The sequence below is a fragment of the Microcebus murinus genome, chromosome 21, assembly GCF_040939455.1.
Source record: "Microcebus murinus isolate Inina chromosome 21, M.murinus_Inina_mat1.0, whole genome shotgun sequence".
Lineage (NCBI taxonomy): Eukaryota > Metazoa > Chordata > Mammalia > Primates > Cheirogaleidae > Microcebus > Microcebus murinus.
The window spans coordinates 1,184,553-1,306,448 of NC_134124.1; the positions used below are offsets into that span (position 1 = coordinate 1,184,553).

General features: G+C 38.2%; 1 protein-coding gene and 2 pseudogenes across 1 annotated transcript; 1 reads left to right on the forward strand and 2 right to left on the reverse strand.

Annotated features, from left to right (window-relative positions):
- Positions 1–10,257: 10,257 nt before the first annotated feature.
- LOC105869935 (large ribosomal subunit protein eL29 pseudogene) lies at positions 10,258–10,939 on the reverse strand (annotated as a pseudogene).
- An 11,520-nt stretch (positions 10,940–22,459) lies between these two features.
- Positions 22,460–121,196, forward strand: CDC42SE2 (CDC42 small effector 2). The gene is made up of 6 exons (XM_012762105.3): positions 22,460–22,612; positions 57,054–57,213; positions 81,598–81,917; positions 113,870–113,971; positions 118,177–118,293; positions 118,560–121,196. Exons 3-5 carry the CDS (start codon positions 81,864–81,866, stop codon positions 118,273–118,275), a joined length of 255 nt encoding a protein of 84 aa, XP_012617559.1. The 5' UTR covers positions 22,460–22,612; positions 57,054–57,213; positions 81,598–81,863; the 3' UTR covers positions 118,276–118,293; positions 118,560–121,196.
- On the reverse strand, positions 50,997–52,107 carry LOC105869933 (Y-box-binding protein 1 pseudogene; annotated as a pseudogene).
- Positions 121,197–121,896: the final 700 nt, after the last annotated feature.

Below are 121,896 nucleotides of genomic sequence, written 5' to 3' on the forward strand. Positions count from 1 at the left end.
CGGGGCTCAGCGATCCTACTGCCTCAGCCTCCCGAGTAGCTGGGACTACAGGCATGCGCCACCATGCCCGGCTAATTTTTTCTATATATATTTTTAGTTGGTCAATTAATTTGTTTCTATTTTTGGTAGAGACGGGGTCTCGCTCAGGCTGGTTTCGAACTCCTGACCTTGAGCAATCTGCCCGCCTCGGCCTCCCAAAGTGCTAGGATTACAGGCGTGAGCCACCACGCCCGGCCCACTTCAAGGTTTTTAATAAATATTCTTCCATATTTTTATAGTATTTCTATAGTTTAATTTTTTTACATTTAAGTCTTTGATCTACTTACTTAGATTTGATTTTGGTGTGGGGTTTGAGGTACATAGAGATTACATTTATTTTTTTCTCCAATAGCTGTGAGTTATTCTAATGCCCTAATTACTTAATCTGTCTTTTTCACATGAGTTAAGTGTTACCTGTATCATATACTAAATTCCAACATGTTACAACAATTTGTGCTTTCTATTGTGTTTCATTGATTTGTTTCTCTATTCACATGCCAGTATCACATTACTCTAATTACCTTTATAAAATGTTTTAATGTCTTGTAGAGAGAGTTCCCATTCATTACTTTTCTATTTCATAATTTTTCCAAGTATTCTGGCTTATTTTTCCACATAACTTTAAAATAAGTTTGTCTAGTTCTCAAAAAATATAGCCTGTTTATTTTTGTAGGGGTACAGCAGGAATAACCTCATTTAAAGCCAAATTGGTCATTTTTATTGTTGTTTTATTAGGTTAATATTTAACAATCCTGTGATCACCATTGTTTCTTGCATCTCACTCTTCCTTAGTTCATTTTTCTTCCCATTAAGAAGGAAAGTTCTTTCCATAAGAGTCTGTGAGAGGCAGACTACTTCAGTCAGCTTGTCTGAAATGTCTTTCTTTCACTCTTGAATAATAGTTTCACTTGATAAAAACTTGTATTCTGACAGTTTTTTCCTTCAGCACTTTGAAAGAATTATTGTTATCAGATTTCTATGGTTGCTAATGATATATCTTCTGTCAATGAAACTATTCTTTCAGGTTGCCTTTCAGATTTTTCTCTTTATCTGACGTGTTTTGTAGTGTCCATCTTTTTTCAAGTTTGCCTTAAAAGTTTCCTTTTAGGCCAGGTGCAGTGGCTCACAACTATAATCCTAGCATTTGTAGTATCACTGTGATGTGTTTGGATCACACACATCACATTTATTTTATTTTTATTTATTCTTTTCCAGTCTTAGTGCACACCTTTATTTGGGAATTTCTTTCATTATTTCTGGAAAATTCTCAGCCATTATGCTTTCATATATAGCCTATCTTGCATTCTCTCTATTCTCTCTGAAACCACTTTCACACATATATTGAGCCTTTCAGTCTATCCTTCATGTCTCATAACCTCTCACTCTTATTTTCCATTCTTTTATTGCTCCATGATGCATTCTGAATAACTTTCTCTGCTCCATCTTCACTTTATGATTTTTCTTCAGCTTTTTATCATCTGTGCTTTCATAAAAACAGTAATTTCATTGAATTTTTCAATTCAAGTGACTTTTTCATTTCAAGGAATTTTATATTTTTATGTACAATTTTTATATTTTATATTTTTAAAAATCAAAATTGTTACCTTTCATATGCATTATTATATATTTTTATTCTTGCTTTTTCTTTAAACTTTTCATTTTAAAAATTGTCATTACTATTATTATTTCGTTTAAAATTAGTTTTTTCTTTAATCTCTAATAATTTGAAAAATAATTATTTTGCAGAGATATTTTTCTACAACTCAAGTTCTTAAGGTTGCTTATCCTTTTGTTTATTGTGTTTTTGTGAACTGGAATTTTTTTTTTTTTGAGACAGAGTCTTTCTTTGTTGCCCAGGCTAGAGTGAGTGCAGTGGCGTCAGCCTAGCTCACAGCAACCTCAAACTCCTGGGCTCAAGGGATCCTCCTGCCTCGGCCTCCCAAGTAGCTGGGACTACAGGCATGCACCACCGTGCCCGGCTAATTTTTTCTATATATATTAGTTGGCCAATTAATTTCTTTCTATTTTTTTTTTTTTTTTTTTTTTTTTGAGACAGAGTCTCGCTTTGTTGTCCAGGCTAGAGTGAGTGCCGTGGTGTTAGCCTAGCTCACAGCAACCTCAAACTCCTGGGCTCGAGTGATCCTACTGCCTCAGCCTCCCAGGTAGCTGGGACTACAGGCATGCGCCACCATGCCCGGCTAATTTTTTATATATATATCAGTTGGCCAATTAATTTCTTTCTATTTTATAGTAGAGACGGGGTCTCACTCTTGCTCAGGCTGGTTTTGAACTCCTGACCTTGAGCAATCCGCCCGCCTCGGCCTCCCAAGAGCTAGGATTACAGGTGTGAGCCACAGCGCCCGGCCTCTTTCTATTTTTAGTAGAGACGGGATCTCGCTCTTGCTCAGGCTGGTTTCGAACTCCTGACCTTGAGCAATCCGCCCACCTCAGCCTCCCAGAGTGCTAGAATTATAGGAGTGAGCCACCTCGCCCGGCCCTGTGAACTGGAATTTAATATAATACGTTTTGTCACTTTTTTTTTTTTTTTGAGACAGAGTCTCGCTTTGTTGCCCAGGCTAGAGTGAGTGCCGTGGCGTCAGCCTAGCTCACAGCAACCTCAAACTCCTGGGCTCAAGCAATCCTCCTGCCTCAGCCTCCCGAGTAGCTGGGACTACAGACATGTGCCACCATGCCTGGCTAATTTTTTCTATATATATTAGTTGGCCAATTGATTTGTTTCTATTTATAGTAGAGACGGGGTCTCGCTCTTGCTCAGGCTGGTTTTGAACTCCTGACCTTGAGCAATCTGCCCGCCTCGGTCTCCCAGAGAGCTAGGATTACAGGCGTGAGCCACCACGCCTGGCCTTATTGTGTGTTTTGAGTGACTTTGTCATTTTTTATTGTGAGCCTAGAGTGACCGTTGTTGAAAGAGCCTCCCTGTAGAGCAGTTCTGTGTTTGCTTCTGCCAGGCACCCTGGGTGTCTCTCACTGGGGTCCAGCACCAGTTTTAATATTAATTTCGAAGCTTGGACTTCCCTCACCACAGGGGTAGAATAAATTCAGATTCCACATCTGGGAGAGGCTTAGGTTTAAGTTTTGGTTTCTCAGTTGGAGACGGGAGTTCTATATCCCAAGCAGAGTTCTTCTCGGAGGAAGCTTTTGTGACTCTTCTTTGATTTAACAGTTTTTCTATTCCTCTTACCTAAAGAGGAAATACTTCTTTAGGTTACTGTGTTGTTGTTTTTTTAGGAAGTATCAGTTTCATAACCGTGCTTTAAAAGGGCCAAGGCTGTATGTTATGTTCTCCGATGATTATTAAACCTCACCCTCTGGCCATTAGGGTCAGCATTTGTATCCGGTGATCTATTTTAGTATCAGTTAATACACTTCTCATTCTAGAAATGAGTTATCTATCATTTCTGGCACCCAGGAATTTTCTTTCTTATGGGCTCAGTTACAGATTTTAAACATTTCTTTATGTTTTATGCAATGTTTTTCTGAATTTAAAAATTCATCTTATAAATTTTTATTATGTGTTGTCTTAGCTCAGAATCCAAACTACTTTTCCATTCTAGTCATGCATTCATAAATATAATAGCATTGTTTCTCTACTCCCAACATTCCTTTGTATGTTCACTGTTGCCTGGCTACCTCTGAAACTATACATCTAATTTCTACTGCTCATTTATTTTAGGACCTTGTAAAAGGTATCAGGAAAGTGCATTTATATATTAAGGTGCATCCAGACATAACTGTTAGCCTTTTGCTATGAGCTTTAGGCAGATCTCATTCAGAACTTAGGTAAGTTTCCCAAAGAGTAAACATCCCTGTATTGTGAGATCATCAAAGAAATAAGGGACCTAGACCCTTGTTTACTGTGATTTGATGTTACGCCTTCTGGGTTATAAAGTTTTGAATAACAGTTCCCTGGTTTTAATAAAATCACAGTAAAAATATTATCTACAGTTTTCCAATTCCCCTTAAACATAAAGGGGCTTATGGTAAATTTGCCCTAAGGTTTAGTTCTGAAAGACTATGTGCCCTTATCAGTAACTTTGTAAACATTCTTATGTCAGAAAGTGAAAAATATACTCTATAATGTAATTTATTTTTGCTTTCATTGCCAAGGAACATGGAATCCAAACCAGTGGTTATTGACAAAAAATAAATTCCTGGTGTATGTCAGATAATTTCTGTCTCCCAAATTTCCTTCAGATATCTTATGTTTTTCTCAAGGTTACAAAATCATGTCTTATTTTGCACAGTGCTTCCTATATAAGCTGTCATAATAATAATTCATTACATACTGACTCTATCAATGTATCATTCTAAATAAGCTTGTTTTTCCTTATGCTATAGTTCAGCTCTAAAAGTTATGTGTTCTTACCTTTCTTTCCTATGCACTTTCTTTTTTCTATTAACATCGTCAGTATTTCTTTAGACTTCATCATATGCCACCTTAACTTTTTATTAAAGTCAATAATTTATGCCCTTTTACTCTGAACTCATTTTTAGGTCATTTTCTCTGATCTCAAAAAATGGATTGTCTTTTCCCTTTAGAGAGCCGCCCCCTTTGCCTGTGGGCCTCGATTCCCCTTCTCACCTCCCACTTTCTTCCAGCACTTCTCTCCTCTCCTTTGTCTTCAGTCTCTTCATGTCCACAAACACACTCAAGACTATCACACTTCCTGCATCTTCTCTAAGCATTTCCTCAAATGGTATCTTCTCAGTGAAGTCTACTTTGACCACCACCTTATTTAAAATTTCAACCCCTCTCCACTTCCTATTCCTTTTACCTGCTTTTTTCTCTTTATCTCTGATACATTCATATACATATCATATGTGATCTGATCATAAATAGATTATGAATACAAAAGATTATATATGTAAAATCTTATTCTTTTACTATCTTCCCAGTTGACATACAGTAAACATACAATAAACCTTTATCAAATGAGTGAATAATAATATTGCTTTTTATTTGTCCAACCTAACGAAAGCCTGATATTTTATTAGATACCTGGATTTTAATTTGGCTTGATACCCTTCCATGGGTACATCATGCAATTATTATTTATTCACTGGTATGCATTTGTTTCATCTAAGTTATTATTTAAACAGTGAGGACAAGTAGTAGGTATGGGAAAATGTTCAGAGAACAGAATTAAATTCTGGATTCTTTTTTTCCTTCTGCTTCAGAACTAGCTTTTTGTAAATAGTAAGAGTTGTGGTAAATTGAGTAAAGGTGAGTCCCTTCACCTCTCTGACACTTCTGCTTGTTTGCAATCAGGGCAAGTTGTCTTCTGAAATCAATAGCTGAGAGTTCTGAGGCTTCATTTGTTTATGTATTCTCTCTAGAAAAAACTTTTCATAAGTTTCAAGAAGGTTGTTCATTTCTTTCTAAAGTGTTATGACTCATTTCTTGAGAACATCTTTCTTTTCGTTGGAATTTCAGCGCAGCCCCAAGGACCAGACGGCTCCCTGAGTGCAGATCAGACGGGAAGCGCAGCCTGGCCCGCGGTCGGCCGTGGGTGTGCAGTCTGTCAGCTACTCAGGGCTCCATGTCAGCAGGACCCTGCACTTGGTTTAATGTTTTGCTATTACTGTCTTGATAATACTTTTTTAACAAGAAGCCCTAAATTTTTCATTTTGCACAGGGCCTCACAAACTGTGTAGCCAATCCCGGCCTCAGAATTTGGTCATTTCTGAAGCAACAATTCTTGGTGAAAATGGAGAGTTTCATTTAAAATTTAAAGTTCCTAATAAATTGAGCTTATGTTTCTGATTAAGCCCAGGAGGCTCATAATCTCAGTCCATGACAAAGTGGACTTTGATCTACAAATGGTTGTTATGACTTGTCTAAGCCAAAGTTCCTGCTGCCCAGGCTCATACCTGCAGTTTATACTTTTAAAGAGCCATCATTAGATCCCAACAACACCAGCGGAAGCCCGAAATGATGGAAGGGCAGCTTCAGTGGGCTGACAGAAAGTAGCTGTCAAGTTAGAATTCAGTAAACTCACTCCTATTGTTTTGAGTGAAGATCCTGAAGGTGAAGCAAACGAATGGAAAAATTTAGACCATGCAAATACTATAAGTAGCTGATATGACTTTATTTTATTTTATTTTTTTATTTATTTTTTTTTTTAAATTTTTAATTCTGGCTAGCCAGGGTCCAAGCCCTAGAGCACCAACGCAGTGGCCACTCTCACAGGCAAGGACCGCTGATATGACTTTAACAGGCTTTAAAACAAGAAGTACTATTAAGCGTTAGAGAAACACTCTATAATGACAAAATATCCAGGTCCAATTCACCATGAAGATATACTAATTCTAAATTTGTATTGACTTAAATAACATGGCCCCAACATTTAAAAAGCAAAAATTGACATAACTACAAGTAGAATTAGACAAAAGCATAATCATAGTAGATGATGTTAACCTATTTCTCTTAATATTGATAAAATATGGCCAGGCGTGGTGGCTCACGCCTGTAATCCTAGCACTCTGGGAGGCTGAGGCACGAGGATCACTTGAAGTCAGGAGTTCAAGACCAGCCTAAGCAAGAGCGAGACCCCCATCTCTACTAAAAATAGAAAGAAATTAGCCAAACAACTAAAAATATATAGAAAAAATTAGCCAGACATGGTGGTGCATGCCTGTAGTTCCAGCTACTCAGGAGGCTGAGGCAGAAAGATTGCTTGAGCCCAGGAGTTTGAGGTTGCTGTGAGCTAGGCTGATGCCACAACACTCACTCTAGCCTGGGCAACAAAGTGAGACTCTGTCTCAAAAAAAAAAAAAAAAAAAAAAAAAAAAGGAGAACTCATAGGGGTTCTATTCCCGGCATTCTTTCATGTTCAGAATTATACTTCTATTGCTTTCATACCTGAAAAACAATTTAACTGGGCATAAAATTATTGAGTCACATTTTCTTTCTCTGGGAACTTCGAGTTTTTTGAGAACATTATTTTACTGACTTCTAGTCAGGGCTGTATAGAAATCTGAGACATAATTATTATGACTTGAACCTTTGCTAGGCCAACCAAGGTTTACTGTCTTTACCTTTACCCTTCAAAAACTTTCTTGCTAGTATATGTTTCATGTTGGTTGGTTCATAATAGAGTCAAGTTACCCTTTATCTAGATAAATAATTTTTCTTGATTTATATCTTTAAATACTTAAGATGGCTTTTAGGATGAGAAAAGGTTTATATTTGTGAGGACACCAGTTATTCCAATGTTGGGTCTCCTTTCTTGTTTCCTATAGCTATATTTTTCATACCAATCTTTTTAAACTCTTGCTTTAGTTTCATTTAATTTTTCAGATTTTTGTCAATCTTTTGCCATATGTTTCTTACTAAGTTTTCAAAAATATCTATTTAAATGGAATTTATTTCTAGATTGCTTTTAATTTCTTTTCCTTGTTTTCTAAGCTCTGCAAGCTCACCTTTCACTTCTTTCTGCTGTCTGTCCGTATCTTTTACAATTTCTGCTTTGTCATCTCATTTTATGTGTGTGACTCTTTCAGTAAGGTTTGTAAAAAATTATTATTGTTTTATGTTGGTATATTTGCTCCTAATTTTCCCTGCTTTGTCATTTTTTTTGGTGTGTGTATTTAATTTGCCACACATTTTTCCTGTTCCTTTACTGCCTCCCCCTTCCCTTTTTAGTAATATTTTTATATGGATGCTTTGCTAGTTCCTTTTGCATTTTAACTCCTCCTGGAATGAATAGAGTTCTGGGGATCAGCCATTTATGGAAGATTGTTGTGAGGAAGGAGACCATATTCCAGGCTACTAGGAATTCTCCTTAGGACACAGAATTCTGCAACTGAATTTTATTAATGAAAAATGTTCCTTATTATCATGCCTAATGCTTTTCACCTCAAAATCCTTTTTTTCCTGAAATTAATGTGGCCATAACTGCTTTCTATAGACTCCATGATCTTTTTTTGAAAGATCATGTGAAATTTAAGAAACATATAAAAAAGTATACAAAACATAAATTTATAACTTAATAAATTATTTAAAAGTGAACATCTTTATAACCAGCACCCAGGTCAAGAAATAAAACATTATCAGGCCAGAAGCCCTCCATGTGCCTCTTCAAAATCACAACCCTCTCTGCTCCTAGGAAGGCTATCATTATCTTAATTTTCATCAGTAGTGATTTTATACCTTTGCTCTCTGAATGTACATGCCTAAACAATATAATTTTTCTGTTTCTGAAATTTACCTAAATGGAGTCACATAGTGTATCTTCTTTTATCTAGCTCCTTTTGCTCAATATTGTGTCATGAAATATATTCATGTTGTTACTTCTAGCAAGAGTCAGTTCCTTATTGCTATATAGTATTCCATTAAATAGCTTCACCACAATTGATTTGTCCTTTTTAGTGATGATGGGCCTCTGTGCTTTTTCAGTCTTTTTAGCTAATATGAATACGCCTACTATGTGATTTCTTGTACATGTCTCCCAGTGCATGAGTGTATCCAAATTTCTGTTGGATGAATACATAGGAGGAGAATACATGTATCTTTAACTTTAATAAGTAATGCAAGTAGTTGTACCAATTTATACTCTTACCAGCAAAGTATGAGTGTTCCTGTGAGCAACACTCGTCAAAACATGGTATTTTATATCTCTTTCATTTTAGGCAAATCTAGTGGGTACTACGTTTTACATGTAGTAGTTTCTCATTGTAGTTCTAATTTGCTGATAACTAATGTGGTTGAGATATTTTAAGTATTTATTGGCCATTTATCTACTCTTTTAATATAATTTTCTGAACAATAGTCTTAATTTTTGATTTAGTCCAATTTATCCACTTTCTCTTTGTATAAATACAATTCTTCCTAGACCAACTAGCTGCAAGAAGTTGTATGCAAAAGAGATCAATGCTACGTTCCAGGCTTCCAGGAATTCTTGTTGAATTCATGCTCATTATGCCCTTCTTAAATTTTGTCCCTACTCAAAGTCATGAAAACAGTTTCCTATATTATATGTTAAAATTTATTGTTTTGCATTACACATTTGCATTACACAGTCTACCTGAAATTAGATTATCAAAACCAAAAAGATGAGTTCCATAAAGAAAAAACTTGAATATCTAACAAACAAGACAAAATTCCACAAGATTAATTAGAAAATATGAGAGCATGTGCAAATAAACAACACTTTGAATGAAAATAGGATGTATAAGTAAAGAAAATAAAGATCACAATAACAAGGGAATGTTACAATCATTCTTTGGCAATAAATTTTAAAAATTAGATGATAACTTTTCAAGAAAAATGTTATTCAGCAAGCTAAACAAGCTTGAAATTGAAGCCACACTTAAAAAAAATCTTCTCAAAAATAAAATAGAGTCTCAGAATGGTTTACAGATTAACTCTACTAAATTTTCAGAGAACAAATTTTCCCAATTTGATACAGTTTCTTTCATATAATTTAAAAAAACCTCGTTCTAGAAGGACAACATAACTTTGATTTGCAAACCAGGACCAGGCAAAGGTATTATTAGAAGAGAAAATTAAAGGCCTATTTCAGTCATCAGTATGTATGTAAAAATGCTAAACAAAATATGAGTAAATCAAATCCAATAGTATATTTGAAAAGATAGTATTCTACAGCTAAGTAAGGAAGAATAGTTTAATACTAGAAAAATGTAGGCCAGGTACAGTGACTCATGCCTGTAATCCTAGCACTTTGGGAGGCTAAGGCAGGAGGATTGCTTGAGCCCAGGAGTTTAAAACCAGCCTGGGCAACATTGTGAGATCCTGTGTCTATGAAAAAAATTTACAAATTAGCTGGCATTGTGGCGTGCACCTGTAGTCCTAGCTCCTCAGAAGGCTGAGGCAGGAGTTGGAGGCTACAGTGAGCTGTGATCATGCCACTGTACTCCAGCTTGGGTGACAGAGCAAGAGACCTCAGCTCTTTAAGAAAAGAAAAGAAAGAAAAAGAGAAAATCTATATGTAATGTATCACATTAACAGATTAAAGAAGAAATGCTGTATGATCATATAAAAAATGTAAACCAAATATTTTATAAAATTCAACAGCAATTCATACTTTTTAAAAAATTTCAGTAAATTGGTAATATTTTTTTTTTCCTGCCTCAGGTTTATTCGTACAAATAATACAGGAGGACCTCAGCCCCATGCAGACAGCAGCCCAGGGGTCACACCAGTCCTTCTGTCCTCATGCTGGCAGACACAGACTTCTACCGGAGCCTTTGCCGGGCCTGGGCGCCTTTGGGAGCCTGAGCAGGAGCTGGAACTGAAGCTGGGGCTGCAGCTGAAGCCGGGACTGGGCCTTGGTTTGATCCTTGGCCTTTGGCCGGCAGAGTCTGAGACCCTTGGCAATGTGCGCAAACACGCTTCCCAAGCTCGGCGTGGGCAATGTAGGCAAGTCGACTGAGCTTGCGGCTCATGCTAAGGATCTTAGCCTTGACCTCCTTGGGCTTTACGAGGGCCTTGATAGCTTCAGCACCTGCACTCATGGCCTTGGCGTTGTGGGCCTGCATGTTCTTCAGGCCCTTCTTGTTGTGCTTCTTGGCGAAGCGCTAGTTCCTCAGGAACTTGGGGTCCACCCCCTTAAGAGATTCGTATCTTTGTGATCGGGGTTTCTTGATGCCATTTCTGTGCCACTTTCGGGACTGGTGGTGTGTGGTGTGGTTTTTGGACTTGGCCATGTCCACACCGTAACCCACGTCTGCCCTAAATTGGTAATATATGGAAACTTCCTTAACTTGTTTAAAAGTTTCATACTAGAAAAATCTAAAGAAACATCATTCTAAATTAGAAAATATTAGAAGCATCCCTTTTAAAAACAGGAATGAAACAAAGATTCCACTATCATCTTTTCTATTCAATCTTAGGCTGGAGGTCCTAACCAGCGTAGAGGCATAGGATTGGCAAGGTGGAAATAAAATTGTTAGTATTTGTGATTGATATGACTGTTTACATAGAAAACCCCAAATAATCTGCAAATTAACAACTATATAACATTCTGGAAAAGGCAAAACTACGGACACAGTACAAAGATTCGTGATTATCAGAGGTTGAGGGAGGGAAGGAGGAAGGAAAGTGGAACATAGGGGATTTTCAAGGCTGCAAAACTGTTCTGGGTGACACTGTAATGGCGGATACATGTCATTATACATTTGTCAAAACCCATGAAATGCGTGACAAAAAGAGTGAGCACTAATGTAAACTATGAACTTTATAGTTAATAATACTCTATGGATATTGGCTCATTAATTATAGCAAATATACCACATTAATGCAAGATGTTAACAAAAGGGGAAACCATGGAGGGGGAGGGGGAGAAGGAAGTAGGGTTATACAGGAACTCTCTGTACTTTCCATTCTGTAAACCTAAAACTGCTTTTAAAGATTCCCTTAATTAAAATAATTTTAAATGCACTTTTAAAGAATGTGTATAGATTTAACAAAACTATTAATATATAAAGACAAAGTTAAGAACTGATTAGCAGTAACACCATAACTACTTAGAACTCTTAACAAATAAATGGCTTGTTTTAATATTTTATGTGTCTGTTTTATTGATTTACAATTATCAGTTCCTGGAATATGAAAGTAGAACTGAAATTATTCCTTGTTGGGCAAAAGAGTATGTTGGGCAGATCTTGTCTGGAGTAGAAAGCTGTACTTTTTAGTAGGATAGAATATGTAATTCTATATTGTGAGAGAAAGGAAAAGTGAAAAAAGTTGTCTAGGAGACAATATATGAGTAGCAGATTGCCACATGGAAAGGACATTGCCCAGGCTGAATCTCATATGCGTGAAATTACTTTTCATTAGGAGAAAAACCCAGCTAATAAAAAACTGTTCAGATGAATGAAAAATAAACCATGGAGAACTCAACCTCCAAAATACTGATGATTGATTAAAAGCAAACAGAGGAGCATGAAATTACCGTGTAGGTACTATAATTCTATTTCAATTTTCCTACACTACCCTTATGCATGAATGCTATGTGGAGCTTATCAAGGAAGTAATTGAAGCAAGAATATCTTAAAAGTTCAAAGGTTATGTATGATACATTAGTCATATGTTTGTATACATAAACTTTACTCTTAAAGTAACATCAGCACATTTTGTCTATCTGCTCAACTCATGGGAATGTTCTCAATAAGGTCAAACTCCTTAGCATGATTTCGTGTCTCTTTCAGCAGGGCAGTATCATTCCCTCCCTGAGCCCATGGGCACCCGTCTTCTATTCCTTTCCATTCCTGCACTTATTCTCTAGTTCCCTAAAGGCATCAAGCTCTCTCCTAGCTCCACGCCATTCTTCTATACCCAGAGAATTTCCTGTCATTTCATTCTTGGGTAATTCCTCTTAAGCATCTGCTCTTTTAGGAATCCTTTCTGGCCCCCATAGACTGAGTCAGATGTCCTCTACTGAGCTCTATCTCTATGATAATACTTAGCAAACTGTGGCCAACTTCCTCTTCACACAAGAGTAATGCTGAACCGGAAGCTGCGGTGGCAGCTTCTAGATTCAGCAGCTTCTTGGTTAGAGCTAGAGCCAGAGCAGGGCTTAGGCAGAAGCTGCATGTGGCTACATAACCTGTCAGAGACCGAAACGCTCATCCCACAGCAGAGCTGGTCTGAGAACAAGGTCAAGACCAAGAGCCATATTCTAACTGGAGGGCTAGGAACAGAGAAGAAGCAAGTAGCTGTTTGTGGGTACAGGAGGCGAACCTGGGAAGACCTCAGAGGCAGAGGGGTGTCAGAGATTAGCAGCGTGAGGTGCAAAGAGCCGTTGAAACACAGAACAGTGCTGTGTTGCTGGTTTTCACGTTCGCATTCTCCATCCCCATCCCGGCAGCGGAAGGGTAGAGACTCCATGACTATACCCCCTCTGCCCACCATGGGGCCCGCCACACCACGGGTAGACTGCAAAAACCTGTAGAATTGAACTGAGCCCTATTAGCCTTTACTTAAAGATCAAGCGTTCTTTAAAACCTCTCACAAAGAATACTTTTCTAGGAAACCTTCCCTCATCCCCACTGAAAAGGAGCTTCTTTTCACAAATACTTGTGATATGTTTTTTGGTATCTCTCACAGCCTCTTTCAGTGTTCTATGTTGTATTCTATATGTTTCCATGTGTCCTATTTTTTCTGAGTCCACCCTAGAAGAAAGGTCACCGTCTGAATCATCTTTGAGGATCCCACAGGGGTTTCTGCCTGAAGTGCCACTGATTCGTTTTAAGTGTAAGAATAATGAATCTTTAGGTGGCTGCTGTGCATTACCTCTGTTATACACACAATTTCTGATTTGCTTTAGTTTTTATTCTTGCATAATGGGTATATTGGCCTGGAAAGAAAAAACAAGGTTATATAGAATTCAAGAGTGTAGTCCAATGCATTTAAGGGGAAAACAAAGGAAATATATAATCATCTACTAAAGTTACTTTAAAAACTAATGAACCAGGGGGGAGGAGGGGATGGGCATATACATACATAGTGAGTGCCATGCGCACCGTCTGGGGGATGGGCATGCTTGAAGCTCTGACTGGGGGAGAGGAAGGGGGAGAAAGGCAACATACATAACCTAAACATTTGTATCTCCATGATATGCTGAAATAAAAAAAATTAAAAAAAAACTAATGAATCAATGTGCATTCTTCTGTGCAAGATAGATTTTTGTTTTAAACTAGCAATCATGGTTGCCAGATATTACTTCACTTTAGCTATGTAGCTTTGATTTGTGTTTGTTTTGGAATTGAAATGAGAAATCTATGTACCACTTATACCTTGATTCTCTGATTGAAGTGGACTTATTATAACTAAGAACTGATGGCTCATAAAACAAAAGAAAATAAAACAAAATAAAACCTCTAAGTGTTTTTTTTTTTTTTTTTTTTTTTACGTGTTTTTTTGTTTGAGATGGGATTTCACTATGTTTCCCAGGCTGGTCTTGAACTCCTGGGCTCAAGCGATCCTCCTGCCTCAGCCTCCTGAGTAGCTGGGACTATTGGTGTACACTACCATGCCCAGCTGGTTTTCTAAGTCTGGTATATGCCAGAGTGTGATTGATATATATAGTGTGTGTGCTCGTATACCTGTAATTATCTATTTATCATCTATTTATGTTACTTTTAGAATTAAAAAAGAATAAAGGATAATTTGTTGAAATATTTTTGAAAGTCTAGTACTGAACTGTCCAATACCATAGCCACTAACTACATGTTGCTATTGAGCACTTGAAACATGGCTATTCTGAACTGAGATGTGTGTAAGTATAAAAGACATATACTAAATTTTGAAGTCTTAGTTTGAAAAATGTAAAATATATCATTAACACATTTTTATATTGATTGCATGTTAAAATGACAATATTTTTTATATATTGGGTTAAATAAAATATATTATGAAAATTAATTTCACATTTTTTTTACTTTTTTTGTATGGCTACTATAACATTTAAAATTACATATGTGGCTTGCATTATACTTCTCTAGGATAGCATTGGCCTACTATATGCTATAATTCAGTTATTTTTACTATAAGAACATTGCAAGGAAGTTGTGGGGAAAAATCCATTTTAATAATGGAGGTAAAAATGACAGTCTATTGTGCTGCAAGCATTGAGATTTTACATGAACCATTTCATTTAATTCTCTCCAGTCCTTATTAGATAGTGTTATTCCTATTTTAAGATGAGTAGACTGGGACTCAAAAAGATTAAGAGAATTGCTCACAAGCCCCAAATCAGACAATCTGCAAAACAAACCCATATCCACCTGACCTTAGATTCCATTCTCTTCTGAGTGAGGAACACCACCTTTCCACCACGTTTTTCCTTTTCAAAGACTGGCATCGTACGCTACCAGAAATTCTAATACTAGCCACAACTGTGAGGATTTACCATACTGTTACTTCAAAATAAAGTCATGTTTGTTTTTTTACCCAAATGAAAATAACACGTAAGTCCCCATCTGCCAAATTATCAGGAATTCCAATCTTTTTCCATGGTTTCCCTCCCCCGTATAATCACAAGTACACATCTCAGGCTTGTTTACTAATGCCTAAGAACTGATGCACTTATCTTTGTGGTTTGACAATGGACTGAAAACTCAGACACATTCTTGAGGCTGGAGGGGCCACCTTGCAGGTGGTCTAGAGAAGAGTCACTGAATCAGTATTCTATTGGTGTGTAACAAATTAATACAAACTTAGTGGCCTGAAACGATACCCATTTATTAGTTCATATTCTCTGTCGGTCAGAAGTTCAGCACAGTATGGCCAGGTTCTCTGCTCAAGGTATCACAGGCTGAAATCAAGGCATTTGCAAGTCTGAGTTTCATCTGGAGGTTCTGGGGGGGAAATCTGCTCCCAAGCTCTTTCTTGTTGGCAGAATTCAGTTCTTTGTGAGTATAGGACTGAGGTCCCTGTTTCCTTCTTGGCTATCAGTAAAGGGCCACTCTCTGCTCCTAGAGGCTGCCAACATTCCTTGTCATTCCCCATCCCACCCCCACCAACCTTCTCCCCAGCAGTGGTGCATCAAATCCTTTTCATGCTTTGAATCTCTCTGACTTCTTTTCCACCACTAGCCAGAGAAAACTCTCCACTTTTAAGGGCTCATGTGATTAGACCAAGCCCACTTAGATAATCTACATGTATTTTGGCCAACTACAACATGTAACATAATCATGGGAATGATATCTCATCCTATTCACAGGTTCTGGGGTTTGGGGCACAGAATATTGGCAGCGGGCTACATTTTTAGAAATTGTCTCACCAAAGTCCTGGGGATTATGCAGGGTATGTGCACCACCACAGTGACAGTGACAGTGACAGTGACAGGTAGCAAGGCACCAGAATCTCTCCAGCTATTTAGCTTAGCTAGCCATGGGGACAGACACAGAAGTTGAATCACTGTGAGGCAGTAACATTTGCTGGGGGAAGACGGGATGTGAGGGTTCCTGGTGTGCATCTTCCCTGTCTTCCAAATTTTCTTCTAATCTTTACTTCATGACCTTTCTTTATGAAAGCAACATGTCTATCTCGGTGGTGGTGAAAGTGGCAACATTTCTTTCTCGGTTGTATTAAGGGTATCAATAGCTTCAGGGGCTTTGAGGGCTGTTGGATGTTCCATGTGCCCTATTGTGGGAGCTCTGGTGAACCACAGAGATGGGAGTTCTGCTGGTGCCTGCTGAGTGGCTTCCCAACATGCCCGTGGAGCTAGTTCTGAGAGTTCCCCTGGAGCTTCTGCAAGGTACTGTGAGGCGTACCCTGTTGTCCGACTGCAGCCCTGGTGCTGAGTCTGAATTGCCAGTGCAGACTCCGCTTCCCCTTGTCACCTGCCCTTGGACATCGTTTTCCCCCAGGATGGAGCTGAGTGTGACACCCTGCTGATACTCAGCACAAGGTATACATATTGTGGTTCTTGCTTTCCAGGGGAACACACCTTTAAGGTGCCAATTTCTGACCCTTTGCTCGGTAAGCTTTGTGCTTCCTAAAGTGCCACAGCCCCTTTCTCTTTCTTGCCATTACTATTTACTGTTAGGTTTCTTTTAGCTGACTCATATTTTTAACTTTAACAAATATATAAAGGAAACTTTTATTGCTATCGTATGTGGAAAATCTATATTACCTGCCATATATAAATGTTAACTGTTGAAAACAAGAAGAAAAATAAATTCTTATTCATTTGTGATCTCTAACCTCACATATCAGAGTAACTCTCAGAAGGCTCTCTTCTTCTTCTCTGGTTGTCCCTAGAGGCATTTTTGTTATTTCTAAATTTTTTGGAGCTGAGGGGCTGCAATGCAATTAGACCACAGGCTGTGTGTTCAAGCTAGACAAGCTGCATGTACCCTAATGTACCTCTGTCTATCCTTGCCCCTCCACCCCTGATGAAGTGATGAAGCATTTACCTAAAATCATCTCCAATACCACTAGAGGTGTGCAATCCATAATTTGGAAACACTGATCTGGCTACCTTCTTCTCAGAGAGCTACTTGAATTCCTTTTCCTCTGAGAAACCTTTTCTGACCAATACAGACCTAGTGAGCCCCTCAACTGCATTCATAAGGCTACTGTGTCTAATTATTCAAATGTTGGTGTGTGGCATTTCATTAAGGACAAAGATCATGCTTTATACTAAGTTTTCCCACAGCACTTGGTATGCCACCTGGCAAACAACAGGCATTCAGTGAATATTTGTGGTTTGACAGCAGCGAGGGGCAACCCTCGGTAAAAGCGTGAGGCTAAGTTTGTCTTAGGTTCCCTTCCCACCTTTGGCTGCTTCAGTAACAGAAAGTGCCACCGACTGTGATTCTCCTCTGAGTTGGTTATTTTCTCCTTTCTCAATAAGTTCCACGTTTCCTGATTTTTCTGGAAATCACAAGTCACGTGCCACAAGTTTCATTATCTTATTTATTAATTAGCTAAGATATTGGGTATTTGCCACTAGATTTTATGCTGCTTGACTATACCTTATAATTTTTTGGTATCTTCTATCACACAGAAGACAGACTATGTATATATAATATATACTCAACAGATATGCTGTATCTTGTATAAATAAGTGAATACATGTTGAATCATTTGTTTCTTCGAGTATCCCTGTTATATCTTCAGGAAAAAATGCTAAATTCCAAAACTAATTCATATAACATTGGGTAAGGGGATTTACTAAATTTGTTATTAATGTTCAAGGCACAAGTATAGAAAAGCTTATAGTTATGACTCCGAATAATAAAAATGAAATCTCTCTGCCTTTCCTCTTTCTTTTGATTTACTTGGCCCATTAAGATGTTCAAGGAGCAATTTAAGTCTATAGCTTTACATAGAACTGATGTTTCCTTCTCTGTATCCCAAGCAATTTGTACATATTTCAAGTTAGGAGTTAGGAGTTTGTACATATTTCAAGTTAGGATCATATAATTTATTATCCAAACCTGGACACAAGTGAGAATGAAATGGGGCACGAAAAATTATCATGCCAGGAAAAGAGGTGTCCCTGACAAACCAGGAAATACGGTCTTACTACTTTGAAAGTAGTTATCTATTACTAACAAATGTCACTCAACCATGAAGTTGTTGGTCTCAGCCTTATTTCTCTTAGCTTTCTTTGTTGCCTAGAACTGCCTGGCATGTTGTGGTAGTAGAAGAAATGTTAGTGCCCTCTTTAAAAATGTTCATTTAATTGAACATTATACTATAGTGATGTAGTACTCAGATCAACCCATTTGGGGCCTTTCATGGGCCATTTTCTCAGTATTAGAAATGTAGGGTAATGAACTTAATTATATGCTTGTGTAATGATAATAGCTAGTATTTACCAGCACTTAGCCTGTGCCAGGCCCAGGGCTAAGATTTTTCCTTGAATTCTCTCATTGATTTCTCACAATAGCCCTCAAAGTTAGGTACTATTAATGCTATCCGTCCCATTAAATTAAAAGGAGGCTGGGCACGGTGGCTCACGCTTGTAAATCCTAGCACTCTGGGAGGCCGAGGCGGGCGGATTGCTCAAGGTCAGGAGTTCAAAACCAGCCTGAGCCAGACCCCGTGTCTACTATAAAAAAAATAGAAAGAAATTAATTGGCCATCTAATATATATATATATATATATATATATATATATATATATATATATATATAAAATTAGCCGGGCATGGTGGCTCGTGCCTGTAGTCCCAGCAACTCGGGAGGCTGAGGCAGTAGGATTGCTTAAGCCCCAGGAGTTTGAGGTTGCTGTGAGCTAGGCTGATGCCACGGCACTCACTCTAGCCTAGGCAAGAAAGCGAGACTCTGTCTCAAAAAAAAAACAACAAAAAAAAACCAAAAAAAAATTAAAAGGAAAAACAAGTTTAGAAAGAACTTTGCTCAGAGTCATCAAACCAATAACACAGCAGTTTGGATTTTTTTTTTTTTTTTGAGACAGAGTCTCACTTTGTTGCCCAGTCTAGAGTGAGTGCCGTGGCTCACAGCAACCTCAAACTCCTGGGCTCAAGCGATCCTTCTGCCTCAGCCTTCCGAGTAGCTGGGACTACAGGCATGCACCACCATGCCCAGCTAATTTTTTCTATATATATATATTAGTTGGCCAATTAATTTCTTTCTATTTATAGTAGAGATGGGGTCTCACTCTTACTCAGGTTGGTTTTGAACTCCTGAGCTCAAAGGATCCACCCGCCTCGGCCTCCCAGAGAGCTAGGATTACAGGCGTCAGCCACTGCACCTGGACAGCAGTTTAGATTTGAACTCTAGACTCTGACTCCATGCATTACATCCCCTAAATTGAGAAATAGCTGGTATCAAATTTTAGAAAGTAGTTTAAACAAATATGAATAGCATATACTTTTAAGAAAAACCTATTTGTTTTAAAATTTTTAAAGGAAAATTTATTTAACTAAGTAAAAAGCTGCAGACTCAGGCCAGGATGGCAGCTTTGTGAGCTCATAACTGATTAGTATGGTTGGTAGGACCAACATGTTCCTTCCTGTTGTCCTTGGTGTTGATGTTTCCACTTGTTATGGATTAGTAAGTGTGCAAAACAGTTTCTTTTGTTCTATAATAGTTGCTTTATCTTTTATAAGTATTTTCAATGTATATTATGTGAATAAATTATGAACAGTGTCTATTTTCTACCCTTGTCTTTTTGTTTTTTTTTTGAGACAGAGTCTCACTTTGTTGCCCAGGCTAGAGTGAGTGCCATGGCGTCAGCATGGCTCACAGCAACCTTAATCTCCTGGGCTCAAGTGATCCTACTGCCTCAGCCTCCCATGTAGTTGGGACTACAGGCATGCACCACCATGCCCGGCTAATTTTTTTTTTTGTATATATATTTTTAGTTGGTGAATTAATTTCTTTCTATTTTTAGTAGAGACGAGTCTTGCTCAGGCTGGTTTCGAACTCCTGACCTTGAGCGATCCTCCTGCCTTGGCCTTCCAGAGTGCTAAGATTATAGGGGTGAGCTACCGCACCCCGCCTATCCTTGTCTTTTTGGAATATGATTTTACTTGGTAACTGTTTTAAGGACAGTGCAGACACATCATAATATTGACACTAGAAAAAATTAATTACTTGGTATTATTATAATTACAAATTACAGTTGACATTGATGAAACACTGTTAGTGGTTTTGTAAACAAAAATGAAGTCTATTTTAAAAATCCAGGGTCAGGTGTGGTGGCTCATGCCTGTAAATCCTAGCACTCTAGGAGGCTGAGGCAGGAAGATCGCTTGAGGTCAGAAGTTCAAGACCAACCTGAGCAAGAATAAGACCCGGTCTTGACAAAAACTAGAAAGAAAAATTAGCCAGGTGTGGTGACATGTGCCTGTAGTCTCAGCTACTCAGGAGGCTCAGGCAGTTGGATCCCTGGAGCCCAGGAGTTGGAGGTTGCAGTGAGCTATGATGATACCACTGCACTCTAGCCCAGGTGACAGAGCAAGACCCTGTCTCAAAAAAAAAAAAAAAAAAAAAATCCAAACTGTACTGTATAATCTGTAGCTTTGAATTGTTTTGGTTTAAATCTTAAAGGCTAAATTAAATATGTAAAGAGAGTGTTACGAATATAATATTGAGCAAATTAACTGATAGAAATTGAAACCAAGAGGAAATTTAAAATAAAAAACAGGTCATTTTTTGTTGCTTTACACTTTTTATTATGTCAGGGAATGTAAACATTTTTTATTTATTGTAGGCACCTGGGATACATTGGTTGAACAAAACAGACAAAAATCCCAGCTTCTACTGGCGAAGACAAGACAGACACTAAAAGATAAACATATAAAATAAATACAGGCCGGGCGCGGTGGCTCACGCCTGTAATCCTAGCACTCTGGGAGGCCGAGGTGGGCGGATTGCTCGAGGTCAGGAGTTCGAAACCAGCCTGAGCAAGAGCAAGACCCCGTCTCTACCATAAATAGAAAGAAATTAATTGGCCAACTAATATATATATAGAAAAAATTAGCCGGGCGTGGCGGCGCATGCCTGTAGTCCCAGCTACGTGGGAGGCTGAGGCAGGAGGATTGCTTGAGCCCAGGAGTTTGAGGTTGCTGTGAGCTAGGCTGACACCACGGTACTCATTCTAGCCTAGGCAACAGAGTGAGACTCTGTCTCAAAAAAAAAAAATAAAAAAAATAAAATAAAATAAATACAGTCATACCTCAGTCTTCTTGGGGGATTGGTTCCAGGATCCCCACTGACACCAAAATCTGCGGATGCTCAAGATCCTTATAAAAAATGGCATAGTATTTGCATATAGCATATATACCCTCCTGTATACTTTAAATGATCTGTAGATTACTTACAATACCGAATACAATGTAAATGCTACATAAATAGTTGTTATACTGTATTTTTTTGTGTTAATTTTTTTTTCTTGAATATTTTTGATCTGCGGTTAGTTGAATCAGTGAATGCGCAACCACAGATCCGGAGAGCTGCCTGTAAAGATTGCTGCCAGGTGTGAAGTGTCATGGGCAGAAAAGAGAAAGAGTAAGGTAGAAGGGATTGAGAATTGGTGTCTGGCGGTTGCAGTTTTAAATGCCTGGCCCAGGCTAAGGCGACATTTCCTTGTGAGAGGACATCCCGCTGCTGTTTTGACAATGGGTAGAGCGATGATGGGCAGGGAGACCCTTCAGTTTGGCAGGTCACCGAAGTATAACTGAGATGACGGAGGCAACGCAGGCGAGAACTAGTCTGAGTTATTTCGAAAGTACAACCGACGAGCTTTCCGGACAGACGGAAGCGACGACGAGTGTGAGGAGCCGAGGCTGAGGCGCGCGGGCTGGGCGCTCACGTCGGGCGCCGCGCTCGGCCTTCGCCCACGACGCTCGCGGTGCCGTGGTGGGGAGCCGGCCGCCAGACGGGCGCTCGGGTGTTCTGGTCTCTGGGGTGTGGACAGCACAGCTAGAGCGGTCGCAGGGGCTGGTACCCGAATGGTCCTCACATTTCAAATGCCAGCTGGACGTGCCTGGCCTCAAGCCAGTTACTGACTGGTTCAGGCTCTGACTTTTACATTAAAAACAATGGTCCGAGGGTTTCAGGACATCCCGATCTCAGCCGCTACCGACAGACACCTCGCCCCGCCGGCCCGGCCCCCGCCCTTCCCGTCAGGCCAGGCCGTGGCCCCACACGGCGCGCAGACCGGCGGGGTGCGAGCCGCGGCCGCCTGCAGGCCGGTGGGAAGAGGCTCCCGCGCGCCCCCGCCCAGGTTCGGTCGCCATCTTCCCGCGCGTCCCTACCGCGCAGGCTCCACCCCCCGCTGTCGGCGGTCCGCTGCTGCCCAACCTGCGCGGCTCGAAAGTGGGGGTCCCGCCGGGGCCGGGGGCGGGGCCTGGCGGGGGCGTGACATGGCCGGGGCGTGGCCGGCGTGGCGGCCGCGGCAGTTGCGCGACGAAGCCCCGCCCTCCCGCCGCTCTCCGGACGCGCAACGCCTCTCGCTGCGCCCGCGCGCGAGTCTGGGCGGGGAGGCGGGAGCCAGGAAGCGGCGAGCGCCGGGGAGCGCAGCTGCGGGCGTGGGGGCGGCAGGAGCCGCGGAGCCGGCGCCGAGAGCGGCTGCTGCCGGAGCGGGCGGCCGAGACAAAGGCGACGGTGAGTGCAGCGCCGGCCCCCGCGGCCCCCACCCTCGCCCGCTGGGCCCTTGGGCGGGGGCCTGGAGCCCCAATCCCGGTCCCCGGGGGCTCCGGGCGAGCGCGGCCGGGCCCTGCCGGCGCGCGCCGCGGGCTGAGCCTGCGGCTCCATTTTCAGGTTTGGGCGAGGTCTCGTCCCCGGGGACCGCACCTTTGGTTTTCGTCCGCTCTCTGAGGAAAGGTTACGAGCTCGGCGCAGAACGCGGGCGGGCGCGGCCAACCGCCCCACGGTGACGGGAGGTGCAGACCCTCCGCGACCTCGCGGGCTGGAGGGCGGCGGGCGGCGAGGCCCGGGTCTCCAGGTGACGCTTCGGCGCGCGGGGGCCCGGCTCCCGAGCCCGGCCCTCGCCTGAGGCGCCCGCGGGTCCCGCGCGGAGCTCCCGGGCTCGGAGTGGAGGTCCCGGCCGCCCCGTCGGGGAGCTCGGGCCACTCCACAGGTGGCTTCACTTACCCGGCGCTCGCGGCTTCAGTGTGAGTTTGGTGCCGGCTGTGGTGGGTAGCGGCTCGCGGATGCCGCTGTCGTAGCTGGAGAAGCGCCCCACTCCGCTGACTTCAGTATGCGCCAGAAACAACGTCGAGATTCCTTATTACCGTGTAGTTATCTGAAATGATAAGGTTTTGTAGAGGAATTTGGTGGTGGTGTGCAGTTTACAAAATTTAAACGTTAAAGGACTTGGAATACAGTAGATGCTCATGAAAATGTTTGTTGAACGAATGAATGAATCTGGAAACTTCAGACAAAGCTGATCTCACATCTAGTAAAATTTAGGCACATACTCTTTTGACTAAGATTAAGGAAAAAACGGCAAAAACCATGTAGCTTTGTTTATATGCTTGATTTTGATTTTTACCCAATATACATGCATACTGTGGAACAATCAGTTGTTACTCTCAATACTACGAACATAGAAAACAAATTCGAAATGTGAGTTTATTTTGAGAAAAGTTGATATACATTATCTATTAAAAACAGAAAATTATTTCTAATTTTCTTTAAAAATAATGGAGAACATAACGAGGCCCTTGGATTGTATTTTGAGACCCAGCTTTATATTTCATTGTGAATAAAGTTGTTTATGTGTTTTTTGAGGGACTGCTGTGGTCTTGAGTGTCTTTACCAATAAGGGAGAATTCTAAATTGAAGGAGAAAAAAACAAAACAAGTAATGTTGCATTAATACAATTAAACATTACTATTTACTCAGCAGATATTCATTAAACATTTATCTATTATGTGCTGAGATCTGTGTTGAGTGCTGTTTCTAGGGACGAACAAAACTCAAAATAATCCTTTTTTAAAACGAGCATAAAATTCTTTCCTTATAATCGATGTTGCAGGTGGAGACTGTCTTGAATCCCTAGTGCCTGCTTAAAGTTGGGAAAGATGGCAGGTGAACTGCAGGAACTGTAAATTCGTAACAGTCTATTTAAAAGTTAATAAGTAACTTACTAGGGCTAAGATGATTAGGTTGCACTTTCATATTGTCAGTTTATTAAAATCTACATTTTAGAAAGAAGGAAGAGATTTAACAAACTAGTGTTTTTATTTCCATCTTACAAGAAGATTTTAGTACAGTGTATTTATTGAAAGGTCATGTACTTCTGATTCTGTGTTCTGTAAATAATCTTTGCAGTAACAACATTTTCTATTTTGCAAAATCACTGATGATAAACATTGGATTCCTTTTCTATAAGAAATGTTTTTAAGTAAAGCACCATTTCAGGAATTTTATTTTCTCCTTTTCTTTACTATTTACAAACAAGTATTAACGTGATAGTACTGAAATTGGAAGGATTATTAGTAATAATTTGTGGTTCCATATATGGACTTTACTTGTAGTTTTACAGCTGATAAAACTGCTTATTAAAAAGATGAAATTTTTAGTATTGCATTTATTCTGAACATAAGATTGCATTGTCTATTTTTATCTTATTTATATATGTTTATGGTTTTTGTTTTGTTTTGTTTTGTTTTGAGACAGAGTCTCACTTTGTTGCCCAGGCTAGAGTGAGTGCGTGGCGTCAGCCTAGCTCACACCAACCTCAAACTCCTGGGCTCAAGCAATCCTCCTGCCTCAGCCTCCCGAATAGCTGGGACTACAGGCATGTGCCACCATGCCCGGCTAATTTTTTTCTCTATATATTAGTTGGCCAATTAATTTCTATCTATTTATAGTAGAGACGGGGTCTTGCTCTTGCTCAGGCTGGTTTCGAACTCCTGAGCTCAAATGATCCACCCGCCTGGGCCTCCCAGAGAGCTAGGATTACAGGCGTAAGCCACCGCACCTGGCCTTATTTATATATGTTTAAAAATAATATTTGGCCTCTTCAGAAGTCTAAGTTACTGTGTTCCAAAGCCAATCTTTATCTTTACAAAATAATGTAGATTACTAATGTTTTCACAGTTAGCTTTTGGATTTAGGTGCACCCTTTTGACTTGTCAATGCTTATAATACTTTATACATTGTTGAAAATCATGTATACATTCAAATAGAACTTTTAGATTTTTAGACTTACTGGCTATTAGCTTTTTATGTGGTTGTTCCTAGGATTAATAAGGAAAGGAATCCCTCAAATTTTAGTGGTAGAGAGTTGTGATAGTTCTTCTTTAAATGTGTATTTCTTGGAGGAAGAAATGTATATTTCTTGACAGTATACCACTATCAGTCTGGTGTTGATAAGAAATCTAATAGTGACAATAAAGAACAATGTAAGCAGGCTGCGGTATGTTAAATAAAAAGTGCCTGGCATGTTTTTTTTGATAAGCACATCATCAGAATTCTTGACAATCAGTAGCGTTGAGACATGTTAAAATAATTTTTCCAAGAAATCAGAATTCATAATGAATATTTTTTATACTTTAGAAAACACTGTAAATGCTTTTAAAGTATTATTCCTGCATTGGAGTAGTTCATAATGTTTTGAGGCTAAGTAAATTCCAGGATTATTCTATTTTGTAATTGTTGGAATATGTGAAATGTTGGTGTTTTCTTCATCAAAGTAGATGTGTCTGCTGGGGGACGGGTAGTTCATTTATTTCTAAGACCCTTTAGAGTGATCTAGAAGGAATTTCTTTTCTCTCAGATGTAATTAATAAAATGATTAAGAGTGATGTTAATACGGCATATTGCAGCTGTGCCCGTTTGCCTATGTAGATTGTTAGAGTTCATCAGTTAGCATTTGTATAAAACATTTTTAAATTCTAAAATTTTTATTTAAATGCTCTATAATGAATTTCTCATGTTTATTTTCTAGTAGAGGTTGCTGTTATGTTTTTAATTCCCAGTTGTCTTTTTTTTTTTTTTTTTTTGAGACAGAGTCTTACTTTGTTGCCCAGGCTAGAGTGAGTGCCCTGGCATCAGCCTAGCTCACAGCAACCTCAATCTCCTGGGCTCAAGCAGTCCTTCTGCCTCAGCCTCCCGAGTAGCTGGGACTGCAGGCATGCGCCACCATGCCCGGCTAATTTTTTATATATATATCAGTTGGCCAATTAATTTCTTTCTATTTATAGTAGAGATGGGGTCTCACTCTTGCTCAGGCTGGTTTTGAACTCCTGACCTTGAGCAATCCGCCCGCCTCGGCCTCCCAAGAGCTAGGATTACAGGCGTGAGCCACCGCGCCCGGCCTCTTTCTTTCTTTTCTTTCTTGAGACAGAGTCTCACTTTGTTGTCCAGGCTTAAGTGAGTGCCCTGGCGTCAGCCTAGCTTACAGCAACCTCAAACTCCTGGGCTCAAGCAATCCTGCTGCCTCAGCCTCCCGAGTAGCTGGGACTACAGGCATGTGCCACCATGCCCGTCTAATTTTTTTCTCTATATATATTAGTTGGGCAATTATTTCTTTCTGTTTATAGTAGAGATGGGGGTCTTGGTCTTGCTCAGGCTGGTCTCGCACTCCTGACCTTGAGCAATCCGCCTGCCTCGGCCTCCCAGAGTGCTAGGATTACAGGCGTGAGCCACCAGGCCCCGCCTCGTCATGTCTTAAGTCTGTGTCAGAATGGGACATTGTAGGTTCCCTGTGTATTCTTGAGAGGAACTGAGTAAAATGTGCTTATACTTAATGCTTACTTGCTGGTTAGTTGATAGCATTTTTTCTGATTTTTTTCATACTACCTGGAAAAACTTGGAATTTAGCATATTATTAACCTCCTGCCTCAGTTCAAAACTTAAGTGTACTTGAATCTTTCTATAACACTACCAAATTATGAATGGACTAGAATTTAGTTGAGACTGGTTTGTGACCCCATCCAAATGGGGTTTCTGAATTGAAATGCCAAAAAGACTTGGTAATAAATTGTCTTTATTGTCTTTATCTTGACACTATAAAATATCTATAAATATATTTTAGTCAAAATTATAGTAACACATACTCCCTCCTTTTCCTAGAATGCATTAGTTAAGTCTGTATTAAGTCGAGGTGCCTTTGAAAATGAGTAAATGGTGAGCCTTGATATTTCTATTTTGTTGCTTGCCTGCTTAGAAACTCATGCTAAGATTTCTTATAAAATCTTCCATGATCGAATTTTTGTACTTATACTCAAATATAAAATCATTTTTGTTTCATTTGACTTAATCTACTTTCACTTTTTGCTTAGTAAAGCAAAAATGAATTTTTACTACGTCTAGCATTATACCTTACATGTAGTGGGAATTTACGGGTATCTGTAGAACTAGTATGTTCAATGAATGGGACTTGGTAAGGCTTAAGCGGAAAACAGTTTTCACGGTGCCTTCAGACCCTCTCTATGGATTAAGTCTCTACCTCTGGATGAGCTCTTAGTAAGATCAGATAGCTTTTCCAGTAACTTTTAGGTAATAAAAACTCTTGTGGTTACTTGTCATTAATAATCTTATTTTAGTCATTAGAAGGTGAAGTTCAGTATAATCAGTGTTCAGACTCTAACACAATTTAGAACTTTTCTTTGGTTCACACCGTTTCAGACCTAGAAGCCTGCTTTGAAGGAAGATTTCTACTTGGTTTCTCTTTTTACTTTGCCAGATTCTCTTCAATATGATATCCTCACCTGCTCAGGGTCCATCTCAGTGGGGAAAAGGGATTGAGGAGAAAAGTATGGTTTATTGTAGCTCATCTGATTGTTATCTGGCATTTTTGCCTTTTGAGTTGGACAGGTTGTTCAAAGCTGACCCTCTAGGACTGCTAGAAATAGTTTTCTTGAGAATTCTGTGTCTGGGACCTCCAGCTACAATTCCTATGATATAATTCTCCATCTTTAATTTATTTTTTTTTTTTTTTTTTTTTTTTTTTTTGCAAGGCAAGCACGAAAATGCAGTTTATTGATGAAAAAAATAGGTTAGGATTATAGAGCAAGAGCAAGATATAGGTTTACAGAGGGTGATACATACGCCACAGATGACAACCAGACTCACTGTCACAGCAAAGGGAGAGCAAACAGACTCCATCTTTAATTTAGCTTCCTAGCTTTCCTCATCTGTGGGCCCACTTTGTCCAGGGTGAGGTTTTTCTTTAGTGTTTAAGGTAGTTCTATAACATTTTAACCAGAACTGCCCATACTTTACTAAGGATATTTCATTCGACATAATTCCACTGGGGCCTCCACATCCTATCTTTTCAACTTCTGTCAAATACAGTAGACCCTCTGTATCTGTGGGTTCCACGTATGAGGATACAACCAACTATAGATCAAAAATATTAAACCTTGACTCTAAAAAAAATACAAATTTAAAAACTACAGTATACTTACCAGCAAATTGGTATTAACTGATCAACACCTAACTGGACATATAGGAATAACTTTTATCAGGTGTCGGGCAGGTGGGGGGGAGGGGGATGGGTATATACATACATTATGAGTGCAATGTGCACCAGCTGGGGGATAGACATGCTGGAAGCTCTGACTCAAGGGGGGATGGGAGGCAAGGGCAAGATACGTAACCTTAACATTTGTACCACCATAATACTGAAAAACCAAAAAAACCAAAACTACAGTATAATGGCTACCTACATGGCATTTACATATAAGTAATCTAGAAATGCTTTAAAGTATATGGATATGTGTAGGTTATATGCAAATAACTATCCATTTTATATATGGTGCTTGAGCATCTGAGGATTTTGGTATGGTTGGGTTCCATGAACTAAACCCCTGTGGGACAACTGTAACCCCCCTTAACAGTACTTCTATCTGTTTGGACCTACAGTCCATTGCTTCTGCCACCTCTATACCGTACTCCTTCCTCCACATCCTTACTTGAATATTTTCCCTGCCTTGAATCCATGGTCCACTATTATAATTTCTCCCTTTCATACACCCTCAGTTCCATTGTAGTGCTCTCCTCCTTTGTACTCACCTGGCCAGCCCTCTTCACCCACACCATTTATATGCAGTTCTCCATCCAGTTCAGCTTGCACCTGGGCAGTTGACCATGCTCTGAGGAAAAAACACCCATGCTGACCCAGGTCTCCCATTCAATGCCTGACCGCTGACCTCAGGAAGGCCCTTTGTGTTGCTGACAGTTGTGTAATCCTAGTACATTTCCCTGGTTGAATCACTTTAGCATTCTCCTAAATGACTATCTCACCCTTCTCTCTTTAAACCTCTAGCACCTTTTCTCCGTGTTCAGCTGATAACATGTTTCCTGTGTGTTAAAAATCAAAGCAATCAGAAGAAAGCTTTTACGTGTTCCCTCACATCTCTACCCATAGTTTTTGCATTTCCTCCTGTTCTTTCAACACAGTCTTCACTGTGGCCCTTGGTTCTCTCCCCTTTCTCCTGTCGAGGGCATTGCATTGCTGAGGGCATTGCATTGCTTCCATATTCATCTCATTCTCCTGCATGCTAGTGAGGTGCGTACTTTTCCTATATTTACTGGATTATTCCTGTCAGTATATAGATAGGCTGAAATATCTCCCATCTTTAAAAAAACCTTGTTCAATACCACATCTTTCTTTAGTTACTACTCTTCAAAAAAGTTGATATTTGTGGTCATTAGTACTCCCTGTCTCTTTTGGATCCACTACAGTGAGGTTTTTCTTCCCTTCCATTCTATAGTAGCTCTTTTTTGAGGTTACTAGTGACTTCTTTGGTGAATTCTAATCTCAGTGAATGTAGCAGCAATAATAGCATTTGATGTGGTTGATAATGTTCTCTTCTTTGAAACCTTCTTCCCTTTGCTTCTGGGATATTACTGCTTATTTTTGGTTTCTTTTGCTGGTTCCTTTTCACCATTCCAACTTCTAAAAAAATGAGACAGTGTTCCAGGGATATATGTTTAGACTCTTTCTATATTTATATTTAGTCTCTTGTGATTTCATCCTATGTAGCTAGAATTATATATTTCTAACTAAAAATTTTATCTTTAGTTTGAATTTCTTTCCTAACCTCCAGACTTGTGTATTCATCTGCCTACTCAACATTTTCAGCTAGATGTCTAATTTAACTAGACATCTAGATCCCAAATTTAACATGTCACAACTGAACAACTCATCCTCCTTCTCCCCCCCCCATAATTGTTTCCATTCCATTCTTCCTCACCTTATTAAGCGTCCACTCCCTCTTTCAGTTTCTCTGGCTCCAAACCTCATAGACATCTTGACTCCTTTCCTTCTCATACTCCCACATGTAATTCAAATAATTATCATGAAAGTACATTCTTTATATACCTTAAATGCTTCCTTAACTATAAATGTGGCCACAATTTGCTCTCTAACTGCTGCCACCTCTGTAAGCAACCATAATCTCTTGCTTGTATTATTTTAGTAGTGACTAGTCTCCCAGCTGCTTCTGCTATTCTCTATTCTCAACCTAGCAACCAGGGTGATCTTTTTAAAATGAAAGTCCAATTATTTTACTCCTGTTTTTGAACCGTTCAGTGGCTTTCTATATCCTTTAGAATAAAAGCCAGAATATTTACTATGCCTATAAAACCCTCCATTGATCTGTACCTCCTGCCTCTCTGATTTTGTGTCCTACCAGCTTCTCCTTGGCTTCTTCTACTCTAGCCACATAGGCATCCTCCAGGTTTCTTGAACCTGCCAAGCACAGTCTTGCTTTAGTGCCCTTAGGAATAGAGCATTGTTTTATTCACTGCAGAATCCCCAGAACTGTGGATGGCATATGATGGGCACTCACATTTCCTGAATAAATGGCTGCTTATCTTGTTATTTATGATTTTGGTAACAACTTATATGCATGTTTCTATAACAAAAGTATTTGAATTTTACCTAAAACCATATAGTCCTGTAAGAATTAAGTAGAGACAAATTTAGATATAAGAATGTAAAGTAAGTTTTAAGTCAATTTTTGTGTATAGGGAGTGAAAATACACAGTGAAATGGTAAGGGACAGAGGAAGTAGGAAAGGAATGAAGAGAGGTAAGGCAAATGAAATAAAGAAGACGAAAACCTGTTTTGGAAGTAGGGTGACAATATGTAAAAATATTATTTTTGGCTTGCCCCATATTTCTTTTAAGTTATATTTCTTTTTTTTTTTTTTTTTTTGAGACAGAGTCTCGCTTTGTTGCCCAGGCTAGAGTGAGTGCCGTGGCGTCAGCCTAGCTCACAGCAACCTCAAACTCCTGGGCTCGAGTGATCCTTCTGCCTCAGCCTCCCGGGTAGCTGGGGCTACAGGCATGCGCCACCATGCCCGGCTAATTTTTTCTATATATATCAGTTGGCCAATTAATTTCTTTCTATTTATAGTAGAGACGGGGTCTCGCTCTTGCTCAGGCTGGTTTTGAACTCCTGACCTTGAGCAATCCGCCCGCCTCGGCCTCCCAAGAGCTAGGATTACAGGCGTGAGCCACAGCGCCCGGCCAAAGTTATATTTCTTGAGTTCTGAGTATTGGTGATTTTCATGGACTAGTCACTTCAAATTGGACTATATTATACCCTTCTTTTTGTCAGGGATATAGGCTCAGATGAGATCAGGAGCCAGAACTTCATTGTTTTTCTGTGTTTTGCTCAACTCCTTTTGTGAAAGAAAAGGAGAAATTACTGAGAAAGCCTAATGGTATTCTTAGCAGTTTTTATTATTTTTTTGTAGAAATCTCCAATAGAAGTCTCATAGCTTTAGGGAGGGATTTTCAGTGTACAAAAATTTATTGGTATGCCTGTCCTCTTGGTACTGTACCGCCTACTTACTCCCCCCTTAAAAAAGGAGAGGAATTTATATTTATTGTCTGGCATTGCAAACTAGCAGCTAACTACAATAATCACAGATTTATTGAGTAGTATTTATTAAATGCATATACTTGTGCTCTTAAATGAAAAATGCTTGTACATACTTAAATGCATATTCTAAAAGTGCAGTTTAACTGATATTTAGTTGGGAAATGAGAGTGCAAGGGGAATTAATGATATGCAGATTTTTAGTATTTCATTCTGCTGAGACAAGATTTTTTTCTTTTAAACTTTTTTCTCTGAGCTGTAGGTCTCATTTCCTGTTGGTCGATTAAAAAAAAAAAAAGCTTCTAGATACATTGTTCAGATGAGTAGCTTAGTAGTTCCTGAATGAATAAATAATTTTATGTGCAAGTATAAATTCTCCTTAAACTACTATACACATTTTCCTATTTTTGTGTAATTTGCAAAAATTTGTTTGTATTGACTTCTGGGACTTTTATGTGGGTTAACATGGGCTTGGTTTTCATGGCTGTAGGGACTATGGGTATATATGTGTATGTATATATCTTTACAGTTTTTGTAATGTGAACATGTAATTTAGACTGATAGGCTGATATTTTACTTTAACTCCTGAGCAATAATGTGAACAAAAATCAGATTTGGTATTTTTCTTTCATGTTAAACATGACCTTTATAATTCTTAAAAAGAAAGTCTGTTTACATACCAAATAAAATCATTTTGGATGATACACTAGAGGTGTTTGCCTATCGTTTTGAAATAGTCCTAGCCTGAACAACATAGTGAATTTATTTTATAGACTAATTAGATCATCTTCATTAGAATTCAACATTGACCTACTTGAATTCATATGTTAGCATTTCACGTATGAAGTAACCATCTTGGGTTAATAGGATCCTTATTTCTGAGCCGGTGTGTAGTCCTACCACTAAGTTTATTTCAGCTATAGTCATAGTTTTCTTTTCTTTTTTTTTTTTTAAAGAGACATCGTTTTGTTCTGTTGCCCAGGCTGGAGTACGGTGGTGTAATCATAACTCCTGGGTTCCAGCGAACTCTTGAGTAGCTGGGACTTGAGTAGCTGGGACTACAGGCATGTACCACTGTGCCCAATTGAGCAGAATTTTTTTTTTTTTTTTTAGAGATGGGGTCTTGCTATGTTGCCCAGGCTGGTCTTGAATTCCTGGGCTCAAGAGATCCTCCTTTCTCAGATAGCCTTTCAGACAATCTCACCTTTGCTCACTACATTCTATCCAAGTTAGTCTGTTCAATTTCTCAAACATGCCATACTTGGTCTTGCCTTAGGACTTTTACACTAGTTTCCTTTGTCTGAATGTTTTTTTCCAGATCTTTTTAAGCCTGGCCCCTCAACTTTAAGGTCTCAGCTTAAATATCACCTAACTCACCACTCAGTTTATTTTTTTTTTTTTTTATTTTTTACCTGAAGTCAGTCAGCAGGTATTTATTTATTTATTTATTTATTTTTTTATTTATTTTTTTTATTTTTTAACCACTCAGTTTAAAATAGCTTCCCCATTACTGTTTTAATTTCTTCATGGCATTTCTCAGTCCCTGAAATTATGTATTTTTATGTATATGTTATATGAGAGCAGGGACCTTCTTTGTCTTGTTCCCTGCTGTCCACAATGCCCAGAACACTACCTGGTGCCAAATAAGTAAGTGTGCAGTAAAGTGTCAAATCGATGTAACCAGGTACCAGTCTCATCTTCCTTATGAATGATTTTAGTGTACTAATATTTTAAAGTGTGTCAAAAGCATGTTTCTTCTAACCTAGGGAAGACAGAAACTGGATCAATCAGACAAAAGCCTGGTTGTAGAAAAGGATGAGAAAATTTGGGAGTTGCTCTGATCCTTAGAGCATTAGGTGGAACCAGTGGTGTCTTGGAGTTGGTGAGGTGACTGTGCCTCTCTCAAACTCCATGTTCAGTGCCATCATTTGGCAGCTTGAAACTGGCCATGGTGGGACATTTACAACATGGGAATTGGCAAAAGCTGCAAATCAGGGCTCTTTTTTTGAAAAGAGGTGGTGGATATATATTTATCAGGAGACCACTGGGTGGGACCATATGAAATTGCTGGTTTTTGCTTCAATATTGGCAATTTCAGGCCAGGCGCGGTGGCTCACGCCTGTAATCCTAGCACTCTGGGAGGCCGAGGAGGGCGGATTGCTCAAGGTCAGGAGTTCAAAACCAGCCTGAGCGAGACCCCGTCTCTACCATAAAAATAGAAAGAAATTAATTGGCCAACTAATATATATAATATAAAATCAGCCGGGCATGGTGGCTCGTGCCTGTAGTCCCAGCTACTCGGGAGGCTGAGGCAGGAGGATTGCTTGAGCCCAGGAGTTTGAGGTTGCTGTGAGCGAGGCTGACGCCACGGCACTCACTCTAGCCTGGGCAAGAAAGCGAGACTGTCTCAAAAAAAAAAAAAAAAAAAAATATTGGCAATTTCTTATGTTTTAACCTAGTAGAGTTACTTATTTTAAAGATAATTTCTTCGTAGGAGTTAGTGAAATTACCTCAGTGCTTTAACCTTGTTTCTTTTTCACAATTATGTTCCCTTTACATCTGATGATTACTTTTAGATTCATTTAATGTCTAAAAATTAGCTGTTTGTATGTTAATTACTTAACTGAATACCTAGATGTTTAGTTCATTCCAAAGCAAGCACAAAAGATCTTTCGATTCCTCTGAGAGTGTTCTTGGTTTTGCTACTGAGCACTAAATAAGCCTTTTGAAAGGTGTTCTTTTGCTAGTCAAGAAAGCAGATCTGATTCAGTTTGTTATATAGCACTATCTACCCTTTTTTCCCCCAGAATGATTTACATAAGTACATCTGAGTTCAGTTCTTTTTTTTTTTTTTTTTTTTCTGGCTTCTTTTTTCTTTTGCCTATCATTACCCTCTAAGTACTTGCTTACATTTTCTAATCATTTACTTCTGCTACTATGATTTCTTCTACAAATAAATGTCACTAAATCAATGAAATGATTTTGTCTTGTTTCTCAAGTTTTTTTCCCATTATCTTTCCTATGGTTACCTGGACATTCCAGCCCATTTCCCACCCTCCCCCCAACTCTCCAGTAAAGAGACATGCAGTTACAGGCATCATTTTCTTATCTGAGGAAATTTATTGTTTGAAAATTGAACTTTGTTGGCTCAGGGGAATTTATTGGTATTTCTTGAGCAACATTTGCTTTATGTTAATTCTGAATAAGTGGATTTGAACTGGTGATATTGAATTATTATAAATTATGACACCTACATTTCCTATCCTTTAACTCAAATTGTTCTCTCTCATGTACATATGAAGAAAAGGTGTTTAATATAGAGCATCAGAAAGTACATGTAAGCTAAAGAAAAAACCTTTTCTCCTACCACCCTAAGATAACCAACTACAGGTGATGTTTTGATGAATGTCCTTCGAGATAAATCAGTGAATATATGCTTTTTCACAAAAGTAAGATCTTATTATACATTTCTATAACATTTTACCTTAGCAAATATTATGATCATAAAAGCATTGCTTTTTATTGCTTCAGTTTGAAAGGGTCTTATTGGAAAGTGAAAATTTTGTTTGACAAGGATAAAGCTGTCAGTAAAGTTGTGATTAAAAACAATGGTGTTTATAGAGAGTAGAATGTGGCAAGTCAACTGGAGACAAGAATTACTTAAGCAGTAATTTTTTTCTTAAGAGCTCTCTTACCATTGTACAATAGCCTGATTGTTTTACAGTAGCTAACAAAAACCATTCCTGACTCTATGTAAAGTAGAATTATTTTAAACAGCTCTATGGTGAAATACAGGCCTGTGAGTACGTTCATATTTTTTAGACTGCCCAAGTCCTACTAATGTCTTATTATTAAAATACTTTTAGAAGAAAAATATGTTTTATTGACAGCCTTCATCTATGTATGTAGTATGACAGTTTTATTAGATATTGCCACCCTTTTTATGTGTCAGAGTGAGGGAGTTCTTAGAAAAAGAAAATTTAGCATGTAAGAATTCTTATGTTAATGTTTGGTTTGACTTTTGTTTTATGAATGTGAAAATTCTTGTGGAAGAATTGCTGATATGTATTGGTGTATTTCATCCTTTGGAAATTACCACTCCCAATCTTGTCAAGTAATTGTTTGGATCTTTTTTTTTTTTTTTTGAGATAGAGTCTCCCTTTGTTGTCCAGGCCATGGCGTCAGCCTACCTCACAGCAACCTCAAACTCCTGGGCTCAAGTGATCCTCCTGCCTCAGCCTGCCACGTAGCTGGGACTACAGGCATGAGCCACCATGCCCGGCTAATTTTTTCTCTATATATTACTTGGCCAATTAATTTCTTTCTATTTTTTTTTAGTAGAGACGGGGTCTTGCTCTTGCTTAGGCTGGTGACCTTGAGCAATCTGCCTGCCTTGGCCTCCCAGAGTGCTAGGATTACAGGTGTGAGCCACTGCACCTGGCCTGTTTGGATCTTAAAGTAGCAGGTTTTTTTTTTGTTGTTGTTGTTTTTTTTGAGACAGGTCTCATTCAAGCTGCTGTGGTTCGAGCGCCAGTGGCGTCATCATATCTCACTGCCACCTACTACTCCTGGGCTCAAGCGATCCTCCTGCCTGAGCCTCCTGAGTAGCTGGGACTACAGGCATGCGCCACCATGCCCGGCTAATTTTTTCTGTTTTTGGTAGAGATGAGGTCTTGCTCTTGCTCAAGCTGGTCTTGAGCTCCTGAGCTGAAGGGATCCTCCTCCTTCGGCCTCCCAGAGTGCTAGGATTACAGGTGTGAGCCCTGGTGCTGGGCCTTAAAGTAGCAATTTTTAGAGCCAATCAAAGATCCTTTAAGGGTTGTATAATTTAAATGTTTTTTCCTTTGCCACAGTGATATCTGTTACCTAGGGTAGAGTAGACTGATGATGTTTTGCCTTGCTTTTATATTTTTTTATTTAGCTGTGTCCTTTTCTGTGTTGTATTACTGCTTGCTCATAAGCTCTTGTAGTCTTCTGTTCCATAGCCATTTCTCTTACCCACAGTGCTATATCCTGGATGGTGCATATGTTGCTGAAAGCACTTCTCACATGGTAAAGAAGAATAAAAAGCAGTGTAGTTGATGTGGACTTTTCTACTAAGAAATGATGTATTTCTTATTTAGAGATGGGGAGTGTAGTCACTAAAAAATGTTTTTCATCCATATTATGTGTTTGTGAATGGATATGCAGATGTCTGTCTGTTGGAAGGTAAAGTGAATCTTGAGATAAATTCAAAAAAAGTGTTTACAATTATTCCATACATTTTGCTGTTTTGAAAAATGTTATTTTTTAAAAAGCTTCATTCCACAGTGAGTTTTTAGTCTCCTCTTTTTACATTTATTTTGTTTTTGTAAACTATTCTAAAGAAGCTTAGAAATTAGTCACACTGTAAGTGGCATAACTTGCATTTGAAGTCTTTTCTGATGTTTCAGAGTCAGTATGCTTGGGAAGCACTGTAGAGTGGCAGAAAGAATATGGACTTTGGAATTAGACACACTTTGGTTTGATCCTTAATGTTGGCACATATTTGCTGCATGGCAAGTTCTTACCCTTGGTGATTTTTATTTTCCTTTTCATTTAAGTGAGTAATAGGTTTATTAAGATTAAATGAAGTAATACACATAAAGTTGTAGAAGATGTTAATAAATGTTTCATTCCTTTCTACTACACCTTAGGGTTTTAAAATATCTTGGGAGCCACTTGGAAGTGAATTGTAATCAGTAAACTGGAACTGTATGTAACCCAGGTGGACTCATATTGTATTGACCTTTTTAATTTCCCTGTCTGAGAAGCAGAGTGGTTCTTATGACTGTTTATTTTTTTTTCTTTTTTTTTGGGGAGAACTTGAAGTAGAATCTTATGACTGTTTAAAATATTTGACTTCAAAGCAGGTATTATTGTTGAAAGCTGAAATAGAACTTAGTTGGGATGAATTAATTATTTGCTGACCAAAATTGCAAGAAAGTAACTATTTTTACATTTCCTGAGAAGTTGAAGCATTTTGCTGTATGCATAAAGATGGTCAATTTTAAAGGCTAAGAACTGACCCTTTGAAAAGAAATATATGATTAAAATATGAGAGGAAAGTGTTCAACTAATAATAAAAATTTCTTATCAGATTTAAGAAATGGTGCCGATTCAGACATGCGTATAGTGACACAGGTGCTAAATACACTGCTGGAGGGAGTGTAGATCTGTGGAACCTGTTTCAAAAGCACTTTGGCACATGTCAAAGAGTAGAACTTAGTACTTCTGAGAGTACATCCTAAGGAAATAACCGATTTTTCTTTTGTGGGGGAGTGAGGGGAGAAATTATTTTCTTTTACTGTAACAGCTTTATTGAGATTACTCATATGAACACCTTTTTTTTTTTTTTTTTATTTTTTTCGTGGACGAGGTTCTGGGGCCCCAAGAGCGGGGGCCCCGGAAGTCGCCCATGAACACCTTTTTAAAGTAAATAAGTTAGTGTTATACAGCCCTTGCCACTATCTAATTTTACAATATTTTCATCACCCCCCCCCCCAAAAAAAAAAAAAAAGAAATTAGCAATCATTCCCCATTTTTCCCTCCCCTCATCCCCTGGCAACCACTAACATTTTGTCTTTCTAGATTTGCCTCTTTGGACATGTAATATAAATGGAATTATATGATATTTTGCCAACTGGCTTTTATTCATTTAGCATAATGTTTCAAGTTTGATCTGGACAGTGTATATCAGTACAGCAGTCTCTTTTATGGCTAAATATTATTCCATTGTAGGATATACAACATTTGATTTATCTATTCACTAATGAGTAGATAATGGGTGAGTGAACCCAAACGACTATGATGAACAATGCTGCTATGAAAATTCATGTACAAGTTTTTGCGTGGATATGTTTTAATTTATCTTGGACATATACCTAGGAGTGGAATTGCTGGATCATATATATGGTAATTTTGCGTTTAACATTTTGAGGAGCTGCTGTTTTCCAAAGTGGCTGCACAATTTTACATTTCTGTCAGAGTAGGTAATGTGTGGCCTTTTGTAATTGTCTTAGTACTACTGAACGTACTTAGTACTACTTAACAAAGCGAGACTCTGTCTCAAAAAAAAAAAAAAAAAAAATAGAAAGAAATTAGCTGGACAACTAAAAGTATACATATAAAAAAAATTAGCTGGGCATGGTGGCACATGCCTGTAGTCCCAGCAACGCAGGAGGCTGAGGCAGTAGGATTCCTCGAGCCCAGGAGTTTGAGGTTGCTGTGAGATAGGCTGACGCCACCGCACTTTAGCATGGGCAACAGAGTGAGACTCTGTCTCAAAAAAAAAAAAAAAAAAAATCCAACTTAGATTTGATTGATTCAGAAATTTTTCTTTTCCTTTAATGTGAATCATTGCTTTTCTTCTCTTTTCATAAATTAATGTGTCAATTGTAGTATTTCTGATGGGAAATAAAGTAATGCTTATAGAAAAGTCTTTTACAGTGTGTTTCTCTTCGGGTTGAATAGGTGAAATATTGCCAACAAATGTAACTGTAAAATCTCCATACTTCCCCCCCAGTTGCTGGGTTTTTATAAAATTGAATTAATATATAATTTATTTTTTTATTAATTATTTTATCTCCATTAATTATTTTGTCAAAATGGGAGAAATGATAATCTTTAAAAATATATGAAATGTAGCTTTTCCTCTTATAATCTAGAATGAAGATGTTATGCTTTTTATTTCCTTAAAAAATTTTGATAATGTTAAAAGTTAGTGTGCTTTTGCTTCAGAAAATACTTTTATCTCCCGTTTCATGAAATTCAGTAGTTTCAGTATGGTGAGTGTCTCATTAAAAAATCATGTGGTTAAATAACTTCCAAATACTGTCGTTCACATTCTTCGCTATTAAGTTTTCTTTTTTTTTTTTTTTTTTTTGAGACAGAGTCTTGCTCTGTCACTCCAGCTAGAGTGCAGTGGCGTCATCATTACAGCACACTGCAACCTCAAACTTACAGGCTCAAGCTATTCTCCTTCCCCAGCCTCCCAAGTAGCTGGCGTTACAGTTGTGTGCCGCTATGCCTGCCCAACTAATGTTTTTCTATTTTTTGTAGAGATGGGGCCTTACTCTTGCTCAAGTTGGTCTCAAACTCCTGAGTTCTAGCAATCCCCTCGCCTTGGCCTACTAGAGTGCTAAGATTACAGGTCTGATCCCCCATGCCTAGCCACTATTAAGTATTTGAGAACAAGTTAGGGATGTTAGCTTCAGTTGGCATCTGTTGCTTACTGTTGTTAGGTTGACCTGGAAACTTAATTCTGCTTTATAGATACCTGTTGACTACTTTCAAGAAGCAAGGAATTAGGCTTTGGTATAGGCATTATCAGGCACTGAAATTGAATGATGGGTTCCCATACACCTCGTTTCCAAATGGATTATTTTTGAAAAGCTAATTATATTCTCTTGCTATTGTAGTTCAATTCTTTGAGCATTGCTATTTAGTATCAGCAAGTTAAGGCAATCTTTTAAACTTTTTTGTTCATGTATCCTGCAAATTTTTTTTCCTACAAAACCATGTGCTTGTTAATACATTTTAGAGCTGATATCTAAAATTTTTTTATCATAAGTTTAAAAAGTTGCAAAAGATGTAGTTTCTGGAGTGTTATATGTTACTTATATTTTTAAAGGATATAGACTAAATTCTCGACCCTGTAGATTTTGGGTTATGAAAAATATTTGCTAGTCCTCATGGTCAAACCAGCCAAATGGGATAGGTTTTTCGGTCAGAAAAAGGTCTGACTGTAACTTATTTTTCAATTCTATTAAACATGTCAATACCTGTAGTCAGTGACTTTTCATTTCCAAATTCTAATTCTAAGATAGATTGGTTGATAAAGCAGGGGGTCTTAACATAAGTTTGTAGCATAAGGCATATCACTTTTCAGTATTTCTTGCTTTGCCTGTGTGAGACTTTTCCTTAGTTTTTCCCAGTTGTCCCTTTGGTACACTAGAGGTGTAATGTACATAGTAAGACTTCAGATGAATGAGAGGCAAGACTTCTTTATGACAAAGAAGAACTGTTGTGCTACCAAAGGTGGAGAAAGAGACAGTAAGACCAACCAAGATGCTTGGCAATTTTAGAAAAAAATACAGAAGGAAGTTGGCGATTTGAAAAGTGATTTCCTTAAAACTGTCCATTACCCCCTGGAAAGTATCAATCAAACCTTTTCCTGGGGTTGAGGACCCTTGAGCTAAGGGGGAACAGTTTGTCTTCTGCCTTAATTGGTATTGTATTTTTATCCTGTGAAGTAAATTATCTCATTTACTTTTTTATTTTACTTTGAAAGCTTTGTCTTGACAAATTGTATAACTGACCTTTATGATGAAGCCAATGTGGTTTTTACAGTGCCCTACAGACCAGTGAACATAGTAATCAGAGCCTCATGGAAGTGATTGCTAAAATACAAAAAGTAGAAAAAAAGAAAGCTGGATCTTTATCTTTAATTCTATACTAAGGTAAATCCTTAATTTTCTAGAGTTGAGTATTAAAAAAGAGAACCTTAAAAACACTAAAAGAAAACATTGGTCAGTATAAAAACTCTTGGGTGTGGGGAAGGCCTTCGCAAGAAGCCTTATAGAGAAATGCTATAAATGTGCCTGATTTATAAGATAGAAAATAATAAAATTGTTCTATGGTCTGTAGTTTTAGGTTATGTTCTGCAGTTTCATAGTTGTAGGTTCTTAATGTTGTTTGCTTATTAGCCATGTTAAATTGTCATGTTTAAACTGCCCATAAAATGCTTATATAACAAAAGTGCCTATTATGCACAAATTCATGTACATGATGTTTTTTATAAAAGACTTTTTTAGAATGAGTTGTTCTCTACCCTGTCAGATTAAAATAATCTGTAGATACTTTAAACAAAGTACAGATTCCTGGGTACTACTCCTAGGAATTGATTAATTTGTCTAATATGGGGCTTTGGCATTAATATTTCTTAAAAGCTCACCAGTATATTTTATTGTAGCCAGAGTTGAAAACTACATTTTTGAAGGATTTCTTTTAGCTACTCTTTTTCCTTCTTCTCTTGAAGTAATATTCTGGTCTTAATGTTTATTTCTCTCCCAAATTCATGTATTGGAGTCCTAACCCCTAAAGGTGATGGCAATAGGAGATGGGGTCATGAGGATGGAGTCCTCATAAATGGGATGAGTGCCCTTAGAAAAGAGACCCAGGGAGTTACCTCACCCCTTCTACTACTACACGAGGACACAGTGAGAAGATACCATCTATGAGGAAGTGGGTCCTTACTAGACTCAGAATCTGCTGATACCTTGGTCATGGACTTCCCAGCCTCCAGAACTGTGAACAACAAATTTCTGTAGTTTATAGGCTACCCACTTTATGGTATTTATCTGTAGCAGCCTGAACTGACCAAGACAGGAACTTATTTTTCTTTTGTTTTTTATTTTTCTGTAAAGTATTACCCCTTCCCATTCCCAGTGAACAGTTTGTAAAGATTCATTTTACTTTTAGGCCCCAGGGTACCAGGCCTGACTGAAATACAGACTGATGCCTCTGCAAGAGAAGGGCACAACTTAATGCCTGTCTTAACTCCTTATGTGAAGGCAACTGGAAGGGATGAATTAAACATGTACTGGCTTTCTCATGTTAAGTTGGGATTTACCAGAAATAATGTCACACTGAATCACTCTGTGGTGATTAAAAATGCACAGCTGGTAGAAAAAATTTTGTGTTAATGATATTGTTTAATGCAGGAAGGCCACTGCATATAAGGATGCAGAGACCTGATTAAGTACACAGAATATTGAGAAAGACCAGGAAACATTATTCTTGAACAGAAAGGCTAAATTATGTAGGGACTGGGTTCACAGAGCATATCAAATCTGTATCAAACTAAATGTAATAGTCTTATTTGACACAATATAGAAAATTAATATAAGACAAAGGACAAATTACCCATCTGTTTTGCGAGTAATTTGACTTACTTTGCCTTGAAGGGAAGATACATTGTCCATTTTAGTTATGTAGGTTTTTTTCTTTTGTGGGATTAAATGAAAACATTCAGTTGAATAAATACTTGTTGAGCACTAGGTATTAGCCAGACACTCAGGCACTAGGGGTTTAGCTGTGAACAGAGGAAACAAAAATCCCTGCATTCATGGAGCCTACATTCTAGTTGATGTAAACAAGCAATAAATAAGCAAAATATATAGAATGCCAGATAACAGAGTGCTCTGAGGAAAACAAAGCATGAGCGGGAGATGGGGACTACAAGGGTAGGGAACAGGGGATTGCAGTTATAAATAGGAAGGGCTCAATGAAAAGTTGATAAAGTGTAGCCATTACAACATCATTTGTGATAAAGATAAGTATTGACAGCAACCTAAATATCCATCTGTAGGGGATTGGTTAAATATATTATGATGCATCTATAATGTAAAATATATCGGGGAATCATGGTAGAATGTTCTCCAAGACATATGGAAAGTGATAAAAAACAAGACTCAAAATGAAACGGTAGAATATGCTACCATTTATGTGTATAACATACATGATGTATGTAGTATTTTCATAAATGCATGGAATCTTAGTGGAAAGATACAGAAGAAACTGGTAATAATGTTGGTCTCTGGAGTGGGGAACAGGGTGATTTATGGATAGGAGAATGAGAGTGAAATACTTTTCTTTGTATCTCACTTTACTACCGTGTTTCCCCGAAAATAAGACAGGGTCTTATATTTATTTTTCCTCAAGAAGACACTGTAGGGTTTATTTTCAGGGGATGTGCTATTTTTTTTAAGTACGATTCAGCAGTCTACATTTATTCAAATATAGTTAAGTCATCATCTTCTGGAACATCATCATAGTAAAGTGGCAGCCAGAGCTTTTCTTCTTCCCCATGGGGACACACAATACCTAAAGTGGAGCGAGCGTCCAGCTCCTCCCTTCACTGAGGAGACTTTCCCCTCAAAGCCTCAGCTTGCAGCACACACAGGATGGCTGGGACCTGATAGGGGTAGCCTACATTGTTGATGGGGCTGCCAGCACCTTTCTGGTCACCTCTGGGATAGTAGCTGTCACGATGGGGCAGATGAGAAAGGCTGCTCGTGGTAGTCACTGCTCCGAGACACATTGCATGGGTTGTGCAGATATGCTGCATAGCCACGCCCATCAGGAAGTCTTATTTTCGGGGTAGGGCTTAGAAATCCTGCTAGGGGCTTATTTTACTGGTAGGTCTTATTTTTGGGGAAACACGGTATGTATATGTACTACTGTATAGTCCAAATAAAGTAAATAAATGGAATATAAAGTAAGAACATGACTGCTTGCCCTATAACTGATGCTAAAACAGACATTAATAAAATCTAGTGGCTTAGATAACAGTCTAGCCTAGATAGAGAATAAGTGGGTTATTTAATAGAAACGTGTTGACTTCTGATGAGCTGGAGACCATGTTGACAGTGACCATGCTGAAGCAAGGCCAAAATCCTTTTTTGACTGGGTAATGGATTATAGTTCATGATTGTAAGGTTTAGATTTGTGTGACTGTTTTATGCTTCTCATCAAATGGAGGCTGTATTCATTTCCTAGGACTGCCACAACAAAGTATCACAAACTAGGTGGGTTAAAACAACAAAAATTTATTGTCCCATAGTTGTAAAGGTTAAAAAAATCCAAAATCAGGGTGTCAACAGGGCAGTGCTTCCCCTGAAACCTGAGAGGGAAACGCTCCTTGCTTCCTCTTAGCTTCTGGTAGCTTGCTGGCAGTTTTGGCTTGCAGCTGCTTGACTCTAGTCCCTGCCTTCATATTCATGTCACCTTCTCCCTGTGTGTCTCTTATAGTTGCTTTCTTATAAGGACACCAGTCATATTGGATTAGTGGCTCACTCTATCCAGTATGACCTCATCTTAACTAATTAATAATTACATCTGCAACAGCCCTATTTCCAAATAAGGTCACATTCATAGGTTCTGGGGAGTTAGGGTGTCAACATATCTTTTTGGGTAAGGAGGGCACAAATTTCAATCCATAATAGAGGCTTTCCAGTTTAAGTTGCTTCCCTCTTATAGCCTTCCATGTATGGAAAAATGTGTTTTGGAAAGTTGTATGGAAATATGGAAATATAAATAATATTTTACAGGTTTAAATTTTTTTAAAAAAGATCCTAACAAAAGATCTTCCTATGGGGAGAAAAGACCACCCACCTGCTTTAGTAAAATCAAACTTAAGAGTGTATCATGTTTATAAAAACTAGCATTTTAATGAAAATGTTTTGTCTAAGTGTCATAAAATGAAGGCATAGAGATTGTAAATTGTAGTGAGGTAAAAATGATAGTTACTAATTTAGTATCCATTTTTATGTGCTTTTAAAAAGTCATAGAATAAGGATGACTTGAGATTAAATACTTTATATTCTGTTTTTTTTTTTTTTTCATTTTTGTTCTCACTTGTGCAAAAATGACTTCTTTCCAAATTGGTTTAACCTCAAGATATAATCAAATATGACAGCAGAGAGAACAAAGCCTTTATTTGGCTCCATTCTTCCCCACAGTTTTTCTTCTTATACCCATAGCCATTACATAAAACATTAAGAAACCTTACACATTTTTCCTTGTCTTTTCCTCTTCCTCATATATAAATGAGAAGACAAATATTTGTCAGCCTACAAAGTTTTTTTGAAAGTTATTACATCCTTAAAAAAAGCGCTTTTGATGTCATTTTATCCTTTGAGAAATAATAGATTGACAAATTGACATCTAGGTTTCGTTTCTTTTCTTTTTTTTTAGTGCAGGGTTAAATAACTAGGAGACTCTCCTTACTTATAATTTTACTGAAAATGTTTCATATTTTTCTTAAAAATTTCATGAATACAGGAAAATGTCATCACTATTTTATGAGTAATTCTGAGTTCTTTGCAAAACAAGCAGTTAAATCTCACATCTTAGGAAGTTATGCTTCTTATGAAGGTGCTTAGGGTAATGTGCTTTAATTAAGCTACTGTCTAGTTATATTTAAAATATTTCATGAATTTAGGTGTAATAGATGCTTAGAATTTTTTTTTTTGAGACAGAGTCTCACTGTCTTGTCTGGGCTAGGGTGCCATGGTGTCAGCCTAACTCATAGCAACCTCCAACTCCTGGGCTCAAGCGATCCTCCTGCCTCAGTCTCCTGAGTAGCTGGGACTACAGGCAGGCACCACCATGCCGGACTAATTTTTTTTTCTTCTATTTTTAGTTGCTTGGCTAATTTCTATTTTTAGTAGAGATCGGGTCTCATTCTTGCTCAGGTTGGAACTCCTGAGCTCAAGCATTCCTCCTGCCTCGGCCTTCCAGAGTGCTAGGATTAGAGGCGTTAGCCACTGTACCCGGCCAAAATCTTAGAATTGATTTGGACTGTAGATACTATCTAATGTGACATTCACCCAAATATAGGAATCCTTTTAGTGTTCCTGATACTTGAAAATCTCTAGTGATTGTGAATTCACTACATTATCTTTTGGGGGTTGGTTAGACTTTTAGGTGGTTCTTCCTTTTTTTCAAACCAAAAAGTACCTTTCTTAAACTTCTACATAATAGCTTTGGTTCCACCTTCTTTGGCAACTGAGAAGAAGTCTGCTTTGTCTTTCTTGTACTATGCAGAGGCCTACAAATATTTGAAGGGTGTCATATCTTCCTGTATTTTTTGCTAGTCTAAATCTCTCTTGTTTCCTTAACTTTTGCTTATGTGAAATCTCAGACTCTTCTATCTTCTTTCTCTTCTCTGGATACATTCTAATTTATAATGTCTCTTAAAATATGACACCCAGAACTGGATGCCATATTCTTGAATTTCTAAATCTGAAATTCTGGTGCTAAGTACCCACCAAGATTTGGAGTTGTAGCCAGGATTGATAACCTCTGTGATGTAAGTGCTCTGGAGGGAAGATACTTGGAAGAGTGCTTGAACAGATTTGGGGATTTGGGGAAAACTTCCTGAAGGTGATAGCCATATTAAGTTTTGAAGAATAAGCCAGGCAGAGGGGAACAGTAAGTGTGATGTCCTGTAGGCAAGAGAAAGAGAGCCTGGTGTTTTTGAGGAACAGATAGAAATTGAGAATGATTGAATGGCACAATTATGGGGCATCAAGTGGAAGAGGCAGTAAATGAAAAGTGGGGATCAAATTGTAAAGGGCCTTAGCAGTCACGTGAGGGCAATGAACTTTTCCTGAGGATGTTAGGAGTAACATGGTCTGAGATTCATTTTAGAAGTATCATTCTAGCCAAAATGGGAACAAATTGGAGGGCCAAGATTGGTGACTGGAAGATTAGTTAGCAGCTATTATGGTTTGGTTTTGTTAAAGAGATGAAGGTGGTACCTAGAACTTGACTAGTGGCTTGTAGGGTTGGCAAGAAACAGATTGGAACAATAGTTGAGAGAATGTGGTTGTTTGCCTATAGGTTAAGGCAGAAGTTAAGGATAACATCTTGTTTCTGCCTTGGAAAATGGGGTAGATGAGAAGGAATTTATTGAAAAAAAACTGAATGAATTGGGATGGGTAAGTGGTAGGGAGGAAGTAGAGTTTGGTTAAGAAGTGTACCTCAGTTAAGCTTGAGGTGGCAATATGTAATATGGTGGAGCTGAACTACATGCAGTTGGATAGGGAGAGGTTAGACTAAAAGACACCTAGGCTGGAGAGCTTTGGGCTGGAAATGGAGATTTGGCTATTATTAGCATATATGGTAATTGGGCTGAGGGCAGTGGTTGAAATAACCTTGGGGACCATTTGTAGAGTGAAAGTTAGGTGCATAAAACAAAACCCTTAAGAACTGTTAGGTTAATATTTGAGCTAAGAGCCTCTGGTGTTTTTGACTGGATTGTTTGCAAACTGGCAAAAAAGGAAATCAGGGCTGTTCTAAAATATGTATTTAGTGGATACCCCCTAAATTGTTTGATTTGAAGAGTGAAAATTGTCCTTAAACGATCTCCCCTACCCAACTTATCACAGGATTTGAAATTTATGTTATTAATTTTTCTACTTTTGTTTAAGGTGTTGTCTCTCTAAGTGTTCCCTGTTAAAATGTAGTTATCCCTAGAGATTTAAAATTTTAATTTGGTGGTGGTAGTGTTTTTAGGTTACTCGCTTTTTTTTTTTTTTTTTGAGACAGAGTGTCACTCTGTCACCTGGGCTAGAGTACCCTGGCATCAGCCTAGCTCATAGCAACCTCAAAGTCCTGGGCTTAAGCGATCCTTCTGCCTCAGCCTCCCGAGAGTAGCTGGGACTACAGGTATGCACGACCATGCCCACCTAATTTTTTGTATATAATTTAACTTGTCCAGCTAATTTCTATTTTTTTTTTTTTTTTTTTTTTTTTAGTAGATATAGGGTCTCGCTCTTGCTCAGGCTGGTCTCAAACTTCTGGGCTCAAACGATCTGCTTGCCTCGGCCTCCCAGAGTGCTAGGATTACAGGGGTGAGCCATTGTGCCTGGCCAGGTTACTCGCTTTGATTCTAGAATTCAGATTGAAAGGACAGATAGGCATTTGAGAAGGATTGGGTTTGGAAAACACAACATTGCTGAGGAGTGTTGTACCACAGAGGAACCTGGACTTTGGAGTACTGAGGTCACTGAGCACCTGGGTAAGGAGAGTGAGAACAAGAGATAGGTTGGAAAAAGGGGCTGGTGAGTTGGAGGGCAAAGTGGTTGTGTCACTGAAAAAGGAGTAAGAATGAAGAACTAAATGGAAAATGTTGAAAGTATTTTAGGTAGAAATTAGGGTGACTATATAATTTAATCATCTGAACTGGGATATATTGAAATTTTTTATCAACTACACTGGAATATATTGAGATAGGGAATGGCAGTTAATAATTATGTTGTGAAAACTGGCATAGTTGTGGCTGTCATAGGCAAATAAGGATAAGTGGTCACTCCAGTTATAACGTACTTATTTCATTAATTACATAATAAAATAGTTTCAGTTCTTAGCACCCTGTGCCAAGCTTTGTACTAAGTAAACACTTTATATGTCTTATTACATTCTTAAAATAATCCTCTGAAATAATTGTCTTCATTTTGTAGTCAGTGAAGCCAAATCTTAGGGAGGTAAAATAACTTTCCAGCAATTCTCCATGGCAGTCAGAATTGGGAACCATATTTATTTGACCATAAACAAAATCCAAGTAAACTGTCAAACACTACATTGTACAGCATTTGCTGTGGGCGTGTATATGTATGTAAAAATGTCCTCTGAGACTGAGAAGGGCAGGGGGAAGGGAAGGGATAAGGAGAGATTTGTTAGAGCATTGGTACACAACCTTTTTGGCACCAGGGACCGTTTTCATGGAAGACAATTTTTCCACGGAATAGGGGTGTGTTGGGGTGGTGGTTTCGGGATGATTCAAGCGCATTATATTTATTGTGCAGCCAAACCTTTCTGCTAATGATAATCTGTATTTGCAGTGCTAGTGCCTCAGCTCCACCTCAGGTCATTGGGCATTAGATTCTCACAAGGAGGACGCAACCTAGATCCCTCACATGTGCAGTTTACAGCAGGGTTTGCACTCCTGTGAGAATCTAAAGCTGCAGCTGATCTGATGGGAGGCGGAGCTCAGGCAGTGATGTGAGTGATGGGGAATGGCTGTAAATACAGATGAAGCTTCCATCGCTCACCACCACTCACCTGCTTTGTGGCCCAGTTCATAACAGGCCACGGACTAGTACTTGTCTGCAGCAGCAGAGTTGGGGATGCAGAGGAGATGCAAAATTGCACTAGGAGATACAAAATTATAGCTAGATAAGAGGAATGAGTTCTAGTATTTTATAGCAGTGTAGGACGACTATACTTAACAATAACATGTGGTTTCAGATAGCTAGGAGGAAGATACTAAATGTTCCCAATGCAAAGAAATGATAAATGATCAAGATGAATAACTTGCCTAAAGTCAACATGTTTAGTGAGTGGCAGAAGGAGAATTCAAACCTGGAAACAGTCTGACTCTAGAGCCTGTTTTCTTAACTGCTACCCTGTACTGTCTCCTCTAGCCCATATTCTTTGTGTGGACATGTTTTTGTTTCTCTTGTGAGTGGTTTTGTCAGGGAGCATGCAAAGTGTATATACACCTTTATAATAAAATTGCCAGACTGTTTTCAAAGTAGTTGTACCATTTTGCATTAGCATTAGTTCTTATTACCCCATCACTGACAAACACATCCTTTCCCACCAGATCCTGAAACTCCAGCAATTAGAAATAAGTTCTTTGCTTTTCTTCAAAATTTTTGCCTCATTCACAGCTACCCTCATCTGTATCCATTTCTGTAACCCTACTACATTTTACACTTTTAGAGTCTAGGAATGTTAACAGCCTCAGCAAACAATAGCAGGAGGCAACTCAAAATGTCTTGAGTTGTAGTGTCATTACTGGCTACATTAAAAAAATTTTTTTTAAACATTTAAGACCTTTATTAACAAGTGCTTGCAGTTTGTTGACTTTTTAAAAAAAATCAAGTTGTAAACTTTCATTACAAATTCAAAATGAAGTTCTTTACATGAAGAACTTAAAAATGAAGTTTTTTTTCTCTAAGCCAAAAAAAAAAAAGTTCTTAAAAATCTAAACTTGACCAGATATAAAACAATTTAAAAACCTTAAAGGTGTATTGGGGAAAACCAAGCTTTTTAAAAAAACAGATTTGTTATTACCAAAAAAGATGTCTTTAGGCCGGGCACGGTGGCTCACACTTGTAATCCTAGCACTCTGAGAGGCCAACGCGGGTGGATCGCTCAAGGTCAGGAGTTCGAAACCAGCCTGAGCAAGAGCGAGACCCTGTTTCTACTACAAATAGAAACAAATTAATTGGCCAACTAAAAATATATAGGAAAAGAATTAGTTGGGCATGGTGGTGGGTGCCTGTAGTCCCAGCTACTCAGGAGGCTGAGGCAGGAGGATTGCTTGAGCCCAGGAGTTTGAGGTTGCTGTGAGCTAGGCTGATGCCACAGCACTCTAGCTCGGGCAACAGAGTGAGACTCTGTCTCAAAAAAAAAATTGTCTTTAGATAAAAATAATAAAAACCTTATGCTTGGAGATAGTTCTAGTTATCTGGTCAGTAGGCAAAAAGCTAAGCACTTAAGGTCTTCAGCTCCAATCATATTTATTCATTTCTTATTGCTGGAATTTCATATTCATTTCTTCTTGTTGCATAACTAAACCAGATGATGATAGAGATGGTAAGCTGGCATTTACTCAGCCCTGCCATGCTCAGCCTTGGGAGTGTATGAATTCTCAGCTGATGGATTGGCTACTTTTCTCTTTTTACCATTTTGTGTTTTAGGATTTTTTTTGGCATCTGTGCAGTAATTGAAGTTGTGGTGGTAATGATGTTGAGATGGTTGCTGACTTTGGGCCTTTTCTCCTCGATTCTCTTCATCTTCTTCATCGCTGTCCTCTCTGGACTGTCTTTGGCAAGGAGGGTCCCTGTGGAATTGTGGTCTGTAACCCTGCTGCATATTCTGTTTTACTGGTCTGCCTTGTTCTCCTGCACCCTGGTTGTCAGCATCCTCCATCACTTCTTCCTGCACAAGAGGGTTTTGTAATGCTGTGGTTGGTGCCCATATGATCTCTGCATGTAGTAAGGTGGGAACCTTTACCTGCGGTATAGCCAGCATTGTTGGGTCTGGCCTTCGGGAACACTCTCTGATCCTTTGTTCTCTTCCCCACTGACACTATCTTGGTAATTCTGCGGAGGACCCCTGTGACGTGGATAACATCTGTAATGGTTACAGTCTGCTGCATCTTCACTGACTTGAACTGGAACTCCACCAAGGCCTAACATTTGCCACATCTGCACCTTTTCTCATTTAGCAACATCAAGCTCCACTGTCTCTCTATCTCCTACACTGTGAAGGTACTTCCTGGGCCGCTGCTTTATGGCAGTCTGGTGTACAAGTACATCTTCCTTGGTGTCATTCCTGTTGATGAAACCATATCTGTTTTTGACATTGAACCATTTTACTATTCCCAAAACCTTTGTGATGACTTTATTGTCCCCACTGGCAAGCACCCCTGTGTGAGGCTACCTGGGCCACCCCTCCCTGTCCAGCTGCCTGTGGTGCTGGGGGTGGCGTTGGGAGCGCTGAGGGTGGGGATGGCCCATGGGCAGCTGCTGAGTCTCGGTGGTACAGCCATGGGTGCAATGATGGGAGGCAGCTGCTGCCCCTCCCGAGGTGTGATGGTGGTTCCTAGGCGGGTGGTGGGGCTGCTCAGGGACCTCTGGGGTCTGCTTTCTGATCCTGGTACCGACTGAACTCTGGCTACATTATTGGCTGGATAACTTCGCCTCAACTGTTTCATCAAATGATTATATGCATTTCTTTAGAATGTATTGAAAGAGGAATTAAATGGCAATGATTTATTGTGCTCATAGGCATTATATTGATTAGTTATGTGAGTTTTAGGCAAATTTCTTTACCTTTCTGAGTCTGTAAAATGAGGAAATTGGACTAGATTTCTTACAGATCTATTATACATTTGTCTCTGACAGATCCATATTTCTTTGAAAAGAAAAAAGAAATTGGTGTTTGACATTAAATGAATAAGGAAATGGGACATGTAGTTAAGTACATATTTTTCATTCAACATCAGAGTAATTTAAGAGGGTCAAGGCCTGATAATTTAAGCCACTGTTCCTTGGGGAAAAGTGGAAACTAAAGGACTCTAGCTTCTTGTAGTTTTTTTTTTTTTTTTTTTTTTGAGACAGAGTCTTGCTTTGTTGCCCAGGCTACAGTGAGTGCCGTGGCGTCAGCCTAGCTCACAGCAAACTCAAACTCCGGGGCTCAGGTGATCCCCCTGCCTCAGCCTCCCAAGTAGCTGGGACTATAGGCATGCGCCACCATGCCCAGCTCATTTTTTCTATAAATATTAATTGGCCAATTAATTTCTTTCTGTTTATAGTAGAGACGGGGTCTCGCTCTTGCTTAGGCTGGTTTTGAACTCCTGACCTTGAGCAATCTGCCTGCCTTGGCCTCCCAGAGTGCTAGGATTACAGGCGGGCTAGGATTACAGGCCTGGTCTTAGCTTCTTGTAGTTTGATCAGTTTAAATTTAAGACTTTTGGATCGTAGTAGTGGATTGGGCACTTAAACATAGACTTTAGGCTGGGTGCGGTGGCTCATGCTCGTAATCTTAGTACTCTGGGAGGCTGAGATGAGAGGATTGCTCAAGATCAGCAGTTCGAAACCAGCCTGAGCAAGAGCCAGACCCTGTCTCTACTAAAAAATAGAAAGAAAGTAATCGGTCAACTAAAAATATATAGAAAAAATTAGCTGGGCATAGTCCCAGCTACTCGGGAGGCTGAGGCAGCAGGGTTGCTTGAGCCCAGAAGTTTGAGGTTGCTGTGAGCTAGGCTGATGCCACGGCACTCTAGCCCAGGCAACACAGTGAGATATGAGACTGTCTCAACAACAACAACAAAAAATAGACTTTATTTTTAATTGATAATAGGGTCTGAGGATTGGAAGGAATCATAAAGTTGGTCTGAATCAACTGTCGATTCAGTGGAACTTTTGATTCACTATCCTAATATCCCAATGTCTGATGAAAGGTATCCCAAGGCAGGACATTCTACTTTTAGTCAGCAGTGACTCAGAAAGATGTACCAAATGTGAAACATATAGCCTCCATTCATTCATTCTAGTTCTGTCATTTGGAATGATGCAGAATGATAGCATAATTTTTCTGTGATGTCCTAAAAGTGTTTGAAGGTAGCATGGTTAACTTATTTATTTAAAGCAGCAGTGTTTTTTTTCATAGCAATATGATGGAACTGGGCCTGGTTAATGTGAAGAATAAAATCTCTGCATAAAGATGGGTTATTTATTCATTAAATTAATAAAATTTAATGGTTAAATTCAGCTAAGGAAGTAAGGCATTTTGCTCTGTGTCTTCCATAAAAATAACAGGCAGATGGGGATAGAGGTGGCATTTAATGTGATACAAAAAGCACCAAGGCATACCAGAATTTAGCAGTTGGATTGGATCTGGTTTCATGACTTTATGAATTCTAAGCAGAATTTGAAGTACCTTTTAGTATCCAGATGACGCTTATTGAATGATTATATTAAAATGCCTTTTTGGTCACAATGCAATGACTTAATGTTTTTAATCTAATTTCTACTGAATGTAAGGAAGGACTGAGGTACTGAATGTAAGGGTGGACTACAATTGAATGAATAATGTTGAAATCCACTAAGTTTCATTTTTGTCCATGCTAAATTATACTAGATTAGAGTGTTGTTTTTGCAGTATCTTTTCTTTGTGAACAGTAATTATGTTTCTGATCCTCAGCATTGGAATACTTTTGGAAGAGTTATTTTCTGAAGAGGAAGATTGTGGCTATAGTTTTCAAACTTAAAGCTGACTTTGATAAATTTTGACATGTGCACATACCTGTGTAATCATCACCACATTCAAGATATCGAAATATCTGTAACCCCCAAAAGTTTCTTTTCAGCCCTTTGTAGGTCCTCCTTTTGTCCGTCCACTCACATTCCCAGGCAATTATCTGATCTGCTTCTGTCACTAGAGATTAATTTCCATTTTCTAGAATTTTATATAAATGGATTCTACAGTATATATTCTTTGTGTGGCTTCTAGGTTATCAGACTGAAAAAGCATAGTATGTATGGGATTCAATACTATCCACTGGAGATCTTGGAATGTATTGCCCTTGGATAAGGGGAGACTACTGTATTGAAGAGATTGTCCTTGCTCAATTTTGTGTTCTTGGCAATTGTTTTGAAAGTCAGTTGACCGTAAATTTGTTTATTTCTAGATTCTCTATCCTGTTCTCTTGGTCACTGTGTCTGTTCTTATGCCAGTATCATACTGTTTTGATTACTGTAGCTTTGTAATAGATTTTGAAGTCAGAAAGTTTGATGCCTCCAACTTTGTTTTGCTCCAGATTGCTTTGTCTGTTTGAGGTCTTTTGTGGTTCCATATGAATTTTAGGATTTTTTCTATTTCTATGAAAAATGACATTGGAATTTTGATAGAGATTGCATTGACTCTGTAGATCACTCTGGGTAATATGGACATTTTAACAATATTAATTCTTCCAATCCATGAACATGGGATACCGTTACATATGTTTTTGTTGTCTATACTTTCTTTCATCAGTATTTTATAGTTTTCAGCATACAGATCTTTCACCTCCTTGGTTAAATTTACTCCTAAATATATTTTTTGTGGATGCTATTGTGAATGGGACTGATTTCTTAATTTTTTTTTCGGATGGCTGTTAGTGTAAAAAACTACTGATTTTTATGTTGATTTTGTACCCTGCAACTTTACTTTGTCAGTTCTAACAGTTTTTTGGTGGAATCAATAGGGTTTTCTAGGTATAAGATAATGTCATCAACAGAGACAGTTTCACTTCTTGGATGCCTTTTATTTCTGTGGCTTTCATTTTGTTAACATTTTCTTACAAATAACAGAAATTAGTAATTTTAATGACGTCTAATTTATTGCTTTTGTATTTTATGGATTGTGCTTTTGTGTTGTATCTAAGAAAACTTTGTATAAGCCAGACATGTTACCATGTCAATTCTCTGTGTGATTTTAGAATCAACATGTCAATTTCTACAAAAAAGTCTGCTGAAATTTTAACTAGAATTACGTTGCGTTGACTCTATTGCTCAAACAAAATCGAGAGTACAGAAATAGACCTACATTCTGGGGAGAATTGACATGGTAACACCATTGACTGTACTGATCTATGAACATAGCATATCTCTATTTGTGTTTGCACATTATTTGATAATTTATTCATAATTCATATTTTTGATATAAATGACTCTTTTACAGTGTCAGTTTCTGATTCTTTTTTGAACATTGTTTTATAGAAATAGAGTTGGTTTTTGAGTATTGATCATGTATCCTCTAACATTCTTAAATTCACTTATTCTATTAACAGTAGTCTTGGTTTTCCCAATTTCATTATAAGATTTGGCATGGCCTCTTAGTTCCTTGTCAGCTTAGAGTTGAAGAAATGTGTAAGCTTACAGATTAAATTGTAATACCAATACCTTCCAAGGAGTGATGTGCAGCATCCCCAGTGTTTGTCTTCATTTTTCTTTTAATGAAATATTAATATTCTTCACAATATGGAACCTTGACATTTCAAGCTATTATTTAAATAGTTGAATTTATAGGCAATTTCAGCAAAGTATTTGATTCTGAGGAAGGAATTATTTGTTTTCATGGCTGGAATTCTAAGAATCTGTTGAAATTGTGTATTTGGGAGAATCAATTGCCTTGGTGATGATTTTGGGGGACAAGAAGAGTATATGATAAAGACTTTCATGTTTGTGGCTTGAGCAGAACTATGTGGATCATGGTATGATTTACTGAGAAGAGGAAGAATGAGGAAGCTGTGGATTTAGGATTATCAGTTCAGCTTGGACAGGTTAGAATTTAGGTCTGTTTGCCTACTGTGTTAAATGCTTATAGGTTTATTTGGGTGTTTGTAAATGAAGAAATGTATTTTAGGTTAAAAAACAGGCCAGAGGTAACATAGCTAGTCATTTGCAGAATTGGAACTCAAGTCTTGGGTGCTCTGACTAAGCCCATGTTGTTATTCCCTTATGCTGTATTATATCCTCAAGGCAGAAAAACATGCATGGCTTTGGCAATAATAAAATGTTCCCTGGGAGCTATTAGAAATATGTAGCGGAGTTTGGAAGCTCAGATGCCTATGGGGTCCAGGCAGGTAATTGTGAGCCAGGTTGTAACATAAAAGTGGCGTTGTCTTTGGAGAACGGCAAAGACCATGACCCACCTAAAGGGTTAACTGCTGATCAGCTCCAACAGATTATTACCATGTGGAAACGTGGGTCCACTATTGCCAGATTTTCTGATTTCTCAAGAGAGCTCAGAAGTCTTGATTTTTCATGTGAAGTATATTGATTTTAAATGTAGGTAGCTATCCTTTAACACACTGTCTAGACCAACCTTGGGTGGGTCCAACAAAGATATCTGTCTGCTGAATTCTGCTTACTGGCAATGTTTGGTAGGGTTGTACCTGGTATACTGTGGAAGCAACAATAAATTTATATGATGGGAAAAGGGTGGTAACCACATATAATCACATTACAAGTGTTGAAATGTAGGTTGCTTAGTTTAAACATGGTGCTTAGTCTAATGTTGAATTCAGTTTTCATATGGATCAGTCAATTATAGGTGGGGGAGGGGGAATTGCTCCCTGCAGCTTTTTGCCTTCTAATTGCATGCTTTCATTTGCAGACAGGGCCAGTTTGGAGTGTGTGGATTTGTGAGTGAAACCTTGACCCCACATGAGAAGAAACCTTCAAGGAACAACTATTGGCAGAGTCATCTGTGTGCATAATATGGAATGTTCTCAACCCAGACATAGCTGAATGGGTGGCTCCATTGATGAGGAGTGGTAAGTCTGGTTGTCCTCACTGGTAATTAAATAACCTAAATCCTTTCCATAAAAATAGGGCTACTTCTGCATTCTTAGCATTTACTGATGAATAGTAAGTTAATTTTTATATCACAGAGAAAGACAGCAGTTCAAGAGAATTCTTTATCCCTAACAGTGTATTTAATGTATGATTTCAGAATTTGGCTTTCTTTTTCCAGTTGGGCACATCTCTTCCTTTGCTTATGTATTTTTCTTTTTTATTTATTCTGCATTCCAAGACCAGAAATACTCTCTCTCTCTCTTTTTTTTTTTTTTTACTTTTTTGCGATTCTTTATTAATCAGAACAGGCTCTGCCACAAAAACAAATACTCTTGAAATATTCAGCCAACACTGAAGTGATGTTCAAGATGGTTACTGGTATCCATTCTAATCTTAGTAGTAGTGGATCTCATTCCCTTTGGAAGTGATTGTTTTAGTAGTGGACATGAGAGACAGTTTTGGCTGATGGGAGATAAAAGAGAAATCTGCAAGAGGCTTCTGGGGAAGGTTTTCTTGCGTTTGAGAAAAGGAAGAAAAAAGATGGTCCCTCTTCTCTCCAGGGCTTGTTTTATTGGGATGTGACGTCTGGGACTGCTATAGCCGTTCTTCTAGTAGGTCGAAGGTGATGCCTTACATGCAAGAGGACAGCATAAACGGAATTGCGGAAAAGTGAACTGAAGCCCCATTTCCTATGCCTATGGCCACCCTGCCCGAATTTCTTTATTTAAGTAGTTTTGCCTTGAGATTTTCTGTTATTTGCCATAGAAATCATCCACATTGATTTGATTTCTTCATTTTCTGATTACCCAAAGCCCTGTCTTTTAGTGTCTCGGGCATTTCTACTTGATTATGTTTTATGCTGTTCAGCAGTGTTTGAAGTCAAAGGCTGTGTTTATATCCCTACTGTGTTGACACTAATGCTCTGTTCTTAGTGAATTCCTATGTACATATTTATTGAACTGAATTATTTGAACGGTGAAGTATTTGAAAATCCAGTCCACAGAATTGAATGGAGAGTTCCTTCTAATTCACATCCTTTTCTTTAACCACACTACTTCCCTCTATGATTATTAGGCTCTTTATTTAAGATGACCAGTGTGTAATATATGTGCAGGTGGTTAGTTCTATTCTAAAACATATTGCTTGGATTTTTCCTTTTGTTTTTGTGCAACTTTACCATCAGAACCAGTTTCTCCTACATGTTTGAGTATTGGCTTTCAGTCTAATAAATGGAATTTTGCTTTCTTCTCTATTATAAAATTTGAGAATAAACTTTGTGTTTTCTGTGCTAATTGTAAGAATGAGGGACGTGAACAGTAAGAAACGTAGTTCAGGAATGATTAATATTTGGCTTTGGAATGCACATTCACAGTAAGATTCCCTAAAGTGTGCATCCACCCACTGTGTTCCCAGGACACTGTGTTCCTAGGACCCTGCGTTTTGGGCAGGGCAAGAGAGGAGGTTTGGTGGTGAGTATAGTTAGAGAGGTCTTGAGGCATAGGATGGATTATCTAGTTGCTTATATTTTAATACTGTATGAAACAAACCACCTTTTTTTTTTTTTTTTTTGCCAAAGTCAAGATATTCTTGTACTCTTCTATCTTTTAAGTAGTTATAATCTTACAAAAGTATGGGATAAGGGCCTCTTTTTCTTCTTGAAGATTATGGTGTTGCTTTCAGTTTTGTTAGCAAGAAAAATCATAAACTTGTGTTTTTGATTTTATCAGATAATCTAGTAGTACATTTTGAATCTTTCAAAAAGTGATTTACGTTAAGGGAAAATTTTAATTTTTTTTTCTTGATGGGTTGTGATGAAAATCTGGGAGAATAACTTTTTTAAGAAGATAGGGGCCAGGCGTGTTGGCTCACACCTGTAATCCTAGCACTCTGGGAGGCCGAGGTGGGTGGATTGTTTGAGCTCAAGAGTTCGAGACCAGCCTGAGCAAGAGTGAGACCCCATCTCTACTAAAAAAAAAATAGAAAGAAATTAATTGGCCAACTAAAAATATATAGAAAAAAATTAGCTGGGCATGGTGGTGCATGCCTGTAGTCCCAGCTACTCGGAAGGCTGAGGCAGGATTGCTGGAGCCCAGGAGTTGGAGGTTGTTGTGAGATAGGCTGATGCCACGGCACTCTAGTCTGGAAACAGAGTGAGACTGTCTCAAAAAAAAAAAAAAAAAAAAAAAAGAAGATAAGGAAAGTTATGTAATGTGCTTTACCAACATCAGTTTAAATGCAGTAATATTGTTCAGTAATATAGGAAATTTAAATCACTAAGGTCCACTTTAATGTGCTTTGTTTCATATAAATTTTGATGAGTTTGTAGGAATGGATCATGTGTCTTATCTAAGCCAATCATGGCAGGCATGTGAACCAAGCCAGATCGATCAGAATGAATCTTAGGACATTTGCTAGGAAGGCTGGGATGAAGGCACTTTTTAAAATGAATTTCAACCTGAAAACATAGTCATTGAACTCCTGGCAGTTATCTTCTGACCATCAAAGGAAAGCTAGTTGAATAAGTCAACACTGAAGGAACAGAGTGGAGAAAAACCATGCCTTGGTCACTTCAGTTGAGCTGCTAGATCAAGCCTTCCGTGAAGGTGCTATACCTTTAGACTTTCAGTAATATGTTAATAGATACCTTGTTTAATCCAGTTTGCTTTGGATTTTCTCTTACGTGTATGTGAAAGTGTCCTAACTGATAGATTCTTATCATCACTCATTCCATACCTTTATAATGAGAACTCAAGGTACTTACTAAATCTTGAATTGTGAATTAGGCAAGTAAGCCTCTGATACAGTTATGCAGGGTAGCAGATAATGCAGTTTACTCACTAATTTTTTTCAGTACCAAATACAAGGGCTAAGGTGGTAAACAAATATATAGTCCATGCCGTTGGAAATGGAGTTTATTGTTAACTTGATGAGACTGACATTATGTGAACAATCTTACTGTGAATATATTCTTTTTGGATTTTTTTTTGAGACAGAGTCTCACTCTATTGCCCAGGCTAGAGTGCTGTGGTGTCAGCCTAGCTCACAGCAACCTCAAACTCCTGGGCTCCAGCAATCCTACTACCTCAGCCTCCTGAGTAGATGAGTCTACAGGCATGCGCCACCGTGGCCAGCTAATTTTTTTCTACATATTTTTAGTTGGCTACTTACTTAATTTCTTTCTATTTTTAGTAGAGACGGGGTCTCGCTCTTGCTCAGGCTGGCTTCGAACTCCTGACCTTTAGCAATCCTCCCACCTCAGCCTCCCAGAGTGCTAGGATTCCAGGCGTGAGGCACCCTGCCTGGTCCAGAAAAATTCTGAAAAAGAAGAAACCTGCCCAGGCACGGTGGCTCACGCCTGTAATCCTAGCACTCTAGGAGGCCGAGGTGGGCAGATTGCTCAAGGTCAGGAGTTCAAAACCAGCCTGAGCAAGAGCGAGACCCTGTCTCTACTATAGAAATTAATTGGCCAACTAATATATATAGAAAAAATTAGCTGGGCACAGTGGCACATGCCTGTAGTCCCAGCTACTCAGGAGGCTGAGGCAGCAGGATTGGATTGCTTGAGCCCAGGAGTTTGAGGTTGCTGTGAGCTAGGCTGAGGCCACTGCACTCAGTCTAGCCTGGGCAACAAAGTTGAAACTCTGTCTCAAAAAAAAAAAAATAAACCCGTAAAAAGGAACCTAATTCTCCCAGATGTTAAAGGTATATTCTAAAGTTACACTAGTTAAAACATCATGATTCTGGTGTATGATTAGATAGATTAGTAGTACAGAATAAAAGTAGTCCCAAATTCATATGGAAATTTAGAATATACTGAAGGCACTTTTAGTGTGAAAAGGAGAAAAGGATTCTTTTTTTTGGCAGTATATATAGCTACGTAGTCATCAAGAAAAATATCAGATCTTTAAGAGAAGGAAAACAGATTTTTTTCCCCTTTATATATTTGAAATTAGGGAAGGCTTTTAAGAAAACATTTTTGGAAAGATAGGAAATATAGGTATTCTGATGCATTGTTAGAGGAAGTATATAGGTTGGTATATTCTCTTAGTAGATTTGGGAAATATCTGCCAAAATTTAAAAATGCCTACTAAAGTTTAAGTATGTCCTTTGATTAATCATTTTCACTTCTTGGTATTTTTCCTGCAGGTAAATCCTTTAGGTTTGGGTTTACTTCATCATATTCCCACATGTGTGAAAATACAGGTTATTCTTTGCAGCATTTTTTTTTTTTATTTTTTTTAATTTTTTTTTTGAGACAGAGTCTTACTTTGTTGCCCAGGCTAGAGTGAGTGCCGTGGCGTCAGCCTGGCTCACAGCAACCTCAATCTCCTGGGCTCAGCGATCCTACTGCCTCAGCCTCCCGAGCAGCTGGGACTACAGGCATGCGCCACCATGCCCGGCTAATTTTTTGTATATATATTTTTAGTTGGTCAATTAATTTCTTTCTATTTTTGGTAGAGACGGGGTCTCGCTCAGGCTGGTTTCGAACTCCTGACCTTGAGCGATCCGCCCGCCTCGGCCTCCCAAAGTGCTAGGATTACAGGTGTGAGCCACCGCGCCCGGCCTGCAGCATTTTTTTATAAGAGTAAAATATTAGAAACAACTCACCTTTCCATCTATCAGAGACTAGTTATGTTGATATAAAAATGCAGCCTTTAAAAATTGAGGGATGTAGTTTTTAAAAAGTTATTGCTATTGCCTGATTTTCAAGATGTTGTATGAAGTGAAAAAGTAGGGTGCCAATGATGTATGATACTATGTAAAAATATTTTTAAAAAATGGATATACAGGCCGGGCGCTGTGGCTCACGCCTGTAATCCTAGCTCTTGGGAGGCCGAGGCGGGCGGATTGCTCAAGGTCAGGAGTTCAAAACCAGCCTGAGCAAGAGCGAGACCCCGTCTCTACTATAAATAGAAAGAAATTAATTGGCCAACTGATATATATATAAAAAATTAGCCAGGCATGGTGGCGCATGCCTGTAGTCCCAGCTACCTGGGAGGCTGAGGCAGAAGGATCACTCGAGCCCAGGAGTTTGAGGTTGCTGTGAGCTAGGACGCCACGGCACTCACTCTAGCCTGGGCAACAAAGCGAGACTCTGTCTCAAAAAACAAAACAAAACAAAACAAAACAAAACAAAACAAAATGGATATACATATACTGAATATCTGTGAAAGGCTACAAAGAAACTAATATTAGTGGGTGTGTTAGAGGAGAACTGGGTGGCTAGGGGTAAGGTGGGAAGGAGATTTAGTTTTCATAATTAATACCTTGAATCTTGATATCTTAATGTATTTCATAATTAATACCTTGAATCTCAAGATTTAAGATTTGTGCCATGGTGATATAAGACCTATCTGGGGAAAAAAAGTGATACTTGGTCAAAGCAAAAAAAAAATTCCACCAAATGTTCATCTTTATCAACTTATCAGAATCTCCAAGGTGAGATCATCCCAATCTCCATTGGAAAAATTTTCCATACTAGTGGTAAAAACCGCATAACATTGGTGTAGTTGAAGAATAAATTTTTAAAAACCCCACATAACAGCCGGGCGCGGTGGCTCACTCCTGTAATCCTAGCCCCTGGGAGGCCGAGGCAGGTGGATCGCTTAAGGTCAGGAGTTCACAACCAGCCTGAGCAAGAGTGAGACCCTGTCTCTTCTATAAATAGAAACAAATTAATTGGCAAACTAAAAATATATAGAAAAAATTAGCCAGGCATGGTGGCACATGCCTATAGTCCCAGTTACTCAGGAGGCTGAGGCAGAAGGATTGGTCGAGCCCAGGAGTGTGAGGTTGCCGTGAGCTAGGCTGACGCCACGGCACTCTAGCTTGGGCAACAGAGTGAGACTCTGTCTCAAAACAAAACAAAAAAACCCCCAAAACCCCACATAACATGAAATTTATCATGGTAATCATTTCTAAGTATATGGTTTAGTAGTGTTAAGCATATTTACATTTCTGTGAAACAGATCTCCAAAACTTTTTCATCTTGCAGAACTAAAACTCTATACCCATTAAACAATAACTTTCCTTTTCCCCCACCACTATCCCCTGGTACCCACCTACTTTATCTTTCTATGAACTTGACTACTTTAGGGACCTCATATAAGTGGAATCATATACAGTATTTGTGACTGGCTAATTTCACTTAACATAATGTCCACAAGGCTCATTCATGTTATAGCATATGACAGGATTGCATTCCTTTTTAGGGCTGAATTATGCTCCATTGTGTATGTACCATATTTAGTTTATCTCTTTAACCCTTGATGGACATTTGGGTTTCTTCTACCTGTTGGCTATTGTGAATAGTGCTGGTATTGTCATGGGTGTGCAGATATCTCTTTAAGACCCTGCTGTCAATTCTTTGAATATATTCCAGAAATGGGATTGCTGGATCATACGGTATTTCTATTTTTAATTTTTCGAGGACCTTTAATCATGTTTTCCATAGCAGCTGCACCATTTTACAGTCTCACCAATAGTGCACAGGGTTTCCAATTTCTTCACATCCTCACCAACACTTATTTTTTGTTTTTTTGGTAATAGCCATCCTAAGGGGTATGAGGTTATCCCAATCTGTATATTTTTTAAAATTATTTTTTATATATTTTATTTTTCTTATTTATTTACTTTTTTTCTTGGTTCTCAGGGCTTTGTAGGACTGGACCCGATCTATATATTTTTTTTTTTTTTTATGACCTCCACATCAGGTGAACCGATCTATATTTTTAATAAGCATTTTGACAATGTATTTCTCAGTGAGCTATGATTGCGCCATTGCACTCCAGCCTGGGTGCCAGACGAAGACCCCGTCTCTTAAAAATATCATTTATTTCTCATATACTTTGAAAAGCTTTATGAAGTTATGAAGTACACTTAAAGGTTTTAGTTTGATTACCTAAAAAATGCAACTAATAGTCACTTTTTAGAACAGTTACCTCAGTGTGCTTTGTTTCTGTAATATAAAGTATATGTTGTATAATCGGGTTGTCCAGGGATAATACTCTTCACTCTCCCTCCACCCCCATTTTTTTCTTTTATTTAGTTAGCTATAAATGAATTTCCCAGGGAACAGACTCAGCTATATATACTTAACCCCAAGATGTTTTGCTAACCTTAATTCTTTTCTCTAATTCTAAGGTTTTACATGCTATAAGAATTCCAATGATATACCAACATTCAAAATATTATGTTTTAATAAAAAACTGTCATTTTTACTTTGCATGAGAGAATTTGAGTTGTTTAGCTTTAATTGAAAATACTAAGATCCTAGTTAAAAAAAAAAAAAGGAAAAGGAGTATAAATTATCCTTAAATTTTTTTTCTCCAGTTCCAAGAAAATTTTAAGAGTGTGAGTGTTCTACAACAAAATTAATAGCTTATAGAGTATTTTGCATTTTGAGTAAATTACTTGTGGTTTTTATTTTCCTGACTTGAAGTTTCTGAAATTATTATTCTGGAACTGTTATCGCAGTGTCCATTCTTTCTGGCAGATATTTATTCTTGAGAAGTATTATTTCTAAAATCACATGGTTGTATGAATATCCAGCTATAACCTATGGCTACATCATGAGTATTAGAAGCCATTTTTAAATAACTTTTACCAGACTTTAAGGTTCATTACTGTGCAATTTTCTCCTTCATAACTGGTTTTTTTTTAAATTTAAAGGGTTTATCGAGACAAGTTTTCACATATAAGATGGGGCAGAGGGAGATGGGGCTTTTACAGACACGGACCGGACTGGTTTTTTTTTTAAATTTAAAGGGTTTATCGAGACAAGTTTTCACATATAAGATGGGGCAGAGGGAGATGGGGCTTTTACAGACACGGACCAGACCAAGGGTACAGGGTGGAACCAAAGAGAGTGAACTAAATAGAGTGGAGGTCCAGGATGGAGATTGACCAAGACTATATCACTGTTTTTATTTGGATATTTAAGATTGAACTGCTGCATTTATTGTATTTGGTATGTTAGTTGGTAGAGGAGGGTTCAAGTAATGGTATGGCTTGGGAAGAGTGGGCGTTCAATCCTCATTGTGAATTTTGAGAAGATAATGAAATCCTTTATATCCGTTCCCATAGACCTGCATTTCAAAGACTCACATTTTAATAAGAATTGGTTGTGCAGCTGCAACCCTGGCAACAAAGCCTCGGAGAAAAGAATTGGGGCAGCATTCCAGAAATCAAGGCAGGCACTGGTCGCATGTGGAGCTGAGCTAATGAAGCAGATAAAAATACAAAGCATTTAGTAGAAATAAGACCAGTACTTTCTTTGGCATAGTGGATGTCGAAAACTTTCCATGTTTTATTATTTAAAAAGTCCAAAGCTGTCATAAGTTGCACACTCAATAAGAGTAGCTATATTATATTCTCTTTTAGTATAAAAATAAAATAAATACTCTTGGAAGTTAGTATTTCTGTGAATTATATCTAAAATGTTGTGGTTATTGGCCCATTCTTGGTGACGTCTAGACGTTTTCAAAACACAGGGTACCAAATGTGTCAGATTTTTAAAAACAAGCTTTGAGGTTTTAATAACTTTAAAAATTAAATGCTTATAACAGTTTTAATGTGAATGTCTTATGGTTATTGGACTCCATAGTTCCCTTAAATAATACAATTTATTACATATATTTTCCTAATACTATGACAATGACTATATAATCTATCATTAAACCATAATTATTACCTGTTTTTTATATAGTTATTTTGCATCTGGGTTATCCCTCCTATTTTAATAAGAAATATTACAGTAAAACATTTTTGTCCATATAGGTATTTTGCTTTTGGATTACTCAGAATTATTTCTGTATTTCCAGGAGTGTTACTAATGCATTAAATGTAAAAATGTTCAATAATTTTCTGACAGTGTGTGGTAGTGTGTATGCAATTGGTAGTTTCTCTACTTGTTTCCCAATATTGATTACCACATTTTAAAATTCATTGAATAGATATGAAATGGTAGTTGCAATTTTTGGTTTTAATTTTAATTTTTTTTTTTTTTTTTTGAGACAGAGTCTCGCTTAATTGCCCAGGCTAGAGTGAGTGCCGTGGCGTCAGCCTTGTTCACAGCAACCTCAAACTCCTGGGCTCAAGCAATCCTCCTGCCTCAGCCTCCCCAGTAGCTGGGACTACAGGCATGCGCCACCATGCCCGGCTAATTTTTTCTATATATATCAGATGGCCAATTAATTTCTTTCTATTTATAGTAGAGACGGGGTCTCACTCTTGCTCAGGGTGGTTTCGAACTCCTGACCTCGAGCGATCCGCCCGCCTCGGCCTCCCAAAGTGCTGGGATTACAGGCGTGAGCCACCGCGCCCGGCCAATTTTAATTTCTTTAATTAGGAACTTTGAAGATTTTTAAAGAAACCTACCAGATTCTCCTCTGTGATTGTCAATTTTACATCCTTTTCCCATTTATCTATTGGAAATCCATTAGTTGTTTTAGGTAATAGCTCTAAGAATCTCTCAAATTGAATGTGGTAAACTTCTCATTCATTCTGTACATACATACCAGTATGTGTCAGACTCTGTTATAGCTTGAACAAAACAACATGATGTAGTTGCAAACTCCTAGAGCTAAAAGGACTCTTAGATAGGGTGTTTATTTTTCAGCTAAGGAAACTGAGACCCCATCCCAAATTACACAATGGGCAATTAACCCTAGAGATTGTGGCTGAACTGGAATTAAAGCTCTGTAGGCATCGTTGCCTCCATACTCTTCCATACATCCCCTCTTTGGTCTTCAAATATGATGACAGATTTCTGCCCCTGCTGTGTCTATGCTTGGGGATTCATGTGGCCTAAGCAAATCAGCCTACTCCTAGTCTTTCGGTTTAAAGAACCCATTGGTTTATATCATTCCTTTGGCCACAGCGCTTGGTTTGGAAATGACCAAGTCAGCCAAGTTGATCCAATTAGAGGGTAGCCTTGAATTTGCATTACCATTAAGTTCTAAGTATTTTAAAAAATGTTTAAATGTTTTTACCTTTGAATAATCTAGTTATATAGTTTCCAAACATGAGATTTTAAAAAAACATCTTTTTGTCATTAATTTCTAATTTCATCCCATTGTAAGAGAATACAGTCTGTCTGCTATTGATCCTTTCAAGTATTTTGAGGCACGCTTTTTCTATTATATGACCAGTCTGTGTATATGCCATATGCTCATGAAAATAATAGGTATTCTCTAGTTTTTTGTTTTTGGGGCTTCAATATCTCTGCTTATATTGTTCTCTTCTTGATCAATCGATGTTAAAATTCTCAACTACACTTGAATTTTTACCTCTGTATTTGTGGTATTTATTCCTGATGTATATTGAAGCTTTATTGTTTGCTGTGGATGTGTTCATCATGATGATATGTTTTTGTTTTATCAGTATGTAATATCTGTTTGTCCTTTATGATATTTTTTGCCTTAAATTTTATTATGATTGCTACCTTAGCTTTCTTTTGGTTCATACTCATTTGATGTAACCTTTCTTAAATATGCCTTCTGTAGGGACTATATTGCTTTACCATTTTAAACCCACCATAAAATGAGTTTACCATTTTAACCCACCATAAAATCTTTGTCCTAATTTGTTTTTAAATTGGCAAGTTTAACTCATTTATATTATTGTAATTCTTTTTTTGAGACAGGATCTTGCTCTGTCTCCCAGGCTAGAGTGCAGTGGCATCATCATGGCTCATTGCAACCTCAAACTCCTGGGCTCAAGTGATCCTCCTGCCTCAGCCTCCCAAGTAGCTGGGACTACAGATTCATGCCACTGTGCCCAGCCAGTTTTTCTATTTTTTGTAGAGATGGGGTCTCGTTCTAGCTCAAACTGGTCTTGAACTCTTGGCCTGAAGTGATCCTCCTGCCTCGGCCTCGGTTGTAATTGTTCTAATTGGGCTTACTTTTTGGTCCTTTCTCTCCTTTCCTGCCTTGCCCTTTAGACCCATTCCTGTTTATTTCTGCATATTTATTACACTTAAGGTAGCTTTTTCTTCCCCCACATATGACAAATACTCTAGCATACTCTCATGTTCTTTGGGTGTGTGTCCTGACTCCCCATCCCCAGTGAATGTATTGCTAGTATTTTAGGTCAGAGCTTTTTTGATATCAAGGCATTTGACTACTTTAACTTTGTCTCTGTTTCTTTTTCTTTTCAATATTCCTCCAAGATTGTGCTTAGTGGGCTTTTATATGACATTCTGAGGCTTTGTGTTCTTGAATATTTTTGCCTAATACATTGGAATAATATTTTGTCTGGCTGTAAACTTCTAAGTGTAAAGCTCTTTTAATTTGAGACTTTTCAGGTGGGGTAACAATCCCTTACCTGGAATTCCAAAATCAAAAAAAGATCTGAAAACCAAAGGACTACTTATAACTCATTTGGCAGTAAAACCCAGCAAGCTGACCTGAGGCTGTTTATGGCTCATTTGGCAGAAAAACCCAACCTGAACTGACATGTGGGTATTTATGGCTTTTATTCATCTCATTTAGTGTATTTACAGATTTTTGCTTCAAAATATTAATGAGTTTGGTTATGGGTTAGTGCCTTAGACACTGCTCTAGATGTTACATAATATATGATATATACCATATTACTTTTGTAAAATATGAAAAATTCTTGTCTTAGTCTGTTTTGTCTCTCTATAACAGAATACCACAGACTGGGTAGTTTATAAAGAACCAGAAGTTTATTGGCTCACAGTTCTGGAGGATAGGAAGTCCAAGATCGAGAGGCTGATATCTTACTGGGGCAGCAGGGAGAGAGAAAGTGAGGCAGTGGGGGAACTCACCCCTTTATAATGAACCCTTCCTAATAGATGCATACTCTTAATGCAGGGACAGCGTTCACCCATTCATGAGGGCTGATCATTAGTCCCAACACTGTTGCATTGGATATTAAGTTTCCAACACATGCTTTTTGGGGGTTACATTCAAACTATAGCAATTTTAAATTCTGAAAAAACCTTTGCCTCACGAAGTATGGATTGTGAATTTGGGTTACTCCATCTTGTATCCAGTGTTACTTATTGTAATATATAATATTAATCTTATTCTTTTGCTTTGGCATTGGTCTATGCTTTTTTTTCAGTATTTTTGAATTTTTTCTTTGGTAATCTTAAATTTTCTAGGAATAGTTTCCTCTGTTATTTGGCTCTTTGAGCCCTTATAATATTGATGACTTCTTTTATCTTTAATTCTGGGAAAGTTACCCTCATTATTTCTTGAAGTGCTTTATTTCTTCCCTCTTTCTGAAACTCCTATTATTTGGATATTGTCTCTCCTTTTTTTTTTTGAGTCAGAGTCTCACTCTCTTGCCTGGCCTAGCTCAAGCTAGCTTGAGTGCCTAGCTCACAGCAACCTCAAACTCCTGGGCTCAAGCGATCCTCCTGCCTCAGCCTCCCAGGTAGCTGGGACTACAGGGATGCGCCACTGCGCCTGGCTAATTTTTTTCTATTTTTAGTTGTTTGGCTAATTTCTTTCTATTTATAGTGGAGACAAAGTCTCACTCTTGCTCAGGTCGGTCTTGAACTCCTGAGCTCAAGCAATCCTCATCCTAGAGTGCTAGGATTATAGGTGTGAGCCACTGCGCCTAGCCTGTTGTCTCTTTTTTATACTCAATATTTCTTTTTTCTTTTTTTTTTTTTTTTTTGAGATAGAATCTCACTCTGTTGCCCAGGCTAGAGTGCCATGGTGTCAGCCTAGCTCACAGCAACCTCAAACTGCTGGGCTCAAGTGATCTTCCTGCCTTAGCCTCTCGAGTAGCTGGGATTACAGGCATGCGCCACCATGCCCGGCTAATTTTTTCTATATATTTTTAGTTGACCAATTAATTTCTTTCTATTTTTAGTAGAGACGGGGTCTCGCTCTTGCTCAGGCTGGTTTCGAACTCCTGACTTTGAGCAATCTACCCACCTAGGCCTTCCAGAGTGCTAGGATTACAGGCCTGAGCCACCATGCCTGGGCTATCTATACTCAGTATTTCTACTTGATTCTTTTTCATTGTTTCTTGTTTTGGTTTCATAGTGCTTACATCTCTCATTGACTAAAAAGTCATTTTGGGGTACATTCTTGGATTCTCCATTCCAATAATTCTACTTCAAATGGCATAAATTGTTTAGTGTGTTGTCTTTTACAGTAGTTTTATGCTCCAGATGTATCTATTTGTCTATATCCCTTAGCGGGGTATTAGTTACTTAATCTAATGTCTATTGGAAATTTGTCAGTCCAGGTGAGTTTAAGGAGAGGAAGGGCTTGAGTCTCAGTTCAGCGAGCCACTTGGCACCACTGAAGTGCTGTTGAGTTCTCCTCTTGGCTGATACTGCATCAGGCAACTTCTGATTAGGGTTTGCTTTTTATACTCTTAGAATAAGTAATATTGGGAAGAGGTAGTGTCCTCAGATCATAATTCACTATGAGCTCTGTACCTCTAGCTCTGTGTGGGAGCACAAATGGGGGCAGGAAGAGTGAATGCCAAGAGGCACTATACCTGTTTGCATGAGCTTTTCTCCATAGGTCTTTTTTGTTGCCCTAATTTTATCTTGCTGCCAAAGACATCTAGGTTGTTGGTGCTAATTTCTGTGGTGAACCTACAATCAAAGGAGGGGAGAGGCAAGGGCAGAATTCAAAAAAGCTTTTGGCTAATCTGTCTTCTAACTCCTACCTCTGCTGCCCTTTGCTTCTGGTCACCAGTTTCTTCTCAGATAATTTTAGTACAGCTTTTTGGTATCTCCAGCAGTTTTTGTTTCTTTTTGTTGCTGCTGCTATTATTATTCCTGGAATCTGGATTTACTTCTGTGTTTTTTCCTTCCCAGGGTTGATTTTGTTGGGACCAGAAGACTGTGATAGTTTGTCATCTTGATAGGAATTGGATGACCTCATTTGGGCCAGTAAGGATAGTTACACAAAGATTTCCTCAAAAACATGAAAATCTATAGTTAAAAAGTGTATGCAAGTAAAATATATACAAACTAAATGAAAATAATCATGTAAGGGTTCCCGTTATCTATTGCCATCTAACAAACTATCTTAGAACTTAGTGGCTTTAGCGAGCAACTCTTTTATTATTAATTTATCTCTCATTTTTGAAGGTCAGGAATTTGGGCAGGTATTGGCGCTTCTTCTATTAAACCTAGCATCAACGAAGGACATTCACTTGTATTCAGCTAGCAGGTGGGCTGGACTGGGGGATTCTAAGTAGCTTTATTCACATGTTTTGGCTAGGGAGACTGGAAGACTGGGTTCAACTGGGGCTGTTAATCCATTTGCCTGTACATGATCCTTCCAGCATGGCAGTCTTAGGGTAACTGGACATCTGAGCAGAAGCTACAAGGGTTTTTATGACCTTATAAATTCTAAGGCTTATTCTATAATCAAATAAGTCGCTGTGGTCACCTGACTTCAATGTAAAGGAATTTATCTCTCCGTTGGAGGAATAACTAAGAATTTGTAGCCATCTTAATATACGACATAAGGTTATTAGAATTTTGTATTCCTGATTGTTGCTTTTGGGAGAATGTCCTTGGAGGTTTGGCTCAGGGAGTCTTTTCTTTGTCCCTCCCATCTGAAGGGGAGTCTTTGGAGTAGAGGGATATTATCTATATATTTTTTTTTAGTTCATTTTTATAATATTTTTCCCTACGGTATGAATTTCAACTGGGGGAATGACTCCCCAGGGACATTTGGAAGTGTCTGGAGACATTTTTGGTTGTCACAACTTGTGGGGAGGGGTGCTACTGGTATCTAGTGGATGGAAGACAGAGATGCTGCTAAATATCTTACAATGCACAGGACAGTTCCCACAACAGTTATCTGGATGAAGTGTCAGGAGCGCTGAGGTTGAGAAGCTCTGCCTTAGAGCAATCCTGCAAAGCTGGTATAATTTTCCTAAGTGAAAACTTCCATTAAAAGAGGCTATAGACTAATGCCACTTATCTAATAAGTGGTAGAATCTAGTTTTGAATGTAGGTTTTTCCATTGTCAAATTCCATGGAAATTCTGCAGTACTGTGTATATATTTTTTTATGTTGAAATTAATTCATTAACTATTTATTTTTAAGTACCGGAACAAGTTACCATGTTATATGCAATAAAAGAGTGATAATTTAGATTTTACTTTGACAGCTTATGAGAATCAGTATATCATAAATAATTATAATTTAAGGTAACATTAAAGTAGACCTTAAAAAAGAATATAAAGGGTAATGGTCTATCTTCAATTATTATTTATTTTTTTGAGACATAGTCTCACTGTATTGCCTGGGCTAGAGTGCTGTGGTGTCAGCCTAGCTCATAGCAACCTCAAACTCCTGGGCTCAGGCGATCCTCCTGCCTCTCAGCCTCCCAAGTAGCTGAGACTACAGGCATGCACCACCATGCCCAGCTAATTTTTTTCTCTGTATATTTTTAGTTGGCCAGTTAATTTCTTTCTACTTTTAATAGAGATGGGGTCTTGCTCTTGCTCAGGCTGGTTTCAAACTCCTGACCTTGAGCAATCCTCCCTCAGCCTCCCAAAGTGCTTAGGATTACAGGCATGAGCCACCACGCCCAGCCTATCTTCAATTACTTTGTGTCTGAGCTGTGGTTTCTTCGTTTCCAAAGTAATGATAATATCTCTTAGGATTGTAAAAATTAAATGAGATAGTATTTGCCAAGGTACGTAGTATAATGTATGATTAGCACTCAAATTTTTTTTCCATATGAGGGGTTTATAAGCTAGTTGGGCTTTTCTTTATAACCTAGGGAGATTTTCAATCATGGATTTTTTTCTTTTCTTTTCTTTTTTTTTTTCTTCAGTGTAAACCATACAAAAAACGAATAGAGAATCCAAGAATATTGGCTTTCTCATTTGACCCACTGTGATTTAAGTTTATAGATCAGAAATGGTCCCTGTACTTTGATAACCGATTAGTATTTTCTGTTTCTGAAATCTTTATCATAACAACATTATCAAAGCTTTTCATTATTACAGGCTTTCCTTTGAATATGAAAGTGAAGATCCCATCACATACCACATTAAAAACTTTTTTCTCCAATATTGTCCAGGATTCTGACTACATAGGGTGATGCAAAAAGGCGTGAATGTTTAAAAAATTTATTATTTAGTAACTATGTTGTACATGAACAAGTAGTCACAAACAACTTGTAAAGGAACTACCATAATTATTTCTGCAGTGCTCAGTAGGCATCTCCTGTGTAATACCAGCATACGGCAATCCTGTGGTCTGATTCACCCTGGAGCCTTTGTAGCACGTCATCATTGATGTTCGAAATGGCAGCCAGATGAATGCCATCAGTTCCTCAAGTCTACATCATAGCCTGAACTCTTTTCTTTTTACGTATCCCCACTAGAAATATTGTGGCATGATAGATGGGAATCTGGGTGGCTAATGTTTCAGAGGCAGTTCAAAGTTTTGAGCAGAATGCCCTGTCTACCACCATGATAGGTACTGGTTAAAGAACCTATGGACTGTAATGGAAATGAGGCAGAGAACCCCCATCCTATTGGAAAATGAAGTAGTAGTGGTTTCACTTTCTAAGCAGTCTAAATTTATACATTTAATCCTTATATAAATCTCTGAGGTAGATACTATTTATAAACTCCATTTTATAGAACAGCAGAATGGGCCATAATAAGGACCCTACCCAAGATCATAAAGCTAGTGAGTAGAAGAATCCAGAATTTGAACTTGGTCTAGTTTTAGAATCTTAAATTCTAAACTACTACACCATGCTGCCTTTCTACTCTTGTACCTACATACCAATGTGTAATATGAATGTATACAAAAATCCCAAGCCAAGGAATTAAAATTTTTGCTTGAATTTGTAAACTTCACTTTGTGAATTTCTAAGCTGTAGCAAATGCAAACTTCACACAGGTGCACTGGACTTGCACAGGAAAAACAATCCCTCAATCAAGGTAAATTCATAATAAAATAAGAAACAGCCCACCATATGGGAGAGTCAGCAGATAATCCAAAAATGATAATTAGATTATGAATTGATTTAATGGCACAATCAGAAAAACACTAAGTCTGTTTAAAATGTGTAAATAAAAGACTAAGATACTAGAGTAGGTGAATTTGCAAAAGAACCAAATAGGACTTATTAAAATTAAAAATCATGATTCATTTATATAAAAGTCAATAGTTGGGGGAAAAATTGATGGGTTAAATAGCAGAGTAGAAACAGGTGACACAGTTCTAAGTAAATAAAAATAAATCAGAAACTAGAGATTCTTTGAAGTTAAAGCCAAATTCAAGACAATCTTCAAAACATCTGTAAAGAAAAAAGAAATATTTTTTTGAGATGAGGTCTCTTTATATCACCTAGGCTGGTCTTGAACTCCTGGGTTCAAGCCTCCCTCCCACCTCAATCTCCTGAGTAGCTGGGACTACCGGTGTGTGCCACCATACCTGGCTTACAGTTTTATATTCAAAGGACCAAGAATTAGCTTGAAAGTCGTCATCTCATCAACAGTAGAGGTGAGAATAATATCTGCAAAGAACTGAAGGAAAAGCACTATTGATCAAGAATTCTATACTTAGCTAAATTATCGTTCAGGGATAAGGGCAAGACACAGTAGTAGTTCCTTCTTATCTGTGGTTTTGCTGTCTTTGGTTTCAAATACCTGTGATCCAACCACAGTCTGAAAATATTAAATGGAAAATTTCAGAAATAAACAATTCATAGGTTTTACATTGCATGCTATTCTGAGGAGCATGATTAAATCTCATGCCATCCTGTTGCATCCCACCAGGGGCATGATCACCTCCTTGGGCAGTATATCCACTCTGTGCACTCTACCTGCCTGTCAGTGTATAGGAAGAAACATAGTGCATATAAGGTTCAGTACTGTCTGTGGTTTCAGACTTTGCTTGGGAGATTTGGAATACATTGCCCATGGATAACGGGGACTGTTGTATAGACATTCTGTTAACAGTGTATCTGGGTGAAGGATACATTGGAGATTTCTATTTTAGCAACTCTTCTGGGAGTTTGAAATTATTTCAAAATTAAAATTAAAAACTATAATTTTAGACAACTGAGAAACTTACCACTTGTATATAACTATTAAAAAGTACATACTATTGCAAAAGTTGTGTAAGCATGTACTTTATGAAGAAGAGAGCTGGATTTAAAAGTAAGGATTGAGAGGCAAGAAGCAATTGTAATCAAATAAATTGGTAAATGTATGAATAATCATCAAAATCATTGTGCACTTACTGTGTGTGATAAGTATTTTATTTTCACAACTACCCTGTGATATACTATTATATAGCATAGGGTTTTATTTCAGCATAGAGTTGTTTTTTATTTTTACAACCCTATGCTATACTCAGGAAAATACTATTTATTTTCCTAAACTAAAGGAGATGTCATTCTCTAGTTTGAAAGGGCTCATCCAGACCCCAGTACAGTGATGAAAAAGGACCATACCAAGTCATATCTTTATGGAATTTGAGAATTCCAGGGTAAAGTAAAAAAATCTTTAACCCCTCCAGAGGGGAAATACATCACACACAGAGGAAGGAAAATTGCAATGTCACCAGACTTAGTAGCAGCAACTCTGAAAGTTAGCAGGTAGTAAAACAATACCTTAAAAATCCTGAGGGAAAGATTCTTAATTTGGTGTTCTATATTCAACCAAATGACCAATCAGTTGCCAAATACAAGAAGTTGAAACATTTTCCTTCTCTGTACCCTTTCTTAGGAAGCCACTGGAGTATGTGATTTTACAAAATAGGCTGAGAAAGATGAAAAGAAGAGGGAGACATTTTTAGAAACAGCATCCAATTTAGGAAAGGAACCTAGGGAATATGCTTAGAGAGCAGTAGTTAAGATTGAAGGAAGAGGCTAGGTAATTCTGGGAAGAAACCAATAGAAAATTTGAATCAGTACATTTATGCATATAGTTGCTGCAGCAAATTGCCTATTAATGCTATATCAGAATAATGCTATTTGCCACATTAATTCTGATAACAAATAAAAGCATCTTAATACAGGGTAAAGCATCCCAAATCTGAACATCTGAAAGGTTCCAGAACATTTCGAAATACTGACATAATACTCAAAGGACATGCTCATTGGAACGTTTCAGATGGAATTTTCAGATTTGGGATGCTCAATGGGGTTAGTCATACAAATATTCTAAAATATGAAAAATGAAATCCAAAACACTGTTGGTCCCAAGCATTTTGGATAAGGGATACTTATCCTGTATAACTCTTTATAACGTATGCAGTGTCTTCTAATTTAGTCCTCATTTCAGACCTGTGAAATGGCATTGCAACATTCTGTTTTATAACTGAGAAAACTGAGGATTGTAGAGCTTGTCATTTGCCTAAGCTAACGTTTCTAGAAATTAGCAAAGTACTATAATTGCCACAGATCTTTTAGAGTCTGAATTCCGAACTTTTGATTCAGATTCTCACAAACTGGGCATGCTCAGTGCCTGAACTGATTGTCCAGTTTTTCAAATCAAGGCTTAACTACTTTTTTGTTTGGAAGTTGATCTAAAAAGCCCCTTTGCAGCAAAACTGTTCACACAGGGAGAAAACTTGTGTTGGTAGCATTTGATTTAGGTAGGGAAAATGGAGAGGTTGGTTAGTATTTTGACTAGAGGATACTATTACAATTTTCTCTTGTGCCAATCTCATAAGTCAAGAGACTGAGCTTTTAATTCAGGGCAGCTCTGTCTGTCACTTGCTAAGTGGCCTTGGATAATTCACTTCAGGCTATTTAGTGAGCAAGTTCCATGATGTCATCTTTAAAGATCTCTTCCATTTCTAAAATCTTATGTCTTATGAATTTGAGTTGGTAAAATACCCTCTTGTGTTGTAGACCAGTCTGACCCCTTAGTTATGTGTGGAATGTGCTGAGCCGTGTTTAAAGCCAAGTTTAGATGTTGATATTATTGCTGAGTGACACTCCTTTTGTTATCTAAAGATTTCAAAAAGTATAAGGCTTTTAAAATGGTCATGTTTAAAACAACTTTCAGCTCAAGAAGTGAAAGTAACTGTTATTATAGTTATTATTAGTGGTAGTGTTGAAATTTTTTGTGAAGAATTCAGTACTTACTTTTCTGAAGGCGTTTATATATAAATGTGTTCTAAATATATGTACTTTTGGGATAAAAAATCCTAGAAAAGGAAATTTGTTTAGAAAAGCAAGAGGATAGAAAATGTATTGATAACACATTCCAAGGCATGTTTAAAAGGTTTTATTAAAAGATAAATATATTTACTTAACAAATAAAAACCCATGGAGGCCGGGTGAGGTGGCTCACGCCTGTAATCCTAGCACTGTGGGAGACCAAGGTGGGCGGATTGCTCCAGGTCAAGAGTTCAAAATCAGCCTGAGCGAGACCCTGTCTCTACTAAAAATAGAAAGAAATTAATTGGCCAACTAAAAATATATATACAAAAAAATTAACCGGGCATGGTGGCGCATGCCTGTAGTCCCAGCTACTCGGGAGGCTGAGGCAGAAGGATTGCTTAAGCCCAGGAGATTGAGGTTGCTGTGAGCTAGGCTGATGCCACGGCACTCACTCTAGCCTGGGCAACAAAGTGAGACTCTGTCTTAACAAACAAACAAACAAAAAACCCATGGAGTTGCAAATATACCCTTGGTGTGAAAATACATTTTAGGCAGATCTGTTATGTAGGTGGAAATACATGTAAGCACAAATTACTGTACTTTAAGCAGTCATTCTTGAACTAGACAGTATGAAAGAGGAAGTATTATGAATTTCACTCTGAAAATAGTGCATGGGAGCAGGAAAATGTACATTTTTTAAAAAAATCAAAATAGCTTTACTTTCATGGGAGAAAATTCGAATTTGAGGAAATGCATATTGTAAAGTATTTAGTATGGATTGTAAAGTGGGAAGCCATTTATTGATTTTAAGTACTAAACAGAAGGAACACTTTGTTAAAAAGGAGGAGAAAAAGAATATACACCACCTTCCAATGTAAAATGAGTATTTGAAGATTGTGTCTGGCAAAGGTAATTTATAAATAGGAAATTGCCTAGCTGTATATGTGAATAGAAAAATGTGATATTGCTGGAATAAACCAAACAGTAGATTTGAAAACATCAGAGTTCAAATCCAGTAGATTTGAAAACATCACAGTAGTTTCATCATATCTGTATGTGCTGCAACAATGATGAGCATAAGGAATTTTCGGTTTCGAACAAAGGCCTGTTTGTTTTCATAGAATTGGTTAAAAAGATATTTCATTTTACAGTGACTTTTTTAATGGCCAACGTCTGTGATCTAGGGTGAAGTTAAATAGCACTGAAATAATGCTCATAATATATTGTGAATAATATATTATGACCCTTTTCCTCTTATATTCTTGCTAAGAAGACTGTATGGAGGAAATAAGTGAAACATAATGTTCTTTTGAGCTTATAAAACTTCATAGTGTTTGCCCAATTCCGTGGACAAAGAGACTGCCACTTCCTTGGGTTAGAGTTTGAGTGAAATAAGAAATGTTCATCCCTGCTTAAAGTAAGCATTCCAGGTTCTGAATTTTAATCATGGCAAGGATGTAATTTTTTCTTTATTCTGTTATTCCTTGAACATAATGCTTAAGTCTTAACATGTCTTTTTCCTATAGTGTGTTAGAACACTTGTCCCCTGGACTCCGTAGAATCAGATTCACAGATTTATGCCTCATTACTACCTAGATTTGTGACATTGAGCATACGTGCATTTATCCTCACTAAAGATCTTCATCTATATAAATATAAAAATAACTGCCATTTATGCCTTACTGGGTTTATCGTCATGGCTTTGGAGAAAGCAAAGGGGAGAAATTTAATCTTATTTAATGTTCAGGGTTCTGTGATCCTTTAATATGGTTGTTATTTATAGTTGGCAAAGCTTATAAATGTATGAGGTCTTTTTCAAAAATTTATAAATAAGTGATTTATATTTTACCTCTTGGGACAAAAATGTTAACAGTTCTTTGAATAATCAAATTAATACATCTTTGGTCTTTGATCTTTTCATTTCAAGGATAGTTCCTCATTCTACCTGCCAGCCTACTTATTAAACTTTATATCCATTCTTCTTGAAAACATTGTCTATACTTGTTGACTCTGCTGCTTGTCCTTCACTCATTTGTCAGCTGTATTCTGTACTACTACTCTGAAACTGCTGTAGCCAAGGCCACCATGTATCTGTTTGCTGCAGTCTAGTGGACTTTTCTCAGTCTTTATTATCTCATTGGCAGATAATACTGCTACCCACTTCCTCCTCAAAAGAGGCTCTAGTGATACCACATTTAACTGGTTTTTCACCTCCCTCCCCCTCTCTGATAACAACCAAATCTCCCTTGTACACTTATCTTTCTCTGCCTGCCTGCCTGCCTGCCTGCCTGCCCGCCCGCCCGCCCGCCCGCCCTCCCTCCCTCCCTCCCTCCCTCCCTCCCTCCCTTCCTTCCTTCCTTCCTTCCTTCCTTCCTTCCTTCCTTCCTTCCTTCCTTCCTTCCTTCCTCCCTCCCTCCCTCCCTCCCTCCCCTTTCTTCCTCCCCTTCCTTCCTCCCCTTCCTTCCTCCCCTTCCTTCCTCCCTCTCCTTTTTTAAGAGGCAGAGTCTCTTGCTCTGTCACCCAAGCTGGAGTACAGTGGAGTACAGCTATGTACAGTACTGCATCCTTGAACTTCTGGGCCCAAGCAGTCCTCTAGCCTCAGCCTCCTGATTAGCTGGGACTACAGGCATGTGCCATTGTGCCTGGCTAATTTTTAATTTTTTTTTTAATAAAGACAGGGTCTCACTATGCTGCCCAGGCTGGTCTCAAACTCCTGGTCCTCAAGCAGTTCTCCTATGGCCTCCCAAAGTGCTGGGATTATAGGTGTGAGCCACCATGTCTGGTCTCTACCCATCATTTAAATGCTGTTCTTCTTCAGAGGTCTCTTTGCTTCTCATGATACTGTTTTCCCTAGAGATCAGCATTTATTGCTTTAGTCATAGTCTGCTGACCATTCCAAGACTTCTCCTTGGCTTCAGACCTGTATATCCAACTATTAGACATCTTCACTGGACCCTTGTAGTAGGCTATACATGACATAAACCTGCTTCAGGCTAAAAAGGGAGATATGTTGCTTCATAAAATCTATGCTCAGGTCTACAGGTCAAATTGGTCTTTAGGGGTGACTAGAACTAGGGATTTCTGTCATCTGGACTTCCTCTTTTGTCTCTCCTTGTCAGCATTATTTCAGAACCATCTTCTGCATGAGGTTAGAACATTGTTGACTTTAAGGATGTCCTTAAAGTCCACAACTTGGCAGTTGGGAAGAAAAAGTAGGTTTACATTTTGTCCAGTTGGCAAGTAGAAAATTGCCTGACCAACGATTCTCACTTGACTCAGCTTGGTTTTCCGTGGTGGGAAAAAAAGTATTTATTTATTTATTTTTTTGAGACAGAGTCTCACTCTGTTGCCTGGGTTAGAGTGCTGTGGCGTCAGCCTAGCTCACTGCAACCTCCAACCCCTGGGCTCAAGTGATCTTCCTGCCTCAGCCTCCCGAGTAGCTGGAACTACAGGCATGTGCCACCATGCCCGGCTAATTTTTTCTATATATTTTTAGTTGGCCAGTTAATTTCTTACTAATTTTTAGTAGAGACGGGGTCTCGCTCTTGCTCAGCCTGGTTTAGAACTCCTGATCTTGAGTGATCCAGCCGCCTTGGCCTCCCAGAGTGCTAGGATTACAGGCCTGAGCCACCACGCCCGCTCAAAAAAAGTATCTTGATTAACACTCATTCCAGTGGCGATGGTGGGGGCAGGAATCTAATGGCTCGATTCAGAAAAGGAAGCCTAACTTAACCCTTATGCATCTTTCATGTACAATTCTAATTTCATTGGGTAAGTTGATAATTTTATTTATAGTTTTTGATGAACTATAGCTGCTTGATTATCTGACTTTTCAGGATTTATTGCTTTGTCAATTACTAAGTTGTCTGTAAGAATAAAGGACTCAACTGAAGAGACCTATATGAAAATGATGGGTATTTCTTCTTGGAACTAGAAACGTATATGTTGTAATCATAATGTTCTAATTAGTGGTTTTAAAAAATCAATTTGTTAAAATCATACTTTTGTGGTTGTGAAATAAGATGCTCCACGAAAGCAAGAATTTCTGTGTACTTTCTCTGCTATATCCCTAGCACTTGACACTCAAAAGGTATTCAAAAGTAATTTGTTGAATGAGTATCAGTTTGTTAAAATCTTGATTTTTTTTCCAGTGTTTACTTTTTTGGGTAATATTTACTCTTAATTTTATCATAGATTTAAGAAATAAAAGCTTTCAAGAACAAAGAAAATTAACTTATGTTCTTTTACTTTTTCTTTTTCTCCTAGATTACCTGGTATAGGCTCTGGGTCAAGACAACAATTTTTATACCTTCCTGGTGGTTCAGAAATGAGTCTATAGAACCAGAAGCAAAGAAAGGAAACAATATTTTTCTTTATTCAGTCGACTATATAAGATACTTGGCTTCCAGGAACAAAAAACACAGTGAAATAATAAGATTATCATTTTGCATCATTGGAGCGTGTTTTGTGGAACTTCCTGAGTTGAGATTTGGATTCTTCATCGGTGCTCATTTATACCTTGGACTGTAAGCATGAGTGAATTCTGGTTGTGTTTCAACTGCTGTATTGCAGAGCAGCCTCAGCCTGTAAGTATGAAGTATGTGCACACATTGGGTAGGGTGCTTGCTAAACATACGGCTGGTTCTCACACTAAGAATTGAGACCCTAGCAGTAATCACAGAGCAGTTCTAGGGCGTGCCACAGAATATTTCAGTAGAACTCCAAACATCTGTTTGTTTTTTTTTTTTTTTTTTTTTTTTTTTGAGACAGAGTCTCACTTTGTTGCCCAGGCTAGAGTGAGTGCCGTGGCATCAGCCTAGCTCACAGCAACCTCAAACTCCTGGGCTCAAGCAATCCTCCTGCCTCAGCCTCCCAAGTAGCTGGGACTACAGGCATGCGCCACCATGCCCGGCTAATTTTTTCTATATATATATATTAGTTGGCCAATTAATTTTTTCTATTTATAGTAGAGACGGGGTCTTGCTCTTGCTCAGGCTGGTTTTGAACTCCTGACCTCGAGCAATCCGCCCACCTCAGCCTCCCAGAGTGCTAGGATTACAGGCGTGAGCCACCGCGCCCGGCTTTTTTTTTTTTTTTTAAAGAAATTAATGTTTTTTTTGAGTAAACAGTGTGTCAAGAACTGTGCTAGACCATTCATTGTACATGGCTGAGAAGGCTGTGTTCTGCCAAGAGACAGCTTCTAGAGGAACAGCAAGAGAGAAAGGAGACAGTAATTGAGGTAAAACAGCTAAGTCAGCCTTGGAAATGAGTGAGTGGGAGGCATGCAGCTGGCTGCCCTCACATTCTGAACTCACCATCTGATTTTCCTCAGAGCAGCCCCTGAGGGCCTTTTTTTCAAGTGAAACAGGTTCAGTTTTTTGCTCAGAATCATATATATTGTAAGTGGTCTCAGCTGACTTCTTGGTGCATGCCCCACTTTTGTCCCTTCTAACCCATGCACATATTGGTATCTAGACCAAAATCTATCCTCCAGTCTCCACATTCTTGTTCATCTTTTAAGATGCCTAAACCAATGGCACCTGTATAAAATCTTCCCCAGCCTTAGATAATACCTCATCTATAGTCCTATAGCTCTTTAGTTCATTTTTCTGTTATTGTATACTAAATATCTGTTCTACAGTCTCTCCTACCACATTTTGAATTCTGTAGGGGTCCTGACCATATTTACTTTGCATCTTCAGGATCAAATATAATACTTTGGAGAATGTAGGTATATATGCCAGCTGGTTGGCTGGCTGGCTGAACAAATAAATTTGTATTTTGTTCTATTTTGTTTATATTTGTAACAACATAAAGGGAAGAATATGGATTAAATTTTAAAAATGTAATTGAGTGCATACATATTAATTTTTATTACAAAAATTCACATAGTAGAGACAAAATTTAGAAAATAATCGTTTTTGCCCCTTTCCCCTAGCTCACTGATCCACAGGTGAAATTTCTTTTGGAGATTGGCATTTATTCCCTTAGACATCTCTCAGTGAATGTATACATAAATGTTTATATAGGTTTCATTATTTTTAAGTAAATGTTTTTATATGCTACATATTCTGTCACTTGCACTTAGCAACATATTTAATTTTTTACTTGACGGTCATATATACATGTTACTTGAATTTGTACTTACTGATTACTAGAGAAGTTAAACATTTTTTCATATATTTAGTGTAAATTTGTATCTTTCCTCTTTCATCGAGTTGCCTCTTTGTTGTCTTTATAATTTTTTTTTTGAGACAGAGTCTCACTTTGTTGCCCAGGCTAGAGTGAGTGTCATGGCATCAGCCTAGCTCACAACCTCAAACTCCTGTGTTCAAGCGATCCTTCTGCCTCAGCCTCACGAGTAGCTGGGACTATAGGCATGTGCTAACATGCCTGGCTAATTTTTTTCCTATATATTTTTAGTTGGCAAATTAATTTCTTTCTATTTTTAGTAGAGTGGGGGTCTCGCTCTTGCTCAGGCTGGTCTCGAACTCCTGACCTTGAACAATCCGCCTGCCTCAGCCTCCCAGAGTGTTAGGATTACAGGCGTGAGCCACTGTGCCTGGCCTGCCTTTACAATTTTTTTTTTTTTTTTTTTTTGAGACAGAGTCTCGCTTTGTTGTCCAGACTAGAGTGAGTGCCGTGGCGTCAGGCTAGCTCACAGCAACCTCAAACTCCTGGGCTCAAGCGATCCTCCTGCCTCAGCCTCCCGAGTAGCTGGGACTACAGGCATGTGCCACCATGCCCGGCTAATTTTTTCTATGTATATTAGTTGGCCAATTAATTTCTTTCTATTTATAGTAGAGACGGGGTCTCGCTCTTGCTCAGGCTGGTTTCGAACTTCTGAACTCGAGCAATCCGCCCGCCTCGGCCTCCCAGAGTGCTAGGATTACAGGCGTGAGCCACCGCGCCCGGCCTACAATTTTTAATTGGGTTGTTTTACTTTGTCTATTTTTGCAGCTCCATACCTGTATTGTGGTTAAGGATACTATCTTTTGTTATAGGTGTTTTTCTCAGTATATCAGCTAGCTTTTTAACTTGGTGGAGTTTTTCATCATAGATAAGTTTTCCTTAAGAATACCTTCACCATTATAATATTTTAAAGGCCTACAACCATATTTTTTATACTAGTTTTTTTTTTTTTTTTTTTTTTTTTGAGACAGAGTCTCGCTTTGTTGCCCAGGCTAGAGTGAGTGCCGTGGCGTCAGCCTGGCTCACAGCAACCTCAAACTCCTGGGCTCAAGTGATCCTTCTGCCTCAGCCTCCCGGGTAGCTGGGACTACAGGCATGCGCCACCATGCCCGGCTAATTTTTTATATATATATCAGTTGGCCAATTAATTTCTTTCTATTTATAGTAGAGACGGGGTCTCGCTCTTGCTCAGGCTGGTTTTGAACTCCTGACCTTGAGCAATCCGCCCGCCTCGGCCTCCCAAGAGCTAGGATTACAGGCGTGAGCCACAGCGCCCGGCCTTATACTAGTTTTTTATTTTGCTTTTTACATTTAACTCTTTGATCCAGGTAGAATAGAAGGTTGATTAATTTGTGTGGTGTGAGGGTGGTCTGAATTTTTCATGCTAATCAGATATCTAAATACAGTATGTTAAATAGCCAATCTTTTTATTAGTGATTTGAAGTGTCACCTTTATTATATATATTACGTGTTCATTTTTTTTTTTTTTTTGAGACAGAGTCTCGCTTTATTGCCCAGGCTAGAGTGAGTGCCGTGGCATCAGCCTAGCTCACAGCAACCTCAAACTCCTGGGCTCAAGCAATCCTGCTGCCTCAGCCTCCCGAGTAGCTGGGACTACAGGCACGCGCCACCATGCCCGGCTAATTTTTTCTGTATACATTAGTTGGCCAATTAATTTCTTTCTATTTATAGTAGAGACAGGGTCTCGCTCTTGCTCAGGCTGGTTTCGAACTCCTGACCTTGAGCAATCCAGGCATGAGCCACCGCGCCCGGCCTATATTACATTTTCATTTAAGAGTCCATTTCTGAAATCTGGTTGGCACGTGTGTTTATACCTATGCCACTACCTTACTTTTTTAATTTCTGCAGTTGTTTGATGTGTTTTGCTGTCTCATGGGGCAACTCTTCGTAGCTCTTTTTTAACTGTATGGGTAATGTCCTATTTTTTTGAGCTAGATTGGTGCTTACATGTGTCCTTATTTTGTTCTTTATATTTCTTTGTGATATTTCATAATGCATATTTTTTTAAAATTTTAGCATATTATGGGGGTACAAATGTTAAGGTTACATATATTGCCCATGCCCCCCCCGGTCAGAGTTTCAAGTGTGATCATCCCCCAAACATTGCACATCTCACTCATTGTGTTTGTGTATATCCATCCCCTCCTCCCCCCTCCCACCCACCTGATAAATGTTGTTCCTATATGCCCACTTAGGTGTTGATCCATTAATACCAATTTGCTGGTGAGTACATGTGGTGCTTGTTTTTTCATTCTTGAGATACTTCACTTAGTAGAATGGGTTCCAGCTCTATCCAGGAAAATACAAGAGGTGCTGTATCACCATTGTTTCTTAAAGCTGAATAGTACTCCATGGTACACATATACCACATTTTATTAATCCACGCATATATTGATGGGCACTTGGATTGTTTCCACAACTTTGCAATTGTGAATTGTGCTGCTATAAACATTCGAGGTGTCTTTTTCATAAAGTGACTTGATCTTTTGGGTAGATGCCCAGTAGTGGAATTGCTGGATCAAATGGTAGATCTACTTGTATCGCTTTGAGATATCTCCATATTGCTTTCCACAGAGGTTGAACTAGTTTGCAGTCCCACCAGCAGTGTAGGAATGTTCCTATCTCTCCGCAACCATGCCAACATTTATTGTTTGGGGACCTTTTGATAAAGGCCATTCTCACTGGAGTTTTGTGGTTTTGATTTGTATAATGCATATTTTAAACCTTATAGCATTTTCTTTGTGATTGCATTGAATTTAGAGAGTAATTAGGTGATAATTGAATCTTTAGAATTTTGCATAGTCCCACTGAGAAGCATGGCATATATCTTTATGTAGATCTTTTCAGATTCTTTTTTTTTTGTTGTTATAGGGTCTCACACTTTTGCCGTGGTTAGAGTACAGTGGTGTAATTATAGCTCACTGCAACCTCAAACTTGTGGGCTAAAGTAATTCTTCTGCCTCAGCCTCCCAAGAAGGTGGGACTATAGGCACACGCCACCATGCCCAGCTAATTTTTCTATTTTTTGTAGAGACAGGGTCCTGCTAATGCTCAGGTTGGTCTTGAACTCCTGAGCTCAAGCAATCCTCTTGCCTTAGCCTTCCAAAGTGTTAGGTTTATAGGTGTGAGCCACTGTACCCAGTCTCATATTTTTAGTAAAGTTCTAAAATTTTATTATATAAGTTTGTGTATTTCTTGTTAGATTTGTTCTAGATGTTGTATGGATTTTGTTTCTTTTTTACTATTTGAAGTCCTATTTTTATGTTTCCTAACCGATTATTACTAGTGTATAGGAAGCTAATAATTTTTATATGCTAATTTTTAATCCAGACTCCTTACTGAACACTTGAATTAGTTTTTAAAATTTTATTTTTATTATTATTATCATTTTTTGTGACAGGATTTTGCTGTGTTGCCCAGGCTGGTCTCAAACACCTGGATGCAGGTGATCCTCCCTCCTCGGCCTTCCAAGTAGCTGGGATTACAGTCATGCACTATCGTGCCTGGTTTTGAATTAGTTTGATAGTTAGTTGAAATGCTTATGTCTTCTAAATATCTCCAGATAGTGGCATTTTTTAGTTGTTTTCTGATATTTAAACTGTTTATCCTTTTGGAATCTTAACTGAATTAACTAAGACCTAGCATAATGTTGAATAGTGCTAGTGTTAGCTGAATATCCTTGCTTATCCTGACTTTTTATAATCTATGATGTTATCAAAGATTACATTTTCAACAGTGTTTTAAAAGATTGTGGAACACTTGAGTCCTATTGCCATATTAAGTATGCCTTGTAATTTTTTGTTGAACATGATGATATACTGGGTGAAAGGAGCCATGGTAAATAGGCATTTATTTTGAGATTTCATGTTTATCTGGCTGGGGTTTAGGGCATTTTACTATTTAGTGTAGCTTTAGGTGTTACCATAGGTGTTGGAGGATAAAGTTTCCTCTTGTGCCCTTGTGTTTGTCCTCTCTTGTCTTTGAGTTTGAGACTAATAAGGCGCTTGCTTCTTTTGTAATCCCCTTATATGTGAGCCCTGTAGGTGTGTGGTAAGGTGTGGGGGGGAGGGGAAACATTATATAGTGCTATGATTAGGTCTCAGATTTTCAGTGAGTCTGGGCCCCTGGCTGTGACCTACACAAAAGTGCTTCTCAGTTTTGTTTTGTTTTTATCCCCAAGTGAGACAAAAAGGCTAGAGCAGACTGAAGTTGGATATTTATTTCCCTTCCCCCAAATTGGTTAGTGTTTGGTAAAACCCAGTTGGTTAGGCTCTGGTGAAATAGTTTCTCTTGAGGGCAAGCCTTATTAGAAGAACAGAGTGCTCTGGTATAGTTCAGCATGGCTGCCTTTCCCCTCCTTTGCTGAAGCACAGGAAATTTTTCTCTGATCTCTACTGTGAGAACCTGGTAGGTAAGATTGCTTGAGGTAAAACCCACAGAAGTGTGGGGGCCTGCCTAAGACCAGGAACCCCTGGAGTTTTTAACTCTTAAACCTGTCTACACTGAGTCTCCAGCTATTCATAAATTACAGTTTACATTTTCCTACATTGATACTGGATTGATCCTGCAGAGTTTCTGCTTGTAGGTTTCTGTTCTGGTTGAGTTGTGATTCTCTGTGTCTGCCTGCCTGTCTCTTTAGTTTTGGGGGCAGCAGTTTTCTGTGTAACCTCATTTCTCCAATGGATCTAAGATGTTGGGTTTTCCATTTGTTCAGCCTTGTTATGTGGATGGGAATGATGACTTCTAAGCTTCTTACAGATTGGAAACCAGAAGTCAAATTGCCATATTTTTTCAAGATTGATTGATTGATTGCCAGTATTCATATTATAATAAAGTGACTTCTGTTCAGGCATGTTATACAGGTATACTAAATAGCTAAAATAGAAAGGCACAGATAAGAAATTTAAGTAGCAGGAACATAAAGGCTTAGAGGTACAAGAATGAAACATCAGAAATACATTTTCTTTCATACCTTAGGTTTAAGTAAAAAAAAAAAAAAAAAAAAAGAAATAATAGAAATACATTTTCTGCTGAAAATTTGCAACTTAATTTTTTGCATACAATATTTAACATGTCAGTATTGTGTTATTGTTTAATAAATACATATTTAGCACTCTGGGAGGCCGAGGCGGGTGGATTGCTCAAGGTCAGGAGTTCAAAACCAGCCTGAGCGAGACCCTGTCTCTACTATAAAAAATAGAAAGAAATTAATTGGCCAACTAATATATATATATGTGTGTGTGTGTGTGTGTGTATATATATATATAAAAATTAGCCGGGCATGGTGGCGCGTGCCTGTAGTCCCAGCTACTCGGAAGGCTGAGGCAGCAGGATTGCTTGAGCCCAGGAGTTTGAGGTTGGTGTGAGCTAGGCTGACGCCACAGCACTCACTCTAGCTTGGGCAACAAAGCGAGACTCTGTCTCAAAAAAAAAAAAAAATACATATTTATGTGAAATATTCCACAAAAATTCTGTGGATATCTGATTTCTTAACCTTTTTGGCTTGCAGGGCCTGTGGTCATTGTAGTTGGAATAATAGCTTGCTTGTTGGCATCAGGAAACAGATTTAAAGAATGCATTAATAATTTTATGTCTCTTTACATTCTACAAAAATATCCTTAATGTTCTACTGGACAGTAGCAAGACTGCCTTATCTGAAAGCTGCTTGGTCAACTCTAAAATTTTCTTTTTCAGAGTATTTACTGAAATTAAGTGCTGCGTGCCAGTTCTCCCACTTGTTCTTGTATCACCCCCTGCTCTTGCACATTCCATGTGTGAAAAAGGAACAGCCCTATATTGGGAAGAAAATAGAATGCATTTTTCTCAGTAGTAGCATAAGAATCATTTTTCTCTTCCTACTCCTTCATTTTAATACAGTACAGTACAGAGTATAATAAGGTCCCAATGTTTTGAGCCATGGTAATCTGAAACTTTTTAACTGACTATAAATGCTGTAGTTGCTATTGCTAGATATAGCAAAGGTTATAGATTTAAAATTGGATGGTTGCTGCCTTGCAATTTAGTTTAAACCAAAAGAGAGATTTGTTAGCTGTTTATAGAACTGTAGTGAATTCTTTACCTACTTGTCGTTGTGCATCACAGTACTGGTGAACTTCTAAGGTAAGCTTAAAAACAATGAACACTGATTTACAGGGAAAAAAATGCCACTTTTCTTTTTATATTATTTGTCTTCTTGTCTAATGTTTCCTCACAGGGCACTGATGGTTTTTTTTGGGCGGGGGGGAGGATTGTATTGAATGTTTGTTTGTTTATTTATTTATTTATTTTTTATGTCGGCATATTATGGGGGTACAGATTTTAATGTTTCAATAAATGCCCATTCCCCCCTCCCCCCACAAGTCTGAGTTTCCAGCATGACCATCCCCCAGATGGTGCACATCTTACTCACTATGTATGTATATACCCGCCCCCCTCCCCCCTCCCACCTGCCCAATACCCTATTACTGTAGTACCTATGTTCCACTTAGGTGCTGCTCAGTTAATACCAGTTTGCTGGTGAGTATATGTGGTGCTTGTTTTTCCATTCTTGGGATATTTCACTTAGTAGTATGGGTTCCAGCTCTAACCAGGAAAATATAAGATGTGCTATATCATCATTGTTTCTTAGAGCTGAATAGTACTCCATGGTATACATATACCACATTTTATTAATCCATTCTCGGATTGATGGGCACTTGGGCTGTTTCCACAGCCTTGCAATTATGAATTGTGCTGCTATAAACATTCGAGTGCAGGTGCCTTTTTTGTAGATGTCATTGGATCTTTTGGGTAGATGCCCAGCAATGGGATTGCTGGATCAAATGGTAGATTCACTTGTATCGCTTTAAGGTATCTCCATATTGCTTTCCACAGAGGTTGAACTAGTTTGCAGTCCCACCAGCAGTGTAGGAGTGTTCCTCTCTCTCCGCATCCACGCCAGCATTTATTGTTTGGAGACTTTTTGATAAAGGCCATTCTCACTGGAGTTAAGTGATATCTCATTGTGGTTTTGATTTGCATTTCCCTGATGATTAGAGATGTTGAGCATTTTTTCATATGTTTGTTGGCCATTCTTCTGTCGTCTTTAGAAAAGTTTCTGTTCAAGTCCTTTGCTCACTTTTTAATAGGGTTATTTGATTTTTTTCTTGCTAGTTTTCGTGAGTTCTAAGTATATTCTAGTTATCAGCCCCTTATCAGATGCGTAGGATGCAAAAATTTTCTCCCATTCTGTAGGTTGTCTGTTTACTTTCATGACTATTTCTTTGGCTGTGCAGAAGCTTTTTAATTTGATCATGTCCCATTTATTTATTTTTGTTGCTGCTGTGGTTGCCTTTGGGGACTTCTTCATAAACTCTTTGCCTAGGCTGATGTGTAGGAGAGTGTTTCCAACATTTTCCTCTAGAATTCTAATAGTTTCATACCTTAGGTTTAAGTCTGTTACCAGCGTGAGTTGATTTTTGTGAGAGGTGAAAGGTGTGGGTCCTGCTTTAGCCTTCTACAAGTGGCTATCCAGTTTTCCCAGCACCATTTATTGAAAAGGAATCTTTTCCCCAGCGTATGTTTTTGTCTGCTTTGTTAAAGATTAGATGGCTATATGAGGATGGTTTTATATCAGGATTCTCAGATCTGTTCCACTGGTCAATATTTCTATTTTTGTGCCAATACTAGATTGATTTAATTACTATAGCTTTGTAGTATAGTTTGATATCTGGCATATTAATGCCTCCCATTTTGTTTTTGTTGCCTAGAATTGCTTTTGATATTCGGGGTCTTTGGTTCCATATGAAGCGTAAAATTATTTTTTCTATATCTGTGAAGAATGCTGATGGGATTTTAATAGGTATTGCATTGAATCTGTAGATCAGTTTGGGTAGTATAAACATTTTAATGATGTTGAGTCTGCCGATCCACGAGCATGGTATGGATTTCCATCTGTTTACATCCTCTGCTATTTCCTTCCTCAGTGTTTCATAGTTCTCCCTGTAGAGGTCTTTTACGTCCTTGGTTAAGTATATTCCTAGGTACTTTAATTTCTTTGTTGCTATTGTGAAGGGAATTGAGTCTTTGATTTAGTTCTCAATTAGATTGTTGTTGGCGTATATGAATGCCTCTGATTTCTGTGTATTGATATTGTATCCTGAGACTTTACTAAATTCATTTATCAGTTCCAGGAGTTTCTTGGTTGAATCTTTGGGGTTTTCTAAATATAATATATCATCAGCAAACAGTGAAAGTTTGATCTCTTCTGCCCCTATTTGGATACCTTTAATTCCACTTTCCTGTCTGATTGCTGTAGCCAGGACTTCCAGCACTATGTTGAATAGAAGTGGACATAGTGGGCAGCCTTGTCTTGTTCCAGTTCTAAGTGGGAATGCTTTCAATTTTTCCCCATTCAGTATGATGTTGGCTATGGGTCTGTCATATGTGGCTTGTATCATTTTTAGGTATGTTCCTTCTATGCCTATTTTATTAAGTGTTCGTATCATGAAAGGGTATTGAATTTTGTCAGAAGCTTTTTCTGCATCTATTGAAAGAATCACGTGGTCTTTGTTTTTGCTTCTGTTTATGTGGTGAATTGCATTTATAGATTTACGTATATTGAACCATCCCTGCATCCCTGGGATGAAACCCACTTGGTCGTGATGGATTATTTTTTTGATAAGCGTCTGGATTCGGTTAGCTAAGATTTTGTTGAAAATTTTTACATCCATATTCATTAGGGATATTGGTCTGTAGTTTTCTTTTTCTGTTGCATCCTTTCCTGGTTTTGGTATCAGAGTAATATTTGCTTCATAAAAGGTGTTGGGGAGGTTTCCGTTCTTCTCGATGTTGTGGAATAGTTTCTGCAAGATAGGTACTAGTTCTTTGTAAGTGTGGTAAAATGTGGGTGTGAAACCATCTGGAACAGGACTTTTCTTTTTAGGGAGATTTGTAATTGCTGTTTCTATTTCAGCTCTTGAGATTGGTCTGTTCAGGAAATCTATTTCTTCCTGGTTAAGCCTAGGGAGGCTGTGTGTTTCTAGACATTTGTCCATTTCCTCCATATTTTCCAGTTTGTGTGCATAAAGAAGGGGGTGGATCAGTAGATAGCTAGGGGTTGCTATAAGACCTTTAGACATTCTGGAAAACATCAAAGTCATTAGTGCAGCCAGAGAGGATTAGCCAACAATTCCATGAAAAGTGGCTAGAGGAAATTCTAACCAAGGGCATTCCATGATTTCAGGGGATTTATGTAAAGCAGAAGAGTGATTGGTCAAGTGTGATGTGTCTCCATAGCTACTATGCTATAACAACCTCAGATGGCACAGATTTATTTAGCACTTCCATTTTCAGGAACCATGTTCTATACCCTAAATGAGGTGTGAGTATAATGTCTTTTTTCTTTTTCTGAAAACAAATGTGCATTTTCTTGATTTGTTTAACTTCACACAAAACCACATTATATAACCAGTCATCTCAAAACAGATAAATGAATTCACTTAATAAAAATAGAAAATTATCAGTTGAGAAACGAAAAATAACCCTACTTTTTAGAAAGGCATCTTAGAGGACCGATTGAAATGTTTTATCTATACTGTTAAACCTAGAGATTCCAAAGACCATTTAATATACTGGAACTGTCTCTCCTGCCTTAGGAGTGGCCACCATATTTTCTTGTAGACAGTCACTTTGGGGTGAAGTAGATGGTATTCCTTGTGTATTGTACCTCTGCAGCTCCTTTACTATAACTGTGAAGAAAGTTCAAATTTGGCTATGTATACTCGCAAATAAGCTTAGAAAGTCTCTTGGCAAAACAGTGGAGCAGACAGGTTTTGGTGTGCCTGTTATTTGTGTCCTTAACCAGTTAGGAACTGTCCGTTGGTAATCTAATGTCCACAGCATTCAGTGTGGGTTCAAGATGGGAGAGGGGGTAAGAAGTTAGTAGAAAGCCATTTATTTTTTGAAATTGTAATGCTTTCATAGGTTTGTAATTGTCAGGGGAAATTTTGATTTAATGGTTTTCTTAAATTGGTCTTTATTCAGTTTAGATTGGAGTTTTTAAACTACATACCTCAAAATGAAGCAAGTCATTTCTTAGTAAACATGAGGTTGCAATTTTTAGTTACTTAAAATGTGACATCAGCAAAAGTAATAATATTTAAAAGAAAAAATTTAATTCCTTTTGAAACTGTTTTATACAAAAAATAAATAAAACTATGTAATGGTGCACACCAATAAATAGGTATAAACCACCACCCAATACAGATGTCCTAGTGGTGGACAGTAGAATAGCTTCTAGTTTTCAGTTTTTTTCTGTTACACACTATGCTGTAAGTTCTTGTACATACAGCTTACTACACACATGACTTTTAGTATCCTTGTTTCTGTAACATATATCTAGAAGTAGAAATTCTCAGTTGTGAGGTATGGGCCTGATCAATTGTACAAGATAGTACCAAACTATTTTCCAAAGTGATAATTACTTTCACATCACTGTGGTGTAGTTCCACTTTTACTTCTTCGTTAATGCTTGATTTTGTCTGACTTTCAAATTTTTGCTAATCTGATGGGTAAAATGGGATTTTATGGTCTTGTTCTTTTCTGATTGCTAAGAGATTAAGCATTTCTTTATGTGCTTAATTACTTGGTATGGTTTCTTCTGTGAAAGACATGCTTGTTCATGTCTTTTGCACATTTTTTATTTATTTTTTCATAATCCTCCCTTTGTGTTCTCAAAACAAATTATTTGTTGGTTATATGTGTTAAAATATACCATGTTTCCCCAAAAATAAGACAGAGTCTTATATTTATTTTTCCTCAAGACACTGTAGGGCTTATTTTCAGAGGATGTGTTATTTTTTTTTAAGTATGGTACAATAATCTACATGTATTCAGATATAGTTAAGTCATCTTCTTCTGGAACATCATCATAACTCTCCAAACCCCTAATTTCATCGTGAATTTCTTGCAACTCTATTTCCTTTAGAACCATTGGCCCCGATCTCTGATGGCGAGCAATAGAGCTCTCATGGGACAGATGAGAAGGGGTGCTCATCGTCTTTACCGCTCCGCAAGGAAATGCATGGGTTGTGCAGATATGCTGCGTAGCCACGCCCATCACTAGGTCTTATTTTGGGGGAAACATGGTACTTAACTAACATTATCTTCTTGGTGTATGTTTTCTGGCCGGGCACGGTGGCTCACGCCTGTAATCCTAGCACTCTGGAGGCCGAGGCAGGCGGATTGCTCAAGGTCAGGAGTTCAAAACTAGCCTGAGCAAGAGCGAGACCCTGTCTCTACCATAAATAGAAAGAAATTAATTGGCCAACTAATATATATAGGAAAAATTAGCCAGGCGTGGTGGCGCATGCCTGTAGTCCCAGCTACTCGGGAGGCTGAGGCAGCAGGATTGCCTGAGCCCAGGAGTCTGAGGTTGCTGTGAGCTAGGCTGACGCCATGGCACTCACTCTAGCCTGGGCAACAAAGCAAGACTCTGTCTCAAAAAAAAAAATAAATAAATAAATAAAAAATAAACAAAAATAAAAATAAGTATGTTTTCTTACACTGAGTAATAAAGATTTCACCTAAATTTACGTATAAAAATGGAAAATTTTTGCCTTTTACATAGAAGCCTGGAATTGATTTTTGAAGAAGGGATTTAATTGAATTTATTTTCTATATGGGGAACCCTCTGTTCCACAACTACTTACTAACTAAGTAGTCTTTCCTTTCACCACTGGCATGCAGTATATAATAATGTATCAAGCTTCCATACATGATGAGTTTGATTATAGATTATGTTAGCCCATGGTTTATCATTATGCCAGTTCCACAGTACCTTCTAAAGTTTGCTTTATATCGTCCTGATATCTGGGAAGGCAGATCCCTTTCTTTTTGTTCTTCTTTTGTAGTGATTTGGCCATTCTTAAAATTTATATGGCCATTCTGTATAAATATTTATATGCAATATAAATATTATTTATATATATTATATATTTATATATTATGTTTACATGGAATGGCCATATACATTTTTAAATTAGTTTGTTAGGTTTTCCAAAAGCCCTGTTGGAATTTGGATTAGACTTGCACTAAATCTATAGATATGAGTATTCCTATTTCTGAAGCTAGTGTATGTCTTCATTTTTTAGTTATTTCCATAAAGGCTTTTAAAAAACTTTGTATTAATGAAACCTTTTAAACATATTCAAAAGTAGACAGTAATATAATGAGCCCCATGTATCCATCTCTCAGCTTCAACAATTGTCAATTCTTATCTTTACCTTATTCCATCCACTTTCTCCTTTCCTCTATTATTTTGAAGCCAAATCTGAGGCATTATATCAATTTATCCATAATTCTTTCTTTTTTTTTTTTTTTTTTTTTTGAGACAGAGTCATGCTTTGTTGCCCAGGCTAGAGTGAGTGCCATGGCGTCAGCCTAGCTCACAGCAACCTCAAACTCCTGGGCTCAAGCGATCCTACTGCCTCAGCCTCCCGAGTAGCTGGGACTACAGGCATGTGCCACCATGTCCAGCTAGTTTTTTCTGTATATATTAGTTGGCCAATTAATTTCTTTCTATTTTTTAATAGTAGAGACGGGGTCTCGCTCAGGCTAGTTTTGAACTCCTGACCTTGAGCAATCCTCCCGCCTCGGCCTCCCAGAGTGCTAGGATTACAGGCGTGAGCCACCTCGCCCGGCCCATAATTATTTCAGTATGTATCCCTAAAAAAGACTTAACATAACCACAGTACCATTATGATATAAAAATTAATAATTTAAAAGGGTTTGTTTACACATAAGTGTACATATGATAATTATGAAACAAATGTATTGTGAAGCAGATATTACTCAAGGTAAGAAATAGGACATTGTCAGCATCCCAGAACCCTCCTATGTCCTTTCCAATTACATACGTCCCTGTTCCAACATCTGGTGGAATTGCTCTCCTGATGTTTATGGTAATTACTTCCATGATTTTTTACCATCTATATATGTATCCTAAACAATACAGTTTAGCTTGCCTGTTTTGACTTTAAATGGAGTCATAACTGGATGTAATCCTTTGTGTTTTCTTCTTTAATTCAGTATTATAAGATTTTTTTTTTTGAGACCGAGTCTCGCTTTGTTGTCCAGACTAGAGTGAGTGCCATGGCGTCAGCCTAGCTCACAGCAACCTCAAACTCCTGGGCTCGAGCTATCCTTCTACCTCAGCCTCCCGAGTAGCTGGGACTACAGGCATGCGCCACCATGCCCGCCTAATTTTTTATATATATATCAGTTGGCCAATTAATTTCTTTCTATAGTAGAGACGGGATCTCGCTCTTGTTCAGGCTGGTTTTGAACTCCTGACCTTGAGCAATCCGCCCGCCTCGGCCTCCCAGAGAGCTAGGATTACAGGCGTGAGCCACCGCACCCGGCCAGTATTATAAGATTGATCCATATACATGTAGGCAGCTAAATTTCATGTTCATTTTTCTTTATTGTTTTGTATGGCTGTACCATAATAGATTTATCCATTATAGTTTTTTTATAATCTGGGTTGATACCAGATACAACCATTAAGAACATTGCTCTTTTGTGCATTTTTGTATGTGTAGCCTGGTGAATGTGTGCATGAGTTTCTTTAGGGCTGTGGTACTCCACGACCAGGTGGCAGAATAGCGCGCCTCCTGCCCCAGTCCGTGGGAAAAATTGTCTTCCATTAAACTTAGGAACTGTGTGGGGGGTGCTGCATGGCAGGAGGTGAGCGACTTCATCATGTGTATTTACAGCCATTCCTCATTGCTCACAATCACCACAAGCTCCCCCCCCCCAAAATTGTCTTCCATGAACCCAGTCTCTGGTGCCAAAATGGGTTGGGGACCCCTGGTCTAGGGTATATGCCTAGGAGTGAAATTATTGGCTATAAAGTCTGTTCACCTTGACCATGCAAGAGCAAATTGTTTCAAAGTTGATGTTTTTCTTTTACATTCCCACCAGCAGTTTGAGTGTGCCGTTATTTCGTATCTTCATCAACACATAGTATTTTCATGGTATTTAAAATCTTTATCAAATGAGGAAGAATGTAGTAGTGGTTCTTTAAGTTTAGCTGTGTATTGTCTTGCATTTTAATATGAGAGTGAACAGGTTGGTGTGAAGGTAGTGAGTTATCTCAATTGTTCACAGTCAGTTACAGATTGAACTCCTTGTTCTGCTCTTTCCCCTCTTCTCACTACTGCACTTGACTAGTCTAAAAAAAAAAAAGAAAAGAAAAACCAAAAGAGAGAGTGAAAAGTAACCCTGACTTGACTCATAAATTGTGAGCCTCAGGATTATACATCTCAGGATTATATATATCTGTACAAATTAGAGATTTCTTAAAGTAAAATCCCCCAGTTCAAGTCTTCCATGCTTTTGTTCATATTCCATTTATATTGTAACATAAGATCAGTTCTTTCAAAGTATAGAAAAAGGCACATTTAGATAAATTGAAGCAGATTAAGATATTATACTGTAACATCTTTCGTTTTTATGTTTAGTTTCATGTATGCTTAGGCATGAATCAAATTTAGCACATTCTCCTTATTCTGTTCCTAGTAACTGTTGTAGAAATAACATAGTAGCCACCAGGTATCTTTGTCAACTTATTTACTAATTATTATTAGAGCTTAATTTTTTAAGAGATGAAAAAAATAGAAGTTCTAGTATTTTCCTCTAACTTCTCAGTAGATCATTTTGATCATCCCTCAGGTGAGCATATCCCCACATTGCAAACCATTAATTATAGAAGTCAGAGCATGGAGCTCTGGAGTTAAACAGTATTATATTACCTTTACTAGGACAAAATAATTACTATGTGAAGGAAAGCAAAAGAAACTCAGGAATTTTTTTTTTTTTATGAATAGGAGGGAAAAATACTTGTGGTTAAATAATTTAAAAAATATATATGGCAAATAAGCCTAATTTTTTTCTACATGCCTCTTAGAAAATACTGTTTATCCTGTGTTCATAAAGAAAATCTACCTCATCTAGCAGGCAGTGTTAAGTGGAGCCAGTGTGAGTTTCTTTCTTTCTGTTTTTTTTTTTTGTGTGTGTGTGTGTGTGTGTGAGTTTCTATTAACTGGCAGCTTATATGAATACTGAAACATTTCTTAAAAGATCTATTGTTTGCAAGTTCTCTGACCACATCTGGGAAGTTATGTTTACTTAGAAAACACAGTCTCCAATTACAAGTTCTGTCACTGTGTAAATGATATGAAAATCTGCCTCTTTTTATAAGGTGGTAAATTCTTAAAATAGCTAAATTAAAGTCCCTTCTAAAACACCAATAGCATGAAATTCTTTTACTTTTGAGTTTTATAAGCCTGGATACAACAAGAATGAAGAAGATTAAGCCTTTCTTTATGTAGAGTTAGTGTGGATTGGGTTCTGATTCTCAAATGGCCTTGGTGTATACAAATAGGGAAACGAATTGGTAAGGAACTCAAATTTTATTATTTTTAGAATTAGGAATAAAGTCAAGTCTAGGTAATGCATTGTTGTAGAAAAATGTTTATGCATATATGTAATCTGTGACTAAAAAATTAGGATTTAAGTAATCTGGGACTTAATATAGTAATATTTTAGTTATTGGGTTATTAAGTATGAAATGTCCGATTTTCTTAAGTTTGGCAGTTGATGTCTCTAACACTCTGACATTTCACTTTGACACCTCTTGCTTTATTTTTCTTGTGAAGGTGCATCCTTTCAAATTTACATTTTCGCTCATGATTATCTTTCCGATTTTTTTAGAGCAATTTTTGTGAAACTATGGATAAGTCAAAAATCTATGTTATTTTTGAATATGATGAGTTTAATCGTGGAACCAATGCAGTGCAGAAAGCTTGAAATATCATCAAAGTGTTTGGGAAGATGTGGCTAATGAACACACAGATGTCAATGGTTTGAGAAGTTCTGTTCTGGTGATTTCAATCTTGAAAATGAGCCATGTGGGTGACCTGAGACCAAGGTGGATAATGATGAGCTGAAAGCTGTAGTGGAAGTGAATCCATCTCTACCTATGTGTAATTAGCAGCAAGGTTTGATGTTACTAGTTCAACAATATTGGACCATTTGAAACAAATGGGCAACATAAAGAAGCTGGATAGACTGGTTTTGCATGAATTAAACGGGCATCAGCAGAGAAATCACCTGGAAGCTTTCCTTTCTTTGCTGTCACGATGTAAAGGCGAACCATTTTTACACTGTATAAAGTGTGATGAAAAATGGATTCTTTCTGACAGTCGCAGGCATTCTGCACAAAGGTTGGATAAAGATGAAGTGCCGAAACACAGTCCACAACCAGATGTTCATCCAGAAAAGCTAATGGTGTTTGGGGGTCCAGTGCTAGTAACATCCACTACAGCTTCATGAAACCTAGTCAGTCGAGATTACAGCAGATGTCTGCTGCAACAAAATAATGAGGATGCTTGTCATTAAGCAGCCGAGAGATTGGTTGATAAAGAGGCCAATCCTCTTGCAAGACAGTGCTTGACCACGTTGCACAAACAACACTGCTCAAGCTACAGAAGCTAGATGTAGAAACTCTCTATCATCCACCGTATTCACCAGACCTTGCACCAACTGAATATCACTTTTTCCAGGCTTTGGGCCACTTCTTGCAAGGAAAAATATTCAGTTCTTAAGCTGTGAAAAATGCGTTGTGTGATTTCATGGCCACTTGCTCTCTAGGCTTCTTTGCTGCTGACATACACAACAAGCTACTGTTAAGATGGCAAAACTGTGTTGACAGTTTAGGTGCATACTTTGATTAATTATACTACAACCTGTTTGATATAACAAACTACACTTTTGATTCAAAATCGGACATTTTATATTTAATAGCCTATAGTATGATCTCTCTACTTGCATTGTCTCCTATGGCTGCTGTAACAGGCTTATTGGCTTAACACAGATTTTTCTTGCAGTTCTAGAAGTTACAAGTCCAGTATAGGGCTTTCTACCCTGAAATCAGTGTAGGCCATCATATTACAGTCATATTTTCTTTTTTTTTATACTTTTTTTTCTTTCTTTTTTTTTTAACTGTGTAGTATTCCATAGTATACAGTCATATTTTCTTTGTGTAATATACGTGGTATTTTGTCAATTGCTTACTGAAATTATCAGTAGGTGTACTGTATATAACATATACACACAGTGTACAGAAACAATCTCAGATGGACCCAGGGTGACAGAAATTTCTAGTATAAAGGCTTTTAATACCATTAAAAACGTACATACACACACACATCATTAAGCTATTTCACATCTGAAAGCTATTTCAGATAAGTTTTTTTTTAAAGCCTATTTTGTACTTCAGTTTTCATACTTGGAATATGTAACTTAAACCAGATACTACCTTTAAGTAGAAGAAGAACTCTCTGTTCACTTCAGACTTCTTACTGAGGGATAAGAACAATTAGTTCCTTCAGTTCAGTTTTTAGTAGTTTTACCCTTGAAGAGTTCACAGGATTTGCTTAGAAAAAAAATTTTTTTTGAAGTCTCATTTTGTTGTTCTGGGTAGAGTGCAGTGGCATCATCATAGCTCACTGCAACTTCAAACTCCTGGGTTCAGGCGCGATCCTCCTGCCTCAGCCTCCCAAGTAGCTAGGACTATTGGCATGTGCCACCACCGCCCCAGCTAATTTTTCTATTTTTAGTAGAGATGGGGTCTCTTACTTAGGATGGTCTCAAACTCCTGAGCTGAAGCAATCTTCCTGCCCAGCCTCCCAGGGTGCTAGGATTATAGGCGTGAGCCAGCACTCCCTGCCTAGAGATTCCTTTTAAAAACAAATTTTGGGGCCTCCTGCAAACTTCTCATCTGTCACAAGCTGTAAAATGTATATTGAGTAGGAAAAAGTTATCTATTAAACTCCTAAAGCGCAAAATATAGATAGCACTGCACTTAGGATTGGATTTTAAGTGCATTAACAGCAACTCACCTATTTATTTTTAAATATTTCCATCATGAAATATTTTACTTTTCTGTACTTAGATAATTCTCTGCATGTAACACTAGCTCATTGTTTTGATTTCTCTGTGGTAATCTATGGTGTGACTCTCATCTCTTACAGAAATGCCTCTTACATAAACTCCTGTCACCTGAGGGCCACTGCTAGCATTCCACCGAGTGAGCTAAGCTCTGGAAGCCACACAAGCAGAATTATCATTTATTTTTTCCCACAGTGGAAAATACTGTATCAATTCATATATGGAAAATGTTTATTATTTTTCTGAAGTTTTGACCTAAATATGAGAATTTTGAATCCAAAGTAGGATACTCAGTTATTAAAGAGCAGATTTTTTTTCAGTCTCTGCAGTATCTAACACTTTCTCTTCCATTTTCGCTTAACACATTAATCGGGGATTTTTGGTTAGAAACCAGAATCCTAGAAGCCAGACTTCTGCAGGCAGTTTTATCAACTTGTATGACCACCCATGGAAAGGATGGATCCAGCTGCTTAAACATCTGTATCCAGGACCTGGGACACTGTAAAGACTCTCCTCAATGTCCCTTTCTCTAGTCTTTGCGCTTTGGCTTCTTAGTTTGTGACTTATAGGTGGGTGTGTTTTCCTTTAGAGGAAACAGGGCTGCCCCAGCTCCAGGTTCGTCATCCCAGTTTAACTACCATGAGGAAGAGAAGGCTTCCTTCTGCTGGAGTCCTTCCCAGGGAAGGATTCTGGCCCCATTTGTGTCCTGTGCACACCACTGTAGTCAGGGTTGTGGACTAGAGTGGTTGGCAGCCTATCAGAATCATACGATTGAGGTCAGGAAGAGGTGGTTTCCCTAAAGGAGAGGAGGGAGGCTGTAGTTCCAGAAGAAACCAAGTATGCAGAAATGGCATATGTCCACTATAAAGTTTATGGCTGTTTATGTTGAAAGGCAGAAATGAAATCTCAGTTGGTCAGTTTGAATATCTATTAACTACTCTGGAATGAATATGAAAGCTGCCTCAAATATTTTAAGAACTATAAAATATTTATTATGCATTATGGGTGTAGAATACCCTAAACTTCTGCTTAGCTGTAAAAAGAAAAAAGTTGAAATAAATGTATTAACACTGATCAAAATAAATTTAAAATTAAGGATGTATGAATTGCACAAAGAACTCATTGTCTTTTAGTAAATGATAGGGTTTTGTTTTGGTTTGAGACAGAGTCTTGCTCTGTATCTCGGGCTAGCATGCAGTGGCATCATCATAGTTCAGTGCAACCTCAAACTCCTGGGCTCAAGTGATCCCTCCTGCCTCAGCCTCCTGAGTAGCTGGGACTACAGGCATGTGCCATCACACCCAGCTAATTTTTCCATTTTTTGTAGAGATGGGGTCTTGCTCAAGCTGATGTCAAACTCCTGGCCTCAGGCAATCCTCCTGCCTCAGCCTCCCAAAGCGCTAGGATTACAAGTGTGAGCCACTGTGCCTGGCCTGATTGATAGTTTGAATGTCAGAAACTTGAGTCTCTTTACCAAATACTGAAATAAATGTTGAGGTGATTTCACACCGTATTGATAGAATAACTAAAGTGAAAAAGTCAGAGAAAAGCTGGAGACTTAATGTTTGTTACTTACCTTCAGCAGAGTTATAGTGAACTCAGAGTCTGTAAACCTTTAGGTCCAGTTGTCTTTGAGTTTTGTACCACATTAAATGAATTTGGTGTGAAAGATAATGAGCAAAAGGTGGAGGCTTCCTGTGTTGTCATAGCAATTTATTTATATGGTTTTCACCCTCCTCCCCTTACAAGCACTTAGAGGAGAATGGCTGTGTATTATTTTGAACACTGTGTCAGAACTTACTAAATACATGTTGATAAATTAGTTTGAAATGAATTACTTTTTGTATTTTCTAAAGTCATGGTAATCCTTTCATTTTACCTTTATTTCTAATGATTTTTTTGTAACTTCTTGCTCTGTTTTGACTTACTATTTGTAAGTATAGGATAGTATAATTTAGACATTACCTTCAAATGTGGTCTGCCACAGCGGTAAAGGAATCCATGGTCACAGATGGGAGGTAGGGATTTAGTAGCTCAAGTTGTCACTGGTACTGGTAAACAGATGTATGTCACATAGGGATCTCTATATAAGCATTGATTATCAAATCATTATGGGAATAAAACCATGACTCACACTTGAAGTGTGCTGTGGAAAACAGAAGTAGGTGATATGAGAGAAGGATGGAGTTGAAGTTTATTTAGCTATCTCCAGTCCATGAGAAAGGAACGGGCTCTTCTTTATGATGAAAACTTTATTTTAAAAAAATTGAGAATCATGTTGTTTAGTGGCTTGGTTGTTGTACAGTTGTTTTTAATGAGAAGAACCATTCAACCTAATGGCTTCCCAATTAACTAAAATAGACACAGAAAATTATAAAACTTTGTTCAGGGAGTACAACAGGTGAGCAGATGGGGACTTGAGCAAAGGCCAGAAGACATCGAGTTGAGAGTTTGCCAGAGGATCTCTCTTGAAGAGTGTGTGAAAATCTCCCATACTGCTGTTAAGGTACTGGCAAATGAGGTCATGTATTTAAAGTTCTTAGAATTTTGCCTGGCATTTAATAAGTACTCTTAAGTATTACCCATTTTTACTTTTTAAATATTCTGCTGTTAATTTTTAGAGCCGTTGAGCCATCAGCATGATTTGGAATCTTGTTCAGTATGCAAACTCAAGCCCTATCCCTAACTCGCTGAATCTGAAATTCTCTGACTAGGAGCTCAGCAACCTAGGGTTTAGTAAACCTTCCAAGGATTCTGATGCACAGTAAAGTCTGAGAACCCCTGCTTTAGAATTTCCACACAGTATGTAAACTAGAACTGTGATGAAAATTGAAACTATTCTGTAGGACATGGCATTTCTGTGAAACAGAAAATTAAACCAGCAGATAAGTAATTTTTATGTGGAAATATAAACTCCAGTAGAATTGGCATTACATATTTTACATCTTCCAAATATAATAGGTCCTTGAGAAATATTTGGTCATAATGTTGGATAAGACAGACAGTTTTTAGAGAACTGAGTTGACATTGTTCTTTAAAAGCCTTTATTCATTCAACAGTCATTTATTGTCTACTGCGTGTCAGGCACAGCTACTGTCATAGAACTCTTAGTAGTGTAGGAAAGTCAAACGGTAAGCAGATAAATTATAATACAATGTTTTAAGGGTTATAATTGAAATGTGAGCCATATGCTCTGAATGTTCAGATCAGACAATATCTAACAATCTCAATTTAGAGGATCAGATTTGAGTGGGTCTTAATGAATGAATAGATAGATGATTGCCAAGTGGGAAGAGATTTGGGGTGAGGGCATTTCGCGTGGTTTATTGACGGGTATTTTCATTTTTTGTGTTAATGAAAATCCACTAGGGAAATCCTTTTCCTTTGTATGAAAAAATGTCATTCATTTCTATATTGTAAACTTTTGTTAGTCTTTTTTTCTGTCCTGTGAATTAGATGGATAACGGAGGCAACACGAAAGAGCTCATGCACACAGGGAGTGGCTGTCAGTGACATCACAGGGAAAAAACCATTTGTTTTAGAAATGCCAGGTGCCTAATTACACTGTTGATATTTCAAAAAACTCAGCTTATTTCATTGGCTCCAAAACTGTTTTTGGAGCCCTTGATTCAACTTCTGTAATTTTTTTCACGGTGCCCTTAGGCCAAGAAAAATACTGTGTAGGTTTGTTTACTAAGTAATTTGGTACAAACAGCTTAGTAATGATTTATGTCCTGACAACTCTGCCATTTGAAAAAAGTAATAGACATAAATTGAAAGGAAAAATAATTTTATTTCATTCTTAAATAACCACAATTATTTACTTACATTTGTGCCTGTTAGACATCATGTAGTTTCTCAAACTGTGGAATTAGATTGAACACCTCCCCCCTTTCCTAGTTCTATACTGGCTTTGGTACAGTACTTTTTTTTTTTTCCACTGCAGCCACTAAAAACTCTACTTTACAAATATATTCGATTAAAAAGAATATATGCTCTAATGTTGCAACTGCAAATGATCTCAAGCTGGTAGTTCACACAGTGTTCTATATATGTTGAGTATCACTGTTGAAAATACCCTTTGCATCTCTGAATGTTTGCTGGGATGCATCAACACACAATGTGGAAATCATGGGTTTATTTGATACGATTCACAGAGACAGGATTCAGTTACACAACCTAGCTGACTTTGTAGATCATAAAGTTGAGTTAGTAGCATATCTTTCAACGTTTCATTTACTTATGCCACATTTACATGTATGATGGCTATTTTGTACCCTGGAAGTTCCTGCTTTTTTCACTGTCTCAGATGGCAAGTATTTTCACTTTCTTTATTCACTGTCTGTGTCTGCTTCTAGAACTACATGAGGCTATACAACCCTGTGCTTTTACCTTCAGTTTCCTGTTAGCCGTATGGACCTGGCCTTCAGTTCCTCCTCCATGGCATGTGTTTGCATGCTAAGCTGCCCAGAGAGTAGTCTTTGAGGAAGTTTTAACTTTTAAGTGATTAAATAATTGCTGTTTTTGAGATGCTATAATTGGCACCATGCTCAAAATCTGAGGGAGGTGTAAAGTATTAATATTGCTACAAAAATGTATTTGAAAAATTAAGCCTTAAAAACTGAATATAGTGTTTATACATATGAGAATTTGTTCATTCAAAAAACATTTCTTGATGAATTACCTTGTGCCACTTATGGTGCTGGCCCTTGTGGACTCACATCTTATGTGCTTTTTATATAGTAGCATAGCTACCATGGAGTAGACAGTTTAGATTTGGTGTTGTATGTAACTTTTACTTTGGGGTGGGTGAGCACAGAGGAGTACCTAACCCCAGGCCAGAGAGTATAAAGTAGCAAGGCCTGAGTTAGGCAAATTAAGAAACAAACAGTAAAGAAAGATTCCTCCAGGCACAGGGTGCAGAAGTGAGAGTGGGCATAGCATACTTAAGAGTACTGCAGGCAGCAGATGAAAGCTTAGAACTAAAGGAAGTAGAAAAGATGAGGCTGGAGAGACAAACAGGACTTTATATGCTGTGGAGTTTTGAATTTATCCTGAAAGTTCCGGAAAGCCATTGAAATGTTTTAAACTGTTTAGTGACATGATCATATTTGTACATTAGAAAAATAGATTTAGATGTAGCGTAAAGAATATTGGGAAGGGAAAGAAGTTATAAAAATGAAGGAAGTGAGTTAGAAGGCTACTGCAGTGATCAAGGCGAGGGGACTGAACTAAAGCTTTGGCAGTAAAATGAGGATGCAGAGTGTGAAGGGATAGAATGCCCAGGATATCGTGCTGCTTAGACTGATAGCATGAGGGAGGAGTGAGGGATGGCCCAAAAATCTGGCTTGGAGTACCCGTAGAAGTGGTGTTTACCAAAATAGGGAATGAAGAGGAGGAAGGGGTTACAGAAGTAAGATTATGTTTTCAGTTTGGATGCAAGAAATTTGAATATCCTCTCTTGACATTCACTTGGAGGTGACTCTTGCTTAGGCTCTGTGCCCATCATCACGGCTCATCTTCTTTAACATTGATCGAGTTCGAGAGCTTGACAAGCAAGACATTCTGCTAGTTACAGAGGTTGGTTCAAGAAAGCAGGTAGAACTTAGGCCAGAGGAGGTAGTTTGGAGACATCAGGGGAAACTTCCCTTGTTTTTAATAAAGAGCTATTCCTCTAGATGCACTGTACGCAGACGGAGGCCTAGATTTGCTACAACTCTCTTGCTACCAGGCTGAGTCTAAAACTGACACAAGAAGGTAGGCTGGCAGGGCTGAGAAAAATGTAGAGAGAGCCGGGTGCAGGGACACTCACCAGTAGTCCCAGTTACTCTGTTGGCTGAGGTGGGAGAATTGCCTGAGGTCAGAACCCCCCCCCCCTCAAAAAAAGGAAACACTACAGAGAACAAAGCAGAAGCTCTGAACCATACTGAACACGGTGTCTACTGGTCCTTATTTTTTCAGCCATTTCTGTTTTTTCTGGGTTAATTTATTTTCAGACTAGCAACATGCGATGTGCTGCATAAATGATGCATATGAATAGCAGTGTTACAGTAAATTGATAGTGTGGCTAGGCATATATTGTGTGGTAGCTCTGTGGTATATATTTTAAAAACTCAAAATGTGAGCAAGATGTCATCTTATAGTTTTCAGAGGAAGACAGGAAGCGGGTAGAGAGTTACTTTAGAATTGTAAGGCATGAGAAAGAATATCAAGATTGAGTTCTGGATAGCCTATAATCCTAGCACTCTGGGAGGCTGAGGTGGGAGGATTGCTTGAGCTTAGGAGTTAGAGACCAGTATGAGGAAGAGGGAGACTCAACTCTACTAAGAGTAGAAAAAATTACGTGGGTGTGGTGGCACAGGCCTGTAGTCCCAACTACTTGGGAAGCTGAGGCAGGAGGATCATTGAAGGCCAGAGTTTGAGGTTGCTGTGAGCTGCGATGACGCCACTGCACTCTAGCCCAGGGGACAGAGGAGAGTCTGTCTCAAAAAAAAGAAAAAAAAAATTGAGTTCTGAGGGAAACCAGATGTGAAATCATAAATGTTTATTATACCTGTGTCACACCACTTCTGCTGGTATACAGTATATAAGTTTTTATGTAAAGTTGAAAGAGTAGCAGGAAACTACATGAATTAACAAAGATTTTAAAAAACATTAGGAAAATTATCAAATATATGCAAAAAGGAGAAGGAAGAGAACTCCCTCCATGTATGTAGCACCCATCTTCAGTAGTTACCGGGGGAGGGGGCACATCTTGTTTCTTCCACAAACCACTCCAATTCAATAATTTTAGAGCAAATTCTAGGTATTTCATCCAAAAGTATTTCAGTATGTATCTCTAAGATGTATGGATTCTTTTTAAGAAAACGGCTTTAATCGGGTATAACTGACATACAATAAATGGCACATATTTAAATTGTACACTTCGATGTTTTTTGACTTGTACCTTGAAACTCCCACCACAGTTTCAGTCAAGATAGTGAGCATATCCATCAGCCCCAGAGTTCTTCAGGATCTTTCTAATATCTTTTCTTCCTCAGCCCTCATACTCTTTCCCAGCTAACCACTAATCTGCTTTCTGTTGCCATACACTAATTTGCATCTCTAGAAATTTTCTTTTTTTTTTTTTTTGACACAGTTGCCCTCTCTCGCTCCAACTAGAGCACAGTAGTGGGATCATAGCTCACTGCAACCTCAAACTCCTGGGCTCAGGTGAGCCTTCTGGCTCAGCCTCCCAAGTAGCTGGGACTACAGGTGTGAACCACCACACCTGCCTAATTTTTCCTATTTTTAGTAGAGACAGATTCTGGTTCTCACTCAGGGTGGTCTCTGGCCTCAATCTCTTGGGCTCAAGGGATCCTCCTGCCTTGGCCTCTTGAAGTGTGAGGATTAAAGGTATGAGCCACTTCTCCTGGCCTGAGCAAGAACTTTTTATTTAAGATAATCACAATTATTATCACACTCAAAACAAAAATAGTTTAAAATACTTCCTTATTATCATTTAATACCCAGTTTTCAGATTACCCTATTGTTCCATGAATGTATTTTTAGAGATGGTTTGTTCACACAGTAGCAAAAACTTTGAAATTAACCTTTTTATTTCCTCTCCTCCTTGCATCTACTCCAGATTATTAGTTCATTATCTTTAATAATGATTTTTTTTGATACGACTATGTGGAAATGTCAGGAAGAGACATTTTGTCTAATCCCCTCCACACTAACATAACTATTCATTTGGGTCTACTGCTAGTCCTTGACCTTATGCATAATAAAAGTTAATATTTTAAGGATGGCAAGGATTATTTAGATGGTAAAAGTTCCCTGTAAAGAATAAAGTCTGTTTCCAGGAAACACGGTGGCTCTTTGCTACTGACAACAGTTAATACGTATCAGAGCAGAGTGTACCATTTCCTGTTTTTCTTTGCAGAGGGCTGACGCTGGAATTTCCCTTGTTTGCTCATGAGTTAAATCTTGTGTCTATCTTGAATTCTTAATACAACACACCAAAAAAGGGTGCCATTCTTTAAATGTCCACATTGTGCATGAAAAATATATTTTTATATTTTAGAATATTTAATAATGCTTAGAATCTAGCTTTTTGATTCATTAAGAATGCTATAATAGGTGTCTAAAAAACACCTCAACCTGTATCTGGATTCATCCTTCCTACCTTCTCTGGAACCTTGTAATGTTGAAAGTCTTTTTTCTTGACCTTCAGTTTTTCTTTACCTCTTTTCCTAGACCTTTCCCACCAGAATTGAGCATAATCAAGTCTTTCCTATCTTAAAGGAAAAAAATTCACTTTCTCCTGCCCTTTTCTTCCTAAAGCTACTGACCTATGTGTCTTTCTCCTATCCAGAAGACCAGGCTTTCTCCATTGTCTGTGTTCTCCATTTTTCACCTGCAGCTCCTTGCAGTCCTCTCTCAGGTGTCTTCTGCTCCTATTACTCCACAGACACAGTGCTCTGTGGAGCCTGTTGACTTCATGGTACCGAATCCAATGAATGTATTTCAGTCTTTAATTGACCTTTCATCACCTTTCACCTCCCTTGCCTGTTCCCTCCTTGGTACTTCCAGTCTCACTCCTGGTAACTCTGAATCCTTATCTCCAGTTTAGCTTCTTTCAGAACCCAGTGGATTGCACATACTGTACTCAAATCTGAAGTTTGCATATTTCTTTTCTTTGAGACACAGTCTCTGTCACCCACCTAGAGTGCAGTGGCATCATCATAGCTCACTGTAATCTCTAACTCCTGGGCTCAAGTGATTCTCCTGCATCAGCCTACAGGTGGACACCACCAGGCCTGGCTAATTTTTTTTATATTTTGTAGAGAGGGGTTTCTCGCTGTTGCTCAGGCTGGTCTTGAACTTCCTGGTCTCAAGTGATCCTCCTGCCTTGGCCTCCCAGAGTGCTGGGATTACAGGAGAGAGCTACTGTGTCTGGACATTGCATATTTCTTAACTCCTACCTCTCTCAATTACCAAATCCAGCCAGCAACCAAATGCTGTTAATTTCATCCACTGAACACCTGTTGAATCTACCACTTCTTTTCATCTCTATTAGTTGACTCCAGGTAACCCCTATCACCAACATTACTGTAATAACTTCTCCTTTTGGCCTCTTTGAGCCTGTTCTCTACCTTTAGGTGGAGTAGCTTTTTGAAACCATTTGATTGTGTCATTCTTCTGCTTCAAAAGCCTTTTAGTTATTTCCTTGTTCTTGAGAACACTTCAGTCCTTCACACACCCTATGTGATCTGGCTCTTGCTTATCTGAATATTTTCATCTAAGGTCCCTGTTCTTTTGCTCTGCCTCAGCAACACAGTCCTTTCAGTTCCTGGAGCAGCTGTGTCCCTTCCAGCCTTAAGGAGGAGGGACTGAGAGCTTCTGCTTTCCTCTCTAAAAAATGTGAGATTAGATGGCATGAAGAAACCTGCCAGTACTAAATTCTGACTCTCAGTAAAGTCCAAGTTGAAAAGTATTCACTATTTTCAGATTTATATTATAAATTGGTTAACCAATAACACAGTGTGATAGCAGTAAGCTGAAGTCACCCATCCTTTGTTTTTCAGTGAGAGTAGCCAGTTTGATTACCTGCTTTTGAATGTCCTCCCTTAATAATCAGAATGTTTGCTGTATCATTGTTTGTGTGTGTTAATATCCCTCTTTCACAACTGTATCCATTCCTTCTTTGAAGAAACGTTTCTGAGTGAGATAGGTGGTGGCCTGAGTGCAGCAGGGTGACTTTCTCCCCAAACATGGTCCTGCAGTAACTCGGCTGTTAGATTAAATCACTTGATGTGGAGTTGAGGTACACATGGAGCCTTCTGCCAAGCAGCAGACACACCTTTCCGGAGGAAATGATGCAGGTTCAGAAATGTAGGGAGTTGCTTTTGCACGTTCACAGGGCAAGGGGTGATCAAGACTCCCAGTGGTCTGAGAGTAGGTCTGAGTCCCTGACCCATGTCAGTTCCCTCACCGCCTGAGAGGGCTGGCTGGGGAGCCACGTGGCTGTGTGCACACCAGGAGCAGTTGTCCTTATGAGTTGATTGTACAAGGCCCTGGGGAAAGTCTGCAGACCTACAGATGTAGAACTTAACTGCTGTCCTTTGTCTTCAGCTGGAGACATCTGCCCTTTTCTGTTCCTATCTGGAGGGTGCCAGGAACCTCCACTCTTTAGCCAAGGGGCTTACAGGGGAAGAAACCCCAATGATTTGTCCTGCCCACATGCTGAGAAAATTTATATCCTCTGATGGTGAAGATAGGTTTGGATGTGCGTGGACAAACGGCTTCCTAACAAGACATATTTAAGGGAAATATAACATTTTATTATCAAGAAAGAAAAGGGGCACAAAATTAGTGTCTTCTTTCCCTACCTTAATCCTAAGAAAGAGAAGCTAGCATTGTTCTTAAGGGTCATTTAGGGAATCATGCTTTATCATCCCAAATGAGAATAGTATGAAGAGAAGTATGTTGAATGAGGTCGCTAGAAACAGAGTCCGGGGAAAGATGAGTGCACTGCTGGCACAGGGCACCCCAGATCAGAGAGTGGCTGTGGGTATGGGTCTGCAGCGGAGGCAGGGAGTGTGTGAGGCACCTCGAAGAGCACCTGAAGCAGCAAATGCAAGAAAAAGGTAGCAGGAAACCAGTGTGTTGTGTTAATAGAAAAATTAAAAACATAGACAGAGGATCTGGACCCTGTTTTGGCTTTATTGATACCATTTTAGCCTGAAAGTTTTATGTGATCCTGTGGAGCAGGGCTCCAAAACACAGATTGAATTTCTTACCAACTCTTCTAAGAAAGGGGGTGAAGAATTTAGAGAAATAAAGAAATGAGAGTATTTTGCTCCCTAGTGGTGGTAAACTGTACAATCAAGCATTTTGGGGGAACATGTGAAAACCTGTAATACAAATTCTCAAAGAGATTAAAAAAATACTGCAGTGACATAACAAAGAGCTCCTGAAAAATTACCATAATGGGTAAATAAAAGTATGTGGTTACTACAGAAAAATTTACTGATTGAGAACGGAGGTTAGCAAACTACTCTTCGCAGGCCAAATCTAGTCTGCCACCTGTTTTTGTAAATAAATTTTACCAGAACATAGCTATACTCATGTATTGTCTATAGCTGCTTTCATATTGCAATGGCAGAGTTGAGTCAGAGCTATGATGGAGACGGTATTGGCTTAAAATATTTACTGTCTGGCCCTTAAGAAAAAAATTGTGGACTTCTGAAGAGGATTAAGTGGAGTTATTTTCCAATGCAGTGAAATTATAAAGAGAAATAAAAATAATAGATGAAAATATAAGAAACATTAAGATTAAATATACATTCAGGTGTCCTTGTGAGAATCTAATGCCTGATGACCTGAGGTGGAGTTGAGGAGGTGATACTAGTGCTGCAGCTAAAAATACAGATTATCGTTAGCAGAAAGGTTTGACTACACAATAAATGTAATGACTTGAATCATCCTGAAACGACCCCCCCTTGTGGAAAACTGTCTTCCAGGAAAGTGGTCCCTAGTGCCAAAAATGTTGGGGACCACAGATCTAATTAATGACCACCAAAATATAGTAAATTTGTTGATGAATGCTAGAAAGTAATATTTAAAATCAGAGCATTGTGCTCAGATCATATTGTGTTCTCTGCTAACAATAATGGTGACTGAGGCCAGCGCGATGGCTCACGCCTGTAATCTTAGCACTCTGGGAGGCGGATTGCTCAAGGTCAGGAGTTGGAAACCAGCCTGAGCAAGAGCGAGACCCCGTCTCTACTATAAATAGAAAGAAATTAATTGGCCAACTAATATATATAGAAAAAATTAGCCGGGCATGGTGGTGCATGCCTGTAATCCCAGCTACTCGGGAGGCTGAGGCAGTAGGATTGCTTGAGCCCAGGAGTTTGAGGTTGCTTTGAGCTGGGCTGACACCACGGCACTCACTCTAGCCTGGGCAACAAAGTGAGACTCTGTCTCAAAAAACAAACAAACAAAAAAACAATAATGATGACTGATAATCTCATGTTTTTCAAAAAGAATAAAACTTAAATGGTTATTATACAGATATGTGGATGGCCAAAGCTAGACCAAATAGCCTAATAATTTCTAAATAACCTGTTATTTTGCTTTACTAATCATTGTTTGTGCATAGATTTCTTTTGGGGATTTCATCGTAAGAAGTAACCGTGGTAGTCTAAAAGTTAGGCATTTTTATGTCCTAGGCAAATTTATCATATTATTAAACAAAGTCATTCATCAATAGTATAGAAACCCATCAGAATAAGTTTTGTGATAATAAGATCATTTTCCCAACACATTGTTCCCCATATTTTAGAAAAGGCGACGACGGATTGACCGAAGTATGATTGGAGAGCCGACAAACTTTGTACACACGGCTCACGTAGGATCGGGAGACCTCTTCAGTGGAATGAACTCAGTAAGTATGTTGGTTGGAACATGTAGATAGGTGTGTGAAAGCTGTGTAATATGTACATACATTTTTAATAACACTATGCTAATTTGTAGATGGTGATTATAAATGTATAATGTGAGCATAGAAGGGAGAGGAAAATTATGAAAAATAATTCTCCTCTAATTTGCCAAGTATTTGTTTGTGTTTCTTGTACTAAATTCTTCATAGCTGCCATATTCTTGAATAAATACTTTGAAACTTTGAGTTTAGAATGGAGGTTAACGTCCTATTGATTATCATGCTTCCAAGGGACTTGGAGATCAGCGTTTTATTAATAATAATTTCTTTGGTTCTCTTAAGTTCACTTAATTGACTTTTGCAAACATTTTTATTGCATTTACTTTAAGAAGTTCTCATGCACTAAACAGAGGAGTAAAATTTGTACATATCCCTTTAGGGCAAGGCAGCAAAAATTTCTGTCATATTTGGCAGTAAGATGGGAAGAACCAGAAATAAGGAAGGAAGATCTATTTGCTGTCTTTTTTGGAGGTTTCAGTAAATTTCAGAATAGACTTCAGATTTACCTTTTATTCCTTAATTTTTCTCTAAGAGAAAACCAGATTGCAGTACAATAGAAGAAATAACCAAATAAGAGTTCTTATCAGGGCTCTGCCTCACTTTTGCCTTTAAGCAAGCCACTAAGAAGGGCCTCTTTCTCTGATGCCTAAAGTGTTCAAAACCAGAAAGTCAATTCAGATTTTTATAAACACAAATTTATGACTCATTGTATTCTGACTTACTAGACAGCATTAACGAAAGACTTAAGAGAACAGAGACTTTTAAAATAGGTAGACGGTTATCCTGGATACAGCCATCACATTTGTCACTTCAGTTACTAGGTAAGCAAAGGAATGACATTTGTAGCTTCCTGGAAAGGAAATTGCTTGTTTGTTTTAAATCTGTAGGAAAAGTACTTTGTTTCACTTGACTGCTTTTGTGGAAGTGCAAGAGGTGTCTTGTTGTCAAAATAGAGTCAGTTGCTTTGTTTCCTGGATCAACATGGAGTGAAAAAACTAAATGGGACACTATTATATAATATATAAAAATAGAATGAGTTACTTCAAATTCATTATATAATGATGAATTTTAATTTCTTTCTCATCAACTGATGTCATCTTTGCCACTTCAGATTTTTTAAAAAATCCAACTGTGTAGGAAAAATTAAATTTTAGTTCGTGGTATTTGTGAACCTTTTATATCTTGTTTATGCACATTTCAGAATTTCCTTTAAGATTCCTCCCTGGCATTTTCTGTCAGTGAAAAGCCTGTCATTGGTACACCTAACTCGTATGCTTGCTGTAGTTCAGGTAGAACTTCAGGACTGTGCTCTGCAGGGCTTCCCTGTCTGCCTCTCGAGCTTAGATGCAGGATTAGGATGGGACCTCAGCTGTTGTCAAAGTTCTATACTGCGTTCTGCAGGCAGCCTTCTGTGCTCCGAAGTGGACTTTTTATGAAGCAGTTTAGCTTTAGAACCAAATGTGTCTCCCAAAGATTTTTGGTAATCATTTCACATATGAGTTTCTTGTCTCTAAAGCAGTACTCAGCATCTAGCTCTCACAGAGCATTGAGTTCTTGCTATTAGGAAGGAGGGGGGGTGTTCAGTCTGTAGTAAGTATCCTAAAGTATCACTGGTAGTTCTAACTTGATAAGCCTGGCTCTGTGAGAGAAATTATATTCTGTGCAATAATAGTGTAAATAAGACAAAACTGTAAGTAGATATGGTATTAATCCAAAAAAAATAGTGTCTCTTAAGTTTGTCCTAAGAACTGAGCAATTAGAATTATGAGCATGGCTTGATGCTTGTGAAACAGCCTTGCCTGAACTGTATTATCGAATGGTCCAATCACTTGTGATTTGTTTTTTCCTCTAAATATATTGTTCTTTCCAAGACTATCTTTTTTTTTTTTTTTTTTTTTTTTTTTTTTTTTTTTTTTGAGACAGAGTCTCACTTTGTTGTCCAGGCTAGAGTGAGTGCCGTGGCGTCAGCCTAGCTCACAGCAACCTCAAACTCCTGGGCTCGAGCGATCCTTCTGCCTCAGCCTCCCGGGTAGCTGGGACTACAGGCATGCGCCACCATGCCCGGCTAATTTTTTATATATATATCAGTTGGCCAATTAATTTCTTTCTATTTATAGTAGAGACGGGGTCTCGCTCTTGCTCAGGCTGGTTTTGAACTCCTGACCTTGAGCAATCCACCCGCCTCGGCCTCCCAAGAGCTAGGATTACAGGCGTGAGCCACAGCGCCCGGCCCAAGACTATCTTTTATACTAACTTATTGCCAGAAAGGATTTCTGTGACCCTTTCAATAACACAACCCTATTGTGTATCATAGTCAGTAATACATTCAGTCTCAACACCGAAAGGTTACGTATTATAGAATCTGAACCTTTTAGTTTGAAATTGAAGAATTGACTTTTGTAGGAAAAATACTTTTCTTAATTAGAATCTATGTGGCATTATAAATGAACAACGTAAAAACATAACGATACTGTTGTTTTTAAAGTAAGCTTAAAATATCTATAAACGGTAACATGGCATGTTAGGTGGAAAATTATTTGGTATCAGGGCTGAAATCAAGTTTGTGCCTTGTAAATGTGATGTTATTTACTATGAAGGGGCAGTTAGTGAATTTATTAACTGAGCAAGTTTACTTAAAAAAATAAGTCTGTAGATTGCAGTTTCTTTTTCATATATTCTTACCTAAAGTAGTCATTTGGTTAATGTAAATATATATATTATAGTAACACCTTATTATATGATACTATTGGAATAAGATGTTCCACATAAGCAGATTTGCCAGATCAGTAAAAAAGTACCCATTTACAAGCGAAACACATTTTCTCATTTAAACCCTTTTGATCTAAGTAAACTATGCATTTTACATTTTATTGTTCTCTGCTATCATTATATTTAAACCTGCCTAACTCCAAAAATGACTTGACCAAGTCTTATTACTTTATTTTAACATACAGCATTTAACATATTGACTCATTATCACCAGTGAGAAAGCACCTCACTTGTGCTTTATGTTACAGAGACTGCTCAGTGTTTGCAGAGTAGATTTACTAAATGTCTGGTACCCCATTCACCTCTGCCCCCTCCAGATATGGTGGCAGTGTGAGGGGCCCTTTGAACTGATTCCATATGATACCCTAACACTTGTAGTCCCTGATCCCTGGGCCACGAACCAGTGCTGGGGAGCGGCTGCAAATACAGATTATCATTTAGCAGAGAGGTTTGACTGCACAATGAATGTAATATGCTTAAATCATCCCCAAACCATCTCTCCTACCCCCAGTCCATGGAAAAATTGCCTTCCATGAAACTGGTCTCTGGTGCCAAAAAGGGTGGGGACTACCAGTGCTTGGACTCTCTTCACAGTTAGACCATCACCTCCAGAATCTTATTGCTGGTGGTCCTCCTACCAGTTTAGCCTGACTCTGATTCTTTGCTTCCATACTGCTTCTAATTTATACGACCTAAGATTGGAATAATGATGATACACTGAAAGTACTTCACAGTTTGCAAATGACTTTATGTGCTGTTGTTTCAGCAAAAAGAAAATATTCTAGCATATATATATCTCACAATTTATGAGCAAACAGCCTTGTACTATGGTTAGGAGAGGTTATCATCTTTAACCACTTTACAGGTAAGAAGCCTGTTTACCCAGTTACAATGTTAATAAATAAGCTGTGAGTACAGTTTGGATTCTTGGACTTTTTTTTATCAGACCATGTTAAGGCTGTAAATTTTACCATAGACTTTTAAGATTTATCATTGGCTGGTCTAGTTTCATTCATTCTTATTTTCTAAGCAATTGAGGTGATCATATTTGTGAGGTATCTGTAAAGATATTTGAGATTGAGGAATAGAAAGTTGAGTTGATCTGTGTATTTTTACTGTTACAAGTACCTTGTAAATTGTAAAACAGATTTTTAGTAACTGGGAAGTAGAGAAAGGGGGAAGCAGGAGTTGTAAAACATGTTGTAATTACTAGCCTCACCATTTGCCCTCATAACCAGAAAATTTTAAGCCTATAAAAAATAACATTTTTTTTCAATAAAAGTACCCTTCTGAAAAAAGCAGCCCAGCTAAAATGTTGGGAAAAAGAATCACTTAGTTGCACTGAACCTAGTTCCCGACTCCATTTTGTTCTGTTGTTTCAGGTCAGCTCCATCCAGAACCAGATGCAGTCCAAGGGGGGCTACGGCGGGGGCATGTCTGCCAATGTGCAGATGCAGCTCGTGGACACGAAGGCAGGATAACCCCGGGTCCCCTCTCCAGTGAGTGCCTCAGGGACTGGGACCTTAAGACCAACAAATAGCTGACACCATGGTTAATTAATTTTTGGGGTTAAAAATAAGCTTACTGGGAAAGTCAATTACTTTATTTAGAACTTTAAGTGAGTGAAATTATAAATAATTTTAGAGTTAACACAGTGTTTATAAATAGTTCATTATAAACTTTTCAAATAACAGAAAGACTACTTTTAAAGAGGATGAACCCTGAGAGTATAAAAATAATTTGAATTTTTCTTTTGGTTTTATAGGTCATTGTGAATTTCTATATTTCCTCTGTCCACTATTCTATAATTTTTTTTTGGTCTTGTGATTGTGGTTTCTTTAATTATAAAAAAGAAGTGTGATGGCATCTGTTCACCCTCTTGTGATTACTCCAGTGACACTTTACTGTTCTGCTCTGAGGAAGATACTGTCAGACGAATCCTGCATTTTCTTCAGCTGGCATGCATGCCTTGGACTCATGGACAGAGTTCTTTGGATTGTAGCTGAATATCTAAATGTTTAATCAATATGGATCTGATCTTCGCATGATTTTTGTGTGAATGCTAAAACCATTTTGCAACTTTTTTCAATTTTAAAATGTTTTCTATTCACCGCCAACCCCTCTACCTTTTATCATTTTATTAGAAAGGAAGGACCTGCTATTATTTGCTAACTTACCACCATTTATGTATATTTTGGAAGGTATGAGACAGACCCACAAGCACAATGATCATTTTTGTTTTTGAAACTTCAGCAGAATAGATTATCTGCATGCTTTATGAAGTTGTTTTGATGGGAGCCCATGGGATGCCCTGGGCTGATGATACTGCTGCTATTAGATACAGAAAGTTTAGCTGTGGCACCAAGGCACATCATCTTCACAGAAAAAGGTAACTTGTAGCTTATTTTAGAATTGCAATAAAAGAAAAAGCTTGCATTCATAAGGCATTCATTCTGTTGTAAATGTTCAATATATTTATTTTGAGATCAAGGACCTGTGATTGTAACAGGTGTGGTTGTGTATCTGCGTGTTGTGGTAATACTCTTCCAGTCTGATTCTGAGCATCTTATTAGCTGTTCATTCTCTGTGTACTTACTTTTATCTTTGTTTTTATATTTAATATTATGGTATCCAGTTGTTTCCAGTAGCAATTTGTTGAACTTCTGTCCAGTACTGTAACTGCACACCTCTGGAGTCCTTGGCTTTTCTGTATTGGGGGGGCATGGAAGTTGCCAAGAGCAGCACACCGACCTGGCTAAATTGTTGCCAGTGAAAAAACCACCAACGTGGTGAGAAGCTTTTGCTCAGGTTCCAATATATGTTTGTCCTCAACAAATTTTGTGTATTCATATATTTTTGTAAAGGTTTCTTCTTCGCTCTTAGACTGTAGTGTTGAGTGAGTCAGTGGTTTGTGTTCATTAAAATGTTTAAATCCTATGTCCAATTCAGGCCTTTCTAACTACATTTGGTAAGATTAAAAATTTCATGCAACAAATGGGGCTTACTTGAAAACTTACAGAGCTATAAGAAATTAGGTAATTAAAGGAATAGTGATCATTTTCTCATCTGCTTTCATTTATACCTTTTACCTTACCTTAGTCCCAAGTTCTATGAAACTGGTAACTGAATAAATGTTAGGTTGTTAGGTTTATGTAGCCAAAACATGAAAGCACTTCTCTGAACCCAATTCTTTTGAATTTAATTTAGCCAGTCCGGTGGGGCACCTTGTATTTTGCACCTGCCTCAGTCCCAAGCCCAGAGAGAATCTGTCAAGGAGAGACATAAGGACTCCTCAAAATAGGCAATTTACAGTTTGTATAATAACTTATAAACTTTAACTTACTGTGTGGACATGGCATTCTGGAATTTGCCTGAGTACCGTTGTCATTTTGCTCAGCCAGGGTCAGTTACTTGCCAGGATGTTGCTGTGTGCAAACTCCTTTAAAAGACAGATTGATGCTATTTAATTTACTTCTATTTTGACTGTTTAAATTTAGTATAGTTTTTCTATTTGTCATATAACTCCTGGAACTGCAATACAGGGAACCATGGGCCCTTTTTCCCAACTTATGATTTGATTTTATTCTCTTTTCCAATCGCTGTCTTTCCTGCTGCTCCAAGGACAGCGAGTGTTCTCCACGGGCAAGCCAAAAGCTGGGCTTTTTAGCCTGTAACTATTCTGCAGCTGCCACTAACTCCACAGGCACAGTTAATAACTACGTTGTGTACAAGAACACATGCCAATGGTGCCTGGGAAAAAGTGCCAGAAAAATCAAGAAAATTACAAAAAAAGGGAGATTTGAGAGTGTGAAGAGAGGCAGCTTTCCACATTCATAAATGGAATTGCTTGTAAATCTTGGGAGCTCATTTGTTCCCCATAGCAGTGTATCTCATTTTTAAATTGAAGCTAATTAGGATTTTACTACTCGAAATTTATTATACTGTTAATACTTTGCTGAAATATATGCTAACAACTGTTAAGCAAGGGAAGCCTAATGAAGACTTAATCACACGGATTCTGTTAGCAGTGATCTGTTTTCTGTAAAAGGTACTTTCCCATGATGTGGGCACGAACTGCTGGTGCCAGTGAGCAGAAATGTTGACGGCAGTTGACACTGGGCTCAGCATTTCCAGTGCAGCAATATCAGTGGGCCTTTAAAAATACTTTGTTGAGCACATTAGCTTTCACTTTTGTTATTAAATTATAGCAGTTTCATTATAGAGAACAAGTTTGCCTTGATTTTAGTTAAAATGACTTCTGCTCAGCACCCAGAAGATAAAATTGACTTATTTTTATAATATAAGCATACTTTTTTTGTACATTGTGTTCATCCTTGAATAAAGTGAGTTCAGTGTTGGCTTGTAGATATTAAAAATAAAGTATTGATTTTGATTCAATAAATGTCGTCTTTCTATCCTGGTTGGTTTTTCCTTTGCACCTTTTTTGCATTCTTGTATTTTCATTTATGACTACAAGAGGATTTAAATTTCTATAACTGTAATCTTGAACTTCACAAATTAACAAATGCCTAGTCAGAATGAAACTTAAATGTTTAGAAATAGGACTTATTATCAAAAAAAGCTTATGTAAGGTAGGATGAGAGTTACTATTCAATAGAGGTAGGCAAAGTTATATTAATATTCCATGTCTCAAGTTTTGTCAACCATAAAAAAGAGATATCTGACTTTTAACAAAGATATCAAATATCTAATTTTCCATACTGAAGCATCTTGTCCTTACAGTATATATAGGATTTAAATAAGATGAAATAAAATTAGGAATTCTATTCCTCATACTAGCCACATTTCAAGTGATTATAACTGTAGAAATCATGTAGCTGTCAGAATATTTCCATTATGACAAGGTCTGGGGAGTTTTCTCCTAAAATAGTTCAAGACAGTGGTCCCATAGGGGGTGATTTTGCTCCCCAGGGAACATTTGGCAATGTCACAACATGAGGGAAGGCGTGATACAGGATCTGGGGAGTGGACACTACGGGTGCTGCTGAACATCCTGTGATGCACAGGACGGTCCCCAAAACAAAGATTGATTTGGTCTAAAATGTGATAGTGCCACAGCTCACCGTGGTTTAAGATGAAGA

Bases quoted from the DNA above. Each gene is read 5' to 3' on its own strand.
- CDC42SE2 (XM_012762105.3), top strand. From the start codon at position 81,864: ATGAGTGAATTCTGGTTGTGTTTCAACTGCTGTATTGCAGAGCAGCCT. The intron at 81,918-113,869 runs GTAAGTATGAAG...CCCATATTTTAG, and splicing joins TTGCAGAGCAGCCTCAGCCT to AAAAGGCGACGACGGATTGA. The intron at 113,972-118,176 runs GTAAGTATGTTG...CTGTTGTTTCAG, and splicing joins TCTTCAGTGGAATGAACTCA to GTCAGCTCCATCCAGAACCA.